Raw genomic sequence first — 138,049 nt, forward strand, 5'->3', positions numbered from 1 at the left:
TTGTGCAACGTAGAGGATTTGGGAAGAAGCATACCTGGGTCCTACACTTGCATCTCTGTTTTTAAACCAGGCTTGATTCTTTTTAAGGTGAGTGTCCCCAGCTTTGGTAGTGGGAACAGCTCGCTTTGCCTTCAGCCTGGCTTGGTTGAATTTTGTACAAGATTCTCTGCATTGTCATTGCGACCCTCCCATTTTCCACCTGGCGAGGAACCGGTCCAGCATTTTCCCGGAGGATGCCGTGCCGCCGCGGCGCTGATTCGGCAGGTGCAGGTAGCTGCAGGGCAGAGCTGCTCCTGCCGAGCCCTGCTCCCCTCCCTGCGCTCCTGTTTTTTGGTGCGAGGACAGCATCAAGGAGGTTCCCCAGTCACGTCTGCTCTGGCGGACAGGATGGCGGATTGCACCAACTGGGTTTGATGGAGAATTTCCTTGCTTTGACGGCCACTGCGGGGGTGGATGAATCGCCCTCCGTTTTTGGGGTGCCCAGAGCATCTTTGCATCACTCTGGGGATCCTGCCGGGTTCGTGAGTTTGGTGCATGCAACCAGTGCCACCCGTTCCCCGAGGGCGTGGGGAGGGAGAGCTAAACCGGCAGCCTCCAATGGAAATATTTTTTAATTTTTATTTATTCATTTATATTTGTAAGTCTTGCAACTTTTAACAAAACCAGCTAATTTTAGCTCAGCAATGAAAATAGACTGGCTTTAAGGGTTGCATCCTGCAGAGGCGAGAGACCTCTGCCAGTCTTGGCGCTGGACTTCCAGCCAGCTTGGCTTGTCTCTGAGCTCTGGTCCTGTCTGTCAGGAAGACTTCAGGGCTGCGTCTGCCAGGGTGTAGGAGGGATCCGTGGTCTCTGGCTCCTCAGCGGTTATGGGCATTTTTGTCTTTTCCTAAGGAAGCCTCAAATAAAACTATTCCCCCATCTTTAGTAGCAGAGCCTTATTCTAGGGAGGATGGACATGACTGAGATAAAACCACCCTGCACCCCAGGTTGTGCAGAATTGGATCAGCTCCAAATACGAGCAACAGCAAGAAGCAGATTTCTTTTTTGCAATGGTTTGCTATGACTCCATGGGTCAGAACTGGACTTTCGCATTGAAGCAAAAAAATGTTTACGTTACTCTGCTGAGAGCTACTGTCCTCTCAATTAATTCATCCTTGCGGATGGAGAGAAACTAATTCTAGCCATTTATTTGGGATTTCTTAAAATGATGAAATTGCTGAGCAATCCTGGAGGTTAACAGTTTCCAGGAGGTTCTTCAGTATTTCCTTACAAGTGCAGCGACGCTGCCTCTTACAATACTTGGTGATTTTTTCTTAAAGCTTGAAAGCCTTGTGAATCCACGAAAATCTCAGTCGTCCAAGGCTGCTCAAATGACAGACTCTGCTCTGGATACGAAGTGCGGGTAACCTTTGTTTGGCTCCAGCCCCAGGGTGTCTGCCCCCCATGCCTGTGGGTGACCCCTGACAGCATCCTCCAGGCTCTCCAGGAGCTGCTGCCATGGGCTGTTGCGGTTTGCAGCTGGGAAGGTGGCGTGCAGGATCTGGCTGGCTCAGCAGAACTGCAGCCAGTATTGTGCTTTCATGAAATTACTTGGGGAAAAAATTAATTGAGTATCTTGGCCGATGGAGAGCAGCCTGAGGTCTGTTGCAAGTTGGGCGAGATCAAACTAATCCTGCAGAAGGCTTCTCTCGCCACGTATTTGCAAATTCTGATTGAAACTAAAAACTCATCAGATTTTCTCCAACCAGGTCTAGCCTGAAGTGCTGCATGAGGGGAATTCCCACAGCGCTCAGCCCGGTGGCCTGCACTTGCCTCCTCTTGCAACAAGGCATTGCTGTTGTACTCGAGCCCAGGAGTCACTTCTATTGACTATAAAGGAAGTAAAGAATATTTCCTACACATCCAAAGCAGATTTCCAAAGTGGATGCTGCTCCCAGGGTCTTCCCAGCTTCCATCCTGATCTTCCCAGCTTCCACCCTGGTCTTCCCCATCACAAAGTGGAGATGTTGCCCCTGGATGCCCAGAAAGCCAAGAAGCAGCACTGGCTTGGGACCAGCAGCCGGGCCATCTCACTGTCCCCAGAGACTTGCGATGGGGGAGGCAGGCCACCACCAATGGTTGGTGCACGGGTAGATGGGTGTTTGCTAGGTGCACGTGGTGTTAGGTGCAGGGTCCAAGGTGTGGGGGGACAGGATTTGAGCTGTAGGTTCACCTTTGAGCTCAGGCGGTGGAGCTGCACACTCAGGCCTGTAGGCAGGTAATGGTGAGCGTGGCAATGCCTCCTCCTGGGAGACTGTTTTGGCAGCTGTTAACTGGAGGTGGAGATTAGGGTGTGAAAAGCACGGTTTCAGCCAAGAGATGAAACGTGCAGTAACTGTGACAGGAAGGACTGAGCCAGAGAGCTGCTTTTCTTCCTGGGAAGAAACCAGACAGGCTCTCAGACGATGACTTTGTAAATCATGGTTTACACTTAGAAGGAATGGAAAGGCAGGATACCTAATCCCAGGAGGGGGATGCCTAGTCTCTGGGAGGGGCACGTCCTGCTGCAGAGCCATCAGCTGGATAAGGGCAACCTTGCAGGTTGCAGGTCTCCAGCAGATCCTGCCAGGAACATGCCCAAGTCGGCAGACCTGCTGAACCATGCCAAGGATATGGGTAGTACCTACAAACCTGGCCCTCTTGGCACAGGGAGACCAGTACTAAGCCAAGTGCGGGACACCATGAGAAAGCATGGGGGCTCTCTGGCCCACCTAGAGCATCCTTTGACCTGCCAACCCTGGGACATGTCTCCCTGCCTTCTCTTTGCTTGGAAGGGGAAAGCAACAAGAAAAAGATGATCCCCTTCTCCATAGCTGCAGGATGGCTCCTTGCGGTGCCTGGTCGGTACCTCTCTCTGCGTGCATCTATCTGTCTATCTTCATGCACTTTTGGTTTTTCCATCCTAAACAAGCCTTTTCTTCTTCCTCAGAAGAAACCTGTCTGCACAAGGCAGTCTCAGTCCTAAGTACAACCCTGAGTCACTGGCTGCCCATACATCCAGCCACAAGAGGCACAGAGACGCGCTGCTGATCCAGGCTGACTTTGCTCCTCCGTGAGCAGGGAGGATGTTTTCAGAGGCTGCCTCTCAGAGAGGAGCAGAGCTGAAGCATCTTTGCGATTTAAGACTTGAGCAAGCCTTTTGTGGCCTTGGCCAGGCAGGTATCCCAGGCAGGTCGAGTGTTTGCTGAACAAGGTGAAGCTTCTGAGCTCATCTGACTTCTCAGCATCTCTGAGTGATGTATCAGTGATACCACTGGCCTGAGTCCAACTGTTACCATCTTCAGGAAAATATTCCCAAAATGAGACAATACGAAGAGTTCTCACACTTGAAATTCATTTGTTTAAATAAAAGAAACACCAGAGATTTCTGCTTTCTCCAAGACATCTGCTACATCTTCCCTGACCTTCCTCTATTGAGAATTTGTCAATGACTCAAATTTCCACACCTTCCCACGGCAGGGAATCCCCTCCCCTCTCCTTCTGGCTCTATCTGCCAACCACTGTGGCTCTTCCAATGTCTTCCTGTCATTCCACCAATTATTCTTCATCCTGAAATTATGATGATCATTTTTATTTAAGTAGGGCTTTCCCCACCCCTCCCTGCCTTTTCAAAGCTCCCTGGATTTGAGGTTTCCTTATTTGCCATCTTGCAGGGTGGATCAACTGCAGCTGCTTAAATTACGGGGCTTCAATCTTGATCTATATACTGTGGATGGAAAAAAAGGAAGGGCTTTCCGTCAGTTTTGTGTTAAATCAATGACGTTTATTAAAAGGGAGCTTGTTCTGTGAGTGACTCGTCTGGATTTAAAGGCAGGAGAAAAGAAACATAAATGCCATGACGAAGCAAGAAGACAAAACTTGAACAAATGGCTTGGGCAGCAGCTTACCCCTTGAAACATTCTTTGCCCAATCTTGGAAAAGGAAGAAAATATGCCATTATTTGGGTTTTTTTCCACAAGCAGGGCTGTTTTGAGGATGCGTGTGAGACTTAAGTCATAATCTAGAGCTCTGTGCAGCTCTGCACGGCAATCGAGATGTGATATCACACCGAGACCTTGCAGAGGGCAGGAACTGTTGGGTTTCCTCCTGTTGTGCTTGTCTTGCTGTGTGTGCAGGTAGACAAAGACTTTGTCTGTGGTTTCTACCACCTCAGTCCAGAAAAAGAAGTTTGGAGCAAGGTCCTCATTAAGGACCAGGCGCAGTGCTAGAGCCAGGTTTCCATGGTGACCGTAGGATGTTGCAGATGGGTTTGGTGCCTTGCTTAGGCTCCACAGCCCTGAGAAACACTGTGAGTCACAGGGTGGAAGCATCTTTGAGTGCTGGTGAGGGCAGAGCACGTTTCCCAGCTCTTATCTCGCCCTTCAGCTGCCCCAGAGAGGGGAAGGAGGGTGAGATGTTCCTGCCCGGTGCCCCTGAATGTGGTGTGGAGAGATGCCATGTGAAAGCCTCAAAGCTGAGGTCCTTCAGCAAAGGTCCTTCCTTACATCCTTGACTCAACTTCTGGATCCCTCCTGGACCAGGGACCAGGATGGGAGCCGCCTCCTCCCCCCCGCCCCCCCCCCCCCCAGTGCCTTTTTTGGAAAGCAGTGATGGTACTCATGGGATGTAGGAGACCGGTAGCAAGCTGGCAGTCTGATGGGGCCATGGCGTTTTAGGCACAGTTGCCTCCACCCCCAAGGAGAGGCAGACATGCATGGGCTGAGGAGGGATGATGGCATACAGAGGACCTGTCATGGGGGAGAGAGGCCAGAGCACCGTTCTGGATAGCTTCATCTTATTTGCCTGCCTTGCAAAACAAATTACCAGACCTGTTCTTGGAGAGCTGTACCTATCTTTGAAGCATTCTTGGCCTTCATTTTATCATCCCAAACAGCATTAAATGCTTGTTGGGGAGGCATCTTATCAGGCGCATCTACTTGGAAAGGCTTGAAAGACTCTTGTCACGCTTTTCTTCATGTGTGCTTTGAATTTATAGCTCCCCATTGCCTGGAGAAACCCACCGAGCTGGGAAATGTATTAGAAAAGGAGATGATGCCCCCATCCTGAGCAGAGCTGATGTTAATATAGCTGTTACACCTGCGGCACGGCTCTCTCCTGCCAAGGTGCCTGCAGTCGGACTGGGCACTGACTCACCGACAGGACCGGCCACGCTGCTTTGCAGGAGCTGGTTCCCTGGTATGATAAATGCAGCTTAAGTTGCAGGAGGGGGGAAAAGCCAAATCAGTACGAGGGGTTAGTACTGGAGGCAGAATCTGGTTTTCTTGGCTTCCAGGCTCAAAGCTGATCAACTGACCCACGGTGCCTTGGGATGAATCTCACTGCTTCACTGTGCGTCAGCTTCTCCATGCTCAAACTGAAATGATGGCTGGACCTGAGAGGGGACAGGGCTGTCACAGTCACCCCGGGTTTGCTCAGCATCAACCATCCTCAAAGCTCCCAAAGGTGGTTTGCTGCCTTCATCCTGGGTCAGCCGAGTGCAGTGAGATGCGGGAGCAGCAACTGTCACACCCCGTGTCCAGGACTGCAGCACTGGGACCAGGACACTCGTTGCATGGTGCGGGGGCCAGCAGAAAGGCGAGAGCCCTGGGTTTGGCCACAGCGGGGTTTCCAAGCCAGCCGTGTGCATCAGGGAGCTGCACGGCCGGTTCTTTGCAAACAGGGCTGTGCCCTTGGAGGAGCAGAAAGCCTTGGGCAAAGATGCTTAGCTGGTATAAAGGCTAGAAAAGAACTTGGCTCTGAAACCACGGCAGCCTGCCACTTCCCGCTGTCCGAGAGGCATTGCATCAAGTGATCTCCATGCACAAGGAAAGCTGAATGCTTTTGACGGCTCGCCATGCAGACTCCCCATGGACACTGCAAGCCAAGCCAGCTTTCTCACCGTCTCCCACGGCCCCCCAGTTGTAAGCGTGAAACCAAGCTGGTGAATAATTCTGCTGATGCACAGAAGAGAAAATCCTGTTCTCTCCTCCTGGGGCAAACTGGCAGGGCTAATGGGAGGAAGAGGCTGTGACAACTTGATTTTGTGGCTGAAGTCAGCAGATCTGGCTCCTGGGACACATGGGAACAGGCAGGGAGCAGGAGCCACTTTTGCACAGTCACTTCTCAGAGGCGAGCAGGGCTTCAAAGGAAAAATTCTTAGCAGGATGTCGCAACTTGGGAGGAGGAGGAAAAAAACAAGCAAACAAAAAAAACCCACAAGCTCTGTAGGGCTGGGAAATGCAGAGTCAAGGAATGAGGTTTCCAAAAAGCCTTTGCTCGGTACTCGCATCTCTTGGTGCAGACGAGGTAGCAACGTGAGCTGATGCTGGCGATTCCTGCGGACATTAAAGCTCGGTGTGGTCAGCGGGTGCAAGTGTGAGTTTTGCCTCTCCAGTGTAGGGATCTCCCTTCTCCACGGCAGGATGGAGTTCCACCGGTAGCAGCGTCACTTAAAATGGGTGCCAGCAGCCATGGGAAGGAGGGACAGCTCAGCTAGGTGCGTGCCGGCACAGGCACAGATAGAGGATCTGGGATTATCCAACAGCCTGACCGAGCTGTGCATGTCTATCTTAAAACCCCTCTGGGATCCAGACGCTGGGGCAGGAGGATGAACCTGGGAAACGGGCAAGCATGCACACATGCAGGGCGTGGTGGGTTGGGTTACTGGGACGTGCAGGATGGACCATTGTGCCCATGTGCTCGGTGGGGAGATGCCAAGAGCTTGCAGGGTGCTTGCCCCAAAAGGGTAAGATTCCTCTTCCTCCTAATGCTGTCACTTGAGAGCAGCTCTGTAACTCCTTCTGGTGAGGATGGGGCAATGGAAAGCAGAGCACGTGGTCACCTCCATGCAGGGCCAGTCGTTTCCAGGTCAGCAAAGACCTCACGGCCATGTTCACCAGCTGGGCTGGTGGAGGAGGTGCCCAGCGTGTGCGGTTTTGCCCACGGCAGGCTCCTGACTCTGTCCTCCCCACTTCAAGTCCTGCTTGAATCCCAAGTGACAGGAAACCTGGCAGCTCCCAGAGGCCATCCTTGCCTGCTGGGGGCCGGGGGAGCTAAAAGCAGGCTCCAGGAGGGAAGTGGTTTGGAGGGTGATGTTTGTCGGTGATGAGCACACAGCCACGCTGTGGGAGCTGGAGCTGGCAGCCAAGCGCCTGTCCTGCTTGTTTTGGCTGACTTCAGAGACCTCTGGCTTTTCCTAGTAGCACTTGGATGTGCCGGTACTCGGGAGACCTGACCGGGCACATTCAGACAACGCCGAAAATATCTTCCTTGCAGGCAATAGAGGCAAAGGGGAGCCAGCAGCTGGGCTCCCCGAGAGACAGGGGACCGGGCTGCAGAGGGATGGTTGTTTTGCTTGGGCTTGCCCTCTGCCAGCCAAAAACACATCCTGTGGAGCCACCACAGTGGCACATTTAAGGTGACCCCAGGTGGGCACCAGGTATCAGCTATGGAGAGGATGAGAGGCTAGGTCTCCTTGCTTTCTGTGGTGCAGGGTGTCCCAGCTGAACATGGGTTCGTGCTCCCCCAAACCTTGCCTCCTAACCAGTTGTGCTGGTTGTCACGGCAGGTACCTGGCGAAGCTGTCTTCAGTGGGGAGCATCTCCGAGGAGGAGACCTGCGAGAAGCTGAAGGGCTTGATCCAGCGCCAGGTGCAGATGTGCAAGAGGAACCTGGAGGTGATGGACTCGGTGCGGCGCGGAGCCCAGCTGGCCATCGAGGAGTGCCAGTACCAGTTCCGCAACCGCCGCTGGAACTGCTCCACACTGGACACCCTGCCCGTCTTTGGCAAGGTGGTAACGCAAGGTGAGCCGGGAGGACGCGTGCCTGGGGTGCTGCTGCATAGGGGAATGGCTATGACAGCAGTCCAGTGAGCTGCAGGCAGGTTTTGCTCGCTTGCCCCTGAGCCAGTGGCTGGGGAGAGTAGGGAACGACCCAGTGTTGGATCTTGGGGCCCAAGGTCTTCCCTGGGCATTTCACCAGGGCTCTTTTGACTGTATTAGGGGCAGCATATCCAGACCTTGCAGTTCCTTGCAGCTGCTGGGTGCTTCCTCTCCCAAACCTTTTTCACACCCAGCAGGTGCCCATCGCAGGGAGGCACCAGCCCAGGGCATCCAGAGAGCCTGGACCTTTTACAAGGACATGCCAAGTTGAAGCAGGGCCCTAAAGTCACCCTGCAGTCTAAGCTCTGCCCCGCCAAGCCCAGGAGCTTCGCTCCGCAAAGCCATAGCTGCAGCGGGATGCTGGATTTATTTGGTCTCATCTCCAGGCAGCCCCGAAACGGTGACTGCTGCCAGACTGGCGCACTGCTCTCGAGCAGAGCCATCTGTGGGCGAGACCTTGGGAGGACAGCCCTCTGCCGCCCGATGCGAGTAAAACACACGGTGGCTGGGCCCTCAGAGGGCAGAATCATCGCCCGCCACCACCCAGCTGCCAGCCTTCAGGGGGGATTTATGGCCAGGGCAGCCCCCAGCCTCTCCAATCCCAGCTGCATGCAGGCGTCCCAGAGGCACAGGGCTGTGATCAAACCAAGCAAGGACCCAGAGCATTGGGGTGAGGAGATGGAGGGGAAAGCCCCTCTGCAACCCCTGGAGACCACCGAAGTGGCCCTTGCCTCCCCTGGGGTGCCACTACCATCTTTGATGCACCGTCTCGCTTCCCACCCCAGGACCCATAGACCAAAGCCTCCCCCCCGGCTCCTTGTTTGACTTTCCTCCCCTCAATGCAGGGGTGAAGATCTCTTCTTGTGAAGGTTCAGGGACTGGAAATACCAGAAATACCAGAAACTAAAAGTCGTCTCTTTTTAGGCAGCCACAGCACAAACCGACCAACACGATCCTACTATTAACCTCGATTAACTTGGAGGCGGTTCAGTCCCCGCGCTGGCTTGGTCCTCCCCAGCCACTGCTGCCCGGGCCAGATTACAGCTGGGCCACCAAAGTCTGGGCTGCGACCACCAAAGTAGCTGCCCTCTGTCCGACCAGCGAGCTGGGGCAATGTCTGCTTGCAAGCCATGCCCCCCTCTACCCCTAGCATGGGACTACCCCAAATGCCAACCCTTCTTGCTCGGAGACGGAGGGGCTGTCACCTCAACCAGCCTTGGAGGACAGTGGGGATTTGGGTGTTGCAAGAGCTGATCGCCCTGTGTGTTTATGCCCAGGGATGTCCCCTGACTTCCCAAACAAGCTCTTCCTAACCGTGTGGCACCACATAGGTAGATGCAAGAGCTGGGAAGGGGCTGCATCCTGGGGACCAGCCTGGTTTTGCAAGGCGCTTTGGGAGCAGACTGGGGTTTTGCAGGGTAGTTTGGGAGGTGCTGGGAGTTACAGGACCCTGTGTGAGAGTATGGCAAGGATCTGCAGCTGCAGGGGATGTTCCAGGATGTGGAAAGCAGCCAACTATTTTGGATGCAGGAGAGATTTCATGGCAGAGGTGCCCTGCAAGCACCAGGCAAGACAGTCTCTCCATATAAGCTCTGGAGAGCTCTTCCCACATTGGCACTACAGCCTTTGCATCTCCTTCATTGCCAGGTTATAATCTGCCCATAGCATTCGTGGTTTTAACCTTGTGGGGCAGTTCCCAGCTCCTTCACTATTGCGAGACAGGGCTCTCACTCCTGCAAACGATCTCCCAGAGCCAAGGTGTCTCTGCTGAGACTGGTCCAGGCTTGGCACTAGGCAAAGAGCATGCCTGGGAGTGGGGAGGATGAGTGTCCTGCATGGGGTACCCCAACTTGGGAGGAAGAGATGGAGCAAAGGGCTTGACTTGATAGCTCTGCACAGCACGTTTTGCCGACAGCCAGTTTTCAGACCAGCTTTTCAAGGGGGTTTATGTGCAACACCAGCATTAAGAAGGAAGAGGAGCGGAAACACACGCAACAGCCCACCAAGGGCCTTTGGCCACCTGGCTGCACGCCCTCCAGAAAGCCCTCGTGCATGTCTCAGACTTGCTGCCACATTTCCCACCATCGTTTGTGCTGTTGCAGGGACGCGGGAGGCAGCATTCGTCTATGCCATCTCTTCGGCAGGGGTGGCCTTCGCGGTGACCCGAGCCTGCAGCAGCGGCGAGCTGGACAAGTGTGGATGTGACCGCACGGTGCAGGGGGGCAGCCCACAGGGTAAGCATGCAAGGGCAGGGGGATGGGACAATTGAGTGGGGATGCAAAATGGCCAAGCATGGAAACGCCCACTCTCTGGAGCCATCCAGAAAGGAGGTAAAAGTTAAAAAAAAAAAAAAAAAAAGTCTCAGTCTACGTGAGTCCCTCAAAAAGGCATCTGGGAGTATCACCATGGGACACAGAAAGCAGCTTGTCCATGTTCCCCCCCAGGGCCACACTCCCCAGCTTCCCCAGTCCCCTAGGCAGCCCAGCCTAGTGGGTAGCAAGACAGAAGAGGGGGCAGGTCAGCTGTATTTTAGCAAGAGCAGGGCTGGAGAGGACGACCAAGGTAGGCTGGCTCTATGTGTCTCATCCGTGCTCTCTGCCTTAGGCTTCCAGTGGTCGGGCTGCTCCGATAACATCGCCTACGGCGTGGCCTTCTCGCAGTCCTTCGTCGACGTCCGCGAGAGGAGCAAAGGGGCTTCTTCCAACAGAGCGTTAATGAACCTCCACAACAACGAGGCAGGGAGGAAGGTAATGGTGAGGGGGAAACCTGGGCAGCCGGCGCAGCTCTGCAGCATCCCAGCTGGGGTCTGCAGCCACTGCTGGAGCCTGTTTGGCTTCATTTAATCCCATCGGCTCACACGCATCAGCATCGCTTTCTGCACAACCCTTCCAGACCCTGTATGTCGCAGCCTTCTTGCTGTGTCCATCCCAAGCTGACTATCCCATCTCGTTTCTTGTGTCTGTTCCTCCAGGCGATCCTGAACAACATGCGGGTGGAGTGCAAGTGTCATGGCGTGTCAGGCTCGTGCGAGTTCAAGACGTGCTGGAAAGCCATGCCCCCCTTCCGCAAAGTGGGCAATGTCCTGAAGGAAAAATTCGACGGTGCCACGGAGGTCGAGCAGAGCGAGATCGGATCCACCAAAGTGCTGGTGCCCAAAAACTCCCAGTTCAAGCCGCACACGGACGAGGACCTCGTCTACCTGGACTCCAGTCCCGACTTCTGTGACCACGACCTCAAGAACGGGGTGCTGGGCACCAGCGGCCGGCAGTGCAACAAGACCTCCAAGGCTATCGATGGCTGCGAGCTGATGTGCTGCGGCCGGGGCTTTCATACGGACGAAGTGGAGGTTGTGGAAAGGTGCAGCTGCAAATTCCACTGGTGCTGCTCCGTCAAGTGCAAACCCTGCCATCGGGTGGTGGAAATCCATACGTGCCGGTGATGCACGGAGGGGAGCGCCCATCCGTCCCCCTCTCTAACTGACCCTGCTTCTCCCTTGCCCCACGGCCAGGACTGAGGAAGTAACCCAGACGCTGCAGGGAGAGCGCAGCTCTTTACAGAGACAGAGCCCAGAGGAAAACAGATTTTAAAGAAAAAAAATATTTAAAGTTTCAAAAAATTGATCATTGTTGGCTTTTTTTATTTTGTTTTGTTTGCTTTATTTATTGCTGAAGCCAGAGCCCCTTGGTGTCCTGTGCCAGCAGGGATGTGTCTGCTCTCGGCAGCTGGCTGGGGACCTGCGTGATGTCTGCTCTCATCGGATGAGCTCCTGCTGAGTCCGGAGCATTGCAAACGGGAGGTGTTTAAGCCGAGGCTAGCATTAGGCACTCGGTATCTTCTATCACAGTTATTTTTATTTGTTTAAGGCATGCACTGAGCATCCCAGAGCACTGCTTGCCTTGGCTGAGCCTCGGGAGGGGATGGAGTGCAGCCAGCGTGTGCAGCCAGGTGCACTGCAGAGGATGGGCAGATGGTGACGGGGTGGCACTGTCCCCAGGAGTTAAGCTCAATGTGGGGAGAGCCCAGCCAGGGTGATCAGTATATGAGGGGGACGTGGGACACTCCTGCATCCCTTTGTCGTGGGATGCTCGATGGCCTCCAGGGCGTTGGATGGATTTTGGAGCCGCTCCAGTGACCACTCTGATTTACAGAAGCTCCTCAGCAGCTGCCCAGGGCTGTCGGAGGACGCAATGTTCCCACCATGCTCCCCTTCCCCTTGCAAGCCCCCTTCCCCCCCTCACTTCTCCAGCATCTTGTTCAACTGGAGACTGTGAAGAGGGTCCACAGAGGCCATGGTACTTGCAATCCAGTGACTCTTAAGGGAGCTGGGAACTGATGGGAGGAAATCCCAGGGGATTTCTTTTCCTCTGTGCCATAATTGCCCCCACCTTGCTCACCAGCATCCCACAACCAGGTCTCCTCTTCTTCCTCCACATGCCTGTTCTCCACACCCGGTGAGGGCTCTGGGGACAGTCCCCATCCCGTTGGCTGCTGAGAAAAGCAAAAGTATAAAGTGGAGCAATTGTTGGGGGTGGGGGAAAGACGCCGCTGGGGGGAAAGGCACTGCTCATGCTCTGCTGCTACCCTTGGGCAGCAGGAGAGGAGGGCTGAGCCAGAGGGATGCTGCCATGTGTGCCCTGACCACTGGGATTTAGTGCAGCAGGGCCCCAGCTGCCCTGTCTCACTCCCCGCAGGCTGGCCTGGAGCGATGCCATGAGGATAACGCGCTGTCCTACCCACTCCGGCTTCCCTTCTGCCTGGGATCGGGTTAGTGCAGAGTCCTTGCTGCCGGGCTGCAGGACGAAATATTTGGAGAACTAATAAGCAGAGGGGCACTGCGAGGGGAGGTGGAAAGCGAACCGGTTCCTCTCTCTCTCACCCACTTGTCTGCGAGTCGAGAGGCAAAAAGGGAGCAGAGAAAAACTTCAAAAGGGCACCTCAAGCCAACAGGAACATCTGCCCGCGACACGGCAAGGAGTCGGCATGGGGTGGCATTGCTGAGCCCTCCTGTGCAAGCTCAGAGCTCCCCGCGTGGTCCAGAAAAGCCCAGAGCTGAGACCATCACCCTCTGGGCTGGGGTGGGTCTTTGCAAACCTGCAGTCTTGTTTTTCTTCCTTGCTTCATCTTGAGGGGAAAGGTTGGGGGAACGTGCAGACATACGTTAAATCCCGTCTGTGCTGTGGCAGTGATGGGCTGGGGGAGAGTCTGTGGTCGCTGGAAGGTCTCCAGACACCGTCCGGCTGGAAGGCTGCTGACAACTGACTCGAAGCAGAGCAGGGCGAGGGAGCTTTGCATCGAGGCATCCCCCCAATGCCCCCCGGCTGCCTCCCTCCTGCCTGCCTGGCCCCAGCTCCAAAAAACCTTCAGCAAAGGGTGCCAGGTGGCGGGGGGACTGACACCCAGGGGAGACCCCGAGGTGGAGCCACTGTGGGTTGATCCACTTCAATGCAAACCAGAGATCTCCTCGCCAGAGCAGCGCAGAGCAGGGATTGCCTCTCTCAATGGCTTGGTTGGCCAAGGGTGCAGTATTAAATCCTCAGGGGAGGAACTAAGCTTCGACCCCCCAGCTCCATCTCTTTAGCCCCCCAAGGCTGCAAGTTCTCAAGTACCCTGGAGACTATTCCTCCTCTTCCCAGCTCATGCAGAGGAGGCCACAGACCTCAGGCCACTGGCCAAGTTTTCTGCTCGTTGTCCATCTAGGATGAGGGCCAAAGCTGAACAAGACAATCCAGATCAGTGTGGAGATAATCTCTGCGCAAGGGATTTTTTCAAGCTGTGATGAAAGCTGAGCCCTGTAAATGTCACTCGGAGATACCCCGGCTCCACAGCGCTCTGGCTCTTCTCACAACTGTAAATTTCAGCACCAGAGGGGGGGGAAAATGCCTTTTTTTCATATTTACTTTGTCTATTAAATAATGAGTTTGTGCTGAATGAGCCACGGGCTTTCCTCCTAGCAATCAGGCTACACTGAGCAGTGTAAAACCAGCATGTGCTGCAAACACCTAACGGTTGTTGGTGTCCTCCCGAGAGTCCTTAGCTAGGAGGAGAGGTGCCCAGGTGGTGCCTCTTGATGGTATAAAGGGGACACTAAGGCTGTCCTTGTCCCTCCTCCTGTCTCCTCAGGAGATGCTGGTGTTTGGACCACAGGCTGCATCCCTGCTTTCCCATCAGTGGAAGGAGAGCTTGCTCGCTAATCTTCTGCCTTAACCACTTGACACACCGCTGGCTTAAGAGGCCACTTATCTTAGATTTCAGTAAGTCTGAGACTTCCTCCTGTCGAGAGGGCGCTGATATTCATCTGCTTAAAACAGTGCTCTCCTCCCCTGCCTGCAGCCAAGGGGCCACTTGCTACGTGTGCTGCTGCAAACATCTTGCCAGTGGTCTGGAGGTGCGTTTGAGATGGGAGGGGGCAAGAACTGCCCATAGATGCAGAGTCAGAGACCTGCCGCCTCTTGCCTCCATCCCTGTGCTGCGGGGTGCTGGATTGGGAGGGGATGCGGTGCCAGATGCCCGGCACACTCCAAGCTGCCCCCAGCCAGTGCATTTCACTTGTCCCTTGTCCTTCCACAAGCCGGGGGCACTCAGCTGCACCCTTTTCATGCCATTCCCTATGGTCCAAAGCTGCTCACTTCAGCACAGGCTGCTGGCTGGGTCCAAGCTGCACTAATGCTTTGCTTTGTCTCCTTTCTTTAGTCATAGCTCTCCGTTTTTGTGCTCTCCAAGCTCACCTTTCCACAGGGCTCATGGTAAAACAAATGGCTTCTCTCACTTTGGCCTCCATGGGTGGCAGGGATTGAGGGCTATTTTTTTAAGTTCAACAGCTGTTGCAGAAATAGGATGGTAGGATGGGAGAAAGTGAGCCCCAAGCCTCCCAAAAACCCTTCCTTCAAACGGCTCCTCTCTTCCCCTGGTGGATCCCACCCCACAACCTCCCCGCTCCATCCCTTCCCCTCCCTACTCCAGCTTCAGCCCCAGGTGAGGGACTGTCTCCACTCCCCCACACCACCTCCCAGCGTGGTGGTGAAACAAAACATGCTTCACCCTCATGCTGAAACAAGGTGCAGGGAGGTGCCAGCTTCTCTGCAACCGTGGACGGAGCAAGACATTCATGTCCTCCTCCTTCAGTGCCCCCCACCCACTCAGCCTGTCCCATATATCCCCCATGCATCTGAGAACATCCCGCTAAGCCCCTCCCCACCACTGCATCCCTCCACACGCTCGCCCCATGCCAGCCCCACAGGCTCGGCACTCGGTCCTCCTCCTCGGCCCCCTCAACACCCTCTCCCTGGTGAGCTCATCTCTCCTCCGAGGACTCACAGGCCGATGTCTCCACCCGACCTCTCCCACTCATAAACCTTCCTGGATGTCCCACTGCCAACTCGAGATCATCGTGGCAATAACAGGACATCCCCTCCAAGTCCTCCCCACCCTGCTGCAGCGGATGGGTAACTCCATGGTTTTTTCCCATTCCCCAAACTCCCAACTTCACCACCATCTTCTGCTCCTTCTTTTTTCTTCACCTTTTCTCCTGGAAAACCCACCCCATGAGTCACGTACCTTCAACCTCAGCTACTCCATGCTCTGGGCTTCACGTTTGCACCTCTCCACCCTCCGGTCTGAGCACGACACGGCCAAGCGCATGGGCAGAGCTGATATTTCTCTCCAGCTGTTTTGGCCACATCACCTCCGTGCCCTTTATTGGCCATGAACACTGTCATCACTCCCAACTATCTCATCCTCCCTCCCCGGGCATGCTCAGCCTCACCCGCCGCTCTCCTCGCAAAGCAATTAAATCACCATGGATGACATTAATAGTGCTCATGCAGAGCACAAATTAGCACTCTCATCCTTTCCCTCCCTTACACTGTCAGCGAACGTAATAGCAAATCCTACTGCATATTCCTGCAGTGGTGACCACAATAATTTTCCTGTATCTCCTGCTCTCCCTTTATCCACATGAATTTACCAGCCGGCTGTAGGGAAGCCAGGTGATGGAGACAGCAGGAAACAAGAGCCTGGGACCACTGAGAAAAGATGCTTTAAGGATGGGATGGCGTCTCTCTGCATAGGGAGATGGCAGAAGAGGATGGGTCCTCCTTATAGCTGCCACGTCATGGGAATTGGAAAAGATGGGTCTCACCTCAGTCCGGCATAACAGCACCCATGCTAAGGTGACCACTGCTCCCACCAACACTTGCTGAAGATGTCAGGGGTGTCTTGGCCGTCCAGGCGCTGCCTTCATCAGCCCCGAAGCTGCAGCAGAAGGCCATGCGGAAGGACGCCCAGCAGAGCAGAGCCTTTGACAGCAGCATGATCCCGTGACAGCGGGAGGGCGCCCAGCCAGCGCTCCTCAGAGAGGCCTCCCGACCCTGACTGCCAAAATCCTGCTTTAAGTACAGGAAAATAAATTGTGCAACCTGCCTTAGACTGGATCATAACACCCTGTGCAGGCGGAGGAGGAAGAAGGGGCAGGAGCCAGGCTGAGGATCAGGCCCCACATCTCAGCATTTAGGCTGGACCATGCTAATATCTGTTGCTTGAGCAGCGCCTGCACCAGGCGCTCCCCTCCTCATCTCTCGCAGGTATGCCTGGGACGTTTCTGCAGCTGCAGAGCCCCTCCTCAGGGGTCCCACAGATGTGGCCACACACAAGCCCCATCCTTGTGCCAGTGCTCGGAACTCAGGAGCCACAAGCTCCCCTAGGCTGGCCTCCTGACCTGGCAAGACATTCCTCGCCCCATCCCAAATCTGACCATTAATATTTCCTCGAGAGCATGAGCAAGGCATGTTGGCTGGGTGACTGCAAAGAGTCTCCCTACCACTGCACATCCCCAACCTGCCCTGGGCAGTGCCTCAATGCCAGACGCTTGGTCCAAAGCAGCTAAATCATACATCAGGGGTCCTCTCCTTCCAGACCTCCAAAAGCACAAATTGCAAGCCTTAATTAGAATCAGCAGTGCGAAAAAAAACCCACCCAAAAACCCTGACCGGCTGTTAAGCCCACTTGTTCCTCCAGCTCTGATCTAGGACAGTTGTTGCACTATTGCAGCTTTGCTCCTGTAACTGCGGCCACACGAAGCAGAGGCAAGACAGCACAAACATCCGTGTGAGCTCCTCCACATGCACACCACAAGTGAGAGCTATTACAGCAAGGCATACTAAGAAGGGGTTGGAAAATGCAATATCCTGTTTCTTCAGATGTCCCAGCCTCCCTGAGCTGGGTGGTAGCCAAACTCAGTCCATGAGAAGGTCTCACCACTGCCTCCAGCCCTTTCCAAAATAAGGCTCTCAAGCAGCGTTGCAAAGCAGGCAACCACCAGTTAGATAAACTCCCTTCACAAGTGACTACTGGTGTACAGACCAGGAACCAAAACCAAGATGGGTGGTCTCTCACCTGCCTTATGATCCCCAGGTGCCCAGAAGATGGTCTCATGCATTCTTTGCCAGAACAGGACCACTGCTCACCAAGCAGGAGCTCAGCAGAACTGTGACTTCTTCCCCACATCATAACCCAAGAAGCCATCAGCTTCTCCAGTTCCCATCTTTTGGCCTGCAAGATGATTTCAACGACATGTATGTACAAGCATTGCCTTGCTGGTCCAGAAACAAGAGATGCATGATCTGTTCCCACCACACGTCAAGGAACTGTCAAAAAAATTGCCATGGCCAGGAAAGGATGTAGGACACCAAAAGTGCTACTGCATCTTCTCTTATCTACAGTTTCCACCAAAGAAACCCAAGAGACTCAGCACCTGACAACACATGCAATTTACAGCCTCAAAACCTCAACTTTGCTGAAGGAGAGAAAGTTGGTGTGTGTAAGTTTACCAGCGAGTGGCTCTTGAACCCAAGAATTACAAATTTAAAAGGGAGTTTTCAGGCTGCTTCTGAAAAAGACAGTTCAGGCACCCTGTTGTACTGCAAAAAGCTGCTTGCTGAGCTACTGTCCAGGAAGTTGTGCAGAAAATTCAGTGTGGCAGGATTATAGATACCTTCAAACTTGAAACTTGGCTATAAAACAAGATGTCCAGGAAAGACCACAGAAATACAAAACATGTTCAGAGCAGTGCCAGGGGTCAAGGCACTGTGGTTTATATGCAGCTCAGTTGGAAGAGTGAAAAAATCTGGAATTCTGGAAAAAAAGGAACATCAGTATTCATGTTGCCTCACAGAATTACCAGGGGTAACAGACCTTGCACAGACAAGCTATCTGAGGCCAACCACAGGGCAACCATCAGCTTGCAGCCACTTCCAAGGACACCACGAAGATGTTCTGGAGTCTCTACCTGCAGCAGGATATTTAACTTACTTTGCATGGTAACAACACTCCCCAGGCTCATGGGGGGCTCTAGGAAATGCATCTCAGAAGGCTTCATGGTGCAGCTTTCTATTCTAGAGCAAAGTCCTCTCTCTGGAAAGTCAGATCCAGGTGAACTCAAGCACTTCATCTTTTGCTTCATTAGCAATGAGCCACGCTTCCTTCCATCTAGTTTGCTTTGCTTTGTTTTGGAGCAAAAGGCAGGTTTGTTCCAAGTCCATCAGTAGACCTCACTAGATCTGCAGTAATAAAGACAATTGGGTATGAGCATGGACGACGAGGTCTTGCAGCTGCAGGGCTGCCTCTTGCATTCATGGAAGCTGGTGTGATGGTGCCACACCTTTGCTGTTTCATCAAAGCCAAGCAAAGAAAGAAACCAGGTCTAGACAGAAAGCAGGATGAACAAGTAACCGACGGGGCAAAAGAAGGAAGAAAACATGCAACCCATAGCACAGCGGGAAGATGCATACTCTCCAGGGGACTGGGACCACAAGGGGGACAGTGGGACAGACAGGACTCCCAAGATGCTATTAAGAAAAATGAACTTTGAGATGAACATGAGGAAAGGCAGAACAGCCAAAGCGAAACAGGAGCAGTGGAAGCCCTGCAGATAGCTCATTTGGGACCTGGCCTGGTGTAAGTGCTCTGCTTTCCGTGGCCAGCTGGAAAATCTGCAGCCGTTTCATTTCCACCAAGAAACCCGGAACATCTGGGAGGGCCTCAGAGCTGAATTAGATGCAAAATAAATCAGTCCTTTGTGTCTTTTTTTCTCAATAAAGTCATTTTGCCATCTCAATTTTCCATGTGCTGCAGCTAGGAAAAGTCAGGCTGATAAAGAAGCATGCTTGGATGATGGTACACTTCGGAGTCCTTGCTCTGGGCTGCCTGCAGATTCAGGAAGTCAATGCATCAATTACACTCCACTTGTGGGCTTTTTCCTTTTACCTTCTCTTGGTTAGAGAAGGATGGTGTATATTTTGTACCTGCAAACCACACAGAGGTTTGAACACAATCCTGGTCTCCTTGGTGAGTGTCAAAAGGCACAGAAGCCCTGATAAGAGAGGACAGTCATGCAATGGGAGGGGATTTTCCAATACCATGGCCGGGAGAGAGTTGCCAACATAAAGGCTTTAGCAGGTGAAGATGCTGGAGGCAACAACATACCATCTAGAGGAGCAGAGGTCAGGACAAAGATGTGGCCGAGGAGGCAAATGGAGATTTTGGAGCTGGGGAGCCTGTTCAGGCAGGAGGCTCAGGGCAGAAGCAGTGGTGGAGATGCTGCAACTTCCCCAAGCCCTCTCTGAGTTTCACAGCCAGCATGAGCTGGAAACCTCCCAGAACCGGGCAAACAGCCCAGGAGAAGCTGAGCTCTGGAATAGTGAGGATGGTGCCTGGAGAGCAGATGAAGCCGAAGTTGTAAAAGCCAATTAAGAGTGAGGGCAGTGGGACAAATTTACCTGAAATCTTCCTGCATGTCTCTGCCACAGTTTTAAGAGAAGCTCTTTGGAGGTGCCCAAGCTTTCTTAGCAGAGCAGATTCCCAGCTGCATCCCCTGCATCTTCCCATGGTGCCAAGACCCACCTGCCCATGTGCTTCCCCATGAAGAAGATCCCCCGATGCTATGGAGGCAAGAGCAGAAGTAGACGCTTGGTTGAGTAGGTGGAGAGCAGTTGTTTCATTGCTGCTGTAGAACGCGCTCAGCCCATCGGAGATTTGGGGGGAACCCAATCCTGCCATGGGGCTGAGCACCCGCAGCCCAGCACACCGGAGGAGGAAGGGAAGGATCCCAGCACTCAGTCAGGGAGTTTCGCAGGTCATCTGAGCACAAGGGCCATTTCCAGGGGCGTTCTCGGGCACGGTAACAGACTCTGCCCATGTTTTTCCAGCCAAACCCAGCTTAGGAGGGTCTGTTCTGCACCCTGATATAGCAGAGGCCCCGAGCTTAATTCTGAAAGTACAATAAAAATCCCCTCTAATAAACAAATTCACAATGGTCTTAATAATGCCAACCCCTTTTTTTTCCTTTGTAACAACCAATGGGGAAGCCACCTCAAGCTGTTTTTTTCCCATCCTATTTCTGTCTCCATCTCCCATTTCCTTCTATCCAATATTACCTTCCAAATTCCAGCTCTGATCCTTGGATAATTCGAACATATTGCATTGCTTTACAAACTGTGTTATTTTATCCCTTTCACCTGCCACTTTTCTTTTAGATAAACACTCATAACTCCCAACATATCACTTTAACTCTTTGACCGTCACTGGAAATTGAACCAGCCGAGACTTTCACAGGGGAAATTCTTTCCTCTCCTTTTCTTCTCTGTTTTGCCCGTTAAGCCAAGCAAAATCTCACCTGCTTTACCACTGTCTTCAGATCATTTTACTTAAGCTCTGCCTAATAATTTCACCAACTTCTGGGGTTATTGTATCTGTCCAGGCCGGACTTGTGGTGTAAAGCTGTCTTAATCACAGCTCCTTGTTGAGGGCTACTTATTTCCTGCCCCAGCCATCACCTCTTAGGATCTGAAAACCCTGAGCTGTGCACAGGATACCAGATTTAGATGCAGGCATGCCCCTAGCAAAGCAGGGAGCTGACACATCTCACACCCGTTTCCCATCCCAGTGCAATGGGCATGGACAGCACCATGAGCAGGAGCTGAGCAAAATGCTCCCAAACGAGGAGCATTTTCCTGGTGCTCCTTCCATATCACTGCCAGCACTCAAAAGTCCAGCCCTGCCTTGTCCTTGCTGTTGGATCTGAGCTCAGAGTTGCTCCAGCATCACCTCTTGCCCATCAGCAGCGTCCTGGCGAGCCAGAAACAAGCCATGGTGGAGCTGGGGAACAACAAAAACATGGAGCAAAGGGAAAAAGTTGCAAGCTAGAAATCCCTTTTTCCCCCCTACAAACAAAAATCAGGAGCGCTTCACTCATCATTCTCACATCCATCACCCAGGGATTCCTGTTCAGCTCCCTGGGCTTAGCTGTGCCTGCCCTTCTCAGGAGCCAGATCCACCTCCGGTAATCATGGGATCAGCTAAATCACCATCCTTCAAAACATCTGATCCCCTTAGTCTTCCCAACCTTAACTACCTTAAAATCTGTTGTCCTTTGCCAAATTTCTTCCTTCAGGACACTGGACCAAAGGGCTTTTGGGTTGGAGTTTGCTAAGGCAAGGGTTTTGCAGGGAAGTCAGCCACCTTGCACGAAGTCCCTGCACAGGTCAGAGCTGACAGCAGCCATTCAGGTGTGCTAAAAGGAGACCAGCATTGAACATCTCCCTCTTCACCCTGCAACAGCTGGACCCACACTGAGTCCTGATGAAAATCCTACCTTGGCCAAGTGCTCCTCACTGCTGGGCCCCCATGGCCAGCAGCCTGGTCCTCTGCCTCCCATGTGCCTCACCACCACCATGTCCTCAGTTTGGGTGTCATCCCAGTCCAGATGGGCTACGGGAACATGTCACGCATGGGGCAGGTGAGGTGGTAACGGAGAGAAGCTACTTGGAGCACAACTTTCTTGCTTCCATATGAAAGCATCTCCTGGTATTCACCAGTGGATGCAGCGCTTACTGTCACCTTCCTCCAGGGCCACCTTCACCATCCTTCAGACATCGTTTTGGGGGAAAAGAGCCAAAACATGAGGGGGGGCCCACACTAATGCAGACTGATCTCCTGGCCTCAGCACTCCACCATGGAGCCAACATCCCCTTCCCACCAGCGCCGCTCAAAACCAGAACTCAGGACCCACCGGTGGGACCAGATGGACTAAAGCTCTGACATGAGGGATAGCCAGGACACCTCACAGTTCAGGAGGGAACCCACAGCCCTCCGAAAACTGCTGCTGGCTCCCTTGCCATGAGCTTCAAAAGGCTGCTGGGAGGTGCCTGGGTTAACAGGGCTGCTCCACAGATATCCACCCGCTCAGCCCGGGGTCACAGCCGATCTGTGTCGTAATGTCTCTCTGAGTCATCCGTTTCCTCCCAGTCACCGAAAATGGCCTCAAAGTTTGCACAGATGGTGCTTAATCCCCGTTTGGACAATGGGCGTTTGGGCTTTTAAACGACAATTACTAAATGAAAGCAGGGGGAGGGAGGGGAGGCGGGGACGGGTGGGAGAGGGCACAGGCAGGACTGCAGGATGGAGGTCAGCAGCGTAGCGAGGCGGGCAGCGCGCAGCATCCAGCAGGGATGCAGGCACTGGACAGGCACCCTGGTTTAGCCCACAGAGGCTTCAAAGCAACAGTCAATGCTAAATCTCAGAGGGATGAGGACCAGCGGACCATGTCCATCCCAGGAACCTTAGCCTGCCTGGGGCTTTCTGTCCTTCACCTGGCCTAGAGCCGTCTCCCTGCACATCACCCTGGGGGTGCCATGGGTCAACAGCACAGTCATGGCTGCATGAAAGACGGTGGTAGGGTTGGTGGCCTCTTCCCAAGGCCAGGAGAGCATCTGGCAGGTCCTCTTCCTGCCCTGGATCCCACCCACCTCTGGGAAAGGACATCCCCTCCCGCCACAGATGGACAGCTGATGCTGTGGTGAATTTGGCCTCCTCGGAGGGGAGTGATGCTGAATAACGCTGTCTCCAGCCTGCAAAGGGAAATGCTCAGCACCCCACGACGTGTACCCAGGGCTTTGGTGCTGGCATGGCTGGAGGTCCCAGAAACGCTCCGTGCAACATGCAGGGTGGTCTCTCCTCTCCTGCCTGCGCTCAGCTGGACTCACATTGAGGTGGGGGAACCAGACCCCTTTGCACCACCACCCCAGGCCCAAAGCTATGGCAGGATCAGGTACAGTGAAAGTTCAGGGATGGAGGGGGTCAGCCCATGCTTGAACAAAGAGGAAGCCCTTCTGTGGGGCAAAATCCTCCTTTCCCACCACTTGTCCTTCCCAGCCACCGGTCCCACCAGTCGGGGCACTGGGGTATTTACAAACAAGCATGAGAGCAAAGCTGGGCTGAGACAGGGCAGAGATAGCCAGCAGGGCTCAGCACGGGGATTTGGGGCAGGGAAAGCTCCTTCCCTGCCAATTCCCCCTCTCCAGCCCAGAAGAGATGACGTCGGGCAGGGAAGGGGGTTGCTCTTTCTCCACCAAAAGCAGAGCATCGCATCTCAGTCCCAGGGCTCCCAAGCAACTAGGTCACAGCCGAAAAACCTCTGCTTCCTGTGGGTTAAGTGGGGCTGATACAGCCGGGAGAGGGGAGATATCGAGGTCTTGAGAGCCCCGAGCAAAATAGCATGGGGCCCAGCTTTCCTCCCCAGCTGCGCTCACTGTCCCCATCACACATCCATGTCCGTTTGACAGAGCCCCGCACTTCAGAAGCAATTAGCAGCCGAGTTGAACTAATTCCCCGCGTGGCAGGTCCAACACAAACAGTGCACGCTGGCCCGCGCCCCACACCTCCGCGCGCATTCACCTCTGTTTCGGAGGGCCAGAGTGTCCCTGCCAAGAGCAACACAAATAACCCGCTGCTTCTCCAGGTTAAGAGGCAGCCCTGGAGGGCTGGAGCTTGGTGGCCGGGGCTGTGCACGCTGCCGCCGGCTCCACAGCCAGCAGAAAAGCAGCCTCTGTTAACAGCTTGGGTCAGGATGGAGGCAGGCAACAAGGATTCATGTATGCAGTGCTTGTCCCGGGGGGCCACGGGGGGAGAGGCGCAAGGTCTGGGGGCAGGCGGCGAGGGAGTCCCGAGCCGGGGAGTGGGGGGTTTTGGGGCGGAGGGGAGAAGGTACTTGCAAACAGCACCTGCGGGGTGTTTGTCAGCTCTGTGGAGGCTCCAGCAGCTGAAATAACAACTTGGGGAAGGGGGGGAAATGTTGCTGGGCCCCCTCACCCCAGCACTGGTCCCTGGCTGCTCAGCTCGGGCACTGCTGGGACACAGGCCGATGGGTCACCATGGGGATCAGCCGATCCCTTCTGGAGCCAGGGATGTTCCTGGGCTTGGTGACAGCCCCTGGCAGGGTTTTGGGACTCACCCAAGGGCTCCTGCTCGACCCCCACGATGCTGCAGCGCAAGCAGGATTGCCAGGCTTTTCTGAGGCGCATTGTGATTTTGGGTGCAACAGGTTTGCAGAGTTAAAATCGAGTTCCCTCTCCAAGGAGAGAATGCAGGACACATCTTGTGACAACGAAGGGACACAGGCTGCTCTCCAGGAGACAAACCCACTGACGGCTGAAGATGGGAGGGGAGATGGCAGCAAATCCTCCCCCTTGGCATGCCAGCCCGCATTGGGCCAGCTCTGCTTGGAGCCCTTTGGCACAAGGTACCACACTGCCGCTGCCAGGCCAGGATGCCACCCACGCAGCCCCGAGCAGGTCAAGGCTGCCCACCTTGTGCAAGCATGCCAAGACAGCCCCAGGGCAGCAGCCAAGCACCCACTGGAGCCAGCACACGAGGAGACGTGTCAGGAGTGGTGTGGGAGAGCAGCCGGCAGGGTTATGGCAGCGCTGAGCACTGTGTCTCGCCTGGGATCAGCATGTACTGGGGATCCCAGATGGCATCAGAGGCTGCGACCCCAGTGTGCCAGCTCCTCCTCAATGTTCACTGCTCCTGTAGCTGGGGACGTATTTCTCCTACCCATCATCCATGCCAGGACATTGCTGGGATCATGCTGGGAGCACCCGCTAGAGGAGAGGAGATGAGAGCTGCATCACCAAGCATCAGCCCCAAATCCACATCTCCCATGTGTGGCCAGGGACAAACCCCTGCCTCCATGGGGTCCCTTCAAGTACACTCAGACAGGCAGGGGCTTGGTTGCCCATCCTGCCCGTACTCCCCCAACCAGCTCCATAACCCAGCAGAGGGGTAACCACATCCCCCCTGCAGAAGTCAGGCTCACAGAGCCCGTCTAGACAGGGGGACCGACATCTCCAAGAGTCACAGTGCACACACGAGCCTTTGGCCCACAGATGCTCGGTCCTCTGCTGCGAGCAGAGGTCTGTCCAGCCCATTGCAACGCAGGGCCGGAGATCTACCCCAGCGGAGCGATGCCTGGCTCAGGACACATTCCCACACACACTGCAAAATCACAGCCACTGCCCAAGCAGGCGATGGAGAGGTCCCGAGGTCAAGCTATTAAGCCTCCTATCTGTTTAAACCCTTAAGCTGTCCTGTGATCTTGGCCAGGCATCCCCATGCTGGAGCCCATGGCGGGGAGGGAGAGGGGCATTCAGCGAATGATGCCTTGTGCAAGCGCCCTAAGGAGCCAAGGATTGGGGGCTGCCAGGACTGGGGGGAGTGGCAGGAGGCGAAGGGCTTGGGGGGCTGCCAGCGGGCTGGGAAGGCCCCGCGGCACAAAGCAGCCCCTTTTCCACCTCTGCCCAGCCCTTGGGCTCTTTTCCACCATGCCTGCGTGCGCCCAGCAGCTTCCAGCCCCTGAATGCTTCTGCAAAGCCACAGGAGAGGAAAATGCTAGGGGGCCAGGGCAGAGGCTGGCAGAGGGATGGGGTAGATGGATGCACGTTTTGGCCTCAGCTGTACCTGGCAGGACCAGGCTGTTCTTGGGCACTTACCCCAGGCAGCAGGGCTTGGCCCGCTGCTCAGCATCTCCTCAGTGTATTCCACTGCTCCGGCGTACCCAGTGGCTGGGATTCAGCTGCTGCCATGTCTCCAGGGTCTCATCCTCAGCAGGGTGGGCAGGAGGAGGAAAGAAGCCATGAAATGTGAAGCATGCCCTGAGACAGGCTATACGGACACCACGCCAGTGCCAGCTCATTTCAGGCATGTTGTGGAGGCAGGAGAACTCCTAGGACAGCTACCCATGAGATCTCCACCCTACCCACACAAGGTCTTCAGGGACAAGGAAAGAGCCAAGGCCATGGAGGAACAAACCTCCAAAAGCCAGGAATGCACATAGTCTGCCCCACAAGCTCCAGGCCAGCTGGGTCTGACCCAGTGCTCTCCGCCACCGGTGCTGCTGCCGAGCAGACTTCTACCCCAGCATCGCCACAGCTACAGATAGGACACAAAGCGTATTGCCACCCACTTGAAACCAGGGGCCTGCTGCAACCACTGCCCAGGCTCGGGAAAGCTTGGATAAACCAATGCTTCCATTTTGTCTTGGCTCCCCAGCTGCCAGCACCTCACCAAAACAGAGACCTTCCCAGCCAGCCCTTCTGAAACACCAATATATAGCCATCCAGACGACATGCAGCCAGGTCTCAGCCTCCAGTGTTGGCTGTGGTGTGGGTCTCTGGTCCTTCAAGCTTTGACAGCACCCGGAGTGACCAAAATGATCCTGTTTGTCACTGAAGCGACATCATGACAGATTAAGTGCTCGCTCTGCCCATGTCTGTGCCTTCCAACCAGCCTTCAGGAGAGAAGCAGGCAAGGAGCCAGAACTGGCAAGCTAAGCCAGCAGGTTCAGGGGCTTTTTGGATGGGACAGTGTCAAAAGACTGACAGACCCAGCTGCATACCAGAGCCCTGGTTCTCCGAGCTGCTCCCAGGAATGAAAATACAGTGACGCAGACCTTCCTAAACGAGCACCCCGGTCCCGAGACTCATGGGTCATCAGAGCCAGCAGAAGCTCCTCCAATGTGGTTTGTTTTCATGTTCCCCCCTTACTCGTCCTCATCTCCAAGATTCCAGGTCCCAGCGTTGGTCTTTGGATACAGACATCACCCATGGAAAGCTGCCGGATTGCTTGGGTACTCAGGAAGGAGCCTTGGTCCCCCCAGCTTTCTTGGGGTGCCTTGAGGGTAAGCCACTGAGAGAGAAGGGGGTCTGGCGATGAACACACAGCACAGGGAGCCTCCCCTACAACTCCGGCTGTGGCGGGACCCGCAGGGTGCACCGTGCTCCCTCCAGCCTGACATTTGCTAACTCCACCCAAGACAGTAATAAAATGCATCTGGCACAGATGGGGAATAATACAGCTGTAGCTCTCAGGCTTCGTTATCTGCATGCGATTAGATCTCCCTCCTTGAAGGCAGGGGGCAGGCAAAGAAGGGACTGGAAACCAGGCTTCGCTCACGACGCCTGCGCAGAGCAAGCCTGGAGCAAGTCCCAGGCTCTGGGGTTGGGCTGTGACTCCTGCCGGGCAAGGCAAGGTGGGAGCCAGCCTCACCTGCACCTCCAACAAGCAACAGCTGCCCTGAGCACGTGCAAGCACACGTGCAAGTCCTTCCGCAGATGGAGAGCTGGGAAAGGGTGCTGAACATCACCTCCAGCCACAGCAATAGCACCGCTGGGTGACTCAAAGTGATTTCAGAGACTGCTGTCACCTCGGAGCTCCCCAGGGCAGAGACGGACAGTGTTCCATCCCCTTTCCAATCCCACCACTCTGAGGCACTGCCCTGAGGCTCTGCACTTTAGGAAGAGTGGCCAAAACCTGAGCTAACCCCCCCAGCACCCTGCCCCACATGGCAGGGATGTCCATCACCAGATCCCCTGCTCCCTTCTGCAGGCTGACCCTGCACGGGACATGAGCAGCAGGTTGAGTGAGCAACACACTCATTTTGCAGTGTGCTGTGCTAATTTTTAAACACCGTGAGAGTAAATTGAACCTTTTGCAGAGCTGGAGCCTACCACGTAAACTCAGTTATCTTTAGCAACCAAACCTGCAATCTCCCCAGAGAATGAAATCAGGTCTGTTAGACCAGGACTATTGTTCTCAAACCCAAATTGCCATCAGTCGCAGGAGGGGAGAGGGGGCAGAGATCCGAGATGGTTTATTGTCTGGGTGGGTTTGTTAAAAACAGTTTGACAGATTAACCCATGCTGGAGCCAGGCTAGAGCCAAGCCAGAATCAAACTAGAAGGGAGCAGAGTAAGGGGCAGATGCTTAAAATGAGCGAGGTCGAGGCAGGAATCGAAATCCAGGTGCTCTTCCTCTGCAGAGGCAAAACCTGCACCATGCAGCAGGGCAGGGACCCTGCTGCAGGGGTCCAAGGAAGGACCAGGGCAAAAAGTAGATGCCCACAGCACCACGTTAAGGCTTCCCTGCATTCACAGCCAAGTTTATCACTGAAGGGCAACGCAAGCACTGCATGCACTCCACGCGTGCCCCACTAGCACTGTGGACACGCCACATGGCCCAGGCCCTTCCCCATTCCTCCCAGGGTCAGGAGCGTATCTGAACACCCACCTCAGTCAGAGCAGGCAGCCCCAGGGCGAATCATCCCCCATTGTGCCTCCAGACAGGGCTCGGGAGCAGGACAGGCTTGATCAGGGCACAGGGTCAAAGCTCACACGTCCAGAAGCCCCCTCAAGCAACAGAGTCCCATCTTCAAAAGCAATGCTGCTTTCTAGGCACGGCGGCTGAGCTCTGGCCAGACACCACAGACAGATTTTTCAAAGATATTTCAGGCCCTCAAGATACAGATTAAAGTCTGGAGGGGTTTTCAGAGGCAGCTCTTTGGGCACCTCAGTACATGCATCCATCAAGCTCTTGAATTACTCGGGCATCTTGAAAAAGTCTTCTGCTCTGCTGCAGAGGCAGCCACGTCCCCAGGTTCCCTGGGCAACATTTGGAGCTGGTAGCAGCTCTTCCACATCACATGAGACACACCAGCCCGGCAGATTCAAGCTTCCTCGCTCTCGGGAGACAGAACATGCTCCCACTGTTCTGCTGAACCCTCAAAAGAGAAGTCCTAGCTCACAAACCTGAGCAGCACCTTCCCTTCACGCAAGAACGTGAAAAGTTCCAGAAGCCAAAGCTGGGGAGAGGCATCAGCCTGGTGGCAGCATCCTCGCTGGGACACATTTGTCCCATCCACCTTAGCAATTTCTTTCACCGAAGAGACCAAGCCACCCCAGGTTCACCAGGGCTGAGACACTGGGGAACAGAGAGCAGCACTGAAGGGACATGTACAAAGAGGGATGGGGCGTCTGGGCAGCACTGCAGCTGGTACAGGCTTCTACAAACCCCGGATCAGGGTACCTGAGAGGGGCTCAGCGCTTTCTGCCCGCTCTCCTGTCCCCATGCAGAAACTACCCCACGGGGACACAGCTGCAGGGCAAAGAGGCGCTTAGGATGAGCTTGCTCAGCAGCCAGGGAGATGCAGGGAAACCCAGGCTGCTCAGCACAGCCCGTCAGTGGAACAAACTCCCCCATTAAACCCCCTCGCCTCTCTCCTCTTCCTCCCGATCCTCTCTAAACCAGGGCCGGGTTCATCGGGAGGAAGCCAAAAACAACAGAGCCTAGGCTGCTCTCTGCAGTCCGGCAGCAGTCGGAGCCCAGCTGGACGCTGCTAATTCAGCCACGCTCTGTTGATGGCGGAGCCCCGGCGCAGTTGTAAACAGCTCAGCAGTTTGTACACTCTCCAGTATTGATGTTATACAAAGGAGCTGGAAATGTAAATGATTGCACTAGACCTACAGCCGGTGGCTGCTGGTGCAGACGGGCCCCGGCAAGAAAAAAAAAAAAACAAAAAAACATCTCCAGCCCACTCCTTGGCACTGCAAACAGGGCCTGACTCTGGCCAGGAGTGGAGGAGCAAAGCTTTTACGTGTTTGCCATCTAGTGGGCTTGGGAAAGCCTGCACAGAGGTGCTGCCCTGCAGTGCAAAGCCTCGCCAGGTTGCAGGACTGGAACAAAACCTCTGCAATTTGGCCAAGACAGGTCTGTTTGGTCACCGTTCAGCCCACTGATGCTTTGCAATGGAGTCAAGGTGGGGGGGTGGACCAGGACCTTGCAAAGCATCCTGCTGATGAGACCCCAGCACTGGAGATAACATGTCTTGGGACAAGACAACATCCATCAGGGGCAAGAGGTCTGTACCTATGTGGTAGGAGCCTGAAAATCCACCCCAGGACAACTAAGGTGGCCATATCTCACGAAAGCAAGGATTCTGCCTGCATTACATCTGCTTCGCCTGTTCGCAGAAGAGGCTAAATACTTTTTTTAGGAATAATATTTTCATTTTTAAAACCAGCAGTTTCAAGGGAAAGGGGCTTAACATTTCCACAATGCTCCCAGCCAACTTGGCTGCTAGCTCAATTAAAAATCATTTGGGCTGTATGGACCCACATAGGCCTGCTGCCCCATAGCCCACTGGAGCGTCTTTAGGATCGTAAAGAAAAGGGGACATAAAAAGGAAAGAAAGAAAAACACATGATACTACTATGTAACGGCACTAACAAGTAAACTGTTTTAATTTTCACCCGAAGAATAATTCCTAAGGAGGAAAAACAAAGTTTGTTCAGCTGTAGTTAAGGTTGAACAAACATAACACTAATCACTTTTGCTTTGCCTCTTGGAAAAGGCTCTACAAGAGTGTCACATTTTAAAAAAAAAACAAAACAAAAAAAAAAAACCACAACAGTACCAACTCGGCCCCTGGGAAAGCTCTGAAGAGCGGGTGCCGCTTCACCCCCACTGAGAAAGGGGTTTAAAAGTCTCTCTGTAACCTGGAGGAAGCAGCCAGCTCTCCCCACACCTGCTCAGGAGGCTGCAGCAAGGCCAGCCCAGTTTTGGCAGCATGTTTTCACCCTCCGAAAGGCTTCAACGATATGTGACCCCGCGGTAATCAGCTGCACAACTGTTAGCAGATCCTATGGCATGCCGAGATGTCTGCAAGAAGGCTTGAGCACATGGGATCTGCTGCCTGGCCACGTCTCCTGACATTACTTGCCGGCACCTCTCCACGCTGCTCCATAAACAGGTCCGCCCTCTGGGGAAGGGGGGACCTAAGAAGAGGCAGCTCAAAAGGACAGAAGGCAAAATGGGGGCAGGGGGAAGAAGAGAGAAGGACGCTGTGGAAGGAGGGACAGATGGAAAGGGAGCAATTGCAGAGGATATAAGACAGGTGGAAGGGGTTAGAGGTACAACAGAGAAAAAGAACAGGGTCAGAGGACACTGGGAAGACACATGGGGAACCAAGACATGGGAGAAGACTGCCAGTGGGAGCAGGAAAAGCAGAGGAAAATCAGCAGGAGCTTTCCCCTCCTCTCCTCCAGCCTCCCCGGGACACCTCATTGCAGCACAGGGCTCACTTGGGATTAACTGGAGCCGTGACACCCCTTTTGGAAACACCAGGCTGGTCCTAAACTGTTCCTTTCAGGTCACCAAAGATTTGCCAACTAGCTCAGCAAGGAGCAGGCGATAAGCATCCACAGAGGAGAAGGGGGGACCTTGTCCACCCCTGCAACTCCATAACTGACGCGGATAAAACACCCATGTGGTTTATCCCTGCAGGATCCACTCGCATTAGAGGCCAGGCTTGCACCACCTCCCTCAGACCCCGCTGCCCCAAGTCCCTTCCAGCTTCATCCACAGCTCTGGCAACAGTGCCGCAGCCACCCTGCATGCAACAGGAACATGAGCAAGCAGGAAAACAGAAAGCCTCCATCCCAGATGCTGGATTTTATCCCAGGGAAAGCCACCATGAACAGAGGAAGGGGACAGCACCATGGTTGACGGACACCATGGTGAGGTTAGCTGCACGGGCCATAACCACCCATGTGCCAAGCAGCAGTGAGAAATTCCAGATTATTTCTTGCAGCCGACTCCGTCCCCACACGTTCCCCCACTGCACGTAGGTGACAAATTACCATCTTTGTTATTCGAGCACATACCAAATCAGGGTGATCAGTATTTGTCAAATAAGGGAAGAAAAATATATTGCGCAAAACATTTCAAGGTTTATTTTAACAGGGCTTTAAATATCAGTCAGTGCCAGGTTCATAAGCACCTCTTGGGACGGTTGGCCCTGATTTGCCATAAGAGACTTATTTTTCTTCTGGTTCCCCCCCCCCCCTTTTTCTTTTCTTTAATTCAAAGGAAATAAAAAAAAAAAAAAAAATCCTGCTGCCTCCAGGGACAGCAATAAGGATGCCTATCCCATCAGAGGACACTGTGCTAAGCAACATCAGCTCTGCTGTATAGCAATGACTTAAACACAGCTTATGCTTGCCCGTGCCTCCACGTGAGCCCAATACAGGCAGCAAAGGCTCAATCGCTGCCTGTACATGGAAGGCAACACTTCTCAATCCCCAAGCAGCAACAGGGCTGGCCTTGCCTCAGCCTACAGTAGCAGGCAGAGCTCAAGAGATGCCAGTTTGCACCGTGGATGCTCTCCATGCCAGGCAGAGCAGAGACCCGCACCAGCCTTCGCAGCTGCTGGTCTCCCACAGGTGTCAGGCATACTCACAGCATTCATGGAGCTTGGGTACCAACAGCAGATCCAGTGCAGGAGTCCAGATTTATCTGCCTGAGATAAACACACAGCTGGCCATCCTCAGAAGAGGTTGGTGGGCTCATTTCTTTGCCCCCAAATCCAAAAAATACTGCAAGTGCTCCCCAGCCCTGTAAAAACCGTGCCTACAGCAAGCAGTACCTGCCTGGTTTACCCCCAGAGCCCCACTCCTGATGCGGAACATGAGCGGAGAAACGCAGCGTCATGAAAAAGGCTTTTTCTTGTGCTTCAGAGCCAGATCTTTGGGTGCTAGAAAGCTGCAATTGCTGCTCCATGCTCTGGTGAGTTAGACTGAATGAAGGCAATGCAATACAGGACAAGCTTCAGGCAAATCCTGACAGCGAGCAAAGGGTGCAACGCCGCACCAGTTACGCCCACGATATCTCTGATTTTCTCTAAAGGAGCCACTGAGCATCCAGTTCCTGTTACACAGTGATGCACTGTGGCTGGAGAGCTGAGCAGACCCCATCCTTCACCAGGATCTGACCCAGGGCCAGGACAAATTCATAGCTGAATCAATACTCATTAGCTCACCCTTTGCTGGCACAGGAGGCTCCAACTCCTAAGCAGGGTTGAACACCTCGAGGGATCTGCCATAACCACCTCCTGGGTTGCCAAGTATCCCCAGCTGTTGGTGGCAACCCCAGCAGCCACCTGCACATCCCAACATTGCCACCACTTGGGATGAAGCCAGGACATTGCGCTCCAGGGTGGGCCAGCCAACACCTCTTAAAACCAAACTTTGGATAAAAACAGAGAGCAGGGACCACGCAACCGTATCACAGCCCCCCCCCATCCTGTCTGCCAGCCCTTCTGCCTCTTCTCACTTCTGCTTTTCAGAAAGCGGAGTGGCTTTTCCTCCGCAGCTGCATTGCTCGGACATGGCCGGATCTCCCCGTCAGCGCAGGAGTGCACCGGACACCCAGCCCTCGCGTCTCCTCGCAGGAAACGAGCAACAGCCTCTTGGCTGCCAGGACGATGTCTCAGCAGTTTCTAAAAGTGGTGCCCGAGTCAGACACTCCCCAGGAGAAAGAAGAAGCCAGAGCATGTTTACAGGGCAAGCCTTTCACATGCTGTTAGCTCCCCTACGTATATTCAAGCATCCCCTCTACACCCAGCACAGCCGTGCACCTCCGCTGCACACATACAGCCCACACAGGGCATGAAGGAAGGAGCTGACTGCGCTGGCAGGCCACAGATGAGAAGGCTGAGGCACTCCTCAAGGGCCAAAGTAGTCACTTACCTCGCTTGGAAGACATCAGTTCTCAACTCACGCATGAAGGTGCTCATTGCAAGCTTCCAACCGCCATTTGATGTTTCTAGTTTTGCCCGCTTAGCCCCGCTCTGTGCCCATGGTTGCATTTAAAAGGAATTGCTTCTCACCCTATACCGACCCTTGGATGTAAGGAAGGTACACAGCCCAGAATTGAGACAGGCAGGAGAAAGACAGCAAACAACTCAGAAACCATCAAGAAGTAGGAGACCACCCTGCTGAGAGCTCTGGGAAGCATGCTGCACTGTGCTGGCATCTCAAGTTCCCCTTGGGTACCAAATGGTGAAAGGTTGGAGGGAGGAGATTTGAGAAACAAACGACCCAAAACAGGACTAGCCGCAGAGCAGGAGTGCAAGACTTTTTGAAGGCTCCCACCTGATGGGAAGGGGAAGAGAAACTCCTCCAAAGCAGCAGAGCATCATGAAGGAGGGGGCAAGAGACTTATCTGCTTCACCGCTGCCACAGCTCTTGGCAAGGGAACCTCCCCACCTATCTGATGCTCCCAAAATATTCAGGAAGGGTCAAGAGCTGTGAGTTTCCCTTGGGTAAGCTCCCTCTAGCTGTAACCATGTCATTGGGTGCACACGGAGGTCGCATCTATGTGAGGGATAGCACCCTAGACTCTAGGTCCCATGCTAAATTCAAGGAAGATGTATGCAGCACTCTGCTTACTACCCATCCATATTTCCAGGGCTGTATGTTGGATAAAGTAACCATTCCCCTCTGTGTGAATGTGAAAAATCCTCTCCCCTCCCCATGCAATCACAGGTATGCTTTGGTGAGCATCATCGACCCAAAATAAGAGATGCTGATGTCCTCCCCGACATTGAGCGTTGGCAGGTCGTCAGTGTCCCAGACTTGTGCAGAAAACACTTTTATTCAGGAAAAAGAGGAGCTGGATTTTTCAGCAGCAATATTTGCTGAGATGTCAGCACGGTACCTGCATATGTCCTACGTTTTTATACAGCTCACCCACTGTAACTGCTACCAGGGAAATACCAGCCCATCAGACAACGGGCAGACATATCTGGGGTCAGCCCAGAAGGAATAAGCCACACAAACCCGCACAGTGTTCGTCCAACTCCAACCAGTGTCTCCAGCGACTGTACAGACGGGACCAGTACACTCCTTGTACTGTGGGGTTAAGGCTTTTTGCTCGCACACTTACAACTACATCTTTCACACAGGCACTTCTCTAGCTTGAGAGGTGCAGCAAGTAGAGGCACAGGAGGAGTGAGCAGATGCACACACACTCCCCCCATATGTGCAGGCAGTAACCCCAGGCTGCACTACACAACCCTCAGCAGGGTCCCGATTTCTTCAAAACCAAGGAAAAGCTGGAAATTCAAAACTAACAGAAGTATTTTCACACATGCATAGTCTAGAAGTCAGGAACTAGGTAATCATCTAGTTCAATTTTATGTTTATGTAGTTTATCCCAGCACAAATACTGATGGCAAGGGATTAAAGGTGATAGTAAATCTGTGCTTCAGAGCTCAAGCCCATTTCTTATCAGAGAGCCCACAAAGAAGCTGCTGTAAGGCCTTTAGCCTGTATTTTCCTGCTCCAGTACTCCACCACCTCACCCTGAAACATCCAGTCACCTCCCATGCAGATACCAAGTTGTGTGACCCTTACAGCTGACTCATTTAGTCCCTCATCAGGCTTTATTAGCAGCACACATGACCCAGGCACCGCTGCAGGCCATCCAGGAGGCCCCGAGGGCTGCTGGAGTTGAGCCCACCATGTCCCACCCTGCCGGTTCCTGCTCCGAGTGTTGCTCAGCTCCGGAAGCTCCCTGGGTGTGGTACGGACAGGGCTCAGTCCAATTTGCTGCAGAGGCTCTTACGAGCGGCTGACGTCAATAACACAGGCTGATTTTTCATCTCAGTCCTTCTCTCCGAAACCACCAGAGGGCAGCTTGAAACGTAACCATTTACAGGCTTGGCCACGTTAAATACTCCATTTCTGAGCACTGAAACCTGCTTGCCCAGCTACTGCCCCACAGTAACTAAAAAGACACCCCACCACACACTCTCTGCCTTTTAGATGGGCTTCAGGTGTCATGAACACTAGTGGCTCAACAAAGCCCTTCTCCCTGCTGCAAAGCAGTCCCAGAGGCCTGCCAGCACACATCGCAGAGGGTCTGTGTCGATCTGGTCCTTAGCAGTGATGCTAACTTTGACAATTCAGGCCCAAGAGCTCCTTGGGGTAAGGAAAAGACTTTGCTATTTTCCAGGGAATACAGAATCTATACCCAAGAGAGTCCTGAAAATCAGACAGGAGCCCTGCTGCAGCATCAGGAGTTTCACTCCCCTGCCCCACATCCAGGGTCCTCTGTCTGAGCTAAAGCCAATTTCTTTTTTATCCAGGCTTTTTATCCTGGTCCAAAGCCCATGACAAATGATATTTTTATCTCACCTCACTATAGCGAGCAGGAGTTGGTCAGTTGATACCAGCTTACAAGGGAAGAAGAGGGAGGAGGTCCTGGACTTGCCAGGGTGTTTATGACAGGGCAGCAGCATCTCTAGTTAAGTTAACCTTGTTGCTGAGCTCAAGCCTGTGCCCTGCTACCAGTTTCTTGCGCAATCCTGGACAAGTCATTTAGGGCAGGAGTTCACAGGAGAGCTCCAGCCAACCAACAACTCCCTGCTCATGGTTTCTTTTTTCCCAGGCTGGGTTTCAGGAACTGATTCAGCTCATGAAAGGCACAGATCACCACCAGGACTAAGGTAACAAAACCAGCAGAAATACATTGCCAGGCCTACTCCTTTCGCCAGCTAGAACCAATTTATTCTTGGTTTAACCACTTCAGGATTCTTCTTTACAGTTTTTGAAGCAGTCCTTTCCTCTTTCACACTTGATCTTCTCCGTGTGTTTTACTACTCACTAGCAGGAAGGTCTCCAGGCACCCAAACGGCGACTTGCAGTCCTCAGACAGGAGACCAGGGGTTGAAGAAGAACAGCAGTGAGGAACGTTTCTCAGAGGAAGCAGAGTACGGGCAGCCAGGGAGAGCAAAGCAGTGCACCTCCCCAGCACAGGACCCCAGAAGCACCCCACATAAAATAGCTGCACAGTGAGAGAGTGGTTTGTGTAAGTTATGGCAACAGGAAGGCTGGGTCAGGGGCAGTGCTGACGCAACAGCTCTCACAAATCCCACTTAAAGTCTGTTTTTAAAAGGAGGCAGCTGCTACCAGCTGCAAAATGAGACCTAGATGGTGGCCAAGTAACAGAGGACATTGCTGCCTCTTGGGAACACGCCAAAATCAGTCTGTTTTTAGCTGTGTCTACAGCAGCAAACGGCAGAGGCGGCAGGAGCAGATCTGCCAAGTGAAACCATACCCAACAGCAACATTGCGCGCTTTTCAGGGGGCCCTTCAAGCTCTAGCTGGGTCCCAAAGACCCAAACTCCATTAGCTGCTGGAGGACAATATCCATTTAAATTTTACCTAGTACAAATCCAACTAGCACACTCCAAAACCACTCTGGGATGTGAAATAGAGCATGCCAAGTACAGACAACTTGGAGATTTGCACAGCGATCTGACCTAACACACTAAAGTCGCTGCACCTTGTCAAGTCGCCCTTCTGGGAGCCTCTTAAGAAAGGAAGAGCAGACAGACATAACCCAAGCAGAGACAGTGAACACAGAAGACGACCATCCCCAGGTCAGATGAGATAGCACACTGCTTGAAAAGCCTTTCAGGCAACAGGCAGCATTTGCCCCTGTGTACTGCAGTTTGGGCAATGCCGTGAAACAAACTGCTAAGGAGCCTGGGTGACTCAGTGGTGCTGTGAAGATGCAGTTGCTCCAAAAAGCTCTTCTCTCAGAGGTCTTATCAAATGTGCTCATCTTTTCTTACACGATACCCTACCCATGTTTTAATAACGGCCACACCTAGATAAGTATAATGCACAGTGCTGACAGCAAGAACTAGCACATTACTGGGAAGGAGAGGGAGGAGAGGAGTGAAGAATATGGCTGAGCAGATGAACATCCTCCTGGGAAAGCTGCCGAGCTCAGCCTGTCTCACTGATAAAAGCCATCTCCCAAATGCTGCTGTTCAGCAGCGCCATTTCTTCCAAGGCATAACATAGCTTCCCGTGGCCCCACAGGGAAAGAGGCAAGGGAGAGCAAGAAAAAGCTCACGTCTCTAACATGTTCCTGATGGCACAGCACAGGGAAGCTTGGAGAGAAAAAAACAGCCACCAGTTTAACACAATCTTAGCACCAGCCTGAGTTACAGCAACCATGCAAAGACCATGCCTGCACCAGGAGCTACAGAAACAGCAGGGTTAGTTAGATCAGCTTATACACAGTGGGAAATTTCCACATATTAACTAAATCAGCGTAAGGGTGTGCTTAAAGTTATCTCCTGCTTCAGAAAGCAACTGTTGCCCTGGAGCACTCTTCCCACCAGTAGTCAACCCCCAAGTCCAACCTCTTGTTTTGGATTTCTCATGCAAACATGTCCCTTACAAGAGAGGCAGGACTTTTCTCCACATTAAGTACTTGCCTATTTACCCAATAGTCCTCATCTCCATATTTCAACTCTGTTGACAACAGCACAGTGGGAAAACTGATTCATGCTATTTGTCACCACAGTATACACGTGTTTACCTGATACAGATGAACTGGTCAGACTGTGTGCACACTCCCACCTCCTCCCTAAGCCTCTACACCAGATCTGGTCTTCTACCTCCTCCCTTGCAGTCATTTTGGCATCAGCTTCACCATGAAAAACAGGCAGCAGACTCCACTAGATCAGCAGGAAATTATCCTGCAAGATGTTACATTTCCATGCAACTAGTGTATGTAATCATCTCCCTGTGCAGCTTAATGGAACCAATGTGAAGGATGGTGTGGGAACACACAGCCAAGGCAGGGAAAGGGGACGATCATTGCTTCAGACAACAAGCAGCTGCTAAAGATACACAGAGCCACTTGTTCAGAGTAGCCAACAGAAGCAAGAGCTCTGCTCACCACCTGCTTTTAAGCAAAACTGATTTAGCATTAGGAACCAGAGGTTCACATCAGAGCAGAGAAATCACTAACCTATTCTTTGTGCAGGAAGAAGTGGCTGTTTAGTAGAAGAGTTACATGAGTAAGTTGAAAGATTTCATTAAGAAATCGCTGTGCGTCCCAGCCGTTAGAACAAGAAGCTGCTCTTCAGTGTCCATGAAGCCTTCAGTCCTTGGAGCAATTTTAATGATTCTCAGATGCCTTCCCATCAGGGACTTTCAGCCCTTTACAAGGGACACCATTAACGCATGTAGCAGTTGGTTAAGCAGCCAGCCCAGACCTCATGTACTACTTGTGCTAGTAAGCTACTACAGGTACCTCAAGAATCCTCACAGGTGAGAAGGAAGACAGAACTGAGCTGCAGGTACATCTTCAGATAGGCGAGTCCTCTATTGTAAAAGCAGTAACATGAGGCAATCCCAGCTCATACCACATACTAGCTTGCCACATTAGTATCAAGGGAAGTGCCAGGTATTCCCACCTGCCTCCATGACCTTTGCTTTCAAACCTGCTAGCTGAAAATGGCACTCCCAGAAAGGGAAGAAAGTGGTGGTTTTGCCTGCTTTTGCCCCCGTTTTGCATGCCTTCACACAGGAAGGGAGACAGTCACCAAGGTGCTCTTATGCTCAAATAACGTGGCAACACAGAGCACATCTCACACACCCAGCTTGAGAGACACCTCACTACTGAGCTCCAGAGAAAAAGGGCATGGCATTAAACAGCCCACAAGCTAAGCTGTTTGAGCTTGTTTAACCAACTATGGCATCTCATCCTCTCTCTGGACTAGGACAGCTATGTCCTAGCAGGTTCATGGAGCTATCATGAGACAGACTTTTGCAAAGCTAATGCAACCCTGAGAGGAAGGAAGCAGGAAGCAGCACTGCTCCTTGAAAAGGGTATTTTTCCATCATCCAGTGCCTCCAGGATTCCCTCCAGAGCCAAGTTTAACCTCTTGGCACAGATTTAACAGAACACACTTTATTGCTTAGCCAAATGGACCTGCATGGAAGGACTGGCACAGGTCACTGCCAGAAAATGTATGCAGAGGGACCAGATAGCTACAGGCAACCCCCACGTAAGGATGCATCCAAGACAGAAAAAGCTTGACAGGGCACCCTGCTACTTAAAGCAGAAGTCCTAAAGGGTTCTCCCTCCACTTCAGAGGCAGTTTCATGCCTGATTTCATGCCGGCAATCTCTTGGTCACAGTCTTGCTGCTGGCTTTAGACATATGAATTAGGTTTAGCTATTAGAAGGTGCAGAAGCCCACTTCAGTCTGCTGTAAGCACACAGAGCAGCCACCAATGCTCAACTGTCACCAGGCATTACAGGTACCAGCAGTACTTTCAACTGGGAGCCGGAGACCTACAGCCAAGCCTCCCCACAGAAGACAGCAATTAAAAACTGAACTGCAAAGTTGAACAGCAGCAGTAATCACTATAGGGTGAAAAGCACACTTTTTTTTTTTTTTTACACTAAGCCTTTGGATTACAGCACCCACAAGTCAGCTTCTTAAAATAAAAGTGACCTTTAATGAGGCTCTTTGCAATGTGTTTTAATAATTAATATAAATTATGCATCAGTGTATGACTTTGCCATGTCTTTGGAGAATTAACAAAAAGGTGTAATAAATCCTGTGCGTTTTTGGGAGGGAAATAGGTATGATGTCATTTGTCCCTTCAGGGTTTTTGCTATCTGCCCAGAGAACAACAGGAAACTTCCACAAAGACTAGCTTCTTGACAAAAGAGGTGCAAGAGCCCAATAAGCCCCAAAAGCCAACTTTTAATATTTGGGAACATGCACAACAACGAGTATTCCCTTCGTTAAGAACCACCATGCCCTCCCTTCAGAGTTGGGTATGACAGCAAAGACTCTGCCTCAAAGATCAGAGCAATCTTGACAGAACTGAGGCCAGCAGCAGAGACGAGGGACGGAAGACATGAACTGACAGGATTAAGCATTAAGGAAAGACCCAAACTAACTTGCAAGGAGGAGAGTGGGGCTCGCAAGGGATAAAAGTCATATTTACAAGTCCTTCACACTCAAGAGAAAGGCAAGGGAAATAACTACCCTCAGGCAGGCTTGTGAAGATACTTTATGTTTAATACATCTGAAAAGAATGCATATACAAAGAACTTAGACATGAAAAAGCATTGGTTCAATGAGTCTACAAGAAATCGGAATTTTGGAAGATGGAGAAGATTCCCTAAGTCTTAAAAAACTTAGAATTTGCAAGCCAAAATATATTTTTGGTAAAATCCCTACAACACTGCAGTCAGTCTACATAAAGACCCTGCGCACAATCCTCAGCGGGCTGGAGCCCATCTTACAGGTTCAAGGTTACTTAAGAGCAAAATGCAGAAAAAGGGGATTCCCTTAACTGGTCCCTATATGGTGCCACACTAAACACTAGAAACCCCTCCCTGCAGTTCCTTCCTACTGACACAGGTCTATCTTTCCACCCCTCCCTGAAGGATGCCAAGCCATCCAGTAAGAGATGCACCACCAGGGCCAGCTCCAAAAAAGTCATCTTAAAGTACACCAGGTCCTTTCAGAGTGTCCAAACAGCAGTGTATATGCTGGTCATTGTAAGCATTTCTCTAACAATTAAGGATCGGCAGAAGATGGATTTGTTAAAAGCCAACTGAATTAGTTGGGCATGCTTTAAAAGGTGCAGTTATTTCTTCATCACGTGACAAAAGCTTATGATGTCAAGATTAAGGAAGAGACTGGCAAGCTAGTTTCAAGTCTGATGGTGCATCCAGAGAAAAGGATTCTCCTATTCCTAAGGCTTCATAACTTAGAGGATGGGGTAGAAATTTACGACCTGCACAGTGGAAAGCCAGGGGGAGAGATACAAGGCAACTTCAGAGGAGATGCAGATACATTTTCTACACTCCTCCTTAGAGGAGCACCAGCTTGGGACATTTTACTTTCCTGTATTTGTCTTTAGCACTAAAGTCTGCTCACACCCAGGCTACTGGCTGGCTGCAGAACAGCCCTAGAAGTTCTTGAAACCAGAACCAAGTCTCGCCAGACTGGTGTAAGGGACAAGGCTTCAGTAAAACAGCCTAGAATTAGTCTGTTACAGAAAAAGTCATCACAAGCATGCCTGGATTTTAAACAAAAAAAAAATTAGGAACAGTAAACAAAATAAAAAACTAGTACTGATCAGTGTTTTCTGATAATACATAATTACTCAAAATTAACTAGTTTAACTGAATTGAGGGGGCACTGGGGAATAAACACTAACATTCTCATCTCACACAGGGATCGTGTGGGGGAGATGGGAGTGCAGGACATTTGTCATTATTGCGAAAACAAATTTTAAAATTTGTATCTTTAGTTTGATTTAAACATTGCTTTTAGTATGACATCAAACACCAGCTTTGCAGAAGGGGCTCTGGAGGGACGTTCATAGCAGCACACACCTGCGAGTCTTCTTCGGCTCCGGAGGCTCCAGGGCAGCCAATATCGCTTCGTCAAATACATTCTTTAGGCCTTTCTGAAAAGGGGCAAAGAGAGAAAGGGGCAGTCTCATTTTTGAGTTTTCACACAAACAAAACCACAGAAAGCCAAGTGGCGGACAAACCCCTCTAATGACGAATCAAGGTTTGCCATCTACAACTCCCAGAGTCTCCTTTGCTCAGCTAGGCTCTGTCCAAGCTGCGTTGCTGTGGTTAGCAGTTCCTTAACACAGCATCTGATTTTCTGAACAGGAACGCGAATCCTCTGAGACCAGACCAGTATACTTCACAAGGAGCAAACACACATACCAAAGTCATTTCCTTAAGGCAATTTTTATGATTAGTCGGCTACTAACACATTTCACATGCTAATGACAAAGCAGAAAGTGCTGCATTCAAATGGAAGAGCTCGATCTGGAGCACACCGGGTACAGCAGTGCAGACACCCGTGTGTCAGGGGAGAGAAGAGACAAGGCAAGCATGCAACGATAAATCGTCCGGTACACGCTCTGGTCAGGCTTCCGGCCCCAAACACCCGACGGTTAGAAGCAGCCAGGTAGAGCCCAGAAGCTGTGCATGGTATCAGAGAAGTCAAGATGGGAAGAGTACGAAGCAGGTACTGTACTTTGCGTTAAGTGTTAAACTGAAGCCAGAAATGCAAATCAGAATAAAGCTTCATCAGTCATTTATACAAACAACTGCAATTTTTAATTTCAAAATTTAAAGACAAGCTACAATTGATGTTTTCTCCTTAAAACAATAAAAACCAGAAGCATGAGTTAAGAAGCAGCTTTACATCTTACAGTAACAGGCTTTAAGGATCTATTATTGAAATGAAGAAGTCTATCATGTTAGTGAAAGCAAGAATTTTAACAGTTCATAAAGCAGTAGCAAGTACATTGATATTTCCTTCCCCCCAAGGACTGACAAATACTCCACTACAGCACAGACAGCCAAAGCAACAGCAACAGAAAAACATCTCACTGCACAAAGGAGAACCAGAAAACCCTTCACATTACAGCGTAACTTGCAGATCACCATTTCATGTACTTTTATCATGCAAATACAGTTAACAAGAGTCACAAGTAGAAATTGAAAAAACACGCATCACTTCTTCCAGTTGGATTCAGGAAGATCAAACATCACGTCTTAGTCTTTTGATCTTTCTTTAAATAATGATGTAACCAGATCCCTTCCCCAACAGCCTGAATTATAAAGCTACCCACATCTGGCAACCCAAGCAGCAGAGAGTTAAGCGAGTCCAGTTCATGTTCCATGGTCACAACATTTTACTAAAGATCTTAAGTATTATTTTCAGTCCAAGAGCTAATACAGAGGTTGCTCTAAGATGGTAAGCAGACACAACAGCTTTCAATCAAGGTGGTTTTATTCGTTTTTTAACCAGGTTTCTACAGTAGTGGGACAGAGGAAGCAGCAGCAAGAGGGGAAGGAGAAAGTTTAGAATATACAGCACTTCCTTTTGGGCTGAGTTTCCGGAGGCTCGAGGGCAGCTAGGATAGCCTCATCAAACACATTCTTCAGACCTCTCTACAAGACAGAGGGGAGGAGAAAAAACAGCAGCCAGGTTAGAGGATTAGAGAAAAACAAGCAGATACAAAGAGCATTCAGGATAGACCAGGCTGAATTCACAGAGGCAGTAAACAGATTTACTTTGCAATAAACAAAGTAGATCCCAGGAGGAAAATCTCATTTAGATGACCCAGAAGTCAATGTCAGAGACAGACGGCACATGTGACAGACCAAGTCAGACAAAATGAGCACCCAGAAGGGCAGAGGCACAAACACAGTGGCAACTGGCAAGAACACGAGGGCAGGAGGGACCTCACAGAAGATGGTGGTTTCCACTTAACTACATGGAGGGAGTTTACAGGGGAATAAACACAGTGGAGAGCAGCTTGCCCCACCACAGGGATCCAAAAGGTCAAGTAAACCTTTTGTAGTCACCTGCTGTGGATAAGCAAGCACCTCAGATGCATGGACTTACCGCTCCCAACTACCCCAGCAGCAGCTAGTCCAGAGCAAAGGCTCCAAACAACTCCTCTGCTTTGTGAATTCAGCCCCTGAATAACTGAAGATCTCCAGATGGCTGGGAAAACCTGATCTGGGATCGAAGCAGTACCTTTCTGGTAAGCCATCGTCATCTTCAGACATTGGCTATCAGTCTTTTAAGAAGCGATGCAATACCTTACCAATGCTGCTATTTTGACATTGAGCACCAGCATGGAAATGGTGCCTTTCAGTTATTCAGTTTAGTTACCAAAGCAAGTATAACCACTCAAGTCACGGGAAGACAGAAACGGTGTTAGGATTGGAATAACTGAGATCCAACACCAGACAAGCAGTCACAGAGCTGCAAAGAGTCTGCAGGGATTACACCGGAGCACGAAGCATGCATTGCATTTGCTGTAAGGACAACAGGAACACTTCAGTGTGTTACCACTCCCACACAACTCTGCCAAGTTACACATAACACCAAAAGTGAAACCTGGCTCAGTTTATGCTAACTGGACTCGCCTAAATCTACTGTCATGAGTGCAACCTTCATAAATGCAGAACAACTGCTTTATCCCAGCTAAAAACAAACAGAAAAGCTTAAATTACTTCCTGTAAACAATTGTAGTCTTTGCAAAATTAAGATTTTTTTTTTTTTTTTTAAATCATTCAAATGTAACTGGTTTCTCCCTCACAGGTCAGACTGGATATATCCCTTTTAGAAGGTCTTTAATCTTGTTTTACTGAGGCACATACATGGGACATCTCTAAGGCAATTCCATCTGGAAGCATTTAAGTCCATCATGTTACAAGCAAGATCATACTTGAAAGAACAGAAGTTAAGGAAATTATTATGTACAATCATTCTGTACGTCCTCCCCAGCAACTTTTTTGAAATCAGTTGCAACCCAGGCTGACAAAAGAGCTAGAGACTTCAAATAAATAATGCCTATGTGAAGTCTGAGTACTAATTAGATTTTCTTTCTCTGCAAGAATAAGGCTGTAGTATAAACTCAGTTATGTACTGTTAGATTAAGAACCCAGGCAGGGTAAGAGTCAAGAAAACATGCTTCCTTAATTCTCCTACTGGAGGACTCCTCTTTGTTTCCCTATTACACAGGAGAAATTAATTTGTTCAAGAGAACAGAATTTGGGATTTGTTTTGAAAGGCCTAGCAAAAAATTGGGATAAGGGAAGAGAAAAAAACAGGACAGGGAAAAAATTGTTGTGAAAGTGGAACTGGGGTTAAAAGCGTGGATGATACAAGAGTAACCACATGAAGGGAGCTGTGTTTGATACCACTGGCACACAGGCCTCGATATTCCGGTTAAAATAATGTAGCTCCTGTGCTGCACTGGGGAACAGGTTGAGCTCAGGCTCCCTTTACCCCGTCCATTCATGGACAGTTTAAGACACTTTACAAATCTGACTGACTGTGTCAAAACTGTCAACCCAGCATCAAGGGGAAAAAGGAACTGAATTCAAAGCTCTTCCTTGTGTTAGGTACTAGCATTGAGCTTCAGAAAGTCCACTCAGACGTTTAACTCCTAAGAGTAACAGAAGCAACTATCATTTTAGTTGTAATCTGTCACCCTTTCCTAATAGCAAAGTGTTATCCACTTTTTACAGTGGTATTGGGTACTATTTTGTAGAGAAAGGTTGAAGAGACATTGAAAGTGCCTTCATCACAAAAAGGGATTCCACAACCTGAGGAAAGGGGGGATAGAACTGACGACTCAGTACTGCAGTCATCCAAACTCAGGGAGAAGATACTCTGTCTTTACAGAAAAGACTCAAACTCAGCCTCTTACGACTCACCTAGTGCTTTCAGAACATCGACTCTTTGACACAGACAAGCAAATTCTTCCTCCCAGGAAAAAAAACATGCTCTGGCTCCATGATTTTATGATTAATTGCTACTGTGGTGTCAAAGTCATTTGTAAATTAGTTGCAAAGGAAAAAAACACCCAAGACTGCTGAAGTGAACTGCGTAGATGGAAGCCAAGGTAAAGAGAGATTGAACTACCCAGCTGAGTCTAAGCTTTAGTTGAAACCAGCTACTACAACATTGCCTTGCAGGTAGGAAAACAACCCTCCTGGCTAGGAAAGCCAGCCACTTGTGTGTTTAGCAAGCTGACAGCTAGATCACTGCCGGGAACTTCAAACAATGCTTCACAGATAATGTACATTTCTGTTTGGCAGCTATTACTGACAGACTGAGGAAAACGGTGTTCTGTGAGGGGAGTCAACAACAAATGAAGGAAGAAGAATAGAGCAGATGCAAACCAGCTAGTCTTCCAGGTAAGAAGGCTTCTGAACCTTCCTCCCAGGTTACTCTTAATTCCTAAAACCATCAATGGATATACAAGCACTAGTGCTCTGGAAGAAGTTAAAGGTGAGCTTCCAAGTGCATAAAGCTGTTCTCTGCAACAGATACAGTTTAGTCTATCTGGAAATAAAAAGAATGGATAAACACTGAAATTTTTAATCATATCAATGCTTACTCTAGTAATTCTAAGTGCTTCCACGCAATTTGAGCAGACTAAACAAGGCAAGTTTAAAGCTACAGAGGAAAGGGTCTCGGTGAGCAATAGAGGACAAAAAGTCCTGGTATGTATTTATCCAACTATCAGGATCTACAGCCTAGTTAGCAGCAGCATTCAGGATGTGCCAGACACCGTCTAAAATGGTATTTCAGGACTGAACAGATCTAAGAATTACAGCTCAAGCACAAAAAACCCTCAGCTTGCATGTGGGCAGTAAGGAAGCACAGCCAAGACCACCTTTTGATCAGGGATTCCCAGGATGAGCTGCAGTGTCCCTCGCCACAACACCTCCAGTGCCCGTGTCCTGCACAATTCCATCAAAAGCCTCCTCCTCCTCAGCAAACACTCAGGCAAAGCTTTGTTACAAAAAAAAAAAAAAGAGTACCTCAGGATCCCAAATGGAAGAGTCAACATGCAATCTGGGCAAAAGGTGCAAGATAAGCAGAACTTCAGGCTTCATGAAGTTTAGCAATAAAGCTTTGTGCTCAAGATACCAGAGGTGAATGCACAATAAAACTGAAAAGAGTGAGGGACTTGATACTGTGCACCCCTAGTTCCATGCACATCAGGTAGGGACAAATTCTTTACACAGTAGCATTAAGGAAATTGTTAAAGAGTTGTAGTCAATTCTGCAAGAGTAAGCACACAAGATTAAGTTCCCAGAGCATCCAAAGTCAAGGCAACACGCCAGCTAGCCAGCCGAGGGCTCCTATCCACCCCACCCTAGTATTCCTAACTTAAAGGGAAAGGATAATCAGGTTTCCTGGCCTCAAATCAGCTATTTTAGTTGAATTTAGACTCATGTTCACAAGTTGATTCACACAACATCATGTCATTTATGTCTTAAGAACTATTTCATCGTTATTTTGTTTCAACAGAACTTCCATCTTAAGGCGGACACAGGAAACATAGCTCACCACCAACTGCACAGGAAGAGAAAGCAGCTCTCACAAGTATGAAGGCTTCTAGTCTTAGAAGCACCAGAACTGACTTTTCCAAGAGGTTTTTTCTTTGCTTGCTCTCTTCAGTAGTATTGTTAGGACGCAGCTGTATTCTGCGTCCTAACCCACTTATTGTCCGTAACACACCTTCTAAGTTTTCAATAGCCATTTTCCTCCAACACAAAAGCAAACACAGCGAGCACATCTTCCTCCATCACCCGTCTACACTATCACAACTGCCAACTCCCTGTGCCTTAGAACAACAGGGCAAAGAGAAAGCTACTGTGTCCCCAGCAGAAACAGAGCTCATACCCTTACACATCCACATTGAGCTGGTTTTCCCCGTAACTGAAAAAAGCATGGAATACAAGCAAGCAAAAATGGTCAAAGACCAACCCTCACCTGCGTAAGCGCAGAGCATTCCACGTATTTGACAGCCTTCAGGTCCCGGGCCAGTTTTTCAGCCGTCTCTGGAGTTATGGGCTTCTGCTTGTTCTTGGCAAGTTTCTCAATTGTTGAGGGATCATCTCTTAGATCAATTTGGGTCCCAACAAGCAGGAAAGGAGTCTTTGGACAGTGGTGAGTAATTTCAGGTACCCACTAAAGACAGAGAAGACACAACATTTGTTACTAACCACCTAAGATAACTCCCCATGTTTCCGAAATCACTACAGCAGCTCCCTTTTTAGGCAGAGTTCGACCAACCTTTTCTTTCACATTTTCAAATGAAGAAGGAGACACCACTGAAAAACAGACCAGAAATACATCTGTCTGTGGATAGCTGAGGGGTCGTAATCTATCATAGTCTTCCTGACCTAGAAGAGGAGAAAATTAACACAGTATTAGACCCAGACATTGAAATTCTGCCCTTTACAGGTGGTTAGAATGCATATTCCAGCACAATAGCATTATTGTGTTTAATCCTAACTCTTAAGCCCTGAACCCAAACATTCGAAGATCCTAGTTTTCAAATACAGAATTCATTCAGTTGCTATGTAACAACAAGCTGCTTAAAGTCACGGGAGAGCTGGGAAGTCTGATAGGAGTACACTCTAATAAATTTTTACATCAAACACCCTCAGACTGCATAACACTTCTCAATTACAATGAAAAGTTGCAGAACATGGATCTGGTTATAGATGAGGTCTTCTGCATCTAGTCCATTCAATGAAAGTATCATGCCATCAAATTTCATTACCCTGCAAAAACCCTGCAGTTTGGAGAAAAAGAAAAAAAAGCAGTTTTGTTCACTAGAACGTTCTCTGACTTATGCTTGCGAACACTTAGTGAAGTGTCCTCCAAGCAGTGAGAGGAGAATGCTGCTATTACAGGTGAGTGTTCAGGCCGTCCAGCAGCACTCCCCTAAAAACGCACCAAAGTCCCAGTGCAGGCTATGCTTCAGAAGAAGCCAGGCTCCTCCCTTTGGGTCCGTAAGAGAGCAGGCAGTCCCTGCAGGGCACCACTAGCACTGACCCACCAGCCTGACTCTGCCCGAGCTCATTCTTAAACTTCCTCCTGCTCAATTCAATAGCACTTTGCTTTCAGAAAACACACCTGGCACTAAAGGAGCTGCTACTTGCTGGCAATCAAATCAGAAACACTTGTTCAAAATGCCTGATTTCAGCTGATCATACCTATCATACAGGACAAAGACCTTTGAGATCTTGAAGGAGATGACTCAACACCTGGGACATCTCAGTAGAGGAAGATCTACAGTTTGAAGACAGAGGTCTGAACAGCTTGTTACAGCTATCACACTTGGCTGGACACAGAGGAGCTAAGCACTGACCAAAATATCTTGTTGCGATTAACAGACTACTCCAAAAAGCTTTGTCTTCATAGCACAAGTTCAAAACAAAGACTTGGTTTTTTTTAATAAATTTGACAGCTAGTAATAGGGTTTTTTCCCATTGTTAAGTTCTGTAACTTGTGCTGGCTACTATTTAGCAAAAAGCAGGTGACCTTTAAAGAACAAAAGCCTCCCACTTCAGAAGCCCAGCTCCGAAAGGAAAGCCCTTCTATTCACAAGTGCGTAGAGTCTAAAGCCACTTGGTAAGTTTTCAGAATTACTAGATGGGTTACTGCACTCATGTTGATAGACAGTACACGGATATGCATATCTACACACGCACCAGTTTCCAGAGGCCTGAACCCAGAGGACCTCAGCAGGAAAACAGGCAGAGAAGGACCTAACACAGCTTTTACCCGTGCAGGTACCAGAATGCTATAGTTGAGAGCCATTGAAGTACTGGTCCCTACAGCAGCCTACACAATGTGTGCCAGGAAGGAGCCTCTCTTCTCTAAACAACTCCTTATCCATGAACTAGGGAGTCTGCAATAACTAACAAACAAATTACATTTGGGAGAAGAATGTGAAGAGCTAATTGAAGTTATAGTGTTTAATTGGAAGCTAAGATCATTTCATTAATCAAATAAGACACTAACAATGCATCTGTAAGAATACAGCTGGAAACAGTCAGATTAAGTTCTATCAAGACAATTTTAGGTAACAGCTTATCAACTAAGCTCTCTGGAAGGACTCTCTTGAAGAAGAGTTTACAATACCAGATGCTGCCATACCACTTTGATATTATTACAGGTTGGGGCCTGGGTAACTAGCAGTTGAACCAGTTTCTACCCTTTCTTGCTAAATTTTCACATGTACAAAGCAATGTGTGTAGCTGTTTAATCATTGTACACTTCTCCAGCCAGAAACTGAGATACAGTCTAATAACCATAAACAAAGAAGCCAGCAGATTTATTTTCAATTTTAGAAAAGCACACAGTGAGAGGGCTTATGAAACTCCACGCAACATCCTGATTTCATCCATGTTAAGAACAGAGACATGCCACATGCACATCTAAGATGTTCTAATGTTAGTCATTCTGTCTTGACATCTGGTCAGAAAAACAGGCTATTTACTAAACAAAAACCACATATAATCCACATATTTTACTCAACACAATTTTCTCCTTTCATTTTATTTAAAAACATAGAAACCCCTTATCCTTCAGGTATCCCCTAGATTAGAGGTGAAAGGTTGAAAATTGTCATCTGGTGTCACAAAATAAAACAGCTCTAAAAGAAGTGGAAGGTTTTCTTGTTTTGGTTTGGGGTTTTTTGGGGGTTTGGTTTTGTTTTGTTTTTAAATAAACTCAATTTAGCAACTCCCCAAAGGTCAGGAAAGAAGAACCAAGAAAGATTTTTCCCTTTCATTAAAAAAAGAACCAACTGTATGTCTGTGTTCAACATCACCTCAACTAAATCTTGGGCAGTTACAATGACACTTGATTTCTCACCTGCAGTATCAAAGAGGCCTAGGGTGTAAGGCTCTCCTCCAATCATCACTGTTACAGCATAGTTATCAAAAACCTGGTAAGAAAAGAGAAACATTTAAGAGGATGTGAATAAGCCATCTTTCAAACCATCGTCCTACTCACCTTGCCAGACCACCTCCGATGTGTACAAGAGTCACCTGCACAGGACAGCAGAAGCCATTAGGCTTGCAATGCTATTACCACTAAGGCTGTTAACAGGACAATTCAATTTGGAATAGGGATGCAAGAGCTGTTTCCATGAGGTATCTAAAGCACAGACACACTAGGTACACCACTGCATGTAACAGGGTAAAAACCACTGAGCAAGACACCTGCAACAGCTCCTGCCTGTAATTACAAAAAGGTTTCCCACATTGCCACAGAAATTTTAACCTTCACACTTGGTTTGATACAATAAACACCTCCCCACAAAGACAGAACTGAAACTTCAGCCCTGCCCTTCAGGGCACAGAGCTATGGGGCTTCTCACAGGACTGGAGTCCTCTGAAGTTCATCTTTCTGAAGATCTAGGGAATTCAATACAGAGCCCATCTTTTCAACAGGAATTTATCCTCCATCTTTGGAGGAAGCAATATAGTTGGTCAAAATCAGTCTGTGTCAAATTCACCCTCAATCTAAATGGAGAATCTAGCTCCAGAAGACCAAATTATATTGTCTCTGTATAGCATCTGGCACAATAGTCCTGTCCTCAAGGGCAGACCCACTACATGGAACAAAAGCTAACACTACCAAAAATGCTTCCCCCAGTAACTTGTTTACAACACAACTGAGCAAGAAGACATACCCAAAGCCTTCTCCTTCAACACCCACATACTCAGCATTAAGGAGTATACTGTCAGAGGTCAGTATCTTTAATTTCAATAACCATTTTATCTTCAGGACCACAAGAGACAGTATTTCAGAAAGTACTTTTGGCAAAAAATCCTTCCCACTGTAAAAAAAAAAACCCGTCCCTGCATACTGTGCTGCAAGGTTACTCAGAGACGGTTGAGATCTCTGAACAAGGACAGGGAAGCTCTGCTTCCACACAAAACTGAAGTCTGAGCAGCTCCCACAGCTAAAGTAAACCACAACATTAAAGAGGCTAGTGGTCATCTCAAAAGCTTTTCATGGAAGTGAGGAGGGAGGGACATGGAGAAATAAGCGGTCACATGCATCTATTAACAGGGCTTTAGTAAGAGCTTAGGTCCTTGAGAAAATCCCACTGAAAACTCAGATAAGACCAGCGAGACAGCACTTCAAAGCTGAACTTCCAAGAGTTCAGATCTGTCTCCTTTCCACCTAACTGTCCTGGTTAAAGCAATACCTGACACCACACTAATTCAACTTGTCACAACTCACAGCATCTGAGAAAGCAGCTATGGCCACAGCATGCTGCATAACCCCAGGAACATCAGTTAGAAGCAGAAGTCCACCTCTCATACTATTTTGGATTAGCATTCAAGATTTTTAAAGTAGTACAAGAGATTTCAACACTCATCTCCATTACCTGCAGCCCAATCCTTTACACATTGCACTGAGTTTGCCTTACTGAACACCCCAAAAAGTGTCCAGCTTCAGGCTGGAGAAGGGTGGAAGGCATTTCACAGGGCATATCAATATGCAGTGACTACAACTTCAAGACTCTAAAGGACAGGTCAGGATGAGAACTCATCTATTGCTAGGTACAGAACAAGAAACTGGAATGCTCCACGTTGAAGGTCAGAGCATTTGCTCTTTCAGATGTCAGAAGACGGTCAGCAGCTTAATCCCCTAAAGACATCCCCCCATTTTTGCCCAGTGAACAGCAAGTCGGTAATACCACTTGTAGCTGGCCTTTAGGAGGATTAGCATGCATTTTCCCCTCACATTTTTTTTGTTTGGTTTGGTTTTTAAGCTCCCTACCTGCAAAATGGGATTTTTTTGATTTTTTTTTTTTTTTGTACAGCCACTATTGAAAAGGTCTGGGGTTCAGCCCTAAGGAAGCCAGGATTACAAGGCTAGCCTTCAGACAAACCTGGCAACTACAGTCTCATAGCACAATCCACAGACAACTTCATCCTCAGTTGTGCCAAACAGGCTAAAAACCAGAGCAACAATTAGCCCAACAAGAAGTTTCAATTCCTGCCAGTGCCAGACAGCCCATTACAGCAGGTGCATGAGCATTCGTGTTACAGGACTGGCACCTGATCTGCCACTACCCAAACATTGCCAGTGCCTTTCCAGGGACATGCCCCTCGCTGCCTTTTCTGAGAATGACAATGACATCAAAAACATGCAGGTGACAAACCATGTGCAGTACCAGTATGAAACCCAGCTCCCACCAAGAAATATCCTCAAAAAAACAGAGCGAGCTGGAAAACACAGAGCCAAGTGAAAGAAACTAATCTATCAGTCCGAACTGGGGCATTCTCCATCGATGTTTTGGCCACACTGCTGCAGACCACTACTCTGATTATGGTACAGCTACACAGGGCAACAGCACAGGCAGTTTACACCAGCCACTCCCGTGCCCACACAGAGGAGCTCAGTTTGAAGCCAGACTGTTACTGATTTGATAAAGCACCCCTACCTTCTACTAACTGCTTTGTGCCCTGTACCACTGGACACACTCAAGGAAGAAGGATGCCACCTTCCTCTCAAGACAGACTTCGCAGTATCTGCTGCAGCTGGATTCCCAGTGTTTGCTGGTACACTCACCTTGAGCTACCACCAGTATTTACCAGGTCCTCAAAATCAGAAATTTATCTCCAGGTTCCTTTCCTGCTTAAATATTTTTGTTAAGCAATTTGAGTCCTGCCCACTTTACCCTAGGGTCCTTATTCAGCCACAAACATTCTGGGGATATTAAGGCTTGTCGACTCTCAGACAGCTTGCTTTCATTTTGGGAGCAATGCTGTATTTCTTTGCTTGTTTATTACTAGAAGCATTAGCCAGAATATCAGAGGTTACTTACCAGTTTCCAGAGTTTGAAATATACCTCTGGGCCATACACAGAATTAGGAATAGGCCTGTGATATCCCCAGAATAGCAAGTTCCTCAAGCCATGAAGTTGAGAGGTAAATACTATTCCGGAAACAGCTTTTCCATATTGCTTGTTAGCAGGGATTTATAGACAGTACTACCATCTGCAGGACAGCAGACAAACTCACAAGTTTCAAAATAGACATTAAGACTAACATTTTTCAACATAATTAAGGGTCACTTCACTAAGGCTAAGTATAGAAACGCTCACTGCCTGAACTCACTGACCACTTTCATTTTGTCTTGACCATAAAGAATAGCTTAAATAGGGCAAGCAGACTTCCACAGGTTCAGCGCAGGATGTGGTTGTCCTAGACACATCACACCAGGATACTTGGCACCACTCTCAAAAACTTGAAAATGGCAAAACGCAGTTTCAAACACACTTCTCTACCAGTCCATAATGAGAGGATCTCCATGAGAGGGGCTGAACTTGGGTCTCCATGCCTACAGCACAACCCTCAGGTTTGTAACAGTAGTCACCGCATCCAACCTGAATACTCTCGTGTTTGGGAGTCCTTTCATCTTTAGTTCCAGATCTACAACTAAGCACAAACATTTCATTCTGTGGAAGTTTGAATATTCCTAACACCTCAAATGTTGAAGATCTTTGGATAGTGTACAAAGCTAATACCTCAAAAAGAGGCAGTGAAGTTCACTGCAACTTCTTTTCCACAAAGAGAGGACATTTTTAAAGAAGTAGCTATTCTGAAAGAGCTATCGGGCAGGAGCTACCCGGCATCTCAGAGGAGCTATCTGTTAAGTTGCTTCATAATAACTGAAAAGATCACTGATCCTTTCACCGACAGGGATTCGACCTCTTTGCAATGCATTTCCAGATTCAAATTTATTTGAGGTACCTGGATAAACTCTTCAGTTTGTGTATAAGATGATCTTTTCAGGTCCGTAACAGAGATAACTAGTAAAAAGAGCATCCAGATGTCAAAGTCTCTTGCACCAATCTCAGTAAAAAACTGAACCACCTCAGTGTCAGCAAGCTGATCTTGCATATGCAATATTAACAAGAAAAGCACTTTTCTATTAGAAAGATAATGCACATGTGCCTTGCAGGCAGTCAGCAAACTGCTCCCAACTTAATCTTTAGGTAAGCCAAGGGACTCGGTATCTCAGAAAACTGAGCCTGTAAGATTCAAAAAGGTTACTTAGAAATAGTCAAGGACTACACACAAAGTTGGCAAGTGTTTGGAAGTACAAATGAATGAGACCAGGCAGTCTAGATCCAAACATGACTTCAGCTAAGCGTGTGAGAAATAGCTAGCCACACTCCATAGTTCACTGCACAACCTCTGGATCTTTCAGAGTTGCAAAGCAAAAATGAGCATGAGAATCATAGAATCATTGAGGTTGGAAAAGACCTCTAAGATCATCGAGTCCAACCATCGACCCAACACCACCACCCACTAAACCATGTTTAACACGAAAATGCTAACTGTAGTCACTGACCATTCTAGCAACATAAACTACTACTTTCCCTAAAAACAAAGATGTAGCAAGAATTGAGAGAGCAAGTGTTCCTGCTGCTTGCTCTCCACTTAGCAGTGCTAACAACCACAAATAATCTTGTTCACAGAATCCAGCTGGTGGCCATCAACAAACAGAACTGACCCGATACAGGAAAGGCATCCCAGTACTACCAGGTAACACGAAAGATAGGTAGCAGCAGCATACCAAACACTCTGATCATTACTTTTCCACGACATCTTAGTTAGTCTCCAACAGGAAAGCAGGTTCTAAGAACAAGTATTAAGGCGTGCATGCCACAAAGGTTAGTTAGGAAGGAAACTCATGCTGCTCTACCCCACCATGCCCAAAGAACAACTGGAGCCATTCTCACACTTACCGTTGGTACATATTCCGATGGGAATTTATTTGTTGTGTAAGAAATTAAGAGACAGGTTTTACCAACAGCACCATCACCCACGACTACACACTTGATCGTCTGCATAGCTGAAGTCTACTAGAATATCAACTCCAGTGAGAACCTAGAAGAAAAAAAAAGGAGATACACATATTTAGATGTTTCTCATATTTAGATGTTTCTCATTCTCACTAGATAGCAGTACGTCATTGATGAGCTTTGACTGGAGCCCAAACCACTAACAGCACGTATGGGATCTGAAAACGAGACATTCCTAGATGAGTTAGTAGATCCGTTCTCTCCATCATACACACGAGATAGGAAGCTGCTCATTTTCATAAATGCAAATACCTTCTCCCTACAGCTAGACCCCTTCCACTGCACACAATTGCTAAACACCAGCTAAGACTGTTTGGCACAGTTGCTTTTCTACGCTGGGAAGAAGAAGTAGGTAAGATCAGTCACTCTAATATACAGTGCAATTTTTGCCTAGTTACCTAGAGGTGGGCAAAAGGTCTTTAGGCTTTTTCCAGACTGTTTTTCATGTATGGAAGCATCCAGCCTTAAATGCACTGAAAGCTGAAAGTGTAAGCTCGGGTCTTGATAGCTGCTAAGCAACATACATGCCTCCCAAGAGATCTTCCCTCTGGAGAACACTTCAGTAGAGAAAGCTCAGCACAAAACACAGCAGTATGAGCTTTGAAACAAGTTTATGGGATAAAAATAAGCATGTACAGACAGAAGTAAACATGATTAATTCCTCCTCCCCCTGCCTTTTTTGGTGTTATTTTTTTTGTCTAAGCCTAAGTACAGTTCTACAATCTTTTGGTTACAGTTGCTACTTAACATGTACCTTATCCCCGCTTTGAAGTGACTAACAGAACTGAGAAGCTCAGCAGGGCATCCGATTTCCAAGGAATCATATTACTCTCCAGACATTACAAAATCATGATGCACCCAGCTACTTCAACACTGACCCAGCACAGACTTTAGCACATGAACTAAATCAGTCTTTGCCATCAATAATGCCTCCAAACACCAGTTAGCAACCTCCAGTGCCAGACACAGCTGCCCTTCATTAATATACTACTTTAATTAGAAAAGTACCAGGCCTCTGGCCATTCATTCCCATACAGGTGTGAAATCCTGACCCCAGCAAGCCTAGTGGCAAAGCTCCCACTGACTTTCAACACTTCCATATTATTGGAAGTACTTTTATTTACAGCAGCAAAGACTTGCAAACTGAGTTACCCCCCGCCAGGGTGTGGGGAGAGAGGACAAGAGGCATCCATTGCAGCAGATTTACCCTCAGAATGGTGGCAATGCTTTAGCCTAGCAAGGATGTTGCATGGCTCTCAGTTCTGGGTAACTGCATTAAAAAAATTGAGTCGATCCCTACTGAACTATGCATTTGGGCACCTCCTGGGGATTTCACTTCTCAGAATGATCTGGAAGAAATACAACGCACTTCCAGGTTTTTGAGCACTCTGGTCACAGCTAGCAACATGATTTAATACTGCACGTCACATCGTCACGCTTGCAAGGAAAGGTAATTGCTAGCGACTCAAAACCAACCTTATACCACTAGCTTTTCTTCAGGTGCTGCAGGATGCTCAAAGATTTAGACAGAGCCAGCTACCTTGATAATAAACATCCTCAAAAGATCCTAAAAACAGTACTTGTAGGGGAATACTAATCACCACCGTTCCCACAAGCCACGGAGAGATCCACAAGCAGTCAGTTTTAGGAAATGGCAGCAAAGACCCTTTCTCAGAGCAGGACATCAGCCAGCATCTGGTACGTCACGCACTCACAACACTGCTATCTATACATCTTCTATTCAACATACACAGAGACAAAGGATTTGCGTAGGCATCAGGTGTTATCACCAGTCCTCTACTTGGTGCCGTATTTCAATATCAAAATAATAGAATCTGTTGATTTACGCAGCAGACCTCAGTTTCACACAGGACCATCAGCAGTATGCTGATGTTTATATCTAAGTCATATTAGTCAATATTGCCTCAGCTGCTAAGGTGCTCACATAGTTCTGCCTTGCCACACTGGTGGCACCGATCACAGAGAAAAAGTCACATTTTAGAATAAAAAAAAGTCACCAGAAAGAAAGCAGGCAACGGAACAGAGCAGCTCAGTCCCAAATTAAGAAAGGCTTCATGCTCAAAACAAAGGTGGAAAGGGATGAGTCACTTGTTAAGTAGATTTTAAAAGGAAAACACATCAAAACAGGTATCAGGCCTAGCTAACCAATTCAAGCACACTCCACCTAAAACCAGCCTAAATTACCAGCATGCCTCACTAGCTTACCAGCCTTATCCATGCAATAAGGCACCATCATCTGCCTTTTGTTTTGGGATTTACCCAAACACAGCCATTCAGCTGTGCTCCTGCACAGCATAGGTAGCAGCCTTCGTGAATTCCTTTCAGAGTTAATAAATGAAGTACAAAACAACACTCCACACTGGGTTTCCCAGGCACTTCTTGTACACTTTTTCAATTTCAACTAGAATTCATTACACTGCCCACCCAGACTCAGGAAATCTCTGCTCCAGCTGTCTTTGCTCACCCCAAGTGCTATCACAAAAGGATGAGCACATCCACCTCCAGTTTAACAGCACTGTGCAGCCACCCCTTTAGAGAAACCTAATCTCACTTTCCACCCTGCCCTCCCCCTGGCAGACACCTCCTCCTCCTTTCTGTATTCCTCCCCTCCCTTCCTGCTCTACCTCCTCTTCTACCCTCTTGCCCCAATTATTTGTATTTCCTTGTTTACCCATAATTTGCAGGTTACACATCTGCTTCAAGACAGCCTTTCCAGAACCCGGAAAACACACTAGAGGAAAAAATCCAGACTCTGAAGCACCTCCTATGCTCACTGCAACATACCAATCCATGATTAACTATAAATCTTAAAATTCCGTATATGCACTCATAGAAGAAAAGCTCACATATGCCTTTGTAAAAAAGAAAAAAAAAGGACATGTTTAGTGTTACTCTTTAAAACTGTCTACTCCAGAGAGCATCAAGCAAGCAACAAAATGAAACCACAGTATCAGAAAGCACATCAGATCCCATGAGTGTACTGCAAACCTCCACTTCTCTCCTGTCCTTAGACACAGCCAGGTCCCTACACCGGCTCTGGGAGAGAAGCTGCTGTACTCCCGTATGGGCTCAGGTCAAAGACTGCAGCTAAGACAAAGCACAAGCTGCACACACACACACACCTTGCACGCAGACTGCATTATTCCTGCAACAGTCAATTGACTCTTGCAGTGAACAATCAACTTTACCTACATAATTACTCTCGTACAGTAGAGAACACCAGCAGTTCAAATTAAGAGTATTTCCCATAAAAGCACTGCTTACTCTCACCCTGCACCTCAAATTCACTCCTGATGGTCCACATCACCGATTCAAACATGTACCACCCTACACTGGGTGTGAGGCAAAGGCTCTGAACTCAAACCACACACCACCTTTTCCTACCAGGTGACCCAATCCTTTAAGCTTTCTGGCAGTGGGAACAAAATAGAGTGCAAATAACCTGAGGCCTCATTCTGGAGCATAAAGCAGAACCTGAACCACACAGCAGGGACCTGGAAAAGCCTGAGGGGGGTTGTTTTTGTTTTGTTTTTTCTTTCTAAAGGAAGAAATTAACAAAATTTACCATGAAAAACATTGAACTGGCCCACTAGAAGTTCTCTATGTACCAAGCAACTACCACTTCTCTCACCCAGTTGTTTAATTGCCCTCCCACTCCCACCCCATCAGACACTTCAGGATTACATCTTTAAAGGACCGAAATGCATTTGAGCACATCTTTAGGTAAAGGGACCCCCTCACCCTTTTTTTTTTTTAATGGATATATAAATTTCTCTTTAAATACTGAAATAAGATAGCCTAAATTTTAAACAGATTTAGAGTCTTAAGCATAGGCCTCCAAACCCTTACCACTGGGAAAGTGGAGTTGTTGAATAAATTATTTTACTGGGATTAATAGGCTTTCTAGATTAGCTGGATGAGCTACTTTGTTTTCCACTTCTAAGAGTTCCACAGAACACAGCTGAAAACAAGCTCATTTTTAGGGAGCTTAGATGCACTATCCTGGGACCTATTCTTCCGTAGGAAAAACTTCAGACACATACATCATTGACTTGTGGTTTAGAAGTAATTTAGTCCAATATGAGATATGACTAGAGGATAACTCATCCCCAGACTGCAACACCAAGGGAGGGAGAAAAAAGTTACAAGGGGTTTGGGTTTGTTCCCCTTCCAAAGTAGCCTAATAAAAGGAAGTCTACATATACAACACCCAGCAGGACTAGAAAACACTCCAAGTAGTTTTAAATATCTGAGGGTATTGAAACAGACTGGAAAGCGCTGAAGTCATCCCAGTTTGAGCACAGTGAGTGGATTTTCAGCCATGTAATCATGAGCCATCTGGCCAAGCCCAGAGAGGAGAGCTGATCGACTGGGAATGTAATGCAAGTCAATATGGCTCAGTTCCGTTCAACAAGATCTAAAGACATCTTAAAAAAAAAAAACCCACAATGCTGAATTGATTTAATTTCTCAAACCTCTCTGTACTGTAATCAAAAACTTAAATGCTTCAGTAAAGTACATGTGAACTGATCATACTTCTAGTATTTGTTGGATTTTAACCTGTTCAGCACATGACCACACCAGCAGGATTTCACAGAACTCAACAGTATCCTGGAAAACTAGGATCTAGCATCCTGGAAACTGTGGATTACAAAGCCTTGTAAACTTTGTCAAATTCATCAGATGGTCCTATTCCAGACTCAACAGGCCCATTTTACAGAATTTTGCTTTAAAGCTCAGCTACATTTTTATGAAAGACAGCTGATCTGCATTTAGGATTAATCCCAAAAAGTGGTTACTTAAGAGATGCAAGTGTTGCAATGAACAGTTAAATGAAGTCTCCAGTGGGACGTTGTAGGAAAGCCTTCCCAGTGCAAAGTGTGAAATTTCAAATTTTCCTTTCTCCACACAGGCCTGTACACACACCAGAAGACACTGACAGATCACGAAAGGCTGAAGAAATCCACAGTACCTATGGCAGGTTCCCCTCTACTAAGCACAAGTTACAAGAAATGCTGTCCCAAATGCACCCTGACACCGAGGGCTACAACCCCTCTTGTGCAAGCCTAATTTTCCCATTTTAAATGGCAAGCACATGAAATGTGGTGTTACTATGGGAGCTCCTTAGTTTTAAAAACTGCCTGTAACGCGGAGTAGTTGCAATATATTCCAGCAGCAATATGAACTACTGACTGTGAAGAATTAAGTGAAATTTTGTGGGTCTTTGTACACAATCAGTGCTCCCTCCTAAACCAAGAGGTAAGAATCTGCACGATCTTGCCTTCACTCTTGCCATACAAGCAATTTGATGCAGAAACCACAAGCCTTCAAGCTTGCTAAGATTCCTTTTATTTTTAAGCTACTGAAGTCTGTTTTCAGGTTAAAACATGTACATTCTCCTAGCCAAAGGAAACCGAGCTGTCAAATCTGTCTACACATCCTGCACTAGTTTCCTGTCGAGCCCCGGCAGCACCACGACTTCCTCTTTCAGGCAGGACTGAAACTGCTGCCATTTCATCACAGGTACCAGCTAAACGCAGCCTGCTGCAAGCAACTGCCAGCTGATGACCAAGAACCATTTCATGATGCTCTTTAGTACACACCATTAACTTGCGAGTCGAAGCTTAACCAGTCTGTCACAGCTTCCAGATCCTGTTTGAGAGCCTGCTCCACATTTCAGAAATGACTGGGGTTTTTTTGCAAACTAAGAATAAGACCTTTTTTTTCTTCCCCAAACAATGTAATTTTACAGTAAACAGGTTATTCATCTAACTCCTGTGGGGTCAAAGCACTCAGGAGTCCACAATGAAAGGAACAATATTCATAGGATTTTACTCATGATCCGTTAGCCACTTTTACCCTTCCAAGCTACTTTCATTTCATATCTTATAAAAAACACACATTTCTAAATAAAGTATTTGTTTGTATTTGATAATTTGTTCCTAGATTAATCACATCCTTTTCAAGGCACCCTTGCCCTACCGTTTCAAGGTCCTTGCCCTCTGCCCCCTCCTCTATCCCTACTACAAACTAACACTTTTGCTGTTCAAAGTGACAAGTGTCCCAAATCAGGGGCACCAAAGAGATAATCAGCCACTACAATCCAAGCAATCAGGTCTTCCCCACCAGAGATACCTACCAGCATTATATGGAGAAGGCACTAACTGCATGCCTGTATTACAAAGCTGGCACAGCAAACACTTCATCGCAAAGATCACTGCATACAACGCACCAGTTCTCTGCAAAGATCACAAACCACTAATGAAGAGACCGCACCAGCTCAGCTGTCAACCGTAGAGTTAAAAGACCTTGGACCTCTTGGTACACTGATATTGTCGCAAACCTATGATGCAAACACCAACAGAAGCCGCTCTCTGATTAAGAGCTGAACTCCAGAAAGACTAACTGGCACAGAAGGCAAAACTGGTTTCAAAAGCAGTATTACCATGGCCAGTATTCTCCTCTGCAGGTGTACAGCAGCCATTTACAGAAGTTATCTAAACCTTCCAGCCCAAAGCCCGTCTTTCAGCCTGCTAGGAATCATATTCTTCACAGAGATCTCGCCCCAGAACTAAACACATCTGCCACTACTTCTATGCTAGTAATGTGGTAAATGAAATTTAAAAGAATATATTATGCTCTAAACCACCTGGTGCCCAAGATCACCTGCCTGTCTTCCCCACAGCTCAGACTGCTGCAGGCACACAACCTGTATACAGAAATGCATTTGCTCCCAAAGGTTCCAAACTGAGCTTAAGGCCTGGGTATATAATTTCTTAAACAGAGCTTAGAAAGGCTGTCAAACTACAAACCAGCACAGGAGTTGCACTCCCTTAGAACAAGGCAAATCATGAAGTCCAAGGCAAAACCTGCAACAAGCAGAAGGGACAGACTGAAGAAATACTCTTGTATCACATCAGTTCAGGATCTTGAAAAAGATATCCTTTTTAAGGTTTGGGGTTTTTTTTAACTGCCACTAACAAGTCAGACAATCCTTTAAATCCTATCTCAGAATTTGCACTCCACCAGGGAAAACTATCTCAAAAAAACAGCGTTGCTATTTGGTTTATATGGAAGGTGTGACATTCTGAGACACACAGCCAAAAAAGCTCAGTTGTGCTACAAGTTGGTGTCAAGACCAACACAAGAATTCGGGTAAAGATCCAGATCCGCAGCCAGAAGGTCTCAATCTGAAGTTGAAGAGACTCACAGCAGCAGAGCACACTGGCAGGCTCCATCTCGCATGCCTACCCACAGCCTCAACCTGGTGGTGGATGCAAGAATGGGAAACATTTAGACAGGCCCACAAAAGCGAACTGTATGAAGAGACACGGGATCACCATCACCGACATGGCTGGACCAGCACCATGACAGACCTAATTGAGCTTTCAGGCTGATGATGTTCTCGAAACCCACAAAATTTGCTATCATTATGGGAATCCCTGCTCGAGATAAAGTATGTGTCCGGGATCTCAGAGCATCCCTAAGTCTGCCACCCGGCAGAGCTTGTGTATCCCAACACCTCTGTGGCTTTGAAGCACCCATTTCTGGACAAGTTACTATGAATTACCAAGGAAGAAGTGAGAGATCTCTTCTCACAATGCAACTGTCTGAGATCAACTGGTATTTTCTACACTTAATGCAACTTTCGTTTTCTAATTATGTAAGAATTGACAGCTACTTTGCACATCTTCATAAAGGCTCCTCACAACAAACTGGTAAAGCAGAGACATACACAAGATAGGAAGTGAAGACAGCTGGGTGGGGAAATTTTAAGAGCCTGAACCTAAGCTACCAACATGTTTCAAGTTCTGTAACTTCAACAAAAGAAGGGGAAAGCCATGTCATCCCATTTTAGTCCTAAGTTCAAAACAAGAAAGCTGCCCATGCAGCCCAGTCAGATAGAGAGTACGACTCAATGGGCTCTTCGCTGCCACACCAGTTACACTGTGGTGCAGCCATGCCTACATCTGCCCATGCCTCAGCACTGGCATTGCCGGTCTATCCCACTTCACAGCTCAAAACAACCTTAGCTTTATCACAAACTCAATAGAAAAAAGCAAAAGTGTCAATTTCTCTGTTATGACTCTGGTTAAGGTTACACTGTCAAAACCAGCCGTCAGCACTGGGAAAACCTGCCCCAGATTAAACACTGGAAGTATGTGGGCTTACATTAAGTCCTTTTCTGTCAAAGGCATTTTAATCTTACATTATTACTCTTCACTTTCATACTCTACAGGAAGCTGTTTTACTCTACCGTGTAACAAAATCCTGTTCAGTATTTTAATACTACATTAAAAAAACACCTATCTTTATTAGCTTAGTCTCATACTGTTAATATTTAAAAATACAAGCTGTACCTATACTCCTGTTTGCACATACTACCAAATCACGGCACACACTAGCCTCAATGCTTCTCCCCCCGTACCCATGGCCAGCTACATTTAACAGTGGTAAAACAGACACTGGCAGAAGTTCCTCTATTTTGAGGCACATTTTTGCATAATGGGAAGCACCCTGCCTGCACATCAGTTGCAACAGATCACCCCTCATTCCTGTTATGCTCAGGGAATGGGACAGTTGCAGGTGCTCCATGCACACAGCCTGAAGGGTGCCTGAAGGAAGCAGTCTGTTCAGGGGGGACAGCTCAGGCCAAGTAGCAACATACTGTCTGAGGACTAAAGAGATGAAGCTTTGTTAAAAAACGTTCCCAAAGAGACTCTTCCCAGCCACTGAGCTACCCTGGTGTTTCTGTCAAAACTAATGAAGTAGTTGGAAAGCTCTCTAACACCAGGACTGAAGCAGGAGAGGTTGCCCTGCACTCACCTAATCAGAGGAAGGAGCCAGAGCAGCTGGAACCACCCTCCCTTGCACAGCAGAAGGCAAGCCACCCGCAACACTGTCATCATGGCCGAGGCAGCAGGACCAAAAGCCTGTTGGGCAACTGGCAGTTTCTCAGCAGTAGGTAAATGCAGAAGACACTCAAGTAGTAACAGCCCTCACTCCAGGACATGGAAGAAGAGGATCCTTCTGAGAGGAACTAAGCCTTTCGCTCAGCAACACTTCACAAGCACTAAAACCAAAAATAAATCACTAAACTCGATCTAACTGCTCAAACACACGAAGGTGAACCACAACCAGAGCATGACCTGCTGTCAAATCCAAACCCAGTACACAGCCCTCCCACAATAAGCCCTTTTGCATTCAGCTGTTTACCAACCACAGCTGGCCCAATGCAAACAGCTACACCAGCTGATGAAGTGGCAGATGCCTCCTTTCCTTACATCCAAAGCTGCAGGAGCATTTTTGTCATTTTTTCCCCAAAACAGAACACTCATCATTGGCCAAAAACACAGCACAGCATCTTTCAACTTGAGAAGAGCTGAGCAATTCAAAACAGCTTGTTACAAACCAAGACAATTCTGGCAGCCTTAGCTACTGCTGTGAGTCTGGCACCACAAGTGACAGGAATCCTCTCCCGTTGTACCCGGCAGTCTGCCTCTGGGCCTTGACTAGTCCCACTCCACTACACAGTTTAAGGTTTGCTCTAACACTGTATTAGCTTGGTAAAAACCTTCACCCTGCCATAGTTTGGTTTACACTTAGAAAACACACATTGATACCACACAATCTGACCACAGGCACAGAAGTCTTAGTACAAATGAGCTGGTATCTGCACACCACCTCCAGCCAGGAAGGCTCAAAGGAAGCCCCTGTGTTACTTTATTAAAAAAGGCTTTGTTTTGGTTTTTCACGAGACAAGAGAACAGCGCATGGAACAATTCTCCTGCTAGGAATTACGCCATAACATTCAAAAGTAATGGGGTGAATTAGCAACACAAGAGCTTAAAATAGAACAACGTTTTTTAAAAGCTTTTGCAAAACTAACTCTGCTTTCTCTTTATAAAGTGTCATTTGTTCAGAAGAAAAGTCAATACATCAAGAAAAGTCTAACTCTTACTGATGAGAAAACAGGCCAAACGGTATTTTGAAGTTTTAAAACTCTTTAAAACAGAAGTCACTATCTGAAACTCAAAAAGGAAGATTACAAAGATCAATTACATGACAGCAACATTGAAATTCTGCTTCTCATATTCACTATTTTCAGTTTACTGCACACCCAGGACTGAATAAACAAGCACAGTTCTTCCACCCAACAACAATCCACCACCAGAAGCTGGGAATACCTTGCCTTAATGCCATTTTTGTCACTTATCTCAGGCATTTACCTGCACACCATCATAAAGATGCAGCAGGGGCTGCAAGAGGCAGCTCACCACTACATATGGATGGCCATACGTACTCAGGGAGGGATAACTTTGTGCCAGGCTTTAGCCCTAGGACATACTCTGGTGAAAGGGTTTTACCTGCCATTTCTAGGGGTAATCCTTCCTGATGGATACCCTTAGTTAGTATGGTGTAAGCTATTTTAAACAGGGCTTGAAGGAAGCCACCTAATTAAATGACAATAGGCTGCAGAAGTGTAAGGATACTTTAAATTTCTTTAACAACTCAGCATAAAAGCTTATCTAGTCAATAAGTTTTAGTTGTCATATACTAAATACTAAAAATAGGGGGGGGTTCACCTGCATTTAGCATAATGGGGTGACAGAGGCCAAGGCAGAAGTCTACAATATGCTAAGTGGTTAAAAAGAGCTTCTTGCTACCTGGAGTACCAGAAACCAATTTCGCTTCCATTTAATTTTACAGCACCTTCATCTTCTTAAAAAGAAGAAAAAAAAAGTGGTGTTCTTTCCTCAGGAACAGAGCCTCAAGAGCAAGGATAACCACATCCCCCTACAATTCATCCTTACAGGCTATTACTCTAGAAGCTTGGATCATTGAAATTCATATGATCAAGCCTAATGACAGCGTGAAAGCTCGGCTGACCACAGAAGGCAGGCAGAGGAAAGAGAGGGCTAAAATACACAAGCCCACAGATGACTTTTAAAAGCTGTGAGCACTCACATTAGCGTAAAGATTACACACACCTCAACTGCAATGATGCATATTCATTTACTGTGCAAGTTCTCAGGAGCCAGAAGCAGAGTTGGAACCCAGCTACATCAATATGCTGTATTAACTTTGAAGCTTGTAGGGTAACAGATAGATGTTGAAAAGATTTTAATTAAGATGTCCGGCTGCCTATGCTCATAAGACTTGGAAATTTATTTTAGTACTACAGCTGCGTTTTAACCAGAAGGAACTTTTACATCAGGATTAGCAGTCAACTTCATGCTGCACTTCACATCGGCCTTTCATATGCTTTACAGGAAAATAAGAAAAGCACAGTTGCGCATTCATTAGGGAAATCCCTAGGAGTTTCAGCTGGGCTCCATTTCTGTTTACTATTGTTCTTTTAGTAGAAGACCTACAGTTTCCATTTTAGATACTCCAGATACTCTAGGACTTCCAGAACATTTCTATTAAACAGCGAAAACATCATAAACTTCCCAAAACTGGCCATCAGTCTCAGGCAAACTAACAACCCCAAAGCAGGGTATATAATGAACTAAGAGCATCAGTTGCAGGTCATGAATAACCAAGTTCAAAGTATGCAAATCTAATGATTAAAATTTCTGCCTAGAACATGTTACCAAACTGCAAACATGTTTTATCTTGCATCACAGAAGTTTTTATTCCTTGCCAAGACTTAAAAATCCTTTTCCTCATTGTTACTGAAGCATACAAGTGAACACTTTAAACACAGAATCATTTCTACAGTTAGCAATATACTGATTCGTCTTACATGCGTCCATAAGACCTGTTTCAAATATATTTGCCTATACTGCCTTCCCCATAATCCTACACTAACAAGAAGGAACAGTTTACAAAGCAAAACAACGGATTCTCCACGTATAGCTAGCTGAATACAAAGGTTTTCTATCTAAAGTTGGTTTTGCATAAGACCCTTTTGCTAACTGAGAGAGAAGCTTTAAGTGCTTTATTGAGTTATTCCGATTAGCAATACAAGGAGCTTGATCCAGGTTTTAAATACCCCTCCAAATAAAAAAGATGTTTGGGGCACTGTGATTTAACACTTTGAATAAAGACAGCTAGCACCTCCTTTCCTAGGAGAGAAGAAGCACAGACGAACAGGAGACAAAGACAATCACAGATGGCCAGACCAAACTACATCTGACTACACAGTTGTCATCTAACATGGCCTCCCCGTTAAGGCCTCGTCTTCCCCGTGCTTTTATCAAAAGAAGGTAGCAAAGCCACTCTGGCTCCACTGGTTGTAGTACCCACACAGACAGGGCAACAGGAATTCTGACCATTTTGCAATTCTTCATTAAGCACAGGTTTCACAATGCCGGTTGTTATGTTCACAGCTACCTGGCTATACAAGTGTCTCCCACTGTTGCCACCAGCTCCAAGTTCTACCCACTTATAGGAAAAAACACTAGTAAGTCCAGATCACTAAAACAAGCCTTTAGAACACAGCTAGGTGACATGCTGCTGTAGTAGACACATCTTGATGAGATTTCAAAGGGGAAGAAGAAATGCATGTCAACACCAACCCTCGAAGTAGCAATGGCTCCTACCCTAGCCAAAACCAGCGACATCATTGGCACTGTATAACGACAGCTTCGGGACTTGAAGTAAGCCAACAGCCTCGCACCTAGGGAGGCAAGAGACAAGAAGTACCTCCCAACTCCTCCTCGTGTAGGAACTGACTTTTTGCAGAGCATACAGCTTACACTAAGCCTTTCACAGTGCCTGCACCCCCGCTGCGGCTCAGGGCTACCATGGTGCCCGGCATCGCTCGCCTGAAAGAAGCCAGAGAGCCCAACCTGCAGCCCCACAAGCACAAGCTGACCCTCGGGGTTTTTCCCCACGGCCCCCGAGCGCAGCCAAGGCGCACCGAGGAGCGGGAAGCCGCCGCCGCAGCCAGGGCAGGGCAGTCCCCCGCGGGGAGCGAGGCCCGGGCCCCCGAGATGGCTGATGCACCCAGCCCAGGAGCGGGAGCGCTTCCTGCCGCCGCTCCCGAGCGCCGAGGGTCCGGCCCCCGCCCGCCGCGCCAGGAAGCGGGGGAGGGGAGGAGGCGGCGGCGGCCCGGCACCGCCGCCCCCCGGCAGACCCGACCCCACAAAGGCCGAGCCCCGCCACAACAGGCACCTGGGGGGGCTCCGCGCGAGCTCGCGCCCCCCCCCCCCGGCGTTGGGAAGGACACACACACACACACACACACACACACTCCGCTGGCGGCTGCCCGGGGAGGCCCCGCACACACACCGCGGGCCCGGGGAGGGCGGCTCCCACACGGCGGGGGCGCCGGCCGGCGATGCCGGGCCAGACGACGGGGAAAAGGGGGGGGGGGGGGGAGGGGGAGGGGGAGGGGGGAGATCGCGGCGGTACCGTGCCCGCCCCGGCGCGGCCGCTCACCTCAGAGTCTCCGCCGGGCGTTGGCAGCTCGCTGCGGGGTCTCCTCGGCTCAGGCACAGGGGCACGCCGCCGTGACGTCACCACGCAGCGGACGCCGGGCGGGGCGGCGACGAGGGGCGCGGCCGGCAGGGGAGGGGCGGAGCGGGGCGCGGCCGGCAGGGGGCGCTGCTCGGCCGGCACGCCCCGCCCCACCGCGGGCGCGCGCCGCCCCCGGCGGGAGCGCGCGCCGCCGCCTGCAGGGCGGTGCAGGGCGGTGCAGGGCGGTGCACGGCGGGGCGGGGGGGGGCCCCCCCCGGCGGCCTGCCCGCACCCGGGGAGCCCCGTCCACCCGTGGGGGAGGCCCTGGGCCATGCCCGCAGCAGCCCCCGTGCCAAGCATGCACCGCCCTGCACGCACCCCGGGGGCCGCGGGACCCCGCACCGCCCTGCACGCACCCGAGGGCAGCAGGAGCACACGGAGGGCACAAAGTCTCCCCTACAGGGTGGCCGTGCATTCCCTGCATCACCGCCTCCAAATTCCCTCAATTTTTTTCTTCCTTTCTTTTTTTTCCCCTGCCTGGAGCTGCCGCTGAAACGAGAAGGGCCGAGGAGCCACAACTGCTCTTGTTGGGAGACGCCTCCTGGCTGGGAGATGACCCCGCGGCGCAGTGGGCGCTCACGGGGGGTTATAAACAAATCCCCCTAAACCCCTCCCACGTCAAATAAAAACTACCCTTCAGGAACAAGAGCACGAGAAGAAAACCTCCAGGCGCTGCCAATTTGAAAAGCAGGAGCCAAAATCTGGCCTGAAACAGAAAACTTGTTTATAGAGTTAATTCCATTTTTAGAAGCCAGGAAGACCTGCCGGTCTTGCAGCGCGGCTCAAGGAGGTGACGTGGAAAGCAACAGAAACCCTGTGATTAAAAATCCCTGTTGTGGGCAGCTGAAAACCATCTGCAAAGGCTGAAAAAACACCTCTATATCGTTTTTAATTTTGCCTGCCCTGCCTGGCCCTGGCATGTCAGAGAGGTGTTTTCCCTCGCTCAGTTATCGTTCGCACCATCGAGCCATCAATAAGCCCACCTCTCAGGACCAGAAGACGACAAGAAGGCTCACAGCAGCCCTAAAAGTCAGCAAACATCGGCTCTGGGGAGCATCCAGGAGAGGATCAGACGTTAAGAGCATCTTTCTGCCGGCCCTTTTAAACGAGCCCTGGTTTGTCTGCACGTCCAAAGATGGAGCAAAAACCGCTCTGACCAACGTTAATGGTGTCAGAAGCACGCCTCTGTCTTCTCCTGCAAATATTGTCCATCCCTGGGGATTTTGGAACGAGCCATTGCCTTCAGACCAGGTTCACTACTGCCCTGAGTGCTCACAAAAGGCAGAGGAATATTTTCAAAATGAATTTTCAAGATGAAACCATGAATGGAAAGGAAGTCTTGCAGAAGGCAGCTGATTTTTAACCTTTTTATCTGGGAAATGTATTAAGTACTGCAGCTGGAACAGCAGCCGTGACCCTGCAGCCTCTGGTTCTGCTTCATTCACTCCTTACCTACCTGGTTGTTCCTCCAAGCAAAGCAGAGGGCACATGCTCATCTAAATGAAAGGCCTGAAAAACATGTAGGAGCGAGATGTGGCCCATACGTCATCTGCAGACAACCTCTGCCCTCCGGCACTGCATCCCGCTGACTCCTCCCAGATGATTTTTGGATTAAATCCCTGCCCCGTCGAGCCAAAAACCCATAAAGGCAATGGCTCGGTAGAGGCTGAGCCGAGTGGATGAGACCGTAAACCTGGAGGGTCTCGAGGATTCCTCCACCGAGCACCATCTCCTCGGGTCTTCAGAAACTCATCCTCGCTGCAAGCGTTGCAGGAGGCTCCAGCTCATCTTTCAGCCACCGGCTCCATCCTTGCCCGCCTTCCAGAGGATGGGTTGCTCAGCTCTGCAGCAGTACCTTCCAGTATTTCTGATGTTGCCTCAGATCTTTGGGTTTAATTAGATCAAAAACCAGCCGAGATGGCAATACTGGGTGAGCTGTTTCGGGGGAACCAGCCAGCGTTTTGGGGGAATGGTTCCCCCTTTCCAGCATCACCTCCCTGCTCCACAGCAGGACCATTTGGCAGCCGCATCCCCGCTTCCCGCAGCGCAGAGAGCACCGAGCATGAGCCCACTGTCTCCATGTCTTGCCTCTTGATACCTTCTGTATATTTTCATACAAAGCTACATCCATAGTAGTTTTGCTCTTTTGGGGCAAACCCAAGAAAAAGACTTGCCAGCGCCCAGAGGAACTGCAGGAGACCGGGGAGTTAGGGGGTACGGAGGGTCACGGGTGTTTGCTGGAGATGTAGGAAAGCACGGGTGAAATCCCACCAAAGGCCAGAGCGTGAAATCACAAGCTACGGAGGTCTACGAACATCACCCCGATCCCCTTGCACGTGTCACCGTACAATTTTAATGATGGGAAACAGAGATAAAACTGGGGCAGGAATCCCCTCTTCCCAGAGGAGCATAAATCAACACATGTGAAGATCTCTGGTGCTGCTGTAATTAGCACCATGGCAAAGCCCATGCAGTAATTAACTTTCTCCCTTCCAAGTTAAGATTTAATAACATGCAGTAAAATAAGACCTGGGGCGATGAAACAAGCAGGGAAAAAAAAATCAAATTAGACACTTGTGACTCGGTAAGGAATTAATTATACCCTGGTCTAATAATAATAATACTACATTGCTTTTAATCTGCCCTTGTGCTCCAAGTGAGGGAGGGTGAGCTGGGAAAAGGTGCTTGAAATGTCCCGCATTGACTCTGAGGACCGGGTTTCTGCCAACCAGAGGCTCAGCCACGCTGGGATGGGGCTGAGCTACTGCATCTGGCAGAGCTGGAAGAAGAAAATCTAGGACAAAAAGTATCCTGGGCTGCCGGAGAGCTGTCTCAAACCTCCCGTCCTAGCAGGGAACGGCTCTTCCCATGGGGAATCGGTGCTGCCAGCAGCCCCGAGCATCTTTCAGGGCAATTCCCAGGGTGTGCCAGGGGTGTGGGGACCGTAAGAGAGGGAGACTGGAGGCTGGACGAGAGGCTGTGCCCTGCTGAAGGGGGAATAAACTGCAACCATGGCAAGACTCAGTGACGGTGCTGGTCCCCAGGGGTCTCTTGGGAATGCAAAGAGGTCCTCCTTCCCCTTGGCAGAGTCACTGCAGCACCTAACCCAAAGCAGTAGGTTCAGACATCAAGATAGAGATGCACGAGTCGAGCGTGACCTGGAAGAACGTGGTGCTGCAGCATCCTCCTTCACAGGACCCCAGTGGGGCACCCAAACCCCTCCCAGCTGCAGGCGAGGGCCAGGAGGAGCAGGACCCTCCGGGGACTCACTGTAAGACGAACAAATCAATGCTAGAAAGGGAACAAGGAAGTTTGGAGGCGTTAAGAGATTATTTTGAGAGCGTATGCATGAACTGATCCAAGCCTGACACACAGACTTAGCCCCGAACCCAGTCAGGTATCACCCAGCAGAGCTGAAGGCAGCGGTGTCTTCCTCGGCAGTGGTTAAAGAGAGATGGGGCAATGCCTGGGAAGGTCACTTGGAGCTGAGTGACCACCTGGAACAAGCAAGCCCCCAGGAAGGTGAGCGACCGCTGCACCCAAGGCCGTGCCACGGGGAACGGAGGACACCACTCTTCCATCACCACCTCAGAAGCGAGGAGAGCCCAACTGCAAATGTGGGTGGAGGTGGTGCTTCTTGGTGGAGCCCAACCGCAAGTGCACTTGCGGTTGGGCTCCACCAAGAAGCACCACCTCCACCCTTGGTGGGCCCAGACCCCAGGGTCACAATTCCCCTTCCACAAATGGTCCCCCACCTTCACACGTCGCCAGCAGAGGAGGAGGCTAAGGCCAGTGTGCACGTCCAACACCTTGAGCAGCAACATAAGGTCACTACCTTGTTGTCTCGGGGAGGTCAGCAAGTCATGGGAGGATCCGACCAGATCTGACGTTACATGCCGGGATCCAACCTGGACATCCCCTTCTCCATCAGTACATTCCTACCTTGGCTCCTCACAGAGGAGGCAAGCTCCTGGAGGAGTCCTGTGCAGCTGGGCAGAGGGAGAACATCTCCTCAGCAGCCCTGATCTTTGCCTATCCCCAGTTCTTGGTGGAAAAAAGAGAGGCTGGAGATGTCCTACCAGCCCCACATGCCACCGAGTCTCCCTGGTAAAGCCAAAGGGATGCTTGCCATGCAGACAGGACACAGGCCCTGTCTCAGAGGTACATTTGAGATCAAGATTGATTTATTTTATTTTCTCCACTGCTCTGGCACAGAGGCATTCAGTGTCCCTGCACATTCCTGTCTCGCCCTGGCAGCTCAACCACTTGAAGCCAAGGGGGAACACATAAGGACTGTGAAACACCCATCTTTTGAAGAGCACCTGAAGCCTTCATGGCACTTTTTGAGGATGCTCTTCCCAGAGAAAAGAGTTCCAGGTCACCCTGTGTGACAGACTCAGGGGTTCGGACCAGCTGGGACAGAGACCAACAGACTCAGGTCACAACAGACCTTTCTGTGCTCTTCTCAGGCCACAGAGCTTCCTAAATATGGGCATTTTAACGAGGGGCAAAATCCAGCCCTGAAATCATTACCTGCCGCAGGTAGTCACAGTGAGGTACACCAGAGCCGGACAGGTAGGACATATTTTATAGCCTTATCACATCTGCCCCAAGCATTTTGCTTTTTGCTCCAAGCCCTCCTGGAATTGACTCCACCTGATATTATCTGCCTCTCGCTACAGCTTGACATAAGTCAAAGAAATAAATTACTCAATTACTAGAAAATCCAGTAAGACTGAATGCAGAATTAGTCTCGTTAAAGCACAGAGCAAGTACTGGCGGCATCAGCATTTTTGCTTCTTGGTCTCTTTCCTTGCTCTGCCTTTAGCAGCACGCAGGAACTGCGTGTCCTCGCGCAGGGACTCTGCGCAGGGCGTCCCGTATGGTCACTTGTGTCACTTGGTGAGGCCCTGGAAGTTGGGCTCTGTACACGGGGGCAGCGCTGCCTGCCGGCTCAGCAGCTTATCCAGGATGTTTATTTCAGCATCTCGTTTCTCAATGTCCTCAAACGGAGTCCAGGACATGTCGTGCTGGAGCTTATAGGCACCAAGAAATTTGTGGGGACTGGTCCCCCATTCCTGGAAGAGAAAAGAGAGATTCACATCATTGCTAGTTTCCCTTGGAGCTGGGCTGTGCTGTCCCTCAGCCCAACCTCTGCCCATGCTGGATAGCCCTACCACCTTTGAAGCAGTCCCAGCTACGTGACCGTCCCATTTTCTAACCTAAAAATAGGCTCAACTACCCTAAGACCAGGTCAAGCTACAGTGCTGCTGAGGCAGGGAGGCTTGGGGATACAAGATCTCCCTGACCTGCACAGAGCTCCTCTACATGCTCGGTGCTTTGCTCTGAAGCCTTCACCCTGCACGTATGAAAAAAGGTGGCCTGGAAGGAGGACACCTCCAAGACCACCCCTACCAAGCTGCAGACAAACTCACTTCCCTGACTGAAGCCCTTGAGAAGACCGTACTGCCAGACAGCCACACTGGACAGGGAAGGCCCAGGGCATGTTTGCAGTTCTTTACTTCCAGAGAAAGAACTGCAGGGACCGAAAGGCAGAATTCAGATCCACGCACCAAAGGTCTTCTTGCCCACCATCCACCAAGAGCTAAGAGAACTTCATAATACGGCTCTTACACCAGCAGAGTAACTCAGACCAAGGACAAACGCCAACTGAGCAGGAGCCTACAAATGCCTCCATCAAGATGGTGCTTTTGTCTGAGGTCCAGAAGTGCCCAAGTACCAGAAACGTGTTTTTTTCCCCCTCCCTGCTTCCTCAGGGGCTGTTAGGACCCACCTTGGGAGACAGGATGGAGAAGTATCGCTGGCCACTCTCCCGCCTGTACATGTAGTAGATGTTTCCTGGCTTCTTCACGAGGTTGCAGGCCACGTGGTGCAGATCAGCATCTCTGTTAGCTTCATCCAAGACCTAAAAAACAAATTTAAAATTTCCACACTTGAAATAAAACGACAGCGTGCTACTGCCTCTCAGCCAGAGCCCGAAATACACCACTTGACACACCACTCACGAGGCCTCATCCTCCCTGGTGCACGTCTGGCTTCACATGGCACATCTTTACTTGCCCCAGGAAGGAGATGCTTTCCAAAGAGATAAAGTTTTCTCCAAGTTTACCCTGTCAGCTGGACCTCAGAGCTCCTGCACCCCTCCACGGAGGTGGAGATACCTTCAAGAATCAAGGACCTCTTCACCACAGCCCCAGGTTCACCTCTGTGCCTGACCACATGCTGGACTCGTTCCCCTTCTCCGTACACATCTGCCGGACCCTGGGGGCTTCCCTGCTGCGGTCCGCGAGGGAAGGGACAGCAAACAAAGGGGAATTCATCTCCCCAGCTCCACCAGCTGACTGCTCCACAGCTCCGGCTCCACCAGTTAACGATTATATGACGTAGTGGCCTTGATGGCAGCGGGCCAGTCGCAGTGACTGGCAGATCCTTTCCCGCTCAGGCTCTGAGATTTCACCCCCGAGGGTGAAGTCTGAATTGAAGAGGACAGCCAAGCCCCGCTGGGCTTGCGCACGGAGCCACCTGCTCCAGCAAATGAGCTGGGACAAGCTGGAAAGCCAAGCCCGTCGTCAGGCAACAGCTCATCTTCTCCCAGGGCTCAGATCCAGCCAGGGCCACGTCGTCACCCCCCTGCACCGACTCCTCCCGGGAGCACAGCGCACACGCTACGGTGACAGGAGTTGCCTGTCCCAAAGCCAGAGTCATCTCTCTGTCCTTCCTGACACCTGAGCTGCTTTCGACCAGCCACCCTCGCTCCTCCGCCTTAACAGAAGTCCTCCCTGATGCACAGAGGACTCAGGGAAAACACCAAAAACATCCTTCCCCGTCCCCAGCTGATACCAGACAATAAACCCTCTTTATTTTCCCACTGAATCTTCTCTACTTGGCTTCTGGCCATGATTCACGTCCAGGCCACAGCTCTTCCCGAATGTCTAGCAGTTAAGACAGACGCTAATCTCCCTCCCCTCGCAAGCACAAGGCAATGAGCCTTCTGCCCAGTTTGCGGACGCATCCTCACCTTCCGAGCCTGCTCCTGCAAGTACCGGATCTGCTCAGCGATGACGGTCAATTTATTGCAGGCATTCGCTCGGATGAAATCATCTGCCTGCGAGGAAGAACGAGGTTTGGTCAGGACGGGGACGAGCCACGGCCCTTCGGACCTTGCCATGCTGGGTGTGCGCTGGAGAAGCGGCAGTCGTGGCCTCACTCGAGGTTTTAATGGGGCTGTGGGTGGTGCAGGAGCTGCCCTGCATGCGGCTGGGGGGCAGCTGTGGCACCCCCCGGGCGGTGGGGTGACAGCCGTGGAGCAGGGACCAGGCACTGGGGGGTGCCTGGACATGCTGGGTGGCAGTAGGACATACTGGGAGGCACTGGGGTGGACCAAGAGGTACTGGGATGCACTGGGAGGAGGCAGTGGGATGCACTGGGAGGAGGCAGTAGGGCTTACAGGGAAGCATTTAGGTGGACTGGGTGGGCTGAGAAGCTCTGGGGGACACACTGGACTAGGACGTAGTACTGGAAGGCAGTAGGATGTACTAGGAGTCACTGGGGGGATAGCAGAACGTACTGGGAGGCGCTGGGATGGACTGGGCGGCACTAGGAGGGGCAGTAGGCCACGTCAGGAGGAACTGGGGTGGACTGAGAGGCACTGCGATGGACTGGGAGTCACTGAAGGGGGAATAAGACGTATCAGGAGGTGGGCGCTGGGATGGACTGGGAGAGTGGGCGGTAGGACGCACCTGAACACACTGGGGTGGACTAAAGGCAGTGGGACATACTGGGAGGCAGGAGGGCATACTGGGATGGATTGGGAGCCTAGCGGGATGTTCTGGGAGCCACTGGCGGGCAGCAAGACACAGCGGGAGGCACTGAGGTGCAACGGGAGGTGCTGGAGGCACGAACAGCGCGGCCCACTGGGGAACACGGGAAGGCACCGGGGTGCACTGGGGCATACTGGGAGGGGACAGTGGGATATGGTGGGAGGCACCGCGGGACACGCCGGGAAGCCGCCGGGGACACCGGAGAGCAACGGGACGTGCTGGGAGGCACCGAGGCCGCCGCCGGCTGACGAGGCCCTGGAGACGGCCGGGAGGGAGCGGGACGCCGGGTACCCGCGCGGCCCCGCCGCCGCCGGGGGCCGGGGCCCGGCCCTCACCTGCTGCACCTGCCGGGCCAGGACCACCAGGTCCCCGGGGTCTCCGACGCGGGCGGCGCGGCCCGCGCTGCCCTCCACCAGGGCCAGGCCCACGCCGCCACCGCCGCCGGGCTCCGCACCGCCCTCCGCCGCCATTACCGGCCCGCCAAGCCCTGCCCCTTCCGCCCAGCGAGGCGGAGCTTCCGCCGCAGGGCGGGGCTACGGGAGAGCAGCGGGGCGGGGTTACAGGCGTCGCGGCTGCGGGCGCTGATTGGTCGGCGGGCGGGGCGAGGCGGGAGGGGCGGGGCGGGGTGCGCTCCGGTGCCCGGTTCGGGGGCGGGGCGTCCGCGGGCGCGGGGCGGGGCGGGGCGCGCGCGGGCGGGCGCGGCCCCGAGGCTCGGCCATGGCGCTGCTGCCGGTGCTGCCGCTGCTGGTGCTGCTGGCGCGGGCGGCGACGCCACCTGAGCCGGTACCGGTACCGGAGCTGGGGCCGGGACCGGGGCCGGGACCGGCAGACCCCCCGCTGCCGGCCCAATCCCCGGACGCTCTGTTCGCCGCCGGCGCCGAGGCGTACGCCCGGGGCGATTGGCCCGCCGTGGTGCTGCAGATGGAGCGGGCGCTACGGGCTCGGGCGGCCGTGCGCTCCCGGTTGGTGCGGTGCCGCCTGCGCTGCGCCAACGCCACGGCCGGACCGGCGGAGGGGGCCGAGCCCCAGCCCGAACCGGTGCTCCGCGACCTGCTCTTCTTCCGAGGGCTGCTGCGCCGCGCCGCCTGCTTGCGGGGCTGCGGGCCCGCCGCGCCCTCCCGGTACCGGCTGGGCGACGAGCTGGACCGCGAGTTCAGCAAGCGCAGCCCCTACAACTACCTCCAGGTCGCCTATTTCAGGGTACGGGACCGGCGGCGGGACCGGAAGGTGGGGCGGGGGGTCCGGGACCGGCAGCGACCCCGGGAAGGGAAGGGGGGTGTCCCGGTGCGGGGGGATACGGGATGGGGGCGGATGTCCCGGAGGGATCCCGGGACGGGGCGGGGGGCGGACGGTGGGATGGGACCGAGAGAACCGGGCGGGGGCGATCCCGGGGGGGAGCGGTCCCGGGACCCGGGAGGGGTCCGGCTGTCCGCCCCGGCGGGGTGAGGGGTGTCGGACGGCGGCCCCGGGCCCTGCCCGTCCCTCCCCTGCCCCCCCTGCGCAGTGCCACGTCGGAGCTCGCCGGAGCCGCCCCCTGTCACCGCCCTCCATCCCGGCTGCGGGACCCCCCCGGCCACTGCGATGCCCAGGGGTCGGGGGTCCCCTCCGCACCCCATGGAGGGTCCGCACCGTGGGGCGGGCGCTGTCTCACCCCCCACTCCACCCCCCCCCGGTCACACCCAGATGAACCGGCCGGCGCAGGCAGCGGCGGCGGCACACACCTTCTTCGTGGCCAACCCCGGGCACCAGGAGATGAGGCAGAACCTGGAGTACTACCAAGCCATGGCGGGCGTCCGCGAGGATGACTTCACCGACCTGGAGGCCAAACCCCACCTGGTGAGTCCCCTCCGGCCTTGGGCAACCCCTCCCAAAACACCCCTCCACTGCCGGACCTGGGGAGGTCACACCATGGCTGTTGGCTCAGCAGGCTCATGAGATGCCACCTTGGTGCTGTGAGGTCCATCCTGTGGGGACAAGGTGCCCTGGGTGCTCCGGTCACAGGGAGCGGGGCGTTGAGCCCCTCCCATCGTTTCTCATCCCTCCGTAGACCGAGTTTCGGCTGGGTGTCCGGTTTTACACAGAGGAGCAGCCAGCCGCTGCCATCCTGCACCTGGAGAAGGCACTGGAGGAGTATTTTGTGGCAGACACCGAGTGCCGCGCGCTCTGTGAGGGACCCTATGACTACGAGGGCTACAACTACCTGGAGTACAACGCGGACCTTTTCCAGGCCATCACAGGTGGGAGCTGCGCGTGCTGCATCCCATCTCAAGAGTTGGGGACAATCCTGGGGGGTGGTGGTCCCCAAAGAGGTCCCCAAAGACCTGGGGGGTGGTGGGTCCCCATAGAGGGCAAACCCCATCCTAGGTTTCGCTAGGAGGAGCGTGGCCAGCAAGTGGCAGGAGGTGTTTGCCCACGCTCAGCACTGGGTGTGATGCCCAGGAACCCCCCAAATTCCAGAGGGATGTGGAGAAACAGGAGAGGGACCAGCAGAGGGTCACCAGCATGCAAGGGTGGGAGGCTGAGGGTGGTCACTCCTTCCGCAGAGAGCAGCACAGCCCCGCAACCGATCATGCAGAGGTGGGCGACCACCATCCTTGGGCATTTCCACCACTGAAAAGCTGTCAACAGCCCTGCTGCGAGCAGGAGGTTGGAGCGGAGACCCCCAAGGTCCTGTCCACCACCCCTTGGGCCACCGTGTGCAGTGACACAGGGTTTTTTTCCACCAGATCACTACATGCAGGTGCTAAGCTGCAAGCAGGGCTGCGTTACGGAGCTGGCCTCTCAGCCCGGCCGGGAGAAGCCCTTGGAGGATTTCCTGCCCTCGCACTTCAACTACCTGCAGTTTGCCTACTACAACAGTAAGCAGCTCGTTGCCCCATCTTCTGTTGGCCATCAGCACTGGACATCGTGCTCTGCACGGGCCATTCTTCATGGGCAGAACTCATAGACTCACAGAATGGTTTGGGTTGGGAAGGGACCTTCAAAGATCATCTAGTCCAACCCAAGATGCAGGGACATCCTGCACAAGATCAGGTTGCTCAAAGCCCCATCCAACCTGACCTTGAACTTTTCCAGTGATGGGGCATCCACATCTTCTATGGGCAACCTGTTCCAGTGTCTCACCATCCTCATCATAAAAAATTTCCTCCTTATGGCCAACCTAAACCTACCCTCTTTCAGTTTAAAACCATTGCCCCTTGTCCTGTTACTACAAGCCTTGGTAAAAAGTTGTCTCCGTCTTTCTTGTAAGTCCCCTTTATATATGGAAAGGCTACAAGAAGGTCTCCCTGGAGCCTTCTCGTCTCCAGGCTCAACAATCCCAACTCTCTCAGCCTTTCTTCGTAGAAGCGTTCCATCCCTCTGACCATTTTTGTGGCCTCCTCTGGACCCACTCTAACAGGTCCATGTCCTTCTTGTGCTGTGGACCCCAGAGCTGGACGCACTGCTCCAGGTGGGATCTCGTGAGAGTGGAGTAAAGAGGGAGCATCACCTCTGTTGACCTGCTGGCCACGCTTCTTGTGATGCAGCCCAGGATACGCTTTGCTTTCTGGGCTGCAAGTGCACATTGCTGACTCACGTCCAATTTTTTGTCCGCTAGTATCTCCAAGTCCTTCTCTACATGGCTGCTCTAAACCCATCCATTCCCCAGTCTTTACTGATACTGGTGGAGGGCCTTCCACTTGTTGATCTTCATGAAGTTCACACAGGCCCGCTCCTCCAGCCTGAAATGTGCCACAGGAGAGCCGGATCTCACTCTGCCTGGTTGCAAGAACTCTCCACGTCACTTTAGATGCTCAATTCCTGGGCAGCTTCGCTTTCCAAGTGAAATAACAGCCTAGAGAAGCATTTCTTTTTTTCTCCTGCCAACTTATCCACCTCTTGCTCCAAACCACAGAGGCATCCTCCCCCTCCAGAACAGTTAGTTATAACCCAGGCAAATATACCCAATTTTATTTTATTTTTTATTCACCTCCTTAGAAAAATCTAAGCTGTTTCTGTGCAAATTTCTCCAAAAGGAGGGAAAAAAAATGAAGGCCAAGAAGATTGAAAGGCTGCAGTCCTTTGCATGAAAGTGGGTCAGGGTGCTTAAGTGGCTGAAAATTGCAGGTTAGCCTGGAAATGACTGGGTCTTGCTGCCTGGAAATAGGCTTCAAGATGTTTTCCAAGTGACAAAACTACTCAAGCAGTGGCCCTGATTTCTGGTGTAATGATTTCTGGAGGCAGGAAAGCGCCTCGGACTCTTAATTTTGCCTTTGTGGCAGCAGTTGTCTTTGCTCCAGGATATCTGCCCTACTTGGGAGACCCTGTGGAGGACAAGGACTTTCTCTCTTGTTTCTCCTCCATATCCGTGTTCGCTCTGTCTCTGATGCGCTTGGACGTGCCATTAACAGCGCCGTTTCTCTTTGCAGATGGGAATTACGAAAAAGCCATTGAATGCACCAAAACCTATTTGCTCTTCTTCCCAAACGACGAGGTGATGAACCAGAATTTGGCCTATTACACCGCCGTCCTGGGGGAAAACCTGGCAGGACCCATCAAACCTCGAGAGGTGAGTGACCGGCTGGGATGAGCCATTGCAGGGACATCTTCTCCCCTCCTTGGGGACCTTTGCAGAGGTTTTGGGGTCTGCTCTGGATGGATCTGCTCTGGTCCAGCCACCCTTTGGTGGCAAGGTGGGGAGGAATGGACAGATGCAAGACCCAACAAGCTGGAAAACAGCTGAGGAACTGAAAAATGTCACTGACAAAATATCTTTGGCCAAGTGAAGGCTTGATGGCACAAATGGACCAGCTCTTGTGGGAGAGGTCTGTGAGAGGCAGACAGACAGACTTTTTAGGAGGATCTGAGCCCACCTCTGCTACAGACATCCACAGCTGAAGTGAAATTGCTTAAAAAGGAGAGGATTTGTCTTCAAAATAGCTGGATCCAGATGCTCGGGTGCTGCCTGGGAGGTGGTAGGCAGGGATGGAGTCTCTGCCCCGTGTCAGGTGGAGCAGGGAAGGGAATTTGCTTCTAAAGAGCTTCCTGTAGGAGGGACACACATGTGCCTCTGTCTCCCCCGTCCTCTCCCCAGGGCTCGTCCACATGGGACAGGGAAGTTCATGCAGGATGGGGAAAGCCACTTGCTTCCCGGCTGCCAGAGGGACCGGGAAACCAGGGCTGCGGGTCTGGAGCAAGGACCGCGGGAATGATGTAAACCCAGCACCCTCCTGCCCTCGCTCGGGGTCTTTTCAGAGCCTTCGTGCCGTGCCCTCACCCCGTCCCTCTGCCCCTCACCACAGGAGATCCAGGCATACCGCCAGCGAAGCCTGATGGAGAAGGAGCTGCTCTTCTTCAGCTACGACGTCTTCGGCATCCCCTTCGTGGACCCGGTGAGCGGTGCTGGACCAGGCTGGATGCGATGGCCAGAAGGGAGGGGGATGAGGAGGGGTCTGCGTCCCAGCCAGATCCTCGTCCAGCTCCTGATGTTGTTGTTCTTCTGGCTGCAGGACACGTGGACTCCCGAAGAGGTGATACCAAAAAGGCTGCGAGAGAAACAAAAGTGAGTGCTCTCCCAAGCTGATGGCCAAGCCTACCCAACGGGGAGACCAATGGGACGTACCCCTCTTTCTTCATGGGGTTTGGGCCAAAGGCCATGGCCGTGGAGCTGCTGCCAGGGAGGGGTTTTGGTGTTGGGTCTGGAAGAGGCTGCTGGAGGGCAGAACTTTGCTCCCCATCAGCCTTTGGGGTGATGGGGATGGGTAGGTCATCCCAAGCAGCTCAGGGTGAGGGATGCATTGAGATGACTCTCTCCAGCCTTGGGGCTGGGCTTTGTCACCGGTCCCTGGAGACAACTTGTCCTGCCCTTGTCCTGGTGCCCTTCATTCGCGATGCGGGCACAGTGGGGCAGTGGAGCTGATGGCTGCTGCGTGCCCAGGGTGGAGCGGGAGACGGCGGCACGCATCTCGGAGGAGATTGGCAACCTCATGAAGGAGATCGAGACGCTGGTGGAGGAGAAGGCCAAGGAGTCTGCCGATATGAGCAAGTTCATCCGAGAAGGTGTGGAGGGCCGGAAGGGGAGGTGTAGGATGGGGACCTCCATGTCCCCCACTGCCAGGTCACGGTCCCTCCATGTGGGTGGTGGCAGGAGCAGGTGGCAGGACCACAGCTTCCCCCAGCGCTGTACCCCAGGGGTGGTGGCACCCATCCCTGTGTCATCCTGATCCTGTTTGTGCCACAGGTGGCCCCTTGGTGTACAAAGGAGCCAGCGTCACCATGAACTCCAAGACCCTGAATGGCTCCCAGCGCGTTGTGGTGGACGGGGTCCTTTCCGCTGAGGAGTGCCGGGAGCTGCAGAGACTCACCAACGTGAGCACGGGGACGGCAGGAGCGGGCAGGCATGGGACAGGGGGTGCTGAAGGGTCCCATCCTGCGGCTCAGAAGTCAGACCGGTAACACCGATTGGGTTTTGCAGGCAGCTGCCTCGGCTGGGGATGGGTATCGTGGGAAGACATCTCCTCACACCCCCAGCGAGACCTTCTACGGCGTGACTGTCCTGAAGGCCCTCAAGGTTAGGGTGGTTGTGGGGAGGGGGGAGAAACAGGCTGTGGAGACCAGGGAGGCGGGGTTTGAAGGCAGGCAGCTGCCCGTGCTTGCCCAACCCACCTGGGGCTGAGCCCGTGTCCTGTCTGTCCCCCGCAGCTGGGCCAGGAGGGCAAGGTGCCCCTGCAGAGTGCCTACCTCTACTACAACGTGACAGAGAAGGTGCGGCACATGATGGAGTCCTACTTCCGCCTGGAGGTCCCGCTCCACTTCTCCTACTCCCACCTGGTGTGCCGCACAGCCATCGATGGTGAGCATGGCCTCGGAGGAGTACAACCCAAGGAGAAGCAAGTCTCCTTCAGCCTCTTGTCCTGTCTGGGTCTCCGCCAACAGCTGGGGTGGTCTGGTCTTGGACCTTTCCTTGCTGCTCCCTAGCCTGCTCCTTTTCCCAAAAGGAAGGTGTGGGGAGCTTGTCCCTAAGCCCGGTTTGGGAAGATGAGCAGCTCTGTTGGTTGCCTCCAACGGGCAGGTGGCTTCATGCCATATAGAATTTCAGCACTTGGAGGCATTTGGGATTGGGTGCTGGGAGAGTCTGTGTCTGGAGGGCCATGGAGGTGCCATGGGACAAGTCAACAGAGGCTTGTGCCACCCGAATGGCCTCTCACTCCTGCGAGTGAAGGGCTTTAGGCTACAGGTGACTTTCTTGTCACCTCCAAGCACATGGGGACAGATCCTGGTCCTGCAGGGACAAAGGGATCTTGACGTGCCAGGTCTTGTTCCACCCTAGAGAAGCAAGAAGGCCGAAGTGACAACAGCCACGAAGTACACGTGGACAACTGCATCCTCAATGCGGAGGCCCTGGTGTGCGTGAAGGAACCTCCAGCCTACACCTTCCGGGATTACAGGTACCGGTGGTGTCTATCAGCCAGAGCTTCTCCACCTGAGGGCACCATGGCTTGGTGGCACCTGGGTTGGAAGGAGCAGGATGGGAGGGCAGCCCAACCTGGGCTCTCCTGCCTCTGGCTCTTGCCATGGTGTTGGAGAGCTCCCAGTTGCTGGAGCTGTCGCTTGGGGTGATGGTCACCACCTCCGTTTGTCCTCTGCTTCCTTTAGTGCCATCCTCTACCTCAACGGGGACTTTGAAGGAGGAGCTTTCTACTTCACCGAGCTGGATGCCAAGACCGAGACCGTAAGTAGCTCAGCTCCTTGAGGATCCATGTGCAGCACCAAACCCAGCTCCTGCCTGCTGGCCCCATCCCCTGTGCCACCACAAGGGGTGAAGTTGGGTTGGGGGGGACAAACTCATCCCCTCACCCACCGGGTGCATCCTGACCAGGGTCTCCCATCTGTTGCAGGCAGAGGTTCAGCCGCAGTGCGGCCGTGCCGTGGGCTTCTCCTCCGGCTCAGAGAACCCCCACGGAGTGAAAGCCGTGACCAAGGGCCAACGCTGCGCCATCGCCCTCTGGTTCACCCTGGACCCTCGGCACAGCGAGCGGGTAAGCCCCCTCCCCAGCAGTTGGGTGGTTTTTTTGGGGGGGACAATGTGGCCATGCTTATCCCCGTGGGTCTGCCCCACAGGAGCGTGTGCAGGCAGACGACCTGGTGAAGATGCTTTTCGGTGCAGAAGAGGGGGATTTGCTGCAGGAGACGGAGACGGAGCAGGAACCGTCGGCTGCCGTTGCGGTGGGGAAGGACGAGCTGTGATGTCCCATGGGAACCAGGACGTCCCTGCTGGGACCAGCGACACCAGCGTTGCGGCTTCAGGCTGCTCAGCCGTGGGGCTGCCAGACGGGTCCCCCTTCTGCCCCCAACCGACATGGGATGGGGAATTGGGAGATGCTCTGCACCACCCCTGCAGCATCCAGCATCCCCCCTGCGGAGCTGCCACTTGACCTGGGGGTATCACAGACACTTGGGGGGGGGGGGGGGGGGCACGCTGACATGAGGGACAAGGGAGGGATGCTCTTTTAGGGGTGAGGACCCAGTGCCACAGTAGCAGACACATGCCTTTCTGCTCGGCTGAACCTGCGGCTATTTAAGTGCCTTCTGCAGAAAATGGGTGAATAAAGGCGTTGTTTTTTTTTTTTTTCTAAGCTGTCGCTTGCTGAGTGGGGGGCTGGAGGCTGCCACCCCCCGCCCCTTGGCTGTCGTCTGGTGTTGGGACACATCCTTCCCTCCTTGCAAAGATTTACCCGAGGGTTTTGCAGCCATGCACCCCCAGGAAGGCATTTTTTGGGGGCAAGGGGGACTTTTTGAGGGACAAGCAGGTCCCATGGGTGCTGCAACCCCTACATAAGCCCTGCAGCATCCCCTGGACCCTGCTCCTGCAGCGTGGGAAGGGACCCACAATTTCAGGGAGGAGGGAACTGTCCTTGAACAAGAAGGACATTGAGCACCGTGGCACCCCGCGAACAGGGCATCGAATTGTTCCCGCGGGTGTCCAGCCCCGGCCATTACCATAACCATCCAGGGAATGTGAGTAAATAAATCCTGCCCCACGCCGCCGGAGCCGGGCACCCCCATAATATTTGGAGAAGGCGTAGGGCAGGTCCCGTTCAGCGTCGGGGCAGGAGAGGGGGATTCTGGGGGAGGGTTTCTCCAGGACAAATGGATGGTTGCCCACCATCCCGGTGTCCGACCCTGGCCAGCCGAGCGCGTGAGCAGACTGTTGATGAGGCTGGGGCAGTTAACGATTGCCAGGTCCTGGGGCTGCCACTTGCTTGGTGTCACCGGGGCGGTGGCACGTGTGCCCCCCACACCCTGCGTCCCCCTCCTGCGGGGGGGAAGCTGCCGTCAATGCCAGCTCTTGTTGGTGCCATGGTGGTATGCCCGGATTCCCCCCGCGGAGAGGTGAGGGTCAGGCCTGGCGGCGTGGGGGGCATGACCCCCTTCCCCGCTCCCGTGCCGAATTCCTGGAGCCACCCCCGGGGCCTCTGCGGCTGGAGGGGGGGGTCCCGGCCCATGGCAGGAGTGCAAGGGGTCATGGATGGGGTGGGGGCTCACCTCCCCTCGTCCCCGCTTCCTGCCTCCCTTGGGGCCCCCCATTTTCCCCATCTCCCTCCACTGCCTCTTGGGGGGGTCCCCATCTCCCTCAAGACCCAAATCTCCCCCCTAGGACCCAAATAGCCCCCATGCCCCAAATCTCCCCCCCCCCCCAAAACCCAGTTCTTCCCCCCAGGACTCAGATCTCCCCCCCGGCCCCAAATCACCCCCCTTCAGAACCAAATCTCCCCCCCCAGGACCCAAATCTTCCCCCTCCAGGACACATATCTTCCCCCCTCCAGGCCCAAATTCCCCCCCGACCCCAAATCTTCCCACCCCAGGACCCAAATCCCCCCAGGACCCAAATCTCCACCCCACCCCAACCCAAATCTCCACCCCGGCCCAAATCTCCCCCCCCCCCGGCCCAAATCTCCCCTCCTCGGACCCCAATCTCCCCCTCCCGGACCCAATCCCCCCGATCCCTCCACGTCCCCCGCAGCCCTCCCTCCGGGCCTCCCCCCATTGCCTTTTCCCTCCTCCCAGGGCCGCCCCCGCCATCTCCCCAGGGGCGTGGCCGGCGGGGCGTGGCCGGGAGGGGCGTGGGCGTGGCCGCGGCGGGCCGTGGCGGGGGAGCGCGGCGCGGCCAGGCGCGAGGCGGCGGCGATGGGCGGCGGGGCGCGGGAGCTGGCCGGGTACCTGGCGGCGCTGGGCGGGTGGGTGGCGGCGGTGGCGGCGGCCGTGCTGCCGCAGTGGAGGCAGAGCTCGTACGCCGGGGACGCCATCATCACGGCCGTGGGGCTTCACGAGGGGCTGTGGATGAGCTGCGCCGCCCAGAGCACCGGGCAGGTCCAGTGCCGCCTCCACGACTCGCTCCTCTCCCTCGACGGTGGGTACGGGGGGGGGGGAGGGGGCGGGGGCCGGGGCCCCGTGGGGATGAGCCCCGCTTCCTTCCGTGGGATAGAGCCCCCCCTCCGTGGGTCTGAGCTCCTCTAATGAGTCTGAGCTGCCCTTGCCCCCCTGCAGGTCTGAGCCCCTCTTTGAAGCCCCCCCGTATAGGTCTGAGCCCCTCTTATGGCGTTGACCCCTCCCATATGGGTCTGAGCCCCTCTATGGGTTTGACCCCCTCCCCAATACGGGTCGGAGCCCCTCTGTGGGTTGGAGTCAGCCTCCCCTGGGTCTGAGCCCCTCTATGGGTTTGATTCCCTCCCTGATATGGGTCTGAGCCCCTCTGTGGGTTTGATTCCCTCCCCGATATGGGTCTGAGCCCCTCTGTGGGTTGGAGTCAGCCTCCCCTGGGTCTGAGCCCCTCTATGGTTTTGACACACCCCCCCAGCAGGTCTGTACCCTCTCCACGTCTGAGTGCCCCTGTGGGTCCGAGCTCCCCTGGCCCCTTCAGTGGTCTGAGTCCTCGGCAGGTCTGAGCCCTTCTTGCACCCCCCCCCAGCCATGGGTCTGAGCCCCTCTAATGCGCCTGAGCCCTCCTCAAAAGGGTCTGAGCCCCCTTTACCCCTCCACTAATCTGATCCACAATGTGGGTGCAAGCCTCCCCCTTCCACCTTCTTGGCCCCCAACCCCCCCCCAGGTCTGAGTCCCTCTTGTCCCCATGGGTTTGAGCCCCTTTGTGTGTCTGAGACCCCCCCCCAGCCCCTGTGGGTTTGAGCTCCAGGGTTGGCATCACATTTGGGGACCTACAGTGCCCCGTGGGGACATCCCCTGGGGGCTGTGCCTCACCCTTGTGGCATTTGGGGACTGCGGTGCTGCTGTGGGCAAGGTGTTTCCCAGCCCAGGAAATCATGGCGAGGGTGAGTGTGGCAGGGAGGGAAGGTCGGGGAAGGCATGGGGAGCGGTCCCCTGAGTTGAGCTGAGGTCTCCCCACCAGCCGTGTGGGGAAGGGGTGGCACGGGAGCCACGCAGCGAGGACAGGGTTAAGGACAGGTTCATCCCCAGCGTGGGACGAGGTGACCTTGCTTTGGGAGAGACCGGCTGTGGCCGAAAGCACATGCTGGCAAGCGGCTTTTCTCCCCCCCCCCCCCCCCCGCCCTGCTTGCAGTTCATATCCAGACCTCCCGGGCTCTCATGGTGATTTCTCTCCTCCTGGGATTCTTCGGCATCATTGTGAGCGTGGTGGGCATGAAATGCACCAAAGTTGGCGAAGAGGATCCTGTTACCAAGAGCCGCATCGCTGTTGCTGGAGGTGTCCTCTTCATCCTCTCCGGTAAGGCAGCTCCAGCCTTTGCACCTCTCTGAGGCAGAAGACCTCAAACACCTTTTAAAAGCCGTTTGATGGAGGAAGGGGAGAGGTTTGGTGATGGGCTGGGTGTTGCTGATGTTCAACGTTTGATGTCTAGTTGAAGTTGTCTCTGCTCATTGCAGGGAGGTTGGACTAGATGACCTTTAAAGGTCCCTTCCAACCCAAACCATTCTATAATTCTATGATTCTATGTCCAGGTCTGTGCACATTGGCCGCCGTGTCCTTGTACGCAGCACAGGTGACCTATGAGTTCTTCAGAGAGAGCACCGTCCCCATCAACGCCAGGTAAGAGCCCGGCTCAAGGGATGCTCTTTTTCTGAATCCCAGCTTGTCCCTGCACTTCCCATAGGACCTTCCCTTGCCGGTTTTGGCAACGTGCGGAGTCGTGGGCAGATGTGCCAAACGGGGTGGGACCTACGTCACCCCACAGCTGCCATGTTGCAGAAGATCTCCCCGAAGCTAAAGCTTTAGTCGGTACCACTGCCGACTTTGCGCTGGGACAGAGTAAGAGCGCTCACATGGAGTTTCAGCCCAAGGGAGGATTAAAGCACGGGGAAACCTAGTAGCTGGATCCAGCCAACGTGAAAGATGGGGATGGCCAGGGAGAAGAAGACCCAACATCTGCCTCGACATCGCCCGTAGCCTTGTCAGGGTTTCAAGCATCCTTGTGTCCATGGGGTCCTCGTCTCAATTTGCACCTCTGCCTTTTCTGCCCCCCCTCCCTGATGCTTCCTTCCCTCTCTCTCTTGCCGCAGGTACGAATTCGGCTCGGCTCTCTTCGTCGGCTGGGGGGCCGCCAGCCTCACCGTGCTGGGGGGCTCCCTCCTGTGCTGCTCCTGCCCTGCCAAGGAGCAGCGAGGACAGCAGTACTACCGGCAGTCGCAGCCTTCAACGGCTCGGGAGTACGTCTGATCCCTAACCCTGCCCTCCTGCTGCCCAGCGCTTCCCTCCCCTCCCAAAAACAGGCAAGACCCCAGCACTCCCACCCTGCGTGGTCCCTGGATGCCCCATGAGACCTTTCTCCTCATCATTTTCCAGGTTTCAGCGCCGTTTGCAGCGCCATCCTCTAAAATAGGGGGTTTTTGGGGTCATAGCTCCTGTATCCATCGTTGCCAGGCTCCCCCCAGCTGGGAGGGTTGGCACCCCCAGCCCCCCCCCGGGGTGGTCGGGACCGTGGGTGGCTGGATCGTGTCTGTCTGCAGAGCGACGGCAGCGGCAGGGCAGTGCCGGTCCCGCGGGGGCACGATGCCGGTCCCGCGGGGGTGTGCTGCACAGAGGCGCTTTGTGCTGTGACCCCCCCACCTCTGCATCCTGCAGCCCTGTTTTCGGGAGCAAGCGGGGAGCGAAGCCGGCGCTTGGTTTTCCCGGGATGAAGCTGCTGCCCCACCACCGTCAGACCCAGCCCAACCCAGGGCTCGAGCATCCCTGCGCCCTGCTTTTGGCAGAGGGATGCTTTCGGGGTGCAAGCGTTCCCCTGTCTCATTGCTACCCAAAAGCAACATTTTTTTTATATTAATATATTAATTCTTGATTCAAGCAGATGAGAAATTAGAAACCACCTGGTTGCCAGTGCTCCAGCTGAGCTCTGCCAGCTAAAATCTGCCCTGGGCTTATTTCTCACCAGGCACAAGTATGTGGCCTTGTTAAGCAGAAGAATAAATGGCGTTGGGCAAATTAAAGCAGGCAAAAAGGGGGCTTTGAACACAAAGCAGTGGTTTGTTTTTATTTTTGGTGCCCAGCACAGCTATTTCAGGTAGCAGATGGACAGACCCGTGAATTTTGATGCCTCCCCGCTGTGTCCAAATCCCTCTTCCCACAACAGGATCCCCTGGAGCGGGTGGTGAAGTCTTCAGAGCTGATGTGCTAATTGCCTCCACCTCCTTGTACCTCCTCTCAACCGCTACTAACTGCTCTGCAAACGCCATCGCTCCAATTTCATCCATAAATCCCTCCAAAACCCCCCATATCTCCATCCATCCATCCATCCATCCATCCATCCATCCATCCATCCATCCATGTGCTGTGCCAGCTAACCTGCAGGAAAAAACAGTGGAAATGATCCAAAAAGAGCTTGATTATATATTTTTATTATTACTATTATTATTACTATTACTATTATTATTATTACTATTATTTTAATCCCAATTAGCTGAAGTAGCTGATTTTGTTTTTATTTTATTTTGCTCTATTTTATTTCATTTTCCTCTATTTTATTTTACGCCCATGCACTGCTTTGGGCCCTGGTCCGTGCCGGAGGGGAAGCGATGCGATTTCAGCCCTGGGGGTGTGTGATTTCTCTCTCTGACACAGGACTAACAGCCCTCTCTCTCTTTTAAATTGCAGACCCCCTGTAAAAATGTCTTCTTCACCCATCAGGGGAGAGCAGTGCTTATAGTCTGTCTTCACCCGTCAGGTGCTTGGTTGGCTGAATCCAACTTATGGGGTTCCCCTCCAAAAATACACACCAAAAGCTACTGCAGTGAGGATTGAAAAGGAAACTCGTGCTTTAAAAAAAAAAAATCAATCAAAAAGGTGTTTTTCTATCAAGAGCACAGCGTTGTGTAGAAGAATGTTTTTATTCTTTTAATATAAAATTGCATTAACTTTTCTATGGGATGCATGGCCGTGGGAATGGGACCGGTTGGGATTTTTAAATTCTTTTGCTGATTGTTTGTACTAAAAATTGTGACTCAGTGATATTAAAATATTTCCGATCATGGGCATCTTTCTAAAATCGTCTCTTTGTTCTCCCCTCTTCCAAATCTGGGCCAGTCCCATGCAAGTGACTCCTTTGCTGGGTCGAAGCAATTTCTGCGGCGTGGTCCAGGCAGGAGATTCTCCCCCATGCTGAACGGTTTTTGCCCTCCTGGGCAGCTGCTAGCTGAATGTCTCGAGTCTTTTGCCATGTGACGCTCTCGAAGGAGGGGATGTGGCCTTGAAATTGCTTAATTTAAGGCTAAACCCATGGAAAAGCCCAGATGTCCCATGCAGCAGGGTTGCACCCAGCATCTCCTGCTTGCAGCCACCACTTGGTCCCTCTGCAGGGCTCTTCCCAAGGCTGAAACGCCACCAGCATCCTCCTCTTATTGCCCCTCAAAGCTGGGCTCTCCCTTATTTTCTCCCATTTTCCGTGAATTCAGAGCTGGCTTGTGCCTAATTGGGCACTTTGCTAATTTAAGCTGATTTTTGCTTTCCCCGCGGAGGGGCAGGACCTCCCCTCCGTGATGCTGTGCCTGGTTTTCCTTGGGGGATGATGCTTTCCATCCAGGTTTTTGCACAACCAGTGTCTTATCGCAGCATCCTCGTCCTGCCCGTGGCACCTGGCCCACGAATACACCGCATCCCATCTCCAAAAGCAGGGGTTTGGGGTCCTTGGTGGCTCCCGTGACATCTCCACGGGTCACCCGAGGGCTCCCTGGGGATGGACGCCCGGGCTGGAAGTACATCAAAGCCGGGGGGTGGGAAAATAGCTGAGCGGCGATAACATGTTCAGGGGTATAAAGGCCCCCACTGTCCTCCGGACAATCCTTCGTGTGTTTTGCACAGGGCAAAGCGGGATAAAATATGGGAACGGGACGCCGGGCTCGCTGCGATACGTGTGATCTGCCTCCGTCCACATCGTATCCAGGCTAAAACATGTTTTTTCCCCCCCAACACACTTCTTTAATTTAATAAAACCGGCATAGGAACAATATTTAGGTTTCTGGTCATACCTCTTGCTTGCATCCAAAACGCTGTGAAATAATATTCATTTTTAAATAGGCAGAAATGAGGCAAAAGGGAAAATGACCTCCCCGGATGCCAAGATCGCAGCAAATCTCACCAAATTGACAGGGCACTGAAATTCCATGTAAATAACAGAGTAGGAAAAAAAATCACCTTTTTTCTTAAAAAAAAAAATTTAAAAAAATTAAAATAAATTTAAAATCCATTTCAGTGCCCCTTGTTATATTTAGCACGAAGATGTTTCTGCGGCAGCGCTGCCTTTGGCCGGGGGCCCGCAGCCGGTCCACACGCAGAGGGGCTTTCCTCATGCCTCTGAGCCATGACTGCTTTAATTCGATGGTATTTTTATTTATCTTTATGCATTGGCCTGCCCCACCAGCATCCACAGAGTTCTCTCCACCTCTATGAGATGGTCCCATCAAAGAAAACATCTTTATTTCTTTTTTTTTTTCCTTCCAGCCATAGCAGGTTTCCCCTGCACAACGTGTGCTAAAACACAAAGATTTGGGTCTCCTGTCAGCACCGTTTTTTTTAACACGTGAGTTTTATAAACCTAGTGGGACACAAGATCTGATTTTCACCTTCATTAACCAGGGAAATTATCTTAATTATTCAGCTACTGATAGATCTGCCCCTCTGCCTCCATCTTTTCAACCCCCCCAAAAGGTTTCAGTTGAGAATGGACAAGGCAGATTATTTTGATATATAATAAACTGACTGTTTAGGTGAGCAGAAAATAAAAATAAACCTATTTCATAGGTGTCGCCAGGGCATGCAGCTGCAGTTTTGCATTGCTTGGGGTCACACCAGAGTTTCACATGTCATGGATGTCCAAGTACCATAAATTCCTGAGCTGTAAATGTTGGAAAATGAAGGTACACAAACCCTCTTGGACGTTTTCAGCACTAACGCCCAAGCGTTGGACCTGCCATGTGCTGAAATCCCGGGAAAACAGGATAACCCAAAATAAAGCCACAGCAATCGCACACGTCAGGCACCTGGGTGCCTCTGCGGGGCTGAAGCTCGAGGATTTGCCAAGGCCTTGGTGCGTTGCCAAAATCCCCACAGTTCAATGCTGCAGAGGATTATCTAGAGGAAAAAAAAAACCCAAACCCCAAAGCAAACCTAAAAATCCCCCAAGTGCATCTCTTAAACATAACCCGTGAAATGGAAATACGGATGTGTTTTCCATGGGTCTAGGAGGCGAGGGTGTGGCGATGTCCGAGAGCCATGGGGCACAGCTGATCCCGGGGATGCTCAGAGGATGCTGCGACACGATGCTTTGCAAGAAGGCGAGAGCAAAAGCCATTTTTCTTCCGAATAGTGGGGGATCAGGGAACAAACCCGCAGTTTTTAGGGCAGCTCCAAGTGCCAGGCAGCTGGGGTACCACTTTCCAGGGTCACAAAAACCTCCTCGGCGGCTGACCAAGCACATCATGTGAGCCATAACCGCTGCAGAACAAAATCACTTGTTTTCCACTTAATGGGGGGGGGGGGGGGGGGAAGGGTCCTAATTATTGGCTGCATGCCTGACCAAAGGGTTTTAATTATCCTCCTTGCATTTTAGCTTCTTTCTCCAGCCACCTCCACCCCTCTAACTCTCTTGCACCAGTCCTGGGGACCCAACATATCTTAGGCCATCCACTCCTAGGCAGTAATTAAAAGGTCTAATTAAAAAATGTGGGATATTCGCCCGGGACACAGAGTCCCCCACCTAGGGAGTGTTCCCAGCGGGTTCCCACAGGTTTCCCCACGTGATATTTTTTTGGGGAGGCTCCATTTCCAACCTATTACCGTTCTAACCGCAGGGATGCCCATCACGCCTTGGAGCACAAAGCCCATCTGACGTGCCTTGGAAAAACCTTAAATAGCCCAGCACAGGCTCCGGCAGGCGTTGCATTTCCCCGACTCCATCAGTCGGGTCAGGAGCAAATCCCATCAACACTTGAAAGCCTTCAAGACCCCCGTCCCCAGCCCCAGTCATCAGCGACAAAAAGCTTTTGCCATCATCCCACCCCAGCAAGGATGAGCCTGCGGTGAAGGTAACGCTCCCCCCCGAGCCCCTTTTTATTGCTAACAGGGTTCAAAGCTGGTTTTTGCCAGGGTTCAGGATTTCTTTCTTTTCTTTTTTTTTTTTCTTGCTCATATAACTCAAATGGCTGAACAGATTTTCTTCAAAGGCTTCAAAACAGCCAGGGTCTAGCGGAAAAAAATAAGGTTATGGAGAGTTAGCTCAGAAGGGAGCCTGGGAAATTAAAAAATATTGTAAATTGGGGTCTGAGAGGCTGCCTGTTAATAACGTAAACTCTCAGAGTGAAGCTGATGGAAATGCCCAAAGAGACAGGGTGAGTGGTACCTCTGCTCCCAGCGGCACCCCAAGAGGGGACGTGGTGGAAGATCTTGCACACAGGGTGTGGGAACCGTGACCCTCCTTCCCACCTCTGCCCCGCGGGGAAGCCTGTGCCATGCCAGGGTGGGCAGCACCTGGCTGAAGGTCACAAACTCTGCTATGGTGAAGAGTCATCACCTTACGATAATTAACCCATGCAGCTCAGACACCCATCCGGTCTCATTAATTAACCCACTCATGGGAACCCCTCTGCCCAAAGGGCTGTCGCAGTGGTTGCAACTTCAGGCGCTAAAATATTTAGCATCTTGAGTTGCAGAACACAGCAAAGCGGGGTTCATGGCCAGGCTGTGGAGATACAATATCCTCTGCTCCATACCTGGGGCATAGCTCCCCTCTCCGCAAAGTCCCTCCATCTCTGGCAAGGATAGAAAACAGATGGTCCCATCCCTTCTGGTCTTTGGAAAGCCTCGGCAGCACCCAAGGGCACCCACATCAAGCCCCAGCAGCCATCACCCACCTCCGTAATGGGAGATGCTTTCTTTGGGCTTGCCGCTTGAGAGTAGAACATCTCCATGGGACACTTGCTTGTGCTCCAGCCTGGATGTTTCAACACTCCATTGCTTTTCTTCAAAAAAAAAGCAAGAAAAGGCGGGTGATCTTCCCACCGAATCACATGGATATGGGGATGGAGGCATCAAGAAAACCTTGGGATATCAGGAGACACATGCTCAGATCACAGACTTTGACAACAGTAGTTGTTTGACAAGGTTTTCCAGCAGCTCTTGATTCCCAAAAGGCAAGTACTAATGGTTGGCAACTTCAGATGGTCTATTTGGAAGAGAGGACATCTAGAGAGCAACGCGATATGGGTATGCCTCCACTGCAAAATTAATGTACCTCTGAAGGCCCTGTCTACATGAAAACCTGGTGGCCCAACCTCAGCTGAGGGTATTAGAGCATGTTGGCAGCACTGAGGACCATGAGATGGGCCCCAGATGACTCACAGGGATGCAGAGAACACCCTGGCCTAGGTGGCACTTTGTCCTTGATGGATCAGGTACTTGGGAAGTGGCCAGAGCAGAAGTGGCAGATGTCTCTGTGCCCTTGCAGGTAACCCCATGAGCAGCACAGCCTTGCAGATGACGGCATTCGGTCTTGCTCTTCTCTCAACCCTCTTCCTGCTCCTTGCCACATGCACTGACTGCTGGATGGTGAACGCTGATGACAGCTTGGAGGTGAGCAGAGCAACCATCTTCAAGGTTAGCAGCTGGGAGCAAGGTGGGTACCTTGACATCCATGGGGTTGCACCATGTCTCCACGGGCTTGGAAAGGGGACATGGTGGGACAAACCCACTGCTTTCTGCATGAGTTGGAAGATGAGAGGATTAGAGATATAGAGAAATGCTGGAGCAGAAGGAGGAGACAGAGAGCAAGGCATGGGTAGGGAGTCACTGGGACGTGTCCAGCTGTGGTGGTGAGAGCCTGAAGATCTGCCTTGCTGGGCTGGGATTTCCCTGGGGAACTGGGGTGCTTTTTGGTGCTTTTTGCTTGAGTGTCTTTCTCCTGCTTCCAGGTAAGTCACAAATGCCGGGGGCTTTGGAGGGAGTGTGTCACCAACATGCAGGATGGGGTCAGAACCTGTGACCAGTACGACTCCATTTTGGCAGACCATCCAGGTAAGCTGGCATGGCCTGGAGGTGTTTTTTAAGTTCACAGCTAAGAGTTTTCCTTCTTCCCTTTTTGAGAAGATGATCCTCGTTGCAAAGGGCTGACCTTCATCAGTTAGCAATGCAGGCCCAGGGCTTCTCTTGGTCTCCTGCCCCATCAACATGGCCTGGACAGCAACCCATGGGCCAGCCAGATCTGCCATTGGGTCACCGAGCAGGAGAGAGGCCATGAAGCTGTGCCACCTCACAACAAATCTGTTTTGGCACACAGAGCCCAGGTGCAGCTCCTACCCCCCATTGCACGGTGGGATTTGCAACCCCACTGATGTTGCATGCAGGGGTGAGGACCATTCCCACTGGCCAAGGACTTGCGTCCTCAGCTCACGGACAGTCATCTCGTGGTATGAAGACTTCTCCTGGCCTGCACAGGGCACATCAGGCCCTGCACAGAAGAACCCTCGTATAGGGTGACGACATGGGACAGTACAGATTCGCACAGTGGAGAAGGGAACAAGAAGTCAGCATGGACTAAGTCGGCTGTTGTGCTGCTCTGGGGAAAAAGCTTTGTAACGAGAAGTCACGTTGCACACAGCTGGTGATGTGAACCATGCCAGCTCTCATATTTTTCAGTGGTATGTTGACATTTGCTGTTCAAAACTCCAGCTACACAACTTGGAGGAAAAAACAGAGTCTGGACAGCAGCACCCTCTGTCCAAGCCTGTGGAAGAAAGTCTTGAGTAGGTGGCCACATCCCAAGTGCTCACTGGTGCACCTTAAGTTGTTTGTTTTCTTGAGCTGGTCTAATAACGGGCTTATTAAGTCCTGTTGTAAGGTTTCACATGAGCCTGATGAGCACCTTGGCTACAGCACATGGCAGGCAGGGGGTTGGTGGGTCCCAGCGTGGATCTCTCCTATGGACATGCCCACTGGTGAGCTGGATGACTCTAGCAGGGACACAGGCAGCAGTCTGGAGTGGGGACACCAGTTCCTCTGACCATTCCTCAGTCCCCTTTCTGTGTTTTTTTTCTTCCTTCCCTGCCCAGTGAAGATTGTGGTGACGCGGACCCTGCTGATCACAGCAGACCTCCTGGCTGGCCTGGCTTTGGCTACGTTGCTCCTTGGGCTCGACTGCATCAAGTTCCTCCAGGAAGAGCCTCGTGTCAAACTGAAGATGTGCTACGGGGCCGGTGTCATCCTCAGCATCGGGAGTGCGTGGCTGGGAGAGCTCAGGGGGCAGATGGACCTTGTGGCCCATGGGAAGCTGGGGAGATGCCGGGAGCTAGGGGCACCTCCTCAGAGGGGTCTTGGTGGGCATGGGGGGCTCTTTCTTAACCGGCCCCGTTCGTCCTAGGCATCCTGGGTCTTGTGGGCTCTGTGTGGTATGCGGTGGACGTCTACCTGGAGAGATCCATGCTGGTGTCGCACAACATATTCCTGGGAGTCCACTACGACTTCGGGTGGTCGTGCTGGCTGGGGATGGCTGGCTCGACAGGCTGCTTCGTGGCATCCGTCCTGCTGACCTGCTGCCTCTATGCCTGCGCAGGTCAGTCTGCCCTGTCCCACCCCATCCCACCTTAAATAGCTTTTTGCCCTGCAGGGATGTACGTAGGGTGAAGGACCAGCTCAGAGGGTGCAGGCACTCCTTGCAGGGTCCAGCCAAATCAAGGGGAACCCCTTCGCAGCTGGCCTATGCACTTTGGCTGGGGAGGCTGGGTCATGGCGGGCAGGACTGGGCTGAGTGAGGACCCCATAAGCCCCGTAAGGGCATGGAGGGGGTGCAGAAATGCTCCATCCACATCTTTGGGACCTCGAGGTCCTGGTGAAGGTGTGTTGACATCTACCCAAAGCAGTGGCTGTGCTGGAGCTGTATCACTGTGACCTGCCAAAGCTTGAGCTGGTGGCCGCAAGGATGTGCCGGTGGAAATCTGGCCGTCTCACCATCAGGGACGTGGGGCAGGGGATGCCTCGCCAGACATCATCTCCAGCCACTGGGTGGAAGTTGACCCCACAGCGCTGGCTGTCCGGGTTCATTTCTCCTGCCATGTCCCCATGCTGTGGCACCCCCCGAGCCCCCCTGCTATTGCCGGCCATGACACAACCCCAACTCTTTCCCTGCAGGCCCCAGAAGCCGCTGGCAACCCCAGAGGCTTCCCCAGCCCCGGGGCCGAACGGCCATCAGCAAGATGTATGCCATGGACTCCCGCGTGTGATGGGCAGCAGCACCTCCCGCACCCGGCCCCGCTGCGGGATGCTCTCCCCCCCCAGCCCGACCCCCATTAAAGCACCATCACCTATACTGCGACATCTCTGCGATTGCTTTAAGGCTCCGATTGCAGGGTCTGCGAGAGCTGTAGCGTCAGTGGCTGCAAAAAAGCAAGGGTGCTGCGGAAGCCACCCACAGAGGAGGCTTTTCTCCCCACTTCCAGCCAGGTTTCACAAAAACAAACCCCAGAAAAGCGTTGCTTTAAGAAAAGATGTCCCCAAGTCCCCTAGGGAAGCTGTTGGGACACTGGAGGCAAAGGAGCTCCTCCGCTGCTTTGGAGGAATTTAGTGGAAAGCCTTTTCTGCACAGAGCAACACTGACTCCATGTGGCTGGTGGCCCTGATCACTCATGCACCAGCCTGCTGGAAACCGCCCCTGCGCTCAGAAATTTGGCGGCACAAGGTTTGCATTTAAAAACCGGGTAAAGCTAGTAGCCTGGAGCGTTTGTTGTTATCATGGGGTTATCAGTGGAGGAACTCTGTAGCCAGACATGTCAGGCACAAGGAGGTGAGTCAGTCTGAAGCCTAATGGAGGTGCTCTACCTGCAAAGCTGGGTTTTTAAGTCCACACAAAAAGGGAATTCTGGTTTCCAAGTGAATTATTATCCTTCTTCACTTGCAAACCATTATGAAAACAAACCAGAACCCAAAACCACCAACACACACCCCCCCCGGCAATTGCCGACTGCTTAGTCTTGGCCCTTATCCCTTACTTCTCACCCAAAGGTTAGCAGACAGAAACCATCGCAGCGCAGGGAAGCCGGGCAGAAAGCTCCCTGGTAGGGGCTTTGCGACCCCGAACGGCAGCAGACCAAGCGCCTGGCCTGGGCAGACATTGCCGCAGGGCTACAGACAGTCCCTGCGACGGAACAGCGCAGAAGAGACTCGCAGCAGCGCTTCTGTAGCCTAGGCAGGCTGCAGAACACCTACACCCTGAACCAGAAGAGTTGCAAGGGTCCTCCCAAGCCATCTGTCCCCAGGGGAGGCGGGGACATCATTTCTAATCTCACACGAAGCCGAACGGCAGCAAACCTCTCGCTTTATTGCAGCTCCCGCTGTGGGCGCTACGCAGAAACAGCACCGGCCAACTGCTGTGCCCTGCAGCACGGGAGCAGGTCCGTCAGTATCAGGTTAGTATTAGCATAGGTTAAAGCAGCGCCACAGGGACCCGAAAAATGAAGAAATGTGGTCACTAAAGCCGTGTGCCAGAAATAAAGAGCGCGACTGACAGTTTGCTGTTAAACAGCAGGACGTCTGTGGTCCAAAGGATGGACAGCTTACAGCTGACACATCTAGAGGATGGGCAGTCAGAAGCACGTTAGAAGGTATCTAGAGATAAAGCACGGGGCCCTTAATGGCTGGCACTTGAGCACACAGGGAAACAATTAAAAAGAGCAAGCATTTGCATGATACAAACATAGAGCTCGTTAGTGCACAGAAAGGAAAGCTCTCCAAAGCTGCCCTCAGACAGCCAGTCACATTCGTTACCGGTAATTTATAACTGGTGGTGTTAGAGCACAGCACCACGGGCTGCGGGGCTGAGTGAGGCTGAGCAAGCAGAAATAACAGCTCCAAGGCGGGTGGAGCAGCCCCGCCACGCTCTCCCGGCTCTCCCCGCGAGGTCAAAGCTCAGCGAGAGCTTTTGCCGCAAGGTGCAGCTCCCTTTCTGCGCTCCTTCAACCCCACGTGACCGCAGGCTGCGTGGTTAGTCACCGCAGGGACACAAGGAGCCTGTCACCACCTGAAAAGGCTTCCAGGCAGCAGTCTGGGCTCTCCGACGCCTACCCAGAGGCAAAGCGGCCCACACGGAGCCGAGCGCGACGGCTAAGCCAAGCCCACGCACACACACGCGGCTGCTGTTGGAGGCTCTGGATTCCAAACCCAGCTGGGAACCTGCATTTTCCCCTGGTTTTCCCTGGATTCCCCTTCCCGCACACCAGGAGCAAGACACCAGCAACCCTCGCAGTGACTCAGCTGTAAAGACATCACAGCTGTGTTGCAAGAAGTCAAGAGCAGCCGTGCTCTGCACATCTCCAATGACAAGTTTTGGGGTTTGGGGTTTGTTTGGTTTTCCCCCTTTTTGAAGCACCCTCACACCACCTCGGTTTTGTGACAGCCGTATTCCAGCGGGGACACAGCTGAGCTGCTCCAGCAAACAGCTCTTGGAAAGGCACCGGACTGACACCTCCCCTCTTCGCTCTGAGTGCCTTTCCACCCATTTTTTTTTTTTTTAATGTTTTTTTTGTGTTTTACCCCAACAGCCTGTATGCTGAAGAAACAGAGCAGTCCATTTTCTCCCCAAACCTTTTATGAACACTTAAAACCTTTCATACAAAAGTGGATTTAAAACGACAAGCACACAAGGTAATTCTTTAAGACCTTTATTAACAGATGCTTGCAGTTTGACTTGAAAAAATCAGGTGTATATTTCATACAAATTAAAAATGAGGTTCTTAAAAATCTCAACTTGACCAGATATGAAACAATTTAAAAACCTTTAAAGGTATATTGAGAAAAAACAGGCTTTTAAAAAACGTGTTTATCGTTTCCAAAAGGAGACTTCTTTAGGTAAAAATAATAAAAACCCCATGCTGCATAGATAATGCAGATAGTTCTAGTAATCTGGTCAACAGCAAAAAGCAAGCACTTAAGGTCTTCAGTTCCAATTCTTTTGTTCATTTCTTATTGCTGGAATTTCATTTTCTTTTCTTCTTCACTTCTTAAGTCTTTTCTTTGATGACTAAACTGAAAAAGAGAAAGAGAAAAAAAAAAAAGGATGATCAGGCAGGTGTCAGAGCATTACAGTGCTGTTTTGTCTACCAAGACTCACCTGCAGTTCACAAATTCTCACTGAGCTAACTTTCATACACACAGGAAAAAACCTTACCAACTACAGCTCTTTAATTAGCCCACTACACTCCCACCATCAGCCCGCTTTCAGTGACCAAAACTGCCATCTTCCATGCAAAACGAATGCAGAGGACTCCAGAAAGAGAAGACGCTAAATTTAAACACAAAGGAATCCCCCCTCTGCACTTCTCCCCGCGCTGGCCTCCTGCTTCAGCCTGTTTTGTGGCAGCTTCCCGGGGAGAGCTGCTCACACCAGGCTCTGCAGACACACACAGCTCTGCGCTGCGGGACCAGGTCTGGAAACGTAGCTGGTAAACTCCGAGCCAACCCCTGGGAAGGCACGAGGGCAACTTAAGATCTTCAGGAGACTGCTGAAGAGCAGATTTCTACCTGTGCCTAACAGAGGCAGCGCGGCATCAGTAAACCACTGCCCAGACCACAGAAACCACAATTTACATTCTCCAATACTATCAGTAGACAGGAAGAGCAACCAAGTGTCATCTTGGGGTTTCTCTGAAGCCCATGATATTAAGAATTTGTCCAGCGGGTGTTAACCATTAAGACGAACACCAGGATAAAACGAAGGTTCACATCAAGCGCCCAGAAAACACTGCAGCAAGGCTTGAAGAGGTACCAAGTAATCCATCTGCACAACAAACCCAGCAGCATCCTGGCCCTTGAAGAACGAGTCCCCAAGCTCTCACAGCTGGGAGAGGTCTGCGGCTGATGACACCAAGCTACTGTCCACACCCAACTCCTACGTTCCCCGTTCATCCCATTAACGTGACCACTCATTACCGCTCCCACCAGAGCCTAAACGCGTCTTTCCATTTGTCTGCCCTCCAGGCAACGAGCGATGAGTGAGACACAACAGGAATGGGATATGAACACTGGTGAGAGAGGAAACACACACAGAGAGAGAAAGGAAGAACAGACGAGGAAGGTGCCAGAAAAAAAAGCAGAACAAGTAGAAAGAGGCCTAGCAATGAAAACATTCCCAAGTTAGCAGAACTGTCCATCAGAAGACAGCCCCAAACAAGTGCCAAACCACAGCCAGTCTACCTTGCAACAAAAACAATGTTTTAACATCAACCTTTACGCAATCCCCCCAAGCAGCAAGCCGCACCAGTACCGCAGTACTTCAACCACAGGCACCCCGCACGCGCCATAAAAAGGATCATCTCTACCGGTTTTTCCAGCACTTTTTTGTTTAGATGAAGAGCTGCTACTGAGACGCTCCTGCAAATTCTGCATCAACTTTCTAGGAATTAATGCCTAGAGGTCTTAACGCTATTCACTATCCCTTTCGGATAGAAGCTCAGACACTTAGAGCTGAGTAAATCCCAGTACCTGTTTCTCCTAGCTACTGTCAAGTCACTATACCAGCACCGCTGGAATTACTGTTTCTGGGTGGACGAAGACTGCTGTAAGCCTGAACTACTGAGCACAGCCAAGATTTTAAGATTAACAGTATTCTAGGCAGTGACTCCACCAATGAAAATTAAAGCCTGGTAACAGAGTCCTCCCAATTAATCAACATTTGTACAGCAAAACCTCACGGTTTTGTTTGCTCACAAGTGCTGCCAGTTTGGTTACAACATGCATGAGCAAGAACAGTCCAAACCTTTTAAGGCAAAAATTAAAGGGAAGCAACAAAAGAAAAAAAAAAGTCGGTCATCAAATTGTATCTTCAAGAACCTCCCGACACGTACCCGGATGATGGTAGAGATGGTAAGCCGGTATTTACTCAGCCCCGCCCTGCTCGGCCTCGGGAGCGGACGTGTTCTCAGCTGGTGGTTCGGCTGTCTTCGTCTCTTTGCCATCTTGTGGTTTAGGGTTCTCTGGGCGTCTGCGTCGGTAGTTGAAGTTACGACGGTACCGACGTTGAGGTGGCTGCTGACTTTGGGTCTCATCCCCTTGGTTCTCTTTATCTTCTTCGTTCCCATCCTCCCTAGGCTGTCTTTGACGAGGAGGACCCCTGAAAGTCAAGCTAGGCTTTAACAATGCAGCATCTGACCATCGCCATGTTCCGTCTCTGTTGCTAAAAGGCAAGGTTAAAAAAAAAAGTTGATCTGCAGCATACCTGCGAAATCGTGGTCTATAACCTCGATACATGTTCTGCCTGACTGGTCTGCCTTGTTCTCCTGCACCCTGGTTGTCAGCACCCTGGAAGACATTAGGCAAGAAACCATCATGCAAACCACATGCAAAAGCCTATTAACGCCACAACCAGTCACGCCGTGAGGAAGACGGCTGTAAGGGGGGCTTGTCAGGCTAAGTCTGAGGCGTACAACGAGATGGGCAGAGGTCCTAGGGCACAAGAGTACGCACCGTTACAATTTGTGTTTCTTCCAGTTAATCACATAGGAAGTCAACACAAATTCAAACACACTCTGTTTTTTAAAAGCTGTGATGTTAAGACCTTCAGCTTATCGACATCTGCTCCAATGTTTCATCTTACTGCCAAACCTTAACAAAAACATCTTGAGCATCCACAAAAAGCTGCATCCCATCACCCTGCTCCAAAACAATCAAGCCAGTTTAGCATCACACTTTAAGCAGGTGTTACCTCCACTATCTCTCCCTGCACGGGAGGGTTGGAATATTGTGGTCGACGCCCGTAGGGCCTACGCATATAGTAAGGTGGGTACCGCCGCCTGCGATAGGGACGGCGTTGCTGGGCTTGACCTTCTGGTATGTTCTCTGCTCCTTCGTTCTTTTCCCCACTCTCACTATTCTGGTAGTTTTGCTGGTAGTTGCGTGGAGGACCCCTACGACGTGGATATCGTCTGTAATGGTTACGGTCTGCTGCGTATTTACTGCCTTGCACTGGAACTCCACCAGGACCTGTCACATTAGCTGCCTCCGCACCCTAAAGAGCAGGGATAGCGTTAGGTAGGTAAACGGTCAGCATCATTTCAGTTACAGCATAATATAATTTAGTACTGAACAATGATTTACATCCACATTGTAAAGCAATGAAAAACCATTCATCTCCTTGGATGTCATCAGGCATCAACTCAAACCACAGGCACCACACCAAAGCCTGCAGACCACGTTTTCCGTGCATACTCTAACACCCAAGAGATGTGTTTACCTTTTCTCCCTCAACCACATCAAACTCCACGGTCTCTCCATCTCCTACGCTGCGGAGGTACTTCCTGGGGTTATTCTTCTTTATGGCAGTCTAACAACATAACATCGCAGAATTACATTTACAGGCACAGCGTGAAAATACCACTTAGCATATCTGAAGACTTTTTTTTTTTTAGATTAAGGAATTTGATTATTTAACATCTTAGGAGGAAGACCTGTACTCCTGAAAAAGCAATTAAAACACCATGAAAATCCAGGAAGGCATAAAATTTATCTGTATTACTATAGTCCTGGCCCATCTGAAATGTGTAACAGCTGACTAGAAACATCTGTCAACATGCTGTCCGCTAGCTGAAAAAGCAGTTTGAAAACAAACAAAACACCCCCACAATACACACTGGCCATAGTATTCCTAAGCAGAGTTTAGCATTAAACACCCCCATAGTATTTATACATTCCTCTGAAGTATATACACCAATATATAAGCCTTTCCAATCATACACTCAGATTTCCAGCCCTCTACCATTTCCCACACCACATGGAAATGAGGCTGTCCCAAGCTATATAGACACATCGATGGCCATAAACCAAGAGATTTCATTCTCTGAGGCTTCCAATACCATCGCTTCAGCCATGGTATTTACCATGTAATCACAAATCTACTCTAGCTGTGTGTTATACACCAAGGATTAGCCCTTCCAAGGTGTCAGCACCAGACAAGCCTTTGTATCGGTATCTGCATGTTAAATGACATTACTAGAAAACACTGAATTTTCTGTGCTATTCAGCAGTGGATTAAATTTTTGACAGATGAGTTAATACTCAATATACACCGCTCTCAGCCACATTCTGCTTATCAAACACTTTAACTGAACAGCAATACAAGTGTAACAACTTTACAAAAAATACCAGCAACAGAATTTGACTACTTTTTTTTCCTCCCCTAAATGGAACAAAATCTACGGAAAAAACATGCCCACAAGTCTCAACCTATAAAGCAGTGGTTTTAGGGAAAGACAAGAAACCTTATTACAACAGTAGCTGAGTATAATAGCTCTTCACAAGACCCAAGCTTGAAAATGGGGATGGGAAAAAGCATACACAGCCATAACTCCAAAAACAAGCTGACTTCTTTCAGATTAGACCCCTAAAACTGTTTTATCCTGAAAATTACTACATTAAAACAAATCACTGCCAAACTGTACTTTTAGAAACGCAGACAGTAGTTACCTGACAAGTCCTGAAATCTGACTTGTAAGTCAAGGTCACTTACAGGTTACCCTACTTGCAAATCAAGTAATGGAGTCCGAAAGCTTTCCTTCAGGGTATATATTCCTGCCTCAGTACACAGAAACACAGTAGAGTTGCTTGGCCTTTCTCCACTGCCCATTACAGAATAACTTTTTATAAACAAATGCCTCTACATTTTAATAGCAGGTAATTCAGATAGCACAAGCAAGAAGCTGAGAAATGGCAAATTAAACTCAAGTCCAAATGCTTTCCAGGGGTAACTTTTGCCTCCCTTTGTTTACAACATCAGCAGTATATCCCTAACTGGAAACAAAGCACAATCCATGGGCTCCTAAATGCCAGAAGTGAGCCAAGCTCCACTAGGAACTCTTTGTGGGCTGCTTCACGACAAGAGATCTTAAGACAGAAAGGGTAAAAACACATTGCTGATCACACAGACTTACAAGCCAGACACAAAGGACTAAACTAAGGCCAACCTGCTCCATCAAATAAACCACAGGTATGGTGCGCAGTCTCACTCTAGTTTCCAGAGGTTTACATGCTCCCCAGAGATAATATTTAAATGTATATTATCTGTTTAATTGAAAAAGTATCTATTAAAATGTTTTCAGGCTTTCATTGAAAGCCTGGAGCCATAAGTTTCATGAAAGTTTTGCCTAAAAAAAAAATCTTCACTGGCACTTCATCCTTATTACAGCCCAATTAATTTCTCTCCCTGCTGCAAGCTTTTCATTTAACCTTATTTCCATATGCTTACTAACAACTATATGAATCCACAAGGCAACTGAACTGGACTTCAAACAGTTATCCCCTAGTCAACAGAGCATACTTGCAGACAGTGCAATTTTCACCACTGTACAATATCAGCTCACTTGATCCCATGTACCTCCTGTCCTCATGATGGATGTGGATATGCAAAACCCCCAGAACAAGCAGGCTCTACTTGCAATCCAACAGCAAGAAACAGTTGTTTGTGTTCAAGTAACAGTTCTTGGAAAACGTGAGGCTCTTTCACAGCTTCAATCCTACTTACATAGGTCATGCACAGCAAGTTTCAGAAAGGTAGCATGTTTCAGTTTCAAGGAAGTCTTACCTGATGGACAAACACATCTTCCTTGGTGTCATTCCTGCAAGACAACAGGAAATTGAAATTCATGCATGAAACACACACTAGATTAGCCCAGTTTACAAATTCAGTTCTTTTGGGTGGGGACAACCCAGGGAACTGTCAGGACAACTAGCTTTCAGCATCAGCCTTGCTCCTCAACCTGCTCTCCACTAGTCCCCTACTGGCGTACTGCTTGAAGCGAAGAGATTGTCAGGTAGCCTATGCAAGGTTCAGAGCACAGGCTGAAGTCCAGTGAGTCGCATGTGAAAGCATTCTTCCTCCCTCCTGCACACTGCTCTGTCCTTCACATCCCACTGATGGAGATGTTTGAAGAACGAACACCTGACAAGAGACCAGTCAATCATTTCTGACACGGGTCTGTGTGGGAGATCAGCTATCGCAATCTTTGAAACAAGCTATGATATCACCACTCAAGCCTTGCGTGATCTCTCCAGAGTTACATCCTCTCAGCCTCAATGTCTCCTTCATTTAAGGAGCAACAACACTAGCTGATTAGCACTCCGCTGAAGGCAGCAGGGTTAGCCAAGTTGCATTTGGGAGCACAGAGAGGGAAGAGCTTGGGTTTCTCCCCTCACAAGAAACAGAAAACAGCTCAAGTCTGTACCTACAAGAATCCAAAAGCATCCTTCAGCGTGGTCGTGATACAGGTTCCACAATTACCGCGCTGAGTGAGGCTGGATGACTGCAATATGGTACCAACTGAAGTCAGTAAAGTTTCTGTTCTGCAGTTAAGAGGCACAGCCAAAACAGCCTCCACTCTGGTTTGAGCGCTGTACGTGCTATTTCCACCACTCATAACAAACTTACAGCCATACATCCAAGCTCGCATTGTACCAACCGAACCTCGCTGCGGTATTAGTTTCATTAGTCTGTGGAACGGTTTGAATCAATAGCAAAGTGGCTTTTATTTCCTAGAACGACTGGTTAAAGACATCAGAAAGCAAGCTTGTGTGAAAATATGCTCAGAACTGGAGAGCTTACAGGTATGGGTAACAAAGATTTTTTTTTTTTTTTTTTAAAGATAAAGCCAAGTCTTCCTCACCACTGGCTTTAAAACACGAGGATGACAATTAAGACTTTTCCAAAAACTCAATCCAAGCTACGGCTATTCTGTCAGACAGCACCAGTAAAAATAAGTCACCTTGTTTCCTCATGGAATTGATGCCTACAAGCCTCAAAGGTTACTGGAAAAAGGTAGTCAAAAGCAACAAAGCAGAGCCACTCTGATCATCACACGGCAGCTTATCTCCAAGGCCCCATGATGCCGCATCCAGAAGCCCTTGCAAAGCCTGAGCCTAAATACTTTCTTCTTTGCAATGCAAGATCTCTTACCAGATGCTCCAAAAGCTGAAAACCTTCAGAAGAGCCCAGTAACAGGTTTTCAGTAAAAAAATGCTTAGCACATTCCTTCACTCTCAACTGAGAAATGGTGGTAGGAAGTGCTCATCGTCTATGCTCCACAAGAGTGGACACTCTATGCTCTTGCCCAAGCTTGATTTTGGACAACCATACCAGATGCTTGTTTTTAAAGTCCTTTTGAAAATGCAGTTTCCATTTAAGAGGACACTGGAGTTTTAGATCAACGAATGACTCAGTTACGCAGATATAGCTCAAGGTGTATACATGGTTAGTTACAAAATTTACTGGTCAATTTTGAAGCCCGGTGCCTGATTCCTGACGGTATTTCCCAGCAAGCACATCTAGAAGCAGCAAGCCTACTGCCACTTGGGTGGTGTAATAGTAATAGCGATCACTTTCTCAGAGAAAACTTGAAACGGTACAAGAGAAGCCCCCATTCTGAAGGCCTAACAAGCCCTTCAGCTTATCCTTGCACTAAATGATTCTCCCCTCAACACCTTTAACCCCTAAAATTAAAAAAAAAAGCATCAGACAAGCAGACAGATTAAGAAAACGCCACTGTTAAGTCCAGCAGAGCACTAAATGCAAAGCCAGGTATCAACGTGCAGCTCCAATTATGGTAAGAGGACCACATCCATTTATTATTTTGACAACTGTGAGAAACCATTGACAGATACTCACAATTCAAACTAGTATTTCGGAACAGAAATGCACTTTTAATATTAAAAGAACACAGGAAATACTTGAAGTTAACGTGCACCTAGTTCCAAAGCTAATTTTAGCTGCAAGCAGACCCAGCTGAAGCAAAGACAAGCAAGGGCAGGAGCTCCCGCAAAGTTTCCCTTGCAGCAAGCCAGAGAGATTCCAGAGTTGAGGAAATGTCCTCCAGTTCGGTTCTCAGGCTGCGGCTCTAATCTCCTGATAACATGAGATCATGCTGGGTTTCTCATTAAAAATGGCAACCTCAGGGATTAAACAGCTGCCAAATTAATGACTGAGGAAGCCATTCGGATGGCTTAACTAGCTGCTGTTGCTTCCTTGCTTGACTCACATCACCGAACATTTCCACTACTGAGGGAAACAGGAGAAAAGCCTTCCCTAGAGGTAGAGTTCGTGGCCTATGACTTTATATGCATTTACAAAAGCCAAAGACACTAAAGCTTACGGCACTGACGACTATACGACATTTAACATTAAAACCCACATGAAGAATGCAAACTGGGCGGACTCAGTCAAGTTTTTAAAGCTGCAGACACAAAGCCAATTAAGGAGTTTGGCAGACACATAAGATTGGGTCATAAGGTAACGGACAGTTAAAAAAAAAGCAATATTTAAAACAAACCTAAACAAGAGGCCCAATAAAAGCACCAGTATCTACACTTGCTTCCCTGAAGAGGGATTCCCAAGTCTTCTGCCAAATTCTGAAACTGTGCGTTTGAGGTACCAGGTGTTTAAAGGGGAACAGTTCTTCAAAATATGTCCTCTGCAAAATAACCCATGGGGAGGCCCTCCAGAACTGATGGGTACAAGGATTTCGCATTTTTCCAGAACTGGCTTGCAGAGCAATTCCAGGACTCCTCTACTACTGGACAGCTTCACCGATAAGCCTATTTTAAGTATTTACACAACTCTTTAAGCATTCAAATTTTTCTTTAAAATCAACTGCTGTCATAGAAAGAATCTTCTAGGCACTTGTTTCTTGAGACCCCTTTATAAACCCCACTCTTGTGATATAAAAGAAATCTGAATTTTGCTCATTTCCCTGTACATTTGGGTTTTCCTCAAGAGAGTGTGCTTTTAACTACCAAGCGCTCGGAGCAATTTTTGCTTGCATTGATGCGACTGAACTTCATGCAGGAGTTTAAACAAATGTTTTGCGCGTGCTAACAGCCAGCAGGCTTCTATACCCTTAAGAGCACAAAAACCCCACAAAAACCCAAACCGCCATAAATTAAAAAAAAAAAAAAATCTTCACGCAAGAAACACCACCGTGAAAATAAATTCAGTAGGAGGGCAAGGCCAAGATTGGAGCACTAAAAAGCCGACCCGATACAAACCGACGCGGTGAGAGATGCCGGGATGGAGGTAGGACACGTCTCGGCAGTTTCTCCTGCCGAGCGTCACCACGTAGGGCGACAGAGGCATCGCCTCCGCTGCCCCAGAGCGAGCAGCCACCGGAGCCACCCGCCCCGCTGCCAGCGGCACGTGTCACCCAGGAGCGCGTCCCACCTCCGGTAGGCCCGAGCACAAGCCACCCCCGCCCCGAGCCCTCTCCCCGGTGCTCCCCGTGGCGGGGGGGGGGGGGAAGGGGGCAGCGGCCGCCGCCCCCGGGCCCTCACCTGTTGATGAAGCCGTAACCGTTCCTCACGTTGAACCATTTCACTGTTCCCAAAACCTTCGTTGCTGAGGGGAACGGGGGGGGGGGGAAGAGAGGGAGAGGAGGGAGAGAGAGAGGAGAGAGGCGGCGGCGTCAGGGCGGCACGTGGCGGGGCGGCGCACACAAAGGCCCCGCGTGGCGGACATTTTGAGCCGCCCCGCCCCCACCCGCCGACACGCGGGGCCCGGCGGCGCGCGCGGGAGGAGGAGGAGGAAGAGGAGGAGGCGGAGGGCGCCCAACGGCCGCCGCGGGCGCGAGCGAGGGGGCGCGCGCGCATGGGGGGGGGGGGGAGGAAGGAGGAGAGGCGGCGGCGGCGCGCACCGCCCCTCAGCGAGGGGGAGCTCGCGCCGCCCCTCAGCAATGGCGGGGGGGGGGGGACGACTCGCGCCGCCGCCGAGGCCTCCCAACCGCCGCGGACCCCCCCCTCCCCTCACCGATGACCTTCTTGTCCCCGCCGGCGGGAGGCGCCGCCGAGGCCAGGCCGCTGCCCCCGTTCCCGGTCCCGCCGTTAGGCTTGGAGTCGGCGGGGGCGGCGGGGGCCGCCGCGGGGACGGGGGCGGCGGGCGGCTGGGTCTCGGCCTCGCTGCTCATGGCGGCGGCTGTTCGGTGCGGACGGTGGTGGTGACTGGCTGTTTGCGCCGCCTCCCGCGGTGTGATGGTGACTGAGGCCGGCCGTGGGGGGGCTGCTCCCTGCTCCGGGCTCGCTGAGCTCCGCTCTCCGCTCCCGATACCGATCGAACTGGCCACAATGGCGGCCCGCACCGGCTAGCCACCCCGCGCGCCCCGCCCGCGCGCGACGCTATTCGCCGCTCGGCCCGCCCGTTAAGCGGCCAGCGAGCCCATTGGCTCGCCCCCTCCCGGCCACCGCCCCTCCCGGAACGCCTATTGGCGGCGGCACCTGCCTTTCCTCAGGAACGCGCGCCCACTGGCCGCTCCGGCCGCGGCTGCCAGGCTCTCTTTTCTTGCCGGCCTACCCGGAGTCCCCGCCCCCGCGCCCTGATTGGTCGCCGCCGCCGCTCCCGCCCCCGACGGGCCCGACCGGGGAAGTGCGGGCGACCATGTGGCGGCGGCGGCCGCTCCGTCCCCTCCCGCCCCGGGAGCACCGCGACCCCCCGGTTCCTCCCGATCCCTTTCACCCCGGCTGAGCGGCCCCCCCAGCCCCGGTATTACCGGGACTCGGCCCAACGGACGCGCTGGCGGCGTTTCCCCTCGCTTGAAAAACACGGAGCAGAGCGATCGTGCGGGCGGCCCCAGCCTCCGGCCCCGTTACAAGGGCTGGGTGCAGCCCCAGCGCTCCCCCGGGGCGCGCGGCTCCCATTAAGAAAAATAATCACCAGAAGGAAGGAGCCTGGGAGCGTTAATTAACGGTGGGAAATGACGGATCTGGAGACATGGCGGAGCTGCTTAAAATACGTAATTACGTGCAGTTAAAGCATTATAATCAACCTCCTGAGAAACGGCGTCCTGCGGGGAGGGCTGCGCTGGCGGGGAACGAATTGGCCCAAGTGCCGCGGTTGGCGCTTGGGGTGGGGGACCTGATCCACCCCCCCCTCGGGGAGCGGGCAGCCTGGTCTACCCTCACCCCGGGGGAGCGGGCAGCCTGGTCTAACCCCCCCGGGGAGCGGGCAGCCCGGTCTAACCCCCACCTTCAAGGAAGCAGGCAGCCTGGTCTAACCCCCCTCCCCCCTCCAGGGAGCGGGCAGCCTGGTCTAACCCCCGCCTCGGGAGGAGGCAGCCTGGTCTAAACCTCCCCCCCGGGGAGCGGGCAGCCCGGTCTAACCCCCCCCTTCAAGGAAGCAGGCAGCCTGGTCTAACCCTCCCTCCCCCCGGGGAGCGGGCAGCTCGGTCTAACCCCCACCTTCAAGGGAGCAGGCAGCCTGGTCTAACCCCTCCAGGCAGCGGGCAGCCCGGTCTAACCCCCGCCCCGGGAGGAGGCAGCCTGGTCTAACCCCCCCCACCCCAGGGTGCAGGCAGCACGCAGAGGTCCTGAGCCCTGTGCCAGGCCTCCTGATGAGGAGGGGAAAGGGGCCGGGCTTCGCCTACAGAAATTTGGGACCTGGTTGAGGTGCTCCTCAAGCCCCTCCACGCTGCAGACGCACGGCACGGGCTCTGCTCTGCGTTGCTCCCCGAGGAGCTCCTTTGATTGCACCTGCCTGGGTAGTTACTCAAGATAAACGCCTCCTAATTGAGCCATTTAAGAGCCGGGCTGTAGCCCCGGGGTCAGAGGTCTCTTAAAAGTCTTGTCTTTAATTAGCCTTTTCCTAAGCATCCCATCCTTCCTTCCCAGTGGAGCTTCTCTGCCAGAGGGATGGGGGGAGACTGTGGGGCAGCTCCCCTTACCCTGAGCCCTTCTCCCCACCCAGGCAGCTGGGAAAGCATCACCGCTGGGTTCTTTATTTTGATGGAGCCCTCCTCCAACGACCGCCTTGCCTCCATCCCCTATGCCTTCACCTTACAGCGGCTCAGAGAAATCCGAGATCTCTGCTGGATTCCCCAGAGGGAAGGTCCAGGGGAAACCCAGCGTTCTTGTCCACCAAGTTATTTTCCTTGGGCACTTGAAAAATGTGGTCATTGGCCACAGATTCACAGCCCTGTCCTTGGCTATATCATTCCTCCCACGTAAGAGGAGGGAAAGGTCACCAGCAACCACCAAGAAGGTCTCTGGGAGCTGACCCATCACTCCATCATCTTTGCAACCAACGTGTATCCCCTTGGGATCAGCCCTTCCAGCGTCACACACAAATCGCTGTCGATTTCCCCATCCTAGCGTGAAGAACAGATGCCAGTTCCCCACATTACACCATGGCCAGGTGAGGGGTTCAGATGGGGCCAAGGTCAACCCACCACAACAACCAGCGTGGGTTTATGGACACGGGTCTTGTCAAGCTATCTTGGTAACTTTTCCACGAGATCTCCAACTCAGCTAACGAAGGAAAGAGCTTTAAAACAGTAGTACAATCCCGCAAGGGATCTGCATCAGAATTCTGAATGATATCAAAATTGGATGATGCTCAGTAAGTCAACTGAAAAATAAATCTTAAAATATAATGGCAAATAGGGAACCCCCCATGTGAGAGACCCTAGCGGGAGAAAACTGGGGAGAAAACTTCAAATCTCAGTGACGAAGCCTGTGAGGATGTCAGGGCCATGCACCTATAGAAGAAAATGTCAGCCACTCAACAGCCAACAACGTCTTTTGTGGGGGCAACACCGCAGGGCCCAGAGGCTAATCTGATCCTCGGATGAATAAAGAGACAATCTGAAACGCTGTCTCCAGTTGCAGCATCCACAGTTGGAGGAAGACGCTGGAGCTCGGAGAGAGAAGATCCGTCATCTGCCCTACAGCAGGAGATTCCGGACTTGCTACATACAACATAACTGAAGGGGGACTTCATCATTGGGGAATTGAATGCAAAAATGTGGTCTTTGAGAAAACTTTCAGCCAGCAGATAAGGAACAGCAAGATACATAAGCTGGAAAGCTGAAACTCTGCACATTCAGTGTCAAAGAGAAACCTAATGGGATATAATTAGCCATTGGAACAACTTTCAAAGAGGTTGTAATGGATTTGCTGCTGTTAATTAATTTGGGGAAGCTCTGTGACCCCTGCTATGCGGGAAGTGAGACTAGCTGATCGCAGTGACATAAATACATCAGGCTGAGAAAGCACTGCTGAGGGGACCCAGAAATAAGCTGGTTTCCCTGGTGAAAAAGTACAGTGAATTTGGGTACCTGCAGCCAGAACCGCAAACCTCAGCACTGCAGCTGGCAGGCAGAGATCCCTCGAGCCGCCTGGAGCCGAGCTCCTGCCTAAACCCATGGGGAAGGAGCATTGGACATGTTTCCTGAGCAGGACCAGCAGCTGAGTTTCTCTCTTTTTGGTCACCTCTTATTTCACAGCTGTTATCCGGGTCCGGTTTTCTCCCCCATATTGGGAATTTTCAATCCTCATCTCACAGGAAAGAGCCCTCTGCAAAGTCTTTTCGGGCCTGGAGAGGAAAGGGATGGTGTGCTTTGTGTTTCCTTCATCACCTGATGTTCTGCAGGTACAAGAAAGTGAGATGCCTTGGGCTGGAGAGAAGTGAGCACAAGTGTCCTCAGCAGCTGTGCAATCCCAGGAATGGAGACCCGGAAATCCTGACAGCCAGAGCCTGCTTCAAGGACTTGAAACAACCATGAGATAAAAAAGCACACCAAAACATGCCCGCAGGATCTGTCAGCGCTTGCTATCTAGCACGGGGTAACGCACAAGCTAAGCGCACAGACTGCACCTCCCCGAGACAGCCCCACGCAATACACTCCTGCTGCCCAAGGATGGATGGGACGTATCCGGATGGGATGAAGCACCTGCACGTGACAGAACAGACTTTGTCCCAACTCCTTTACGTTTAATCTGCTGGATGAGAAAACTCACGCTGTGGCCCAGCCCCCGCGAGGGGTGCTTTCTTGTCCCCCAGCAGGCAGGTGAGCTTGCAACCCGATTCTGGGAGAAGAAAGTCAGTTTTTCCACCAACCTGCAGCCTCACCTGCGCTCTTTGTAACCACGCAGGATAAGGAGCCCTCATTTCTACTCCTACAGCATAATCATTCTCTGCTTCCCAGCCCAAAGCCCTGCTCTAATGCTCTTATGGCACCCAGGTGAATTCCTGTAACACCCGTGGCACGTAACAGCCCTACGGCCTAGTGCTGCAACGTGCCAGGGGAGGCTTTACAAATGCTTTTTTACAACGTAACTCGCCTCAGAGCCCAGCAAACTCATGGTGATGAAAGTCTGCGCCGTACCGATTTCTTGTGCTTCAGTAAGGCTGCGCGTAGAAAGGTTCTGGAGATTCCCAAGATGCCAAGAACCTCTCTGCCAGGCAGCCTTATTTACCTGCCGAGTAAAGGAGCTGGCGGTGCGTGGCACTGCCATGCTCCTTTCGCCCCTTCTTTCCCAGTTTGCAAAGGCCCAGCAGCAATGCCCTTCAGTACCACGCACAGTACTGAACCAGCTGGGGATAAGGCACGTTGCTGAAGATGCCACAGCCCTTCTCACCTGAAGAAGAATCTGTTCCCAGGCATGTTAACTGATGTGCACTGCACACATATTTAATGAAATTCTTTATTTACATTTCAAAACGTAAAAAAAAAATATAGATGCCAATTATTAAATAATTTCAGGAGAACGTCAAGAGCGCGGATCTGGCCTGCGGAGAGGACTGGGACAGTGGGGGAAACTGGCTGGAGTTGGAACTGTATGGAGCCAGCACCGGTGAAGGAACACTGAAACGAAGAAGAAACAGATCCAAAATGCTGGACAGCCATTCCCAACTCATCCTACAGGAGCAAGACTGTGCAGTGACACTGGGTGCCGCTACAGTGATTTTCAAGTGAGTGCTACTCGCTGCATGCACTAGCTCACGCCAACCCCGAGCTACAGAACCCAGGAGTCCTCCTGGGTCTCCATGCCAGGCATCTGCACCTACTTCTGAACTTAAAACCAACAGTGCCTGTTTCTCCTGGCTGATTTTAAAGCATCTTGACAAGTAATGGATTTAGCTGCCTGAAGTTGGCTGAGACGAATGCTGTTCTTGTCTACAGGCAGCCGAGAGGCAGCAGGGTGCAGAGAGGCAGTTCCCAAGACCTGGCTGGGAAGTAAGCAAGGTGGCACCAGCCTCATACCTAGAAATGAAAAGCTTCCAGTCTCAAGTTGGATGTTGGCCAGAGATCACATACTCCAAATTGAAACGATCAAGTCTGGGCCTGAGGACAACCCTAAAGGGGACCGACCCACCAGCACAGGCCTGCCCATATGCAAGAAAGCCTGTCAACAAGGTTGTGCCCATCTTCAAAAGCCTATAAATGCCACCAGAAGTACCAGGGAAATGAAAGAATGATTACATTCCCTGTTGTCACTTCATCAAACAGGAAGAGCTCCCTAGAGTCTGAAGTGCTGCAGATCTGAAAGACTTTATTATGGAAGCGGGGACGTGTCTTCGTGGGTAATTCCAGATGTCTTTGGAAATCATTTAATGGAAGGTCAAAAATTGTGGGGATTTGCTTTTGTCAGTGCCTGCCTGCTGAAATTTGAAAAATCAGCAACCAAAAGGCTAATACAGCAGATTTTTGACAAGCTGCAGCCTGACACATTGAAATCTAGACAGATTTGTTTAAATGCTTGTGTTTTTTACGGTGAAGTGGGCGGACAAATGGAAACAGAATACTGTATGTTAGCCTGAGCTCTGTCTTGAGCCTATTAGTTTAACCAAAATGAAGCCTGAATAATAGTAAATGCTGGAAACATCTCCCTTCAGATGAGGACAGTGGTATTTTTTCGAGTTAAGGTAAGACTATGTAACATGATAATTCCTTGGCCCTTCAGTGGTGGCATCCATCCCGCACATGGATGCTCTGCCTTCTGTAGCAATCAGAGTTCACCAACCTGCAGGTCAAAGTGAAGCCCCCCACCCCCTAGACTGTCTGGGTAATACCAGCTGGATTCCTGTCGCAGTTCCCTTTCATCCACTGGTTTCTAAAGCCGAGGCTTCAAGGCAGCCTAACCCCATCCAAGGCACAGCTTCCACACCCCATCTTCCCCTTGATCGCAGCTGCGAAATCTTATCCCTCTAGCGCTGCCTTTGATGCCTGTGTAGCTCGGAGGGAAGCCAGTTCAGGGAGTTGAGCTGGCAAAAAACTAACGCTGTTAGAGAAGCATCTTCTGGCATTTCACTGAACTGAGTCAGCTCTCTGCAGACTCAGATGAATGTGAAAATAAGTCAAGAGAAAAATAAGGAGCAGAGCAGCCCACAGTTCAATTGCACCGTGAAGACTGAGACTTACCACATTTCTGTTTCATTGCTTTACATTTCCCCACACTGAGAGATCACAACTGGCAGCTTGGGTTTGTTATTTGGACCCGTAGGCACATTCTGGGGACAAACAAATATATAACATTAAACCTTATAAAAGCACAGCAAATCCAGTGAGTGACAGCTACTTGAAGACTGGCTAAGAGGTGTCTGTGCAACGTCAGGAACAGGGAAATCTAGACACAGCTCCGAGTAACACAGAAGCACCATCATGCATTTTGGCAACGGACCCGGCCACAAGCCGGTGAACTCTCTCTGTGCGCAGAGGTTTGGGATGCAGACCAGACCCCGATCCTTTGAATGGGAGCAAAGGAAGAGAGCAAAAACTGGAGAGCTCCTCATGAGATACAGCAGGCATCATGTCACTTGAGGCTGCTCTGGCTTAAATCTTTAAAATTACTGATTACAGCTGCAACAAGCAAAGCAAACTTGTATTTGTACAGAAGGGGAATCCAAGTACGAGATAGTCACAAAGCAAGCCTCATTCTGAACCTCTCGTTCTGCTGGACTCGTCTGCTTTTTCATGAGTCTCTTTCTTACTTCCTTTAATTTGCCTCTCACTGCAGTGATGCACAAAGCAGGCCACCAAAAGCACTGATGGAAGGGTTGTGCTGTAAGAGGGCTAGCAACACACGGATTGTATCATGCTGTACAGTTCCTTGCACACGACCTTTTCTCAATACCTAACAGTTGTCAGCTCTGTTTGTGCCCCACTTTTTGGATTCACTGATGGCAGAGGCCCTTGTGCACATTATCCCATGCGTGTGCCATGAAGTTAGTGTCGGCTGTCTTGAAGAACTCACTGCTATTTGTTAAATCTACTCATTATCCTGCCGTGACACCCAGTCACAACGTTGGTAGCAACCACCACCCCTGAGCGTACTTATCTTCAGCTCCTGGAAGCCCATCAGAAGATTCATTTAATTTTTCTTATTAAACATGCTGATCACGGATCAGCAGAACTGATGATCTAGCATCCACTAAATAATCCCAGGCAATGGCACAGAAGTGATCTGCTTTACACTCTTGTCTGAGTTGCTGATGGAACAGCTTTTCAATTCAGCTTCCTGAACAAATGCAAAGCATTGCAAATAAAGCCACAAGAACACAATCCCCGCTCAAAGACTAACCAGCAAGCACGAGAGCACAGCATTTCTAAAGTCAATCTATATGACAGCCTTTGCCTCAACAGACTTCCTGCTATTTTATAATGATGACAACTGATAATACCAGTTATCAACACTGGTATTCCCTGGTATCCTGTAAACAGACAGCGGGAGAGAACAGAACAACCCTTGTTAATCCTCTACGTGACTTTCCAACGTGGACATTCACAGAGAAATAGGCGAATTCAACTTACTTCAATTTTTCTCATCACCAACAGCCCATCGACAATTTTACCTAGAATGAGAAAATGTATTCACTTCAATATGACCAGCTTTCAGTTTTGCTCTCTCCCACTCATCACAGGTAGATGAATTTTTGTTCCTCCTGAAAAGTCTTGTGCAGTGTATAGGTATTGGGCACTTGAGGGTTTGTTACTGATCTCTGAACTGATAAAGGAAACAATCCCTCTTAAAACATTTTCCACATTCAGAATAGATTAAGTGCATTTTCCCATTGCAGGGGTGGCACGTGTAGAAATCTAGGTTTTGAGACCTACCGGCACCAGCTGTGCTACACTACAGCATGAACTACCTCTCTATCAACACAACCTTTGTAACGATGCAAAAAACGGCAATGAACGATATCAGTGTTACTTAAGAATTGGAGGAAGTAGCAAGTAGGACATCAGCTTAAAGGCTGGCCTTGAAATCCTACAGCTCAAATATAGAATCATAGAATCATGGAATCACTAAGGTTGGAAAAGACCTCTAAGATCATCGAGTCCAACCGTCGACCCAACACCACCATGCCCACTAAACCATGTCCCTAAGCGCCTCATCTACTCGTCTTTTAAATACCTCCAGGGGTGGGGACTCCACCACTTCCCTGGGCAGCCTGTTCCAATGTTTAACCACTCTTTCAGTAAAGAAATTTTTCCTCACGTCCAATCTAAACCTCCCCTGGCACAACTTGAGGCCGTTTCCTCTCGTCCTGTCGCTTGTTCCTTGGGAGAAGAGACCGACCCCACCTCGCTACAACCTCCTTTCAGGTAGTTGTAGAGAGCGATGAGGTCTCCCCTCAGCCTCCTTTTCTCCAGGCTAAACAGTCCCAGTTCCCTCAGCTGCTCCTCGTAAGACTTGTTCTCCAGACCCTTCACCAGCCTCGTTGCCCTTCTCTGGACACGCTCCAGCACCTCGACGTCCTTCTTGTAGCGAGGGGTCAAGTAGCAGTACATGAAAAGTTAGCAGATGTGGTTTCATAGAATTACTATCTAAAAACTCTGCTGAAAGCTCAGTCCTCTCTGACAGTGGAGAAGAAAGGTATCCCTTCACTCATCTGTCTGTCCCTTCTGCACTGGCACAAGGATTTATGTAGCAACACGACACACCCATCAAGGAACTGATCTGGACTAAAGCTAACCTGGGAAAAAAATGTTTCATTTCAACAGTGATCCATCTCAGTATCTGGCTGCACCGATACCTCTGCTAGCACAAGCGAGGGGGGAAGAACAAGCAGTCCGTGGCTGTTTATTTTAGCAGCTGTGCCACAGGGACTGCCCGTGAGCTGGTACACCAGGCCTCCGCTGCAGGTACTCACCAAACACGACGTGTTTTCCATCCAACCAGTCACATTTGGAGCACGTAATGAAAAACTGACAGCCGTTGGTACTTGGACCACTGTTTGCCTGGGGGTTGAGAATGGCAAAATATGAAAAGTGTACAAATTAGGACTTCCCAAAACTGAAGGCAGATGCATCTCACATAGGAAAGAGCTGTTGTTCTAGACCTAGCCTAGCTTATTTTTAGCTTATTGCTACAGAAACCAAAGGAAGCAAGATATACATCTGCAGGAGAGTACCCTGTGCTGGGATGTGGCACGGCACCAAGTCTGGTCGTGCCAGTGTGCGCAAGAGCCACGCCACCAACTTTTTATTATACTTCTACAAAGGCACGTTCAGCACAAAACTGTGCTGAAATGTGGGCTCTAGAGGATGCTCCTGAAAAACGGCTAATATTTTTGGCGATGAGTACTTACTGCCGCAGTATTGTCCTGGGGAAAACTGAAAGCCAGGAACCAGGGCAGAAAAAAAGCAGCTGTTTTCTGCTATTTGGAAGGTTTCCTCAGAATAGAAAAAAAACAGGTGTCTGTTCTGATGATCAGGATGAGAAAGGTAATGACCATAGTGGCACAGGATTCACAGGAACGGTGTCATGCAGATGTGAAATTTAATTCGCACCCAAGTGCAACACCCAGAGCATTTGTGCTCTGCTAAGAAAACATCTCTGCAACACTTCAGTCCATTTCTATTTTTCAAAGCTCTTCTGACAACCAGGAGGTACTAAAGCATGTTTCTGTGCTGACAAGTGAACTGGGCAAGTTTTGCAGCTGCAGGACTGCACAGGACATGGTCACATTGGATCTTTTCCTTAATTGTTGGCCAGCTTCGGAAGGATCCAGCTGGGATGGACCATGGTTTGGCCCAGCAGAATGGCTCCAGAGCCATGCCACTTTAACACAAAGCTGGTAATACCAGCGTGGGATCCCTTCTCCCACACTACAGTACACTGTTTGCTTAGCTGTGTCGTGACACCTCTTTTTGGGCCATGTTTTGAACTGGATGAATAACTAATCCAAATGGTAAATGCCCAAAACAAGCGGTTTTAAGGGCAGGGCAGCTGAAAGAGCTGGAGAAGAAGCAGTTGAGGATAGGAACAGTGAAGCACTGGCTCCACTTGCTTTCTGTTGCAAAAGTCAGTGTATTGTTCCTACCAGACAACATGCAATGGTTGCAGTTTTTCCTACAATGTTGAACAGGAAGCGTATGTTATAAAAGATACCATGGTAATGCTGCTATGGCTTTGAAACTCCCAAATCTCTTTGTTTCATCCTTGCTGAGGTCAGTGTTTGATAACAGTATCAGGGAAGAAAAAACACCACTGCTTGCCACTGCATGAAAACTGTAAGAATCAAGCTGTTCCGAAAGCTGATCAAAGCCTGCCCCAGCACTCCAGCAGGTAAAAAAGAAAGGATGCTGCAGGATCAGGACTTTTGTGTTACTCAACACATTAACCCATGAGTAGCCTTCTGACTAGTGGTTACAAAGCAGGTCTTTCAGACCTTGTATCCAATGGTGGAGATTGCTGTTGTCTGACAAATAATTTATACACTTAGGAAAAGGGCACAGAGAAAGTACCAAAGGCTTTTTAGTCTTACAATGTCATTATTTTATACTCACCATAGAGAGCAGCCCAGGAGCAGAGTGCTTCAGCTTGAAGTTTTCATCTGCAAAAGGACCCCTATATATACTGGCTACTCCAGTGCCGTCTCCCTGTGCGAGAGGTGCCCAGTCAGCCACAGCATTTGTTCTGTAGCATAAATTTAAAATCCCCAAGCGAAAGGACAGCATTAAACTCAGCCCAAAGCAGATGCTGTACTACCAGCAGCAAACACATTCAGATGCTTCATTTCTGAAGAGGAACAGCGACTGGTTTCTAACTACACAGTACATCGTTTGCCATCCATATGTTGGCAGAAACCCATGGAGATAGTAAGGATTAAGTACAAGCCTCCCAGAGTGAGATGGAGGCTATAGATTGCTTGGTATGGACCCACCCGGACCTGGCAGGGAAAGGGGAGGGGACGTAGAAGTGTGGGCTGGTGTGACAAGGAAAGCAGAAGTGGTTGTGTGGAAAAAGTCGGCTGATGGTATGCTTACTTATTTCACCTTATTTTCTGTGACTTTACTGGAAACAGGGAAGTGATCTCTCTGTTCAGCAAGGACAGTTTCTAAAATATGGAGTTTCTAAATTTTTCTGCACTTTCTACCGAGTCGAGACATCTTGTACTTTCTACAAGCCCTAGCTCTCAGATCTCAAGACACTTATAAATTAAAGCAGCATGGGCCGTAACAGCTGCAGATTGCAAGCTTTGACTGCTCACGAGTTTATAACTTTGCAGAAGCCGGACGCATGGTTCACACAGGACACCTAGCTTGTGGGATTGCTGAAAGGCCACCCTGCTCTTTAGTCCAGCGTTGCAGAGACACTCCTGTGTGATGCCAAAAGGACTGAGCAGGGACCCTTCAGTAGAACAGCCTTAAAGATGCTGCAGCAAGGAACCCTTCAGGGAAAGCTGCAGAAGCAATACAAACAGGTACCTCTGGCACAGTCAATTAAATTTACTATTCCGACAGTAATTTCCCTTTCTGTGTTGATTTTCCCTTTCTGTGTCGCTTCAGCCCCATTTCTTCTGCCTTGCTGCAACCTGTCTCCCTTCATTGCCTTTCTACTTGACGTTTACTTTCTTTATTAGGCTAAACTTAACAGGAAAATAAAGGAAAATAAGATGCCATGTGCAGCTCCACATCTTTTGCTCTGCCCTTGCGTCTTTTCCTCCTATTCTCTGTGTTTTACTTAAACTGTCAGCTCTGAGACAAGGAACATATACCCTATCTTAGTGGTCAACGTGACCGTTCTTGCTCCCCAAGTGGCTTTGTAATAAGTGTAATTTATAAATTACAAATACCGGTGCAATCTGTAATGCTTGTTGAACTTCAGTGGAAGAAATAAAGCCCACTGGGACATTTGAGCAGCATCACAATTAGCGACTACCTAAAAACCTGGTGTGGCTGAGCCACCCGCTGTGCGGTCAGTTCTCTCAGTGACTTTCATACAACCAAGTTTTATAAATTTTGTATTAAAAAAGCTTTACCACCCCTCTCATATTTTGAAACACTTCCAGAAATGAAATAATTTTACTGGGTCCTAGGACAATGAAGAGACCCAGAGGTCCTCCAGCCTTCCCCATATACTCTGCTTATCCCCAAGTCAGAGCATGACCACCGCTGCGGCACAAAGTCTTTTCTATATTGAGACAATTCACTAACAAAAAGATAGTTTTGATTTAAACTCTCTCTTGCACCAGATGCTTGGTTCTGTACTTAGGGTACCTCTCCACAAAGCTAGTAGAAATGCGCAGGGTTTCTTGTTTGGACAGAAGGGGGAAGGACAACAGGGTAAAAAAAAACAACTCTGCAAGTTTGAAAAGCCTCTAGCTGTACTGCCATGCTTTTTTTAGAGAGGAAATATTTTGGGAAGGAGCAGGTATGTTCACCCAAGACTCCAGATTTGTTTTCAAGGACATTATAGTCTGTTGCAGTAAGGTGGCAGCAATGCTATGAGGAAAACTCCAGTTACTACTGGGTACCTCAAAAGAGAGCCAACAGACCCCATACATCAGCACGGACCCTTGGAAACAGTTGCTATAATATGCATGTAGGAAAAGTACAAAAGGAATATAGAACTACATACGTTTACAAAGTCACCTCCTTGGATCATGAAATCCTTTATTACCCTAAAGAAGTAAAACAATACTTAGTTCTTGGTAGAAAAATGCCTCAAGAAGCTTAATATGTGATAAAAAGGGGTTCTGCCTCATAGCACAACAAAAGTTATCAGGGTCTATGAATGCTACAGTCTAAAATCCACAATAAATATTAACAACTGGTTGCTAGCAGGTAATTTGGGACCCACTGATGTTCGACCAGGGATAGCGATTAGACGACACGTGCCAGGAAACCGTCTCTGACCTGGCACACCAGGAACGGGGGATCCCTCCCACCGACCCCAGCGTACACGTCTGACAGCACCCCCAAGTCCCCCAAAGCTACAGAAGGACGGCATTAGCCGTGACCTACAAATGCCTCCCAGACCATTAATGCCTTTGAGGCAGGTCTCAAAACCACATGTAGCTCAGACTGCTATTTAAGTGCCTAAACAAAAGCAGAAGAATTACCTGTGGAAAGTGCTTCCTTTATAACCTATAGGGACACCGTCTTTCCTGCAAGGAGATAAAAAGGAAAATCGTTGCAGCTTACTGCATATCCCAACACAAAACCCTCCCAGGAGTTCAGAGTCCCCAACGGTTGCCCTATACATTAGTAGCTGCCCTGATATACAACCAAGCGCTGCAGCCTGGCTCTCAGCTATCAGAGGTCAAGGGAAACCTCGAGTGGGCTCTGCACATTAAATGACACGGTTCCTTACAACATCCATACCATCATCTTAAGGGGATCCCACTGCAATCTGCAGCAGGAGCAGGTGGGATGTGCAGGCACGGCTTTTCAGAGCAACCTGAGCACGAACAAAGTCATGCCCAAAAGGGAAAGTTTGCCATCTCCGTGACTGACCGAGCCTGTCACAATTTCATCAGAGCAGACTTCCGTAACGCTTTTGTTTTGTACTGGTAGAGTAAGAAAAACTTCCAAGTGAGCCTTCTTCCTACTCACCCAGCCCTGCTTCTCTGAGTAGGCTACTGAAAAGGACACTATAACTCACTTACCTGAATTCACCCGTACAAAACTGCCTGGAAAACAAACAAGAGCAGAGCGTGAGCCACATTTGAACTCCAAGGACACAGAAGGCTGCATTCAGCGAATATGCACTGACTGTTGTGCAGGACTTTCCCTACTGCATCGGGATACCCCCAGTGAAACGGGAACCGGCAGTAACTGCTCCCCACTTCCATTTCAAAACAGACTTCTGCACTTTCTGCAGTTGAGGAGGTCAGATATTTAAAAATGAGAGAGGTTGTAAGAGACTGAACATGGAGCAGGCACTGTGTTTCACAGAGAACAGGGTATATTCATTTCTCCCGTGGAAGTGGGATGTCCAAAGTGGTACATCCTTCAGCCAGTGGCAGAGAAGTCTAACGTGACGTTAAGGTACTGCCTCTTATAAACGCACCGAGCGTATCAGAAGCTCCACAGAGGGAGCAGAGAGGGACTGGAGTCCTCCACCTTCCAGCCAGATGGGCTCCCCCGAGGGATCAGGATGCTGCACGGTCACATCTCTCTGGGAACAGGGAGAGGAGCAAAGCAGGTGCAGCGGTTCTGGGGGGCAGGTAGTCACTCTGCCACCAGAGACATTCCTGCACCATAAAGCCTTCGCAGCCCGGGTCCAGGCTGAGCTGCAGGAACGCCGGCTGCTCCTTACCTGAAGTTCTCTGCCGTTTTGGGTACAACGTCGGCGAACAGCTCGATCTTCATGCGGCCGACCTCCTGGGGAGACGGTGCCCAGGTCAGCCTTCCGGGCCCTACTCACACACGCCAGCCTCCCCACCTCAGCACCCGGGGAACTCCCACAAACTCAACCTCCCGCTGCACCCCCTCACCCCTGCAAGCCCCCTCCTGAGGCAACCTTGCACCCCTTCACCCCTCCCCCGCAGCACTGCTGCAAGCCCTTTCCAATGCGCCCCTGTAACCCTACAGCCCCCCGATGCTCCCCTGCAACTCCCTCCCGCTGCGCCCCCGCAAGTGCTTTCAGTTGCGCCCCCGCAAGCCCCACAATGAACCCCTGAACCCCCCCCCGGTGCACCCCCACCATCCCCCTTTCCGCTCCTACACCCCCAGTTAACCCCTGCAGGCCCCCCCGCCGCGCACCCCTCAAACCCCCTCCCAGAGCACCACTGCCGGTCCACCCCCGGGCGCTCCCCTCCCGGTGCACCCCTGCCAGCCCCCCCCCCCCTCCTCCCGGTGCTCCTCCGCAGCCCCCGGCCCGGCCCCAGCCTCCGCCGCGCAGCTCCCTCGCCCCGCCGGGACCGGGGCCGGGGCCGGGGCCGGGGCCGGGGCCGGGGCCGGGGCGGCGGCAGCGCCCTCGCCCACCTGCCCGCCGATGCTGACATCGAAGAAGACCACGGGGTTGTTGGGGTTGGACGCCAGCACCGCCATTGCGGCCGCCTCTCCCGGAAGCGGAAGTGGCACCGGAAGCGGCAGCGGGAGGCGGGGCGGGGCTCAGGCCTTCCCTCAGCTGCCCCGCCTGCCCACGGAGAGCGGGCGGCGGCGGCGGGCAGCGCGGCCCCGCGGCCGGCATCGCAGGGAGCCGGTGACCCAAGGGCATTTTGCCTCTGGACCCAGCCCTCCCTGGAGTCAGTCCTGCGACAGTTACTGACCTGTGACGCCAGCCGCTGCCGGGAGGGTGTCAGAGACGCGTCGGAGGCGTTTAGGACGCTGGCGTTATCTTGGTTGTCCGGGGGTATCCTTTGTCCCTCGTGGACGGCTCTGAGCTTCCCAGAAGCAAAACCCTTATTTCCAGGGCCGGGCTGCTGCCCTCCATCCCCTGGTGCCGTCCCCGCTGGGGAAACCCCTGCCAGCTCCCTCCAGGATGGTTCCCTGCCGCTGGGGCTTTCCGGGGAAGCTTGGCAGGGCCGTGCTGCAGGAGGGTTCAGGGCCTGGTTTTCAGGCATGCCTCCTCCTCGATCTGTGCAGGCACACTGCAGTGCAGAGGGTAGACATGAAATCTCCAATGCCCTGTTTGAGATTTTCACGGGCTCTGGCAAGTGGCACCTGAGGAGGGAAGGTCTTGACGTGCATCGAGGCGACCTTGAAAGTCATCGCGTGGGCCTTGACCGAAGGCATGTACTTCAACTTCGTCTTCAAGAACTTCGGCATCCTGGTGTGTCGAGGAAGGAGAGTGGTCATGAGGTTCTTCGAAGACCTGCTCCGAGATGTGGACAAGACGGGGATCCTGGCTAATGCTTTTCTCCAAGTGAGTTTGGCAGGTTTTCAGTGAGCCCTTTAACTCTTGCAATGGGGCCAAAGCCGTGGCCGTGGGCAGGCTTTCCACCGTACTTGTGGCTGGGCCTGCCCTCCTGCTTCCAGAAAGCCATACCTCAGGGACGAGCTTATCAGGGGTATCTGGAAAGGCTCACGGATAGGTCCAGAGTTACCAGAAAGGCACATCCAGGGGTCTGGAGATGCCCTGAATCACACACCCTGTGAGAACAGGACACCCTGTTGAAACTCACGTCCAGCTGTTTGGGGTGCCCTGAAAGGCACATCCAGGGGTCTGGGGCAGCCAAAGGCACAGTGAGGGGTCTGAAGGTGCACTAAAATGCACAATGTGAAGCTCGGGCAATGCTGACACGCACACTGTGGGGTATAGGGAGGAGCCAAAAGACACATCCAGGGCTCTGTCACACACTGAAAATCACGTCGAGAGATGCCATGCACCCTGAAAGGCACATTGAGTGGGGTGGGGAGACCCAACAGGCCCACCCAGTGGTCCAGAGTGCGCAGAAAGGCATGCTCAGGGGGACTGGGCACACTAGAAAGCAAACCAAGGGGTAGGGGCATCCCAGAATTGACAGTAGGGGCTTGAGGTGCCCTCAAAGGGACACCCAGGGCTCCAGGAATGCAGAGAGAGGCACACCAAGGGGTCCAGGGTGCCCCAAAACGCACACCGAGAGCCCAGGAAGCACAAAAAGGGTAGAATGCAATCGCCGCTGTCGTTAAAGACAACAAAAAATGTTTTTAAAAATATATTAATGACAAGAAGAGAGCCAAGGAGAATCTCCATCCTTTTTTGGATGCGGGGGGGAACATTGTCACCGAGGCTGAGGTACTTAATGCCTTCTTTGCCTCAATCTTTAACAGGCAGACCAGTTATCCTCAGGGTACTCAGCCCCCTGAGCTGGAAGACAGGGACGGCGAGCAGGATGAACCCCCCGTAATCCAAGAGGAAGCAGTCAATGACCTGCTACGCCACCTGGACGCTCACAAGTCTATGGGGCCGGATGGGATCCACCCGAGAGTGCTGAGGGAGCTGGCGGAGGTGCTCGCCAAGCCACTCTCCATCATTTATCAGCAGTCCTGGTTAACGGGGGAGGTCCTGGATGACTGGAGGCTTGCCAATGTGACGCCCATCCACAAGAAGGGCCGGAAGGAGGATCCGGGGAACTACAGGCCTGTCAGCCTGACCTCGGTGCCGGGGAAGATTATGGAGCGGCTCATCTTGAGGGCGCTCACAAGGCATGAGCGGGACAACCAGGGGATCCGGCCTAGCCAGCACGGATTCATGAGAGGCAGGTCCTGCTTGACCAACCTGATCTCCTTCTATGACCAGGTGACCCGCCTAGTGGATGAGGGAAAGGCTGTGGATGTGGTCTACCTGGACTTCAGCAAGGCCTTTGATACCGTCTCCCACAGCATTCTCCTAGAGAAGCTGGCGGCTCACGGCTTAGACAGGTGTACTCTGCGCTGGGTCAAAAACTGGCTGGACGGCCGGGCCCAGAGAGTTGTGGTCAATGGAGTTGAATCCAGTTGGAGGCCGGTCACGAGCGGTGTTCCCCAGGGCTCAGTACTGGGGCCGGTCTTGTTTAATATCTTTATTGATGATCTGGATGAGGGGATTGAGTGCACCCTCAGTCAGTTTGCAGACGACACCAAGTTGGGCGGGAGTGTTGATCTGCTCGAGGGTAGGAAGGCTCTGCAGAGGGACCTGGACAGGCTGGATCCATGGGCCCAGGCCAACTGTATGAGGTTCAACAAGGACAAGTGCCAGGTCCTGCACTTCGGCCACAACAACCCCATGCAGTGCTACAGGCTTGGGGAAGAGTGGCTGGAAAGCTGCCTGTCGGAAAAGGACCTGGGGGTGCTGGTCGACAGCCGGCTGAACAAGAGCCGGCAGTGTGCCCAGGCGGCCAAGGCGGCCAATGGCATCCTGGCCTGTATCAGAAATAGTGTGGCCAGCAGGAGCAGGGAAGTGATCGTGCCCCTGTACTCGGCACTGGTGAGGCCGCACCTCGAATACTGTGTTCAGTTTTGGGCCCCTCACTACAAGAAGGACGTAGAAGTGCTGGAGTGTGTCCAGAGAAGGGCAACGAGGCTGGTAAGGGGTCTGGAGAACAAGTCTGATGAGGAGCGGCTGAGGGAACTGGGACTGTTTAGTCCTCGGCCCATCGATGCGGCCTGTCCAGGTCCCTCTGCAGAGCCTTCCTCCCCTCAAGCGGATCAACACTCCTGCCCAACATGGCGTCGCCTGCAAACTTACTGAGGGTGCACTCGATCCCCTCGTCCAGATCACCAACAAAGATATTAAACAGAACTGGCCCCAATCCTGAGCCCTGGGGAACACCACTTGTGATCAGCCGCCAGCTGGATTGAACTCCATTCAGCACAACTCTGTGGGCCCGGCCATCCAGCCGCTTTTTTACCCAGCAAAGAGTACGCCCGTCCAAGCCACGGGCAGCCAGTTTCTGCAGGAGAATGCTGTGGGAAACGGTGTCAAAGGCTTTACTGAAGTCCAGGTAGAAAACATCCACAGCCTTTCCCTCATCCACTAAGCGGGTCACCTGGTCATAGAAGGAGATCAGGTGAGTCAAGCAGGACCTGCCTTTCGTCAACCCATGCTGACTGGGCCTGATCACCTGCTTGTCCTGTACGTGCCGCGTGACGGCGCTCAAGATGAACCACTCCGTAACCTTCCCCGGCAGCGAGGCCAGGCTGACAGGCCTGGAGTTGCCCGGATCCTCCTTCCCGCCCTTCTTGTGCCTGGAGTTCCCCGGATCCTCCTTCCCGCCCTTCTTGTGCATGGGCGTCACATTTGCTAACCTCCAGTCAAGTGGGACCTCCCCGGTTAGCCAGGACCGCTGAGAAGTTCAATCCAGGCGTACGCACCGCTTATCGCAATAATAATGGCCCGTTATTACCCACCCTTTCCGTATTTACAGTGAGCTGCAGAACTGCAGCACACGCTTCCTAGTAGATACTTAAATATATTTTCACTGTGTGCTACAATTGACCAACAAGCACTTCCTCAACCCAAGGCTCCTAGGAGCGACGAGGCACGGGGAAAACATTTTTGGTTTCCCTGCAGAAACCCTGAAGCATGCTTTACTCCTAGAGCTGACGACAGCCCGTAACAGACCCACGCACCACCCGTTTTTCCTGCTTCCAGGTGGGTTGCTTCCTTACTTGCAACCGAAACTCGCTGGGCTTTGGACGTTTCCGATAAAAGCACAATCTCTTTGGGAAAAGGATCACGGATGACGTTGCCACTTGCAAAGTCCTCAGACAACTCTCTCCTGTCTTTCCTCCCAGAACACCTTCTGCTCTCGCAGCATTCGGCGGAGAAGGAAAGCCTCAGCTCTAGGAACGTGGTGACCGCCTCTGTGCAGTGTGGCGTTAGCCCCGTCTACCTGGGCGCTGGGGAGAGTTCGGCACCGTCGGGGGCCGAGTCCTCTCCAAGGGCGTGTCCCTCCTTCCCCTGACCTCCCGCTCTTCCCAAGCAGCGGCCGCCGCAGCCAGGGCTGTCAAACACCTCCCCGGGAAGCGCTTCTGTTGGTGAGGCTGCTCTAAGCACCTCCGTGCCGGGCCGGCACAGGCCCCTTCCCTCCGGCCGTCTCCGCTCAGGAGGCTCCTGTGTGCACCACGAAGGAGACGCCATGTCCGTCTCCAAGCCACGGCTCCCAGCATGCCCTGGGCCCCGCACAGGCGCACTGACGCCCCCGGACACTCCCAGACCAGGCCGGGCCCTCTTCCCGGCCGGTCTCCGTGGAACCCCGGCCCTGCCCGAGCCCCAGGCCCCCACCCCAGCAGGAGGGAGCAGCTCCGGGCGGGGCCGCGCTGCCCCAGCCCCAGGGAGGGCCCCCGGGGACCCCCACCCGGGACCGGGACCGGGACCGGGACCGGGCCTGCCCCAGACGCCCCCAGCCCGGCAGCAGGCTGCGGGCGGAGGGAACGGCCCTGCCCGCCCCCGCGGCCCGGCCCCCAGCGCCGCTGCCGGGCTGAGGAGAGTCCCACCGGCCTCGCCGGCCTACCAGAGCCGGGACGGCACCTGCAGCCCCTCCAGCAGCCCTGAGACCCCCATCGGTGGAGGCAGGGAAGGGGGGGTGTCCGAGGGCTTTGCTGTCCCCAGCCACTAAACCTTGCTGAGCCCGATGCTGTGGTGGCTCGGGAAGGGACAGCGCTGGGAAAGCACGGGGGGATCGGGGTAGACAAACGACTTTCACAAATTTGCATGACTGTTTGCTACCAGTTTAATAATTGTTGTTCTAAGCGTGACGATTGTTGCCCTGGAAGGGGATGTCCTGGGCTTCATTTACATTTGGCGGAAGAGCAGGACGTGTCCAGGGAAGAACCCCCAGCAGATCCAGCTTCATGCTCACCAGTGACTGGGAGAGAAACAGCAAGATCTGACGTTAGTTCAACAGCAGACCTAGCCCGAGAAGTCCATGGACAACTGTCAAGTGTGACAGGACACTGTAAAGACCTGGAGGGACTTAAGCCCGCCAGAGGAAACAAAGGATGAAGGGGACACGCGCAAAGGAAGAAGGAAGATTTTCCATGTTTGACCATCAGGCAACTCGCTTTCTAAAGCCCGCGAAGGAAATTCCAGAGGCTGTGCACAACAAACCAACCCACGCAAAACCCCCAAATGGCATCTGCTTACACCTCAGACCCCCGAGAGCTCTTTGCCTTCAAGTGCCCCATTGTCCTTGGAAGTTCGAAAGAGGGCTTCTGTGGAGCACAAGGTTTTCAACCAGCTTCTGCAGGAGGAATGCCTCCTGCCCAAAACAGGTCAGGATCGTCTGTCTTTGAACAGGCAGAGCTCCTCTGTCAAAGCCAGCCCAAGGAAGTCTCCCAGCACAGCACAGATCCATCCTTCCCGGGTGGAGATAGGTAGATAGAACTCATCCTGCCAAACCCACTTCCTTTCTACACCCACCGTGTTCAGACAAAGCCTCAAAAGCAAATCAGCGATATTGCACCTCGGGACTCCAGAGGAACAACTGTCATGGTACCGGTTCAGTTCTTCTCTGGAGAACCGGCTACGTGGTTTGGGTTTCCACCTAACGGGACCTGCTTTATGCTGTGCAGGACAAGCAAGCAACTTCTCTCCTCTAGTTCCACCCGGCCAGGAATGACGTAGAAAAGACTTCCACTATTTCAGCATCACAGGCAAAACCCAACCGCAGTCCCTAACCCACCTGACCATTGAAGAATCACACCTGGAGCTGCTTACCTGAGCCCGATGGGTTTCCGCTCTGTCCCCTGGTCTGGCTCAGGCTCTTTGCCTTGCGACTGAAAAGTCTGCGCCGCAGCTCCTGAGGGCTCTTAGCACCGGCTTCTGCTCGCATCTCATTAGCCCTGTGAAAAATGCAGGAGCATGCAAGAACGACTGCTGCTCATATTGGCACAAACTTGTTCCCCAAGTGTGACAGTACACTCTTGGACTTATGCACATAGACTTCCGAGCCATCCCAACGTACTGCTTCTCAGGCTGCCAAGCAATCCGTGTTATTGGTCTTTGTAGGACCTTTCCTGGAAGGTACCAAGGACGCCGGGCTCTTTCCCTCCTCCCAGTGTAAACTCAAACTGAAGATGCACCGTCTTAACGGCAGCTGAATAGGTTATTTTTGCCTCACAGGCTCCTGTTCTGTCCCCTCTGCCTTTTCCAGTGTGTCTGTCCTAAGCTGGAGGATAACAGCAGCAGCAATGTAGCTCCTCTTTTCCACCATAGGTGCAGGAAGAGGAGGTGGCTACCGACAACTGTTAAAAGAAAACGAACGCAAACATCCTCCAGACAGGCCTGATTCGTTTTGTTACTTCACGGTCAGTAAAGAGAAAGGAAAGCAGGCCTCCGTAAGGGGAGAGCCCAAGGGGTACTCTTTTGAGAAGTACGCTGTCTTGAAGGGGCACACACCATGCTGACCAGACCCGAGGAAGGGATGTGGGATGGAAAAGCCACGGTGAAAAGGGTCATAGTGTATTACACGGGGAAAAAAGGAAAGCGTTTGGCCTTACTTCTTTAATGCCTTTGTGAGGCATCTTCTAATTTCCAGGTCCACCAAGTAACGCTTCTCGGAGCTTTTGATTTCTGCCTGCGCACATGCCAGTTGCAGTGCGCTCTCCTCCTGCATGCTCCCTGCTCTCTCCAGGTCCAGTTCCAGAGCTCTAATTCTCTGCTCCAGCTGTTTTCTCCAAGAGGCGTCAGTGGTGTTGCTCTCTCCTGTTCTGGCCTGAGCGGCTGCCTGTGTCTGAAGCAGAAGAGGCAACTTCAAGAAACAGGAAGAAAAAGGCAATGCCCACCCCTCTCAGAAAACCTGCTCTTTCTGCCATTTTTATATGAAAGCTAGTGCTAAACAGCCTACAACGCTGTACGGACAGGGATGAGGAAAAGGCTGCATGCTTTTCATGCACACGGGCCCCACGACGCACGCAGAAGCACTGTGACGCAGCCTTTTGCAGCTCCCCGCCTTCCCTACAGGAAAGCCAAACCCACGGCACTAACAAAGAGAGCCAGATGCCCAAGACAAAACACCTACAAGCCACGACCACAACCACAAATGAAGGCAACGCGGACTACAGCTACAAATGGTACATAAACTGACCTGCAAAAGTAGACTGAGAGGTTGCTTCTCGCTCATTTCTTCTTGCGCTCGCTGCTCACGCTGTTTTCCATAAAGCGCTGTTGCGGTGTGATCCACCCCAGGAGTCGCCAAGTGAAGTGGCAGAAGAGCCGCCAGCCCTCGCAGCTCCTCATTTCTAACTTCGAGCTCCAGAGAATTTTGGAACTCCAACTCCAGCTGCGCGGAGAGTTCGCACACCTGGATGCGGGGAAAAAACAATCTGCCTTAAGCAGAGGGGTCTGAAATCTCTGTGAAACTCAATCAAATGTATGGATCGAGATGGCAGCTGTAATCCACCGAGTTTGTATTTCAACCCAGGGAAAACCCGCTTGGATTTCTGAAAGTAAGTACGCCTTTCGAGGCCTTGCCAAAAAGACCGCTCCAGCTTCCATCCCTCCCTCCCTTCCAAAAAGCACCATGGCAAAGGCACTCGACTCCTTCTACAGCATCATGCAGCTTCCGTGCCTGTGAAGACGCTCTTTTGCATTTCATCGCATTCACTGCGTTTCATTTTGCTTCCATCGTGCTCCTGTTCTGCCCCGTTCCTTCTCAGACGCATGTCCCTGTGCTAATGCCCGGGGCGGACAGTGTCGGGGGGGGAGACAAGAGCTTCAGGGCCTTACTTAGAGGGGGGCGTGAAGCCTGGCTTACGAGACAAAGGCAAACAAAAGGTTGCTTTCCTGCCCCAAAACCACCACTACCAGGGAACTAGGCACCATTTTTGTGCAGAGACCGAGGGAAGAAAAACCTTGCAAAGAAAGCAACCAAGCCCAGAGACATTTGGCAGCGCATGGCTTGCGATATCACATCACGGCCACAACTTTTGGACGGCTGTCGGAACAGAAGCGAGTCTCGAAAGAGCACAGCTGCTTCGTTCTTCCCCACCCAGATGCTGCCCCCAACCCACTGCTTTGCCCCTCAGCCTCGAAACGAGCGCCCTGAAGAGCCGGCTGAGTTTTTCAAGGCGGGAGGGGAGGAGGCAGGGAGGTGAAAGGAGCTAAAAGCACCCTCTAGTCTGGAAAACAACTGCTAACGATGTTGAAGCTCGTAACGTCCTCAGACAAATCTCTCCTGTATTTGTTCCCAGAATATTTTCTTCTCTTCTGGTCACTGAAGGATTAAGGACAGCCTCGTCGATCCTAACATGTTTACAGGCTTTGTATACCTTGGCCCTAGCCTTGTCCAAGTCCTCTTGCAAGTGGGAGTTTTCTTCCTTCAGGTAATTGCATTGGTGTGTAGAAGCTTTCAGTGAAGTTTCTGCTATCCACTGCTTTCTGAAAGCATCAGCGAGCTCTCCTTGCAGCTGTTGCATTGCTCTCTGGGGAAACAAGAAATGTCATCTCTTAATGAAGGTGTCTGTATCCCAGCACGTAAAGAAAGCATTTGCAATCCCAACTCTCTCATCCTGTCCTCACAGGGGAGGTGTTCCAGCCCCCTGGTCATTTTTGTGGCCCTCCTCTGGACCCGCTCCAACAGGTCCGTGTCTCTCCTGTGCTGAGGACTCCAGAGCTGGACGCAGGGCTCCAGGTGGGCTCTCACCAGAGCAGAGTACAGGGACAGAATCCCTGCTGGCCACGCTGCTTTGGATGCAGCCCAGGATACGGTTGGCCTTCTGGGCTGAGAGCGCGCATTGCCAGCTCATGTCCAGCTCTTCACCCACCAGTACCCCCAAGTCCTTCTCGGCAGGGCTGCTCTCAATCCCTTCACCCCCCAGCCTGTGTTGATACCGGGGGTTGCCCTGACCCAGGCGCAGGACCTTGCACTTGGCCTTGCTGAACTTCATGGCGGTCTCATGGGCCTACCTCTCTAGCCCATCCAGGTCCCTCTGGATGGCATCCCTTCCCTCTAGAGTATCAACCACGCCACTCAGCTTGGCGTCATCTGCAAACTTGCTGCGGTGCCCTCCATCCCACTGTCCATGCCCCCAAGAAAGATGTTAAATAATACTGGTCCCAGTATGGACCCCTGAGGGACACCACTCGTCACTGGTCTCCAGCCAGACGTCGAGCCATTGACCGCAGCTCTTTGAGTGCGACCATCCAGCCAATTCCTTATTCACCGAGTGGTCCACCCGCCAAATCCATGTCTCTCCATTTTAGAGACAAGGATGTTGTGCGGGACAGTGTCAAACGCTTTGCACAAGTCCAGGTAGATGACGGTAGATATACATATAGATGTATAAGCGTGTCTCAAGCCTTGCCAAAATCTCTGCAATTCCAACAAACCAGAACAAAACTGCTCGGTGCTCTCCTCACCTCTTTTACTACTTTGTCGACCTCACATGTAAAGGCATCACTCACCCTTCGTTCTTGGGCGATCTTGTTCTGCGTGTCTCCCAGGTGCTGACGGAGTGAAAGGTTTTCACTTTGGAGCTGGGCCAGATGTTTCTGCAGCCTTTTGGCCTTCTTGATGGCATCTTTTCTCTCTTGATCTTTTGCAAGGTGTAGAGCATGCTGCTCCTTCGCCTGCCTCCGGGCCTGACCTAATTCTCTTTCTGCCATATCTAAAGCCAATGTCTTTGCCCAGAGGGCTTTTTTCAGTTGCTCCACTTCCTTTTCCAGCCTACTAGCTTTACTTTCGGCTTTGCTCAGCTGCTGAGACAAGCTCTTGTTGGTTTCTTGCATCTCAACAATGTCCTTGTTGACCTTTTCTTGCACTCGAAGGAATGGCTCACATGCTCTCTGAAACACTTGCACATTGACACTTTCTGATGTCCAACGACTTTCAGGGCTCAGGTGGGAAGCGGATGAATCTGCCCCTGCTGTCAGTGTTTGGGCTCTGACATCTTCTGCCTGTTCAAAGTTAAAGAAAACAAATTAAAAAAACTTGGGAAATAAGCTGAAAACAGGAGAGAGTGGCAGCATTTCATATAACCAGAAGAGGACTGTCACCAACTTGATGTCAGATTATAAAAGAGTTTTCAGCAACTCTGCATTAGACATTATTCATGGAAAAGTCTTCCTTCACCTTAGCGTGCAATATAATCCTATAATGAAGACTCTAAATTAAAATCTTTGGGTTTACGTACCTCCCCCCTAGAGCTTTCGCTCACCCTGAAGGCTTCTAGGTGCAGCTCATGCTGGCCCTCCGGACGGAGCTCCTCACCACCACTGCTCCCGGAGGACATGGGCCACACCCGCGCCGTCCTGCGCCGCAGGAACCGACGGATCCTCTTCATGGCCCGGCAGCAATGGGCACTGCACCGCCTCGCCTCGCCTCGCCTCGCCTCTCCCAGGGAGCGGTGGCAGGTAGGACTTGGTGGGTGCCGCCAGGTGCCAGCTGCAAACTGAGGCGCTGAGCCCCAAGGAGCGGCAGGGCACGGGCAGCTGCCTACGGGCCGAGCCACCACCAGCACCACCAGCAGCCACCAGCACCAGCAGCAGCCACCAACACCAGCACCACCACCAGCACAGCACCAGCACCAGCACCACCAGCAACCACTAGCACCAGCAGCACCAGCACAGCACCAGCAGCACCACCGGGTACTGTGTGTGCAGGGCCTGCGCCAGCGCCCCAGGTCTAGTGAACGTGTGCGCTGACGTCATGAACGGCTCAGTGACATCATAAGGCGCTGGGGGCGGGGCAGGGGCCGGGGGCAGAGGCCGGTGGGGTGGAGGGGCCCGCGTGCTCAGAACCTCTCTGCGCGCACACAGGCCACGTGGCCAAGGGAAACAGCCCCTGGCGCACTGTGTCCAGGGGCACAGGGTTGCCCAAGGCCACCTCTCCATGGCTCCCACCTCCCTGCACGCTCTGCGGACCCATCGTCCTCCTCTCCCAGCACCTCCGCAGTGCTCGCCTGCGTGGGAGACAGGTGGGCTTGGCAGAGCGGGCT

General features: G+C 51.4%; 8 protein-coding genes and 1 long non-coding RNA gene across 17 annotated transcripts in view; 4 read left to right on the forward strand and 5 right to left on the reverse strand.

Moving 5' to 3' along the window:
- The window catches only part of WNT4 (Wnt family member 4), a 15,524-nt gene extending 4,006 nt beyond the window's left edge, over nt 1-11,518 (forward strand). For all 4 annotated transcript variants that reach the window (XM_076356089.1, XM_076356090.1, XM_076356091.1 and 1 more), the window contains 4 exons: nt 7,586-7,821; nt 10,001-10,132; nt 10,503-10,645; nt 10,870-11,518. In XM_076356089.1, the coding sequence (XP_076212204.1) occupies nt 7,586-7,821; nt 10,001-10,132; nt 10,503-10,645; nt 10,870-11,337 (979 nt within the window). In that variant the 3' untranslated portion in view covers nt 11,338-11,518. The remainder of the gene's footprint in view (nt 1-7,585; nt 7,822-10,000; nt 10,133-10,502; nt 10,646-10,869) is intronic.
- Nucleotides 11,519-40,720: 29,202 nt separating this feature from the next.
- CDC42 (cell division cycle 42) lies at nt 40,721-69,410 on the reverse strand. 2 transcript variants are annotated; one of them, XM_076356385.1, is made up of 6 exons: nt 69,336-69,410; nt 55,809-55,950; nt 50,906-50,978; nt 48,311-48,420; nt 48,008-48,205; nt 40,721-42,143 (listed from the first exon to the last, which is right to left on the reverse strand). In XM_076356385.1, exons 2-6 carry the CDS (start codon nt 55,911-55,913, stop codon nt 42,054-42,056), a joined length of 576 nt encoding a protein of 191 aa, XP_076212500.1. In that variant the 5' UTR covers nt 55,914-55,950; nt 69,336-69,410; the 3' UTR covers nt 40,721-42,053. The 2 variants fall into 2 exon arrangements, with proteins under 2 accessions (XP_076212500.1, XP_076212501.1); XM_076356386.1 differs by lacking the exon at nt 40,721-42,143 and adding an exon at nt 43,475-43,653.
- Nucleotides 69,411-73,575: 4,165 nt separating this feature from the next.
- C19H1orf50 (chromosome 19 C1orf50 homolog) lies at nt 73,576-77,724 on the reverse strand. Its single transcript, XM_076356225.1, has 4 exons — nt 77,590-77,724; nt 76,453-76,539; nt 75,208-75,339; nt 73,576-74,491 (listed from the first exon to the last, which is right to left on the reverse strand). The coding sequence occupies exons 1-4, from the start codon at nt 77,722-77,724 to the stop codon at nt 74,309-74,311; spliced, it is 537 nt and encodes a 178-aa protein (XP_076212340.1). The 3' UTR covers nt 73,576-74,308.
- A 247-nt stretch (nt 77,725-77,971) lies between these two features.
- On the forward strand, nt 77,972-85,674 carry P3H1 (prolyl 3-hydroxylase 1). Its single transcript, XM_076356244.1, has 15 exons — nt 77,972-78,454; nt 78,938-79,090; nt 79,302-79,491; nt 79,981-80,112; nt 81,664-81,803; nt 82,537-82,626; nt 82,744-82,796; nt 83,172-83,293; nt 83,475-83,602; nt 83,709-83,804; nt 83,936-84,086; nt 84,564-84,681; nt 84,890-84,965; nt 85,132-85,272; nt 85,355-85,674. The coding sequence occupies exons 1-15, from the start codon at nt 77,972-77,974 to the stop codon at nt 85,478-85,480; spliced, it is 2,199 nt and encodes a 732-aa protein (XP_076212359.1). The 3' UTR covers nt 85,481-85,674.
- A 1,747-nt stretch (nt 85,675-87,421) lies between these two features.
- Nucleotides 87,422-91,730, forward strand: CLDN19 (claudin 19). 3 transcript variants are annotated; one of them, XR_012996845.1, is made up of 5 exons: nt 87,422-87,644; nt 88,809-88,973; nt 89,207-89,294; nt 89,765-89,974; nt 91,353-91,730. XR_012996845.1 is itself a non-coding variant. In XM_076356236.1 (5 exons), the coding sequence occupies exons 1-5, from the start codon at nt 87,422-87,424 to the stop codon at nt 91,402-91,404; spliced, it is 675 nt and encodes a 224-aa protein (XP_076212351.1). In that variant the 3' UTR covers nt 91,405-91,730. The 3 variants fall into 3 exon arrangements, 2 of the variants coding, with proteins under 2 accessions (XP_076212351.1, XP_076212353.1); XM_076356236.1 differs by having other exon boundaries at nt 89,765-89,911; XM_076356238.1 differs by lacking the exon at nt 87,422-87,644 and adding an exon at nt 87,897-88,560 and having other exon boundaries at nt 89,765-89,911.
- Nucleotides 91,731-95,950: 4,220 nt separating this feature from the next.
- LOC143169157 (claudin-16-like) lies at nt 95,951-98,962 on the forward strand. The gene is made up of 6 exons (XM_076356428.1): nt 95,951-95,954; nt 96,196-96,320; nt 96,659-96,761; nt 97,796-97,960; nt 98,104-98,295; nt 98,871-98,962. The coding sequence occupies exons 1-6, from the start codon at nt 95,951-95,953 to the stop codon at nt 98,960-98,962; spliced, it is 681 nt and encodes a 226-aa protein (XP_076212543.1).
- Nucleotides 98,963-101,379: 2,417 nt separating this feature from the next.
- YBX1 (Y-box binding protein 1) lies at nt 101,380-111,818 on the reverse strand. 2 transcript variants are annotated; one of them, XM_076356417.1, is made up of 8 exons: nt 111,511-111,818; nt 111,039-111,102; nt 107,305-107,338; nt 104,962-105,051; nt 104,434-104,736; nt 103,948-104,030; nt 103,577-103,854; nt 101,380-101,759 (listed from the first exon to the last, which is right to left on the reverse strand). In XM_076356417.1, the coding sequence occupies exons 1-7, from the start codon at nt 111,665-111,667 to the stop codon at nt 103,608-103,610; spliced, it is 978 nt and encodes a 325-aa protein (XP_076212532.1). In that variant the 5' UTR covers nt 111,668-111,818; the 3' UTR covers nt 101,380-101,759; nt 103,577-103,607. The 2 variants fall into 2 exon arrangements, with proteins under 2 accessions (XP_076212532.1, XP_076212533.1); XM_076356418.1 differs by having other exon boundaries at nt 103,577-103,842; nt 111,511-111,816.
- A 4,325-nt stretch (nt 111,819-116,143) lies between these two features.
- Nucleotides 116,144-126,785, reverse strand: PPIH (peptidylprolyl isomerase H). Of its 2 annotated transcripts, none has more exons than XM_076356084.1 (10): nt 126,692-126,785; nt 126,024-126,088; nt 125,371-125,394; nt 124,825-124,869; nt 124,341-124,383; nt 122,267-122,359; nt 120,628-120,715; nt 119,285-119,325; nt 117,896-117,984; nt 116,144-116,338 (listed from the first exon to the last, which is right to left on the reverse strand). In XM_076356084.1, the coding sequence occupies exons 1-9, from the start codon at nt 126,755-126,757 to the stop codon at nt 117,916-117,918; spliced, it is 534 nt and encodes a 177-aa protein (XP_076212199.1). In that variant the 5' UTR covers nt 126,758-126,785; the 3' UTR covers nt 116,144-116,338; nt 117,896-117,915. The 2 variants fall into 2 exon arrangements, with proteins under 2 accessions (XP_076212199.1, XP_076212200.1); XM_076356085.1 differs by lacking the exon at nt 116,144-116,338 and adding an exon at nt 116,417-117,135.
- A 6,999-nt stretch (nt 126,786-133,784) lies between these two features.
- On the reverse strand, nt 133,785-135,448 carry LOC143169021 (uncharacterized). The gene is made up of 3 exons (XR_012996828.1): nt 135,383-135,448; nt 134,200-134,415; nt 133,785-133,845 (listed from the first exon to the last, which is right to left on the reverse strand). It is a non-coding gene; the product is annotated as an uncharacterized LOC143169021 (long non-coding RNA).
- Nucleotides 135,449-138,049: the final 2,601 nt, after the last annotated feature.

Source organism: Aptenodytes patagonicus, chromosome 19, assembly GCF_965638725.1.
Source record: "Aptenodytes patagonicus chromosome 19, bAptPat1.pri.cur, whole genome shotgun sequence".
In the NCBI taxonomy this organism is placed as follows: domain Eukaryota; kingdom Metazoa; phylum Chordata; class Aves; order Sphenisciformes; family Spheniscidae; genus Aptenodytes; species Aptenodytes patagonicus.

What these genes read in the sequence shown, in the direction of transcription:
- CDC42 (XM_076356385.1), bottom strand. Translation starts at nt 55,913, where the DNA reads ATGCAGACGATCAAGTGTGTAGTCGTGGGTGATGGTGCTGTTGGTAAA. An exon ending in CATCGGAATATGTACCAACG is followed by an intron (nt 50,979 to 55,808) that starts GTAAGTGTGAGA and finishes TTTTCTTACCAG; the next exon opens with GTTTTTGATAACTATGCTGT. An exon ending in TTGAAAATGTGAAAGAAAAG is followed by an intron (nt 48,206 to 48,310) that starts GTTGGTCGAACT and finishes CTCTGTCTTTAG; the next exon opens with TGGGTACCTGAAATTACTCA.
- C19H1orf50 (XM_076356225.1), bottom strand. Translation starts at nt 77,724, where the DNA reads ATGGCGGCGGAGGGCGGTGCGGAGCCCGGCGGCGGTGGCGGCGTGGGC. An exon ending in TGGCCCGGCAGGTGCAGCAG is followed by an intron (nt 76,540 to 77,589) that starts GTGAGGGCCGGG and finishes TCTTCCTCGCAG; the next exon opens with GCAGATGATTTCATCCGAGC. An exon ending in TCTCCATCCTGTCTCCCAAG is followed by an intron (nt 74,492 to 75,207) that starts GTGGGTCCTAAC and finishes TTTCTCTTCCAG; the next exon opens with GAATGGGGGACCAGTCCCCA.
- P3H1 (XM_076356244.1), top strand. Translation starts at nt 77,972, where the DNA reads ATGGCGCTGCTGCCGGTGCTGCCGCTGCTGGTGCTGCTGGCGCGGGCG. An exon ending in TCCAGGTCGCCTATTTCAGG is followed by an intron (nt 78,455 to 78,937) that starts GTACGGGACCGG and finishes GGTCACACCCAG; the next exon opens with ATGAACCGGCCGGCGCAGGC. An exon ending in GCATCCCCTTCGTGGACCCG is followed by an intron (nt 82,627 to 82,743) that starts GTGAGCGGTGCT and finishes TTCTGGCTGCAG; the next exon opens with GACACGTGGACTCCCGAAGA.
- CLDN19 (XM_076356236.1), top strand. Translation starts at nt 87,422, where the DNA reads ATGGGCGGCGGGGCGCGGGAGCTGGCCGGGTACCTGGCGGCGCTGGGC. An exon ending in CTCGCTCCTCTCCCTCGACG is followed by an intron (nt 87,645 to 88,808) that starts GTGGGTACGGGG and finishes CCCTGCTTGCAG; the next exon opens with TTCATATCCAGACCTCCCGG. An exon ending in ACCGTCCCCATCAACGCCAG is followed by an intron (nt 89,295 to 89,764) that starts GTAAGAGCCCGG and finishes CTCTTGCCGCAG; the next exon opens with GTACGAATTCGGCTCGGCTC.
- LOC143169157 (XM_076356428.1), top strand. An exon ending in CATTTTGGCAGACCATCCAG is followed by an intron (nt 96,762 to 97,795) that starts GTAAGCTGGCAT and finishes TTCCCTGCCCAG; the next exon opens with TGAAGATTGTGGTGACGCGG. An exon ending in TGTCATCCTCAGCATCGGGA is followed by an intron (nt 97,961 to 98,103) that starts GTGCGTGGCTGG and finishes CGTTCGTCCTAG; the next exon opens with GCATCCTGGGTCTTGTGGGC.
- YBX1 (XM_076356417.1), bottom strand. Translation starts at nt 111,667, where the DNA reads ATGAGCAGCGAGGCCGAGACCCAGCCGCCCGCCGCCCCCGTCCCCGCG. An exon ending in CGGGGACAAGAAGGTCATCG is followed by an intron (nt 111,103 to 111,510) that starts GTGAGGGGAGGG and finishes CGTTCCCCTCAG; the next exon opens with CAACGAAGGTTTTGGGAACA. An exon ending in ATGTGGTTGAGGGAGAAAAG is followed by an intron (nt 104,737 to 104,961) that starts GTAAACACATCT and finishes CCTGCTCTTTAG; the next exon opens with GGTGCGGAGGCAGCTAATGT.
- PPIH (XM_076356084.1), bottom strand. Translation starts at nt 126,757, where the DNA reads ATGGCGGTGCTGGCGTCCAACCCCAACAACCCCGTGGTCTTCTTCGAT. An exon ending in AAGGAGGTGACTTTGTAAAC is followed by an intron (nt 122,360 to 124,340) that starts GTATGTAGTTCT and finishes CCTCTCGCACAG; the next exon opens with GGAGACGGCACTGGAGTAGC. An exon ending in TGGAAAACACGTCGTGTTTG is followed by an intron (nt 119,326 to 120,627) that starts GTGAGTACCTGC and finishes TTCTCATTCTAG; the next exon opens with GTAAAATTGTCGATGGGCTG.